The 104,922-nt window shown below is 46.8% G+C and overlaps 3 protein-coding genes across 4 annotated transcripts; 2 read left to right on the top strand and 1 right to left on the bottom strand.

The window, feature by feature from the left end:
• Window positions 1-227: 227 nt before the first annotated feature.
• Window positions 228-13,566, bottom strand: YKT6 (YKT6 vesicular SNARE protein). Its single transcript, XM_075558103.1, has 7 exons — window positions 13,298-13,566; window positions 10,010-10,092; window positions 8,233-8,333; window positions 6,189-6,293; window positions 5,820-5,885; window positions 1,580-1,681; window positions 228-571 (listed from the first exon to the last, which is right to left on the bottom strand). Exons 1-7 carry the CDS (start codon window positions 13,399-13,401, stop codon window positions 536-538), a joined length of 597 nt encoding a protein of 198 aa, XP_075414218.1. The 5' UTR covers window positions 13,402-13,566; the 3' UTR covers window positions 228-535.
• Window positions 13,567-13,617: 51 nt separating this feature from the next.
• GCK (glucokinase) lies at window positions 13,618-81,338 on the top strand. Of its 2 annotated transcripts, XM_075558093.1 has the most exons (11): window positions 13,618-14,282; window positions 18,872-18,972; window positions 69,813-69,975; window positions 71,417-71,571; window positions 72,590-72,709; window positions 73,252-73,347; window positions 73,561-73,660; window positions 76,099-76,282; window positions 77,558-77,713; window positions 78,139-78,372; window positions 80,287-81,338. In XM_075558093.1, the coding sequence occupies exons 3-11, from the start codon at window positions 69,867-69,869 to the stop codon at window positions 80,429-80,431; spliced, it is 1,299 nt and encodes a 432-aa protein (XP_075414208.1). In that variant the 5' UTR covers window positions 13,618-14,282; window positions 18,872-18,972; window positions 69,813-69,866; the 3' UTR covers window positions 80,432-81,338. The 2 variants fall into 2 exon arrangements, with proteins under 2 accessions (XP_075414208.1, XP_075414209.1); XM_075558094.1 differs by lacking the exon at window positions 18,872-18,972.
• Window positions 81,339-86,175: 4,837 nt separating this feature from the next.
• On the top strand, window positions 86,176-88,565 carry MYL7 (myosin light chain 7). The gene is made up of 7 exons (XM_075557495.1): window positions 86,176-86,399; window positions 86,646-86,759; window positions 86,856-86,931; window positions 87,153-87,257; window positions 87,613-87,691; window positions 87,879-87,927; window positions 88,442-88,565. Exons 1-7 carry the CDS (start codon window positions 86,397-86,399, stop codon window positions 88,541-88,543), a joined length of 528 nt encoding a protein of 175 aa, XP_075413610.1. The 5' UTR covers window positions 86,176-86,396; the 3' UTR covers window positions 88,544-88,565.
• The last annotated feature ends 16,357 nt before the right edge of the window (window positions 88,566-104,922 follow it).

The following is a 104,922-nucleotide window of genomic DNA, read 5'->3' as shown; positions in this document are numbered from 1 at the left end:
TGGCTCAGCCACGTGCCTTGGAGAGGGTGTCCCAAGAGAATGTGGTTGTCGGCGCGGCAGCCGCACTGCAGTCGGGAACGCCCTCCTGTTTGCTGGACTGACTTTCTTCTATGTTAATATAACTGACAGACCAAAGGGAAAGACTGGTCTTGATCTTCTTGTGGTACTCTACTGAAGTCAGGGTTCTTCCTGGGGGACAAGGCCTGAGAACTGAGTCTTTCAGCATCTACAGGAGTCACTAAGAGTTTATGGTTTCATTTGGCCCAAAAAACATGCCTTTAGGGACCTCAAATGATCTTTCCAGAAATTACAACTTGACATATGAATGTGAACATTTCATGACCCACCAGATCCCTTCCACCACCCTCCTCAGTTCCTCCCAGGAAATTTCAAAATTAAAAAACAAAAAAACAAAACCAGAAAAGTGTCCCCAACTCTGGGTCCTGTTGGGAGACAGCTTCTTCTTTCCTGGTGTCTTACAGCTCTTGGTGTGAATGACAGAGACTTTTCCAGTGCAGGAGTCTGCAGGCTGGCATCACATGATTGCACAGCACGAGTTCTGTTTCCGGGCCTTGGGGACACAAAGGGAGTTGAAAAGGCATTCAGGACTCCACTCGACCCTGCTACTCACCCTGCCCCCCACTCTACACCAAGAGAATAGCCTCGGTAGGGAAAGGGGAGGCCTCAGGTCTACAGGCTGCCTGCATGTCCCCAACTGCTGAGATCAACGGGGAAACTAGAACAAAAAGTACAACACTGTCCTCCACACTGCCAGGGAAACGACAGCTCCTCTCACCAAGAGCAAGGTGAGCTCAGGTGTTCTATGTAGATCCTGGAGCTTATCTTTCTCCACAACTCTCAGTCATACCAGCAGCCAGCGAGGAACGGTCCTGCTCTTCAGCCAGGTACCACAGTGCAAACAGAACTGGCTGAATGCCTTAACTCTGCCCTCATTCCTATCGTCCACCAGCACTGCTGGCCATCGTTTGCCCTGCTCTTTGGAAACACTCAGACAACTGTGTTTACTAGAGGTTCTTCCCCTGGTCACTGTAACCCTAATCCTTCTCGGCCATCTGCCTCCAGGACAAATGCATGTGGATGCATCAAATAAATCCATGCCCACTACTGTTCAAGCACTAGGCCACAGTCATTCTTGCAAAGGAGACACTGGAAAGGTCTGCGTCAGTCTGACTAATCCTCGCCAACAGAGTACTACTCTCAAAGGGGAATGAGCAGCCTAAACGCTTTTCCAGAAAGCCTAACATACTGGTATCTTGAGGATTATCATTTAAGGCCAGTAATCACAAGTGAACCCAGCTTCACCTGCCTGGGGAGGGGTACATGATCTGAAGCCAGAACCAGGGGGCATGAAAGCAGGGTGGGCACAGCACCTGAATACACCTGCCATCCTTCCCACCCTTCCTGGGATCTAGCACTAACCAGCCTAGGCCTGGCCATTGCATGAGGCATGAAGCAAACCATTATTCCGAGCCTTGATCTTATGAAGACTGCCCAGAAATGAGCTCACTGCCATGGTTCTGCCCGGGGCTACCCAGGAGGAGCCCAGGCCAGCACTCACAGTTTTATAGAAGGCTTTGGACTGCGTTCCCAGCACTTCGGATTTGGACACCAAGTCATCTAGCTTCTCTCCACGCTCCAGCAAAGACTCCATGGTGTTGTGCTGGACGAGAGAGAGAAGTCTTTTCAGTACGGTGATTGACAATGACATTAGGCTCTCAAGAAGTTCAGTCCTGAGGAAGTACTTCCCTGAGACCCTTCCACAATGCACCTAAGTCATGACACAGGTCACTTCCAGGCATCGTGATTTAGTTTCAGGGATGCAGATCTGTGCATAGAAAAGGACTTGGCTGATCGCTGCTGTGGAACCAAAGAAGTCTAAATAGAAACTCTTCAAGGCACAGATTTATATCAAACATAATATAGATTTATCATTATTCATAGGTTTATTATAATAATATAGTACGGGTTTATATAATATATAAAGCAGTGGTCGGGCAATATGTGGTGTCACTGTACAGTGTGACAGGTGGATCTGGTGTGGGGCCAGTCCAGACTGAAATGTAACATCAGTGTAAATATATCAGATTTCAAAGACTTAGGAAAGATATAAATGACCTCATTAATAAGGTTTCATATTGGCTGAAATAGTAATGTCTGGGATGTACTGGGTTAAACAAAATGTATTACTAAAAGGCCTTTCCACCCTGTTCGTTTGACCATTTTGAAAGCTGGCTCCTAGAAAACCTACAAAGGCCTTCCTGGCCTGGCCCCACCCAGTTCTGCAGGAGAGCGTCATGCAGAGGACTTCCTGTTCCTTTCCAGGGGAGTGTGAGCTAATGCCATCAACACCGCCCCTCTGGACCACCTACACGGTGAGAAAACAGGGCCATGCATGCGACTCACCCTTCCTGACAATGGATGAAGGTGCAGAAGGCCTCAGAAGAACCAATGGCCCATCTGGTCAGACTGAGCCACTGGCAGATTCACCCTACCCTAGCCACAGGCAAGAGGCTCAAACAGCCTTGCTGTCAGACAGAGACCACTGTGACCTTGAATATGCTGAACTGAACTGATACTTGGCCAGATGACCTCCCTATAGACCCGACCCAAGTTCCTTTGCAGTATCTCTTACTTGCTCCATGACATAAATTTCTTCCTTGTTTTTGGAATGTTGAAGAGTCTTTTCTTTCTTACTCATTTGTATTTTAGTCTTTATATTATTATTATTTTATCCTTACCACCTTATTTTGAATTTTTAAAAATTGTTTCTGTTGGGTTTCCCAGTTGGTGACCCACGTAGATTGAGAGGCAGTTGTGTGAACAGAACAAGGAAATACTGCAAGGTTAGCAGTCATGAAAGATGCATGTCAGGGTTGAATCCCCTCACCATATTGATTCAATTTGTATGCCGAACAAATAACTACAGAAGTTGGATTACATGAAGAATGTGGCTTCAGGATTAGAGCAAGGCTTATTAACCTGAGATAAGCAGATGAAACCTTGCTTGTGGCAAATGAGAACTTGAAGCATGTGCTGATGAAGATCAAGGATTATAGTCTTTGGTATGGAATACAACACATGTACAGAAAGCTAAAATCCTCATAACAGGGTCCCCAACATTTGAAAAGGTCCTCAGAAGTGACTGTGGAAAATAAGACAGCAGGGCACAGGGGCTCCTTGTCCCAATGTCAGAACCAAGAACGTGAATGTATTTTCCAATGGGTATATAAAATGGGGCTTATAGATCTTTCAAAAGGCATACACATGACAGAGTGAACATATTACATAGTCAATGGGTAATATCATAAGCAGGTAATAATATAATAAACAAGCAATGAGATGAGTCATTAACTTGACCTAGTGCTAGTTGACCTTGAATGCCCCTGAGCCCTCCCCAGGGGAGCAATCTACAATCCATATCAGCAAGAAACGTCAGAACACAGTTTGCTACATTTTGGGGGTTCGGCTATTGAACCTGATTGCTCTTATCTACAGATAACCTTCAGGCATAGTGAACAGCCAGACGCAAGAATAATACCTCTTATATGGTAGCTCCTTTATGATAATTCCTTTGTGTGTGTGGGGGGGGGGAGTGTTATTGGAGCGGTGGTGTCCAGTCAGGAGAATGTGTATTGAGATTTACTTATATCTCATAACCGTGAGTATTCCTCCCCGCTCACCACAGTTGCCTTTACAAACCCGTAACTAGAAGCACAGAGGACTTGGGTGCATTACACTCTCATCCAGTCCCTCAGTAACATAATGGTAAATGGAGAAAAGGTTGAAGTTGTCAAGGATTTTGTCTGGCTTGAACCCACAGTCAGTGCTCATGCAAGCAATAGTCTGGGGATCAAAGACCCATTGCACTGGGTACATTTACTTCCCAAGACATCTTTAGAAGAGCAAGGATGCTACTTTAAGGCCTAACATGCATCTGACCCAAGCCACGGTATTCTCCATTGCATCACATGCATGGGAGAGTTGGATGTTGAATAAGAAAGTACCAATGCAGTGGTGGAAGGGAGACAGCAATCGGTGTAAGACATAAAAACAATAATTTATCATTTAACAAGGGGACACGAGGGTGGGAGCGGGTGGGGAGGGAGGAAAAAAAGAGGACCTCAAAAGAGGACTCAAACAGAGAGTAAATGTTTATAAAATAATGATGGCAACACATGTACAAATATGCTTGATGTATGGATTGTTATAAGAGCTGTAATAGTCCCCAATAAAATGATCTTTTAATAAAAATTTAAAACAACAACAAAAACCAAGCATTTGCATTGTGGTACAGGTGAAGACTATTGAAGTGCTATGGACTGCTAAAAGGACAAGCCAACCTGTCTTGGGAGAAATAGAGCCAGAATGCTCCTTAGAAGGAAGGATAGTAAGACTTTGTCTCGTACTTTGGTCATGTTATGAGAAAGGGACGTCACACTCGATAAAGTAGAGGGACGGTGGAAAAAGAAAACCTTCGATGACATGGATCAACACGGTGGCTACAACACTGGGCTTAACCAGGGGAAACTGTAAGGCTGGTGCGGGACCAGGCAGTGTTTCATCCTGTTGTTTCTAAGATCACTGTGGGCTGCGATGGACGGTACCTACCAACAACATAACTTGGCAGTTGTGTAAGGATGGCGTGATCTGATGTGAGCACTCAAATCAGTTGTTAGGGGAGACCACACTCCCTAATCAAGTCACAGTGCTCACCCAATGTAGGGAAGTCTCACTGGGCCTGCCTGCACCACCTTTGATCTTACAAGAGAGAAAAGGAGAGAAGGCCCACATAAAGGGAGGCTCACTCAGTACCAACAAGAAGAAGCCTGGAATGGAGCGCGTCCTTTGGACCTTAGGTCTCTGCACTGAGACCCTCCTAGATGAAAGGGAAGGCTGATTCCAAGACAAGTGAAGATCCACAAGGGATGTCAAGCCCACAGATGTTGAAAACAGATACGGACATTCCTCCAGCGCCGACAGAGAGAGCAGTTCCTAGAGCTGGACCCCTGTGTTTGGACTTCCAGCCCCCAAAACTGTGAAAGAGAAATTGTGTCCGTCACAGCCATCCACTTGTGGTATTCCTAGTAAAACAGCACTACGTGACTCAGAGTTACTTTCACCCTATCACACAACAAGCTGCTCCAGAATTTTCTTCTCTGAATACACTGACAGATTTTAAAAACACAAGAATGACAGCTCACTGGCTACTGATGTGGGAACAGAATGGAGGTACGTGATGCTAGAAGAGGAAAAATTAGAGGGTCATGATGAGCATTAAGGAAAAGACAACAAAGGCCTAAACTCAAGGTAAAAGTGGACAACTGACCATGGCCAACCGTAGCAGTTCAAACAAGCATACACACAGTAGTTATAAATCAGCAAAGTTCAAGGCAAAAACCAGCATCTGTGGTGGGTCTGGGTCTGTGTTACCAGATGTGTGGCTATCCCTTATCACTGCAGACACATTTCTAGTGGGCCAACTCCACACTCAGGTCTTGCCTGCTCTCTGCAGGTATCCAAGTGTGTAAACCAACCAAAATAAAAGGCAGTCGTGAGAATTAAGTGTCTGGAGCCTGATACTGACAAAAAGTGGGTGCCATGATCCATGACAGGGAATAGTGGAAGAGAGGGGGTCAACTTGGGCTATTTCAGTGGGTCTATGGGTTTAAGGGCTCTGGTGCATGGGAGAAGTGGGCACGCATGGTTCAGAAAAGTGCTTTGACTATTAATAAAACTCTGCATGCATGACCTGTGGCAAAGCCCTCATTTTAACTTTGTTCTACACCCCTCTTGCTTACCAGAATGATTTTGGTCTCATCAAGTTCAGCCTGCACTTTGGTCATGGGGTCAGCTTCTCGGGGATTCTAGGAAGAATCGAAAATAAGAGCAAATCAGGATTTAGTAGTCACCGTGGAAACAAAGCTTCAAAGAGAGGGAAGCGGGCACGCTGTACCATTACAGACTGTATCTCTTTAAACATACCACAGAGACAGAGCTCACCTCGAACTGCAGGGTCCCAGGTCTCACTGCATTTTTCAAAAAGAAATCTCGAGAGAGACAATGAGCAATAAAGGCTGTAAGACAGTCACCAGAGCTCAAACTCAAGGCAGTCGATTTCCCAATTGCACACTAAGCCAGGCACACACATACTCCTCTTTATATCCTACCTGATATTTATTAAGATGAACCTCCAAGGTATCAAAGTGGATCGTAGCAGGAGACCCCACTGGCCATTCTATCCTGTCCACCTGCTTGGAGAACTCATCTAGTACCTGCAAGATAAAGGACCTTCACCAGCACGCCCACCCACCCTGTGCTTACCCACACCTATGGCAAAGGCCAGAATCCTGAGTCTGACCCCAAAAGAGATAGTTCCAGGGGAAGATATCTAATGGTAATGGAGAAATCTAGGCAAAAGCCCCCCTTTCTAAAACATTTACATCATTAAAACATATGCTGAGAGTTAAGAATTGTGACCAATCTGAAATGAACATCACCCACTGGATAATAAAGTTTCTTGAACTTTAAATCACACCTTTCCAGCCATTGTTATCAGTTTATAAAGTTCCCAGGGTAAAATGGACATTCACCTATTTTAAAGCAACTATTTAAAAAATAAGAAATTGTGCTCTCTGCCATCCTGAGTGTGGTTGTTTTCCATCTTCATAATGTCTTCCCATAAGACTGTTGGGATCAAGAGATTCCTGGCCAAGATATAAAAGCAGAATTGGCCCACTCCCCAGTGGATTCTAATAAAAATTGCTAATAAGACTGGGTAAAACTCCTAGAGAAGACACTGGAGAAGAACCAAGCTGGGTGTGTAAGGAGCTTGTGACGGCAGGCATGCACGCACGCCGCATTTACAAAGCCTAACTAGCGGTCTGTCAAGACGAGCGTAAGCTTTGCCACCACTGATCAAGTGAACTCGCACCGGCAAATATCTGGTTTCTTCCTTGGTTTTATGGTTCCACATCCTGAGGTTAACAGTAATTAATATAAGGCCATTGGTTTGCTTGTTTTTTAAAAAGGGGGGTTGTGGGAGGGTGGGAATTGACATTTAAACAACCACTGAATTTAATATGGGGAATAAGTTCTCTATCTTCAAGGAGTTTGCGATTGGTCACAGTGAGCGAAAAATGTGGAACGAAACTCAAAATAATAAAAAAGACCAGGCTTATTGGTCAGACAAAGGCTGGTAGAATGCTCAAAATGATGGCCCTTAGTCACCTGTCAGACCTGGAACTAACCTCACCCCCATATGTTAACGTTCAGTCAAATTAGAGACACGTCTGAAAGGTGAACAATGACACTAGGCAGATCCGCACACCTGAGAACAACCGTTAGCAATCAAACGGACAGCACTGCTCAACACAAAGTTCAGGAGACTGACGCAGTTAGGAAGGAGGAGGAACGGAGATAGGGAACAGGAAGTGGGGTGAGTGACATTACGCTGTGAGAAGCAGTCAATCACATGAAACAAAATAGGCATAGACTGTTAAATGAAAACCTGATTGGCAAAAAAAACCTGACTTGCTGTGTAAACCACTCACCCAATTCATAATAAAACGTTGAAACTAAAGGGAAGAAAGAATGACTAGTGTTAGCTCTGCGGTGGTGACTTCCTTCTGGAAAGAGTGCTCTGATAATTGTGGGGACCCTATGGAGAAAGTAAGACTGGAGGGGATCAAAAAGAGGAGCAGTCAGGGAGGAAGGACTTTGGTCAAGGGGGAAGTGTGCCTACAAAGCAGACTGCAGAGCCCAGTGCAACCTAGAAGGCAACTAATGGGAAAGTGTGGGGGGCAGAATCCAGAAGGTGAAAGCTAGAGTCAGGAGTGGGACCAGGAATGGAGAGACAAGAGGATAGGCCAGGAGAGGCGACGGAAGGAGATGGGCAAGTGTGTCCAGGGTCTCGTTTCAAAGCAAGAGCCACTGTGTGGTTCAGTGGCAGGCAAAGTGCGAAGGGAGAGAAGGAGCATCCCACGTGGCTCAGGGGCTGCCTGTCTGGAAAGAGGCAGTGGAGGGCAGTGATTAGTATCACAGAGAGGACCAGGAAAGGTGGGTTCAATTTCTTCTTGATTTAGAGCAGGGAGAAAAACTGACAATGTCTTGAATTTGGACACAATGTTCGCAGAACGGTTACCTAGATACAAAACCCCACTCATTTTCCCCACTCAGTTAATTCAAGTCCAACCCAGTAGGGCACAAACTTACCTTCTCCAGCAAGGTAAAAGCTACCCGGGAAGGATATTCACTGTCAGCAATGACGACACCTGCCAGGCTGTCGTTTCGGACATAGACGTGGCACAGATACTCTACAGAGCAAGAGTTCAAGCATAAGAGGGTGATATGAGGCTTTCGTTTTTAAACCACCAAAAATTAGAGCATCAGTAAATTGTGATTCTCGTTTGGAGACTAATGGCTAATGTGGGCTCTTGCTACACGATGCTTGGGAGCTCATCGAGAGACTTTGAAATGAAGTTGCAAAATTTCATTGGGAGAGGCTTCCACACAGATTCAGGACCAATAAATGCTCAGGGGTGTGTAGGTACAATGTCAAGGACTAAGGTACAGACAAGGCAACACACACCCAGGTGGACTTTCAAAATCAAGTGGATTTCCAAGCCACACCCTGGATGTCAGGCGTGACTATGCGTCAGGGGCCACAATCCTTAGACTTTCCATTCTGTGCTGAGGCCCAAACTCCAAGGGAACTTGAACAAACAAACAGATTCCACTTTCTTTAAAAAAAACAAAACCTTCCAGAGTAGCAAAAAAGGAAATCCCCTTCTAGGGCCTTGAGGTTTGCATACTAGAGCAACCAACCTTAGGTAGTCTGCTCCATGACAGACAGACAGACAGACAAGAGCCTGGATGTGCCGCTCACCTGGGGGAGGTTCAAGTGTCACTGTGCTACAGTCATCATCTGATCAAAAGGGCTTCAGCAAAGACTCCGAGTCCACGCCTTGTTAATTTTCAGTGCTTTAAAAGGATTCAGTTAATACTCTTATCTCCAAACAAGAATTACAATTTACTACTAAGAACGTACCAAGAATCTGATCTGAACTAGTCCAATGCAGAACAACTAGCTAACAAATAGAAGAGGAGAGAAAGAGATTCTGAATCTCTTAAATCAGAAAAGATAAAAGATTAGAACAGGAAGGAGGGTGATTAGGAGATTTATCACCATGCTCTCCAGACACTGTTCTCATCTTCAAGGAAATTACGACTCGAACAACCAAACACATGCCTCCCACTCCGCAGAAACTAAAAAGCCGAGGTCCGTGTCTTAAGAAAGATAAAGTTAAGGCAGACCCAGACTCAGTAAAAATTAAGAAAATGTTTAAATGCATGTCTAATTGATGAGAGGTACTCAATTTGAATACTGCTTTGCCCTGTAATTAATATACCAGCACAGTAACTTCCTACACTGACACAAGGCCAGGGTAACTCAGCCTTGTGGTTTGATAGAGTTCATATATATCGTCCCTAAATCTATCCGTACAACAGATACCTCTAAAATAAACAACAACAAAATTTTCCCCCTAGAAAATTGTTATAAACAGGAAAATTAATTAATTTTCAGATATACAATTTAAAAAAATTTTTTAATCTAAGGAGCCTAGGATGGAAGGTTATTTCGGAAAATTCTAGCTGCACATGCTTTCCGGTGGGGTCTGCAATACTGAAGGGAGAAGGGGCAATACAGTAGGAAGGATGCTTACTGGTCCAAGAGAATTAGACCTTCATCTTAAGTGACTCTAAGCTCGGGGGACTTTTGCCCCGGAATCCCAGGCTTCAACTGTAAACACAAAACTATGCACAGGTAGCAGAAGGAAGTGGGAGGACAGATGACAAGCTAGATGTTCTCCCAGGAAGTGACCGTTTGCTTCATTCGGTGTCAGCAAGCTGAGGGTTCTGCAGGCTACGCGGGGCCTGCAGCATGGCAGCCCTCGTCGGGTGAAGAACTCCGGAGATGACTGCTCCTTACCTTGTTCTTTGACAGATGCTCGGCTGCCTTTCACTGAGCGCTCCACAATCAGCTGACTTGTAAAGGTCATGAATTCCTGAACACTGAGAAACAGAGCAAATATTACCTTCTTTCTGGCACCTATTCACCAACACAATGGAAAGTGGCCTCTGAGCTTCTACAGTAAGGAGACATTTGATTCTTAGTTTCACTCTTCTCCCTCCCAGTCTTCCAAACAAGTAATAAAAACTCTGCAAATAAACTAGAATATAGATGTTAGCCACTATTCAGACCATGCCTGCTACCTAGTTCACCAAAACAAATTGTTTCCAGACTTTAGGGATATTTTCCAATTGAGTGTTCTGGCCAGAGTATTATTTGGGACACAGTGGAGACGGCAGCAGTGCTTAATCTCCATACTCCACCAACTGCCACGAAGCAGGGGGGAAAAAAAAAAACCAATGGAAAAACACAAGTGGCAATAAACTTAAGTAGCGGCCCAGCCCACTATGGCTGTGGCAGCACGCTGAATGCTGGCAATGCCGCTCACCTCATTAAGCACAGGCTTTGTCCAAGTCTGCGTAAGAGGAGCATGGGGCACCCTCCAAAGGATGGACGGAGGCAACAGCTTTGCTAGGACACAGAAGAAATGGTGTGTGGCAGCAGGAACACACTCATGGACCCAGTACAGAGATCAATGTAGAATGGAGCAGTCACAAGTGAGGGTCCAGCAAAGACACACAGAGGTCAAAGGGAGCCTCTGACTAAAAAAGTGACATTCACGGCAGCTAGGGTGCAAGAGAACTGGGTGATCACGTGGAATCAATAACATGGCTCCAAGAGGTTTGTAAACTCCCGGAGAGGGCACTGAGCAGCTGTGGAGAATTGTGAAGAACCCTCATTCTGGAACAGACTGTCCCTGAAATCACAACTTCATTGAACAGATGTCTAACTTAAGGCAAATAACCCATTAAATTGGATTGGTTGTACTCCCTCAATGCAAGAACACTTTATTCTATTAAACTAGCATTCTATGATGCTCACCTTCCCAACACAACAGCTGAAGACAAAGCAAGTGAATAAGCAAATGTGGTGAAAAAAGCTGATGGTATCTGGCTATCAAAAGTTATAGCACCTGGGTCTTAAATGCTTGAAGATCAAGAAGCGACCATACAGCTCAGAAGCAACAAAGTCCACGTGGAAGAAGCATACCAGCCTGTGTGACCACGAGGTGTCGAAGGGATCAGATATCAGGCATCAAAGAACAAAAAATCTTATCACTGTGGGTGAGGGGGAGTGCGGAGTGGGGACCCAAAGCCCATCTGTAGGCAACTGGACATCCCCTTACAGAAGGGTTGCAGGGAGGAGATGAGTCAGTCTGGGTGCAGCATAGCAATGATGAAACATACAACTTTCCTCTGGTTTTTAATGCTTCCTCCCCCTGCTCTCATGATCCCAATTCTACCTTACAAATCTGGCTAGACCAGAGGATGTACACTGGTACAGATAGGAACTGGAAACACAGGGAATCCAGGACAGATGAACCCCTCAGGACCAGTGGTAAGAATGGTGATACCGGGAGGATAGAGGGAAGGTGAGGTAGAAAGGGGGAACCGGTTACTAGGATATACATATAACACCCTCCCTGGAGGACAGACAACAGAAAAGTAGTAAAGGGTGATGTTGGACAGTGTAAGATATGGCAAAATACTTTATAAATTATCAAGGGTGCATGAGGGAGGAAGGCATGGAGGGAGGAGAAAATGAGGAGCTGATTATTATCAAGGGCTCAAGTAGAAAGCAAATGTTTTGAGAATGATGAGAGTAATAAATGTACAAATGTGCTTGACACATGGATGGATGGATGGATGGATGGATGGATGGATGGATGGATGGATATAGAAGTTGTACGAGTCCCCAATAAAATCTTTTTTTTCTAATCAGAATTGGTTGTAAGGATTGAGTATAGCGTACAATGCCCAGCCAACAGTATCACTTGCTGTGAGAATGGTATGGGCAAAATAATCCCTACACGACAAAGTCTCCAAAACTCTGCAGTAAAACTATGGAGAGACCAAGTTTAGAGCTGAACTGTGATTAGACAAAAGAAGACTTGCAGTAATTGCAAGAGCCTGTATGAAAGTCAAAAAGCTTTTAATTTTAGGTTATGGTAATCACAGAGTTGGAAAGTTGAAAAGTGAGGTGCTTACAAGGAAAACAATATGCTCAGTTGGAACACATGGTTTAAGAGATTTGAGTTAGAGATGTCCTCTTAATGTTGTAGCTGTGTTACTTAAACTGCTGTGGGCATGCCAGATGAGGGGTAACAGTACAACAAACTATTTGGCATTCTTTGGTGTTAACGAACAGGAAAGGAAAGAGAAAATATATCAGAGTTAGCCAAATTGGCAACATTTGTTTCATCAGATTAAAAACAAGAGCATTGCTCAAGCGGATAGATGCCACCTAAAAGAAGGGAAGTATCAGGAAGAGCGTTTCAACCAAAAGGCAACAGAAGTTTGTTGCAAACCTACCAGCTCACAACCAGGAAAGCCCTCTCAGCAAGGGCCGTTTTCTTGAAGATTGAATTAGTAAACACTACTGCCAGTGCAACTTGGATACAAAGTAACTACAGATACTGACTTTGTAGCACCGCTTCTGTGCCTGCGGCGTTACACACACACTCCTCCCACATATGAGCTGGAAGTGCCCATCACTCTTCTCAAGGATAGAGCTCTGCGTTTAATAAGACTGGAACCAAGACGTTAAAGCTTGCAGCCCTATAGATTCAACACTTCTTTTGAAATCTGCAGTGCAGAACCAATTTGTACTGCTGGTGCCAAGCATATCGTCTGAGTTTGGGCTGGTGGCAGGTATGATCTCTAGTGGCCGCGCGATGACGTGGGCCATAAATGGGAATGACATCGCTATCCCTCAGGTGGTTCTGTGGAGCTGGGAGGTCTCTGAGATAACATTAAAGGTGGTTCTCAGGGAACAGCAATACAAACCACCTCGCACAGAGCCACTGGTTGGGAAGGGCTGCCGTAAAATACAGATGTCGGGCCCTCAACTGATTGAGGGCATGGATCTTGGGTATCTGCACAGTTTCAATGTCCCCTTCTAACTTCGGTACAATAAAAAAATTGAGAAACCCTCGCGTTTCTGAGGTAGTGTTTTAGAACGAGAGAAGCCTTTTCCGAGGGAAGGGACGGCTCCCCAAAGGTCCAATTCGGAGACCGGGAAGTGGCCACGCGGGGATCCCCCGCCCGCAGGCCTGCAGGGAGGCGGCCTTCACGCCGGGGCGCTCACCTGGACCTCTGGAAGAAGCTGAAGGAGGACACGTCGTAAGCGGCTTTGAGAAGCACCGCCTTGGGCTCGCCTTTGTAAAGGACGCTGAGGCTGTACAGCTTCATGGCGACAGCGCCCGCCGGCCGCCCAGCCGGCAGTGCGACGCGATCGCAGGAAGCTGTCCGGCCGTCCAGCCACCGTCCCTCGCGAGCAGCCCACCGCCCCTCGGAACTATCCCACCGCCCAAGTCTCTCAAGAGTCAGCTGCTGACTGGGCGGAAGCCGACTTCCGTCGCCTGCCGTCGGACGCACTTCCGGTGGCGTACTTCCGGTTCCGGTACTAGGCCCGCTCCCTCTCCCTGGGAGTAGCCACTAGGGTTTTACGCGTTGGGCTGCTCATTGCAAGGTCAGCCGATTCAACCCAGCCTCTCTGGCCAGAAAGAGGGGGCTCTCTACTCCCGCGGAGGTTGCAATCTCCGAAACTCACCGGGCGGCCCTACCTTGCCCTTATAGGGTCGTTATGAGTCGGAATTGACTCTGCGGCAGTGAATGTGTTTTCTGGGGTTGAAATACCGAAGGCAATGAGTTTGTTTTGAGGGGGCGGGCTGAACTACAGAAATCAAGGCCGGGAACTCGTGTACCGGCCGGCGGGGAGCTACACATGCGCATTGGTGTGGCCCAGCCACGGGGCCGCCCGCCCCGCCCCACCCGCAACGGGGCGTGGGAGCTGCCAGAGCGCGAGGCTGCCTCTGACCACCGCCCCAACTGCACGGCCCCAGCCGGCGGGCTTTGATTTGTCCGTGAACCGCCTTCCTGGAGAGCTTTTTGTACCTCACAGCCCCACCTCAGTGCAGGGCAGCTTGTTTTGTCCTGGAGAACCCCCGGGAATGTGATTGCATCTTCAGACGCCTCCCATCGGCCCCGAGTGGAGGGAATCCCTCAGCACACAGCTTACGGGGCTCTCCCAGACGAGGACAGCCGAGAGCAGTGATTTAGGACTTTACCGCGTAAGCAACCTTTTTTTTTGCCTCAGAAAGAAGCAGAAATTAGATCCTTATTGCAAAGAAGGAGCAAATAAGCTTGGGGCACACTATTTCCCCCCCCAGAGTATTGCAATACTTGATTAAGCGTATTGGCTTTGAATTATGGGGCACACTATCAATGAGTAATAGGTGAAGAGATTTATTGAAGATTGAAAGCAGTTGGAAACAGTCGTGAATAGCATTTATCAACAGAATACAACTGTATGAAAGAGTTGAAAGAGTTTTCTAAGAGTTTTACAAAGTCCCCACCAGTGAAAACATGTATATATATATTTAATTTTAACCAGCTGGTCAGAAGACTTGCTAACATCAATGAAAAAGAGAGGGACTGTCAGTTAATCAAAGGTCATTGGCCCTGACATGTTAGCATACTTAAATGCTCCTGGGTGGAAATTAAGAAGTAGTGCTCTGGGTAAGGGACAGTTAAGTACAAGGTCGGCAGTTCAAACCCACTCAGGAGAAAAAAATTAAGCTGCCTACTCACATGAAGTTTTACAGCCTTGGAAACCCTATGTAGGGCTGTGTGTCATGTTTTCAGGTACAAAAGAGACCCTAATTTTCAAATAAAAATTCAGAACATTTATTAAGTCTTAACAAGACAAGGCAAAGACACATCCTCTGGATGAGGAAGACCAGTAGCATAAGGTCATAGTGGCGTCGAATGGTTTGCAGAGATTCAGAGACTTAAATAAGACTTAGGAAGCCAAAGGAAACACAAAAACACGATTGGTGGCAGATCAATAAATCATAGTTACAAGTGGGACTACAGAAGCTGGAATTGGGACACATACTCATACCAGACAGAAGAGCTTACAAGATTGGTCCAGGACCAAGGTCTTCAGGACCCGGTGGCCCTAGTACTCCAGTTTCCATGAAGGGCATAACTATAAAAGTTCTTAAGAGCCCATTTGCCCGACTGGTGACGGGAGGTGACAGCAATCTTTCTAATGCTCTCTGCCTGAGAGGAAAGTCAGTAAGGCATATGGTTAATGATCACATGAATTTAATGGAGGCTGAATTTATTGTAGACTCACATGGATTAGGGGCTTTCACTGTGAACCATAGCCTTCTGCAAACTCAGTGCTCAGAAACTTAAGCTCTAATACAGTATAAATCAGGGCTTCATGTGTAATCAATTTGGTGACCATGATGGAAATAGATGTTTAGTATACCACTGATAAGGTTTGAAACCACACCTACTATGCACTGGGACCTATTTTTCCAACCCCAGATGATTAAGACCAGCCCCAAATCCAAAGTTGATACTGTCAGTTCTCCAGGAACAGTTAGCTTGAGGCTCCCTGTGTGGAGGGTAAATGAAAATAGGTTCAACGAAGATCAGCTGAGACAAGTAAGCATGGCTCATGAAGCTCTTAACTAAGATTGAGCAGCTAATGCACCTGGTGAAGTAAATCCATTGTCAACAAAATGTAGGTTCATCCCCAAAAGGAGAAAGGATCATCTAGTTAGACTTGGCGGGTGAAGATGGGTCGCTTTTGAACAGGTCTATGCATCTCTAGGTCATTGGGCTTTCTTTGGTTTTGGCACCATGGGAAACAGTTCAAGTGTACTGGACTTCAGTCCTTCAGGATGTATTTTGAAAACTTGGTGTTACCTATGAAGAAATCTGGAATGAAGTTTTTATATGAAACTTCTTGAGCCCAGTATATACTAGGGAATCATGAACAATGGCCCAAACATGGATCTTTAAATGATCATAATATCTGGCAACTTGATTTGCTTTGCACGTGGGAAGGGACATGAGATAAGAAAAATGTATGTATTGACCTGTGGTAAAATAAGGATCTATAAAAATAATGTAAAGTTTGTGTGCAAAAGGCAAGAGGAAGAATTCTGTAGACAACTGGAGGAAGAAGACCCATAGATAGGGTACCAGGTTCCCACGAAGGCTAATAAAAGCTCTCCTCTCTGCAGACCATCCATCAAACCCTAGCCGCCACCTGGAACATGGGTCCTTAATCCTTTCTCCTACCCATAGTGGTGCCCGATTTGGATTAGAGAAAGGGAAAGGTATGTCCCTACTTCTGGCTAATTCCAGCTGTGAGTGTCAAGGACTCACCAGCCAATGCAGATACTTTGGGTGTCTGTCTTTTTCTGTCTCTGTCCTATTCACTTGGAAAAAAATAATTTGCCCTCCTACAGAGAGAATCTTGAGAGATGAATGATCCTCTCACATCCATCTTTGAGACCCATGGTCTCACAGGAGCACATTGTCAGGCAAGATGTAACAGTCACTGCACTCTGGAGGAAGCAGAACCGTGTTTGAGAAAGCTAGAGGAAGCGCATCACTCCTTCACCACCTGAAAGCTGGTTTCACTGAGAGAGCTGGCATGGATCCCAAATACCCCTTAGGAATCTGGGTTCATAGCAGATTACTGAACCTATTTACTGGCCGGTTTAAAGGAAGACGTCCCCAAACAGAGAAAGATAAATAAAATTTATGATGTGAAACAAAAGCCAGAGGAAGATCCCTCAGCCTTTTAGGAAAGAATTTATTCGACTTTTAGTCTATACACTGAGACTTTTAGTCTGTATCAGCAGTTCTCAACCTGTGGGTCGCAACCCCTTTGGGGGTCGAATGACCCTTTCACAGGGGCCGCTCAATTCATAACAGAAGCAAAATTACAGTTATGAAAGAACTAAATTTTGTGGTTGGGGGTCACCACAACATGAACTGTATTAAAGGGTCACGGCGTTAGGAAGCTTAAGAACCACTGGCCTATGGCCAGACAATGCATTAAGGATGGAGAAGTTTTGTGTTGTTGTTTTTAATTGGTCAGAGGATGCCTGATATCTGGAAGAAACTTTAGAAAGTAGAAGGGAGAGTAGGAAATTTACAGTAAATTGCTTTCATAGTTTATATGCACCAAGAAGAGACGCAAGAGAGAAAGGCAGTACCGGGACGCTTGCATTGTTCTGTGGGCCTAAGTCAAATTTCGAAAGGAGGCCACTCCTGCAGGATCATCTCCACCAACCCCAAGCCTGTGTGCTTGGTGAAGGCAGGGTGGCCAGTGGAAAAAAGAATGTCCTAAAAGATAATGGGCTTACAGAGAGAATTCCACGAGGTTATGGAAGACAGAATCCCACTGCCTTCATGTTTCCCAGAAGTCTCCTTGCAATCCCGAAGAATTAGAGTGATGGGACGAAACTTAGTCAGTCCTGATGTGCTCCTTAAAACGAAGGGCAGGGAGAACATGATAGATTTTGTATTCTGTAGATCCTAAAGTTACTCGTTCCGTTTTAAATAATTTAAAGGGATCTATCTCAAAGACTGTGTTCTTAGTCATGGTAATAATAGGAAAAGACATTCCTTGGAACTTTGTACCACCAATGAGCTGTTCTGTTGGCAGCAAAGCCTCAACCCTTGACTTTCCTTTCATGCTGCTGTGCCTAGTCTCCGTGCTGGGAAGAGAGCTATCGTGCAAGCTACAAACTCAAATTAGCTTTCAGAAAGAACCACAAAATCTTACCTTGTGCTTCCTGAGCCGGGCTGGAAAATGCAAGCCTCCTTCCTAGCCCTTCAAGGAGCTCTAGTGGTGTCGTTACAAGTTGACCCGCTAACCCCTCTTGAAAGCACTGCCTGCTCCACTTGAGAAAGACAGGGCTTGCTACTACTCAAAAGAATTACTCTCGGGAACTTCACAGGGACTGTTCTACCTTCTCCTATTGGGTTGCTATGAGTTAGCATCAACTCAATGACACTGCATTGAGTTTGGATTTGGGTTTTCCTAGCCCTTCAGACTGAAACCCCACCTGAAATTGACCTCCTCAGTAGCCCCATGGGTTTGGGCTAGAGAGAAATCAGGATGAGCAAGGAACGCAGCACCTGTGTGTACTGAACTGCTGCCAAGAATTTCACCTTCACACCTAACAGCAATCCCCAATCCTCCTGGAAGCTTGGTTCAGCCTGAAGGCAATCCTAGACTGGTTTCTTAAGGACCAGCTATTGAGAACATGCCAATCTCCCTTCAACACCCCAACTTTGCCTGTGAAAAGCCTAACTCAGGTGAGCACCAATCTGTCCAAACACCTTTGAGCTATCAATCAGGTACCTGTGTCTGTTCATCTTGTAGGACCTAACTCATATAGTTTCTCTCAATTTTACTAAGCCAATTGTGGGGTCTTCAACTGTAAACCTAAAAGATGCTTTCTTAATAATTTCATCAGAGGAAAAGAGCCAAGAAATGCTTGGATTTGTATGAGATGACTCTAAAAGAGGTATGAACGCTACTCCCAATGGGGTTGGAGTAGCCACCTCCAGCTGAACTTTATTTGGAACCCAAAACTACTGCCACAGAGTTGGTTCTGAGGCACAGCATCCCTATATAGGGTTTCCAAGGTTGAAAATCTACAGGAGCAGATAGCCTCATCTTTCTCCTACTGAGTGGCTAATGACCTTGTGGTTAGCAGCACAACATGTAACCCACTACACCACCAGGGTTCATTTTACTTGAAATACAGCTCAGGCAAGAGATGTGAGAAACCTGCAGTTCCAAGTTTGGATCATTCTACAGTATGTTGTTGATTTGCAGATGGCCAGTGAGACCAAAGAGAATTATCTTCCTAACGCCATCACAACACTTACAGCCAGATACTGACTGACTATCCAAGACCCAGGCCAAGATGGCACAAGGTAAAGAAGCCAGGATTCCCAATTCCCATGGGGACAATGAGAGCTGATGCCAGAGGAAAAGGCTATCTGCCCGCTGGCGGTCCTTCTACCTCATTGTCAGTATGAGGTTTCCTTATAATGGCACAATTTTGCTGAATCTGGATACCTAATTTTGGATGAATTACAAAGCTACTGAATGAATCCACTGAAAATATGCTCCCTATTATTTTGTTGAATTATCTTCAGCAAATTTTTGCTAATAGGTGTTATTGATAATATTGTTCTAGCATTTCTGAATTTGGTTGCATCACCTGTCTTTAAAATGGGCACAAATAAAAAACAAACAAAATAAAATAATAAAATGGGCCCAAATATAGATCTCTTCCAGTCAGTTGGCCAGGTACTTGCCTTCCAAATTCCTTGGCACAGGTGAGTGAATGCTTCCAGTGCTCTGCTAGCTTGTTCACTTGGTATTCCTTTAATTCCCAGAGCCTTGATTTTGGCCTGTGCCTTTAGTGCAGCTTGGCCTTCTTCAGTACCATCAGTTCTTGGTCTACCTTTTGAAAAGGTTGAACATTGACCAGTTCTTTTTGGACAGTGGTTCTGTATTCCTTCTACCTTCTCTTGGTGCTTCCTGAATCATCCAATTACTAATAGCATTCTTCAATATTGCAACTCAGGGCTTGAATTTTTTCTTCAGTTCATTCAGCTTGATATATAATGAGCATGCGCTTCCATTTTAGCTTTCAACCTCGAAGTCTTTGCACATTTTATTATAATATCTTCTGGATATTATAGTCTTCTGGATTATAATAGTATAATGTATCTTCTGCAGCTGCCTGTTGAAATTTTACTTTCAGCTCCTTTATCCATCATTTCTTGGATTCACTTTAATCTATATTCAAGAGCAAGTTCCCCTCTCTTCTGACATCCATGGTGATGTTTTCTTTTTTAATGACCTTTTTTCTTTCTTTATGTAAGATGTTCTTGGGGTCCTCTCACAGCCTATTATTAGTGTTGAATGAGTCAAATCTACTCTTGAGATGGCCTCTCAATTCAGATGGCATATGCTCCACAGTCAAATTTTAGCTATCATTGACTTGTTTTCATTTTCCTCAACTTCAACCTGATCTTAAATTTGAGTAAGCGATGATCTATTCCACAGTCGACCCCTGGCCTCCTTTTGACTGTTAAAATTGGACTTCTCTCCTGTCTCTTCCCACTGATGTAGTCAGCTTGAGTCCTGTATTTTCTTGCTGGTGAGGTCCTTTTGTATAGTCACTGTTCATGTTGTTGAAAAAAAGTGTATTTGCAATGAAGTTGTTGACCTTGCAAAATTCCTTCATGGAATCTCTAGGTCCGTTACTATCACCAAGGTCATATTTTCCAAATATTGTCTATGTTTCCAACTTTTGTATTCCAGTCACCATCTTGATTGCATGTTGGATCACTTTCAGAATGAAGACATTGGCAGCATTCTTCAATTCCTTCCTCACTAGCTGTCATGGTTGGCGCATATGTGACTAATAGTGTACAGCTGGATTTCACTGTAGGGGTATAGACGCTACCCTATCACCTACAGCATTATACTCAAAGGTAGCTCTTGAAATGGCTTCTTGATGATGGATGTGATGCCATTCCTCTTCAATTTGTCATTCCCATCATGGTAAAGCATATGATTGTTCCATTCAAAATGTCCAGGACCAGCCCATACCAGCCCATTCCACCCAGGATATTGATTTTTGCATATTCCATTTCATTTTGTATAACTTCCAATTTTGATTCATACTTCAACATTTTATCTTCCAATTATTCATGGATATTTTAGCCATTTCTTCTCATTTTGAGTCATATCTAATCAGCAAATAAAGGTCCTAAAAGTTTTATTCTATCCATGGTATTATGCTCAATTCTACTTTAAAGAGGCAGTTCTTCCCCAGTCTCATTTTAAAACCTCCCAAACGAAGAGGCTTATCTTCCGGCACTATCTCTGACAATACTTAACACATTAAAGACCGGATATTTTTTTTTTACCAACTTACCCATGTGGCTGGGTATTTTTTCAGCTGTTAGATTTTTTGCATTTAACTATAAATGGGCTTACATCTCATCAACTTTTTAATCATATTTATTTATACCTTTCAGTTTTTGAATATTAAACATCTCACAATTTGAAACAATATTTTGCAATGTATGCAGAATATTATTTTATGAACTATCTTATAAAATAATCAACATAATCCATATTACTTTGAAAAATTAGAAGAATTAGGGCTAAGAATTTCTTTGTCTTTTTGTGTAACGGGAGACTTGAGCAATTTAGGTGATGTTTTACATTTCACTGAGGTTCGGTCATGATAAGTGCATAACTCCTTGAAAAACAATTCAAACAAATAGTAACTATTTGATTTAACCAAAATGCACTAAAATACTAAATAAACAAAAAGAACATGAAGACAATCAAGTTTGATACATTAACTACTGATGTAAACACCTAAATAGACAAAATGATTAAAATATATCCAAGCAGATGGCATCTGAAGACAGCGTGTAGAAATCACGAGTTATCTCGTGATTTGTCCGTAACAGATGGTGCACAAAACACGAGTAAACTCAGGATCTGTCCGCAATGTGTTAACTGCTATTCGTAATGTTTTCAGTGGCTAATTCCTTACTAGTAAACAGTCTAATTTTTCTCAGTAGTCTGTTATACTAGGTATCCTTATATTAGATTAAATATTCTTATATGTCATTTCATGCATTGTATTCCTTCATTTTTGACCTGGTATAAACCAAGTAGAATATATATATATATATATATATATATATATATATATATATATGCAGTTCTTCAGGTTGACCGACTCCCTTGATCTCATCCCATAGTGTAGACTGAAAGTTTCATAAAATGAAACCAATTAGTAAAGCATCTGATTCTCTTCAATGAAGCATCAACAGCTTTGAAGAAGGGAAAGCTGATGCATAACATTCATAACATTCATCCAAAGAATTCACTCACTCACTGTTACCGAGTTGATGCCCAACACATAGCGAACCTCTAGGACAGGGTGAAACTAACTCTTTAAGGAAGTCCCAGTTTTCTCCCACAGAACAGCTGGTGGTTTTGAACTGCTAACCTTGCAGAACAGATCGCAGCCCAACTCGTAACCACTCTGCCCCCTGAGCTCCTAAAAAGAATGCCCAGTGCCCCTGAAAGAGTTTTACAAAAGTCTCTAAATAAGAAAATAGATATGCTCTTTTTTTTTTTTAACCAGATGGTCAGAGGACTTGCTGACAACAACAAGGAGGGAGGAAGCGAAGGGAGTGGGAGAGAGAGAGAGTTGTGAAACACTGGAAACATTAGCATACTGAAACAACAACAACACCCCTGGGTGGAGATTTAATATTATAATGAGAGACACGAAGGGTCATCGTATTTAAAAAAAATCATTTTATTGGGGCTTACACAACTCTTATCACAATCCATACATACATCAATTGTGTAAAGCACCCTTATACATTCGTTGCCTTCATCATTCTCAAAATTTGCCTTCTGCTTGGGTTCCTGGAATCAGCTCCTCGTTTTCTGTTTTTCCCTCCCCCTCCCTCCCCACTCCCCCCTCCCTCATAAATCCTTAATAATTTATAAATTATTATCTTATACTGCCTGGCGTCTGCCTTCACCCACTTTTCTGTTGCCCATCCCCCAGAGAGGAGATTATATGTAGATCCCCATGATCAGTTCCCTCTTTCTATCCCCCCCTTCCCTCCAGGTATCGCCACTCTCACCATTGGTCCTGAGGGGTTCATCTGTCCTAGATTCCCTGTATTTCCAGATCCCATCTGTACCGCTGTGCATCCTCTGGTCTAACCAGGTTTGCAAGGTAGAATTGGGATCGTGATAGTTGGGGGGAGGAAGCGTTTAAGAACTAGAGGAAGGTTGTGAGTTTCATTATTACTACACTGAACCCTGAGTGACTCATCTCCTCCCCACTACCCCTCGGCAAGGGATGTCCAGTTGTCTACCGATGGGCATTAGGTCCCCATCATGCGCTCCCCAAATTCACAATGATATGCTTTCCCCCCTCCCACACACACACCTTTGGTGCTTGAAACCTGGTCCCCTCGGCCCTTCATGATCACACATGTTGGTGTGCTGCTTCCATGTGGGCTTTGTTGCTTCTGGGCTAGATGGCTGCTTGTTTACTTGGGTCACCATCTTTACATTCCTCACCGTGCATGCTTAACCTGCAATCAAATGAAATTGTTCAAAGAGACTTCAACAAGTTTCTGAAAAAAGATAGAATTTTTAATGGAATTTTTCCATGAACTTTCAGAAGCCCCCTTGATTATGAAATAATATTTACCCTGTGAAAGAAACTTAAAAGTCATTTAGAGGTAGATAGAACCTGGGGGATTGCTTTTTGCCCCACACTCATGAATAAGCTTAATAAGTCTAGTTCCTTTCACCCTTCACCTGTGGTATTGTTATAGGACATAAAAGAGACTCCAGTCTCACATACAATTTAAGAAGAAGAAACCCCAATCTCAAATATAATTTAAAGAGAACATTTATTAAGTCTTAAATGAGACAGCCACCACTTGTCTGTCAGTTTGTCTTCCTGTGGTGGGTACTGTCATGGCTTGTGTGCTGCTGATATGCTAGAGGTGATGTCACTGGTATTTCAAATACCAGCAGGGTCACCCAACATGAACAGGTTTCAGCAGAGCTTCCAGACTATGAAGAAGGAATCAGCTGCCCACTTTGAAGGAAGTAGTCACTGAAAACCTTATGCGTAGCATCGAAACTGTCAAGTACTCAAGGCCTACTGAATGGAAGGTATACCTTGTCAGACAGTGCCAAGGGGAAGGTCCCTGGGTTTGGAGGCACTCTAAATGTGTCTGAGAGTGGAACCTTGGGATCTTCATTTGCCGATGGAGAGAAACAGCTGCAAAATCTGCTAGAGATGGGAGCATCTACTTAGGAAAATTGGAAGTGGTCAGAAATGAAATGGAACACATAAAGCTTAATGTCCTAGGTATTAGTGAGCTGAAATAGACTGGATTGGCCATTTGAATCAGAGCATCAGAAATTTTACTATGCTAGGAATGACACACCAAGAAAAATAGCACTGTGTTTATTGTCAAAAAGGACACTTCAAAATCAATCTTGAAGTGCAATGCTGTCTGTGAAAGGATTTTACCAACTGTCTTCAAGGAAATCCAATCAATACAACTATTATTCAAATTTATGCACCAACCACAAATGTTAATGATGAAGAACTCTACCAATATCTTCAGTTGGAAACGGATTAAACATGCAATCAAGATGCATTGAAAACTTTGGCGATTGGAATGCAAAACTTAGGAACAGAGGAAAGAACAGTAGTTGGAAAATAAGGTCTTGGTGATAGAAACAAAGCTAGAGATGGCATGAGAGAATTTTTCAAGATCAACAACTTGTTCATAGCTGTGGTAGTTACATAATCTCATGTCAACTTGAAGGTATTAAGAGTGAAGGGGTGGAGTTTAGCCTGTCAATCAGGTCACAGCCTGATGATGCCTGCTTGTGGGCATGGTCTTCTCATGAACATTCTGAGAACTTCCTTTCTCTCTGTCCTCATCTTATTGCTGACAAGACACATTGAGCCACTTAGAGACCTGTGCCAGCCCTGTGACGCTTCCACTGCCACTGGGTCCACAAGATTTTTCACTTACTGGCTGTGATCTTCCTGCATTCATCATTATTGCATGTGTTGTGTGAGTCTGAAGAGGAATTTATGAACTAGTATTGGACATATGGACTAATATAGGACTTAGGGACTTTATCTTGACTGGGCTGGGATGTTTTCTCAATATACAATTGCTTTTTGACATAAAGCTCATATATATATTTGTTTCTCTAGTCAACCCAGACTAACACAATAGCAAATACGTTTGCTTGGTGTTTTTTTCAATAACATTGACTTCTCCAGATATATAGAAATCAAATTGACTACATCTGTGGAAAAAGTTATAGTATTGGAAATTCATAGGGTAAGTTCTACCCTGACCTGTTGGGTTACTGTGAGTCCATGTTGCCTCAATGGCAATGAATTTGGTGGCAAGACATATGGAGAGACTCAAAATCAGCAGCTAAAGCCAGAATACGGGCTGACTGTAGAACAGACCATTTTTTACTCATGTAAGTTCCATTTAAAAGCTGAAGAAAATGAAAAATCTATGAAAACCAAAATACAACCTTGAGTATATCCCACCTGAATTTTGAAAATATCTCAACAGATTTGCTGCATTGAACACTAATGACAGAAGACCTGATGAGCTGTGGGAAGACATCAAGAACATCAATCATGAAGAAAGCAGAAGGTCACTAAAAAGACAGGGAAGAAAGAAAAGATCAAAGTGGGTATCAGAAGAGACTCTAAAACTTGCTTTAAGTTTTAGAGTAGCCAAGGTATATAGAAGAAATGATGAAGTCAAAGCACTGAATAGAAAATTTCAGAGGACATCTTGAGAAGACAAAGTAAAATATTATGATGAAATGTGCAGACCTAGAGTTAGAAAACCAAAAGTGAAGAGCATGCTGAGCACATCTTAAACTGAAAGAACATAAGGGAAAAAAACAAGTCTCGAGTTGCAATATTGGAAGATTCTATGGACAAAATATTGAATAATGCTGGAAGCATCAAAAGAAGATGGAAACAATATAGAGCCCCTGTACAAAAAGAACTAGGCAACATTCCACCATTTCAGGAGGTGGCACATGAACAAAAATCAATGATGCTGAAGGAAGAAGTTCAAGCTGCACTAAAAGACTTAGCCAAAGACAAGGCTCCAGGAATTGATGGAGTACCAATTGAAATGTTTCTACAAGCTTATGAAATACTCACTTGTCTATGCCAGGAAATTTGGAAGAGAGCTAGTTGGCCAACTTACTGGAAGCAATCCATCCTTGTACTCATTCCAAAGAAAGGTGACCCAACAGAATGCTGGAATTCTAGAACAATACCATTAGTATCACATGCAAGTAAATTTGTGCTGAAGATCATCTGACAATGGTAGCAGCAGTACATTGACAAGAAGATGCCTGAACTTCAGGCTGGATTCAGAAAAGGATGTGGAACAAGGACTATCATTGGTGATGCCAGATGGATCTTGGCTGAAAGTAGAGACTAACAGAAAGATGTTTACTTGTTTTATTGAATATGTTAAGGCATTCAACTGTGTGGATCATACCAGATTATGGATAACCTTGAGAAGAATGGGAATTCCAAAAACTTCATTGTGCTCATGCAGAACTTGTACATGGATCAAGAGGCAGTTGTGTGAACAGAAGAACAAGGGAATACTGCATGATTTAAAATTAGGAAAGGTGTGTGTCAGGGTTGTATTCTCTCACTATACTTGTTCAATCTATATGCTGATCAAATCATCAGAGAAGCTGATAAAAATAGAAGGAAGGGGAGTTTTAACCCACAATTGCCAGGAAAGATTTTCAGGAAGCTCAGACCTAATAGACCAACTGTTAGATGTCCAAAGTGGCGTATGGTTCACTGGTGGGAGAAGCATAGTAGATAGACTTGGGGAGATGATTTGCAGGCTATGCAGCCGTCTATCAGATCGAGACCATCGAATGCCAGAATTAATTGCTCTTACCGGGGCTTTGGAGGTAGCAGGAGAAACAACCCAGACTTAGACAGATAGAAGGTGTCTCTTCCTAGTTCTTCATCCTCGTTGCATGAAAAGAGAGTGCTTACTGTTCACCAGCTACCCAAATGCTGTGATGAACTTAAAGACTAAAATATTTATTCCATACCTCATGGAGGTTGCAGGCATCAGGTAAAGCCTGAAGAGCCAATCTGAAATATGGCTTAGAGATTACTATGCTACTACAAACAGTTTTCCCTTCTGAAGTAGCAGCAATTCACTCCTCACAGAAGACCAGGAGTATAGCCGAGCAAAACAGAAGGGCTGTCAGAGAAGCTAAAAGAATGGCTCTCAAAAATGGCCATTGTAAATCCTAAATCATTGCATCTCCTAGCCCTAGACTTCCCAATGCAGAGAAGAGAGAAAATGGGCAGCCGAAAGAGGGTTTATACAACTTTCCATAGTGGAAGAAAGAGAGCAAATCTTTCATTCCCCAAAGCTTGGGATGGAAATAGGTCACTAATTTCCACTAAGCCTCCACTGGCACGCAGTACTTAAGTTGATGTTAAATAAGTTAGTAGTCTTAAATGAACTAGACAAAGGAATACAGCAAGTGTGATAAGAGCCTGCCTCTTATGTATCAGAAGTAATCTGCCTTTACTTCGAACTCCAATCTGAAGAAGAGGAACCTACCCAAGAAAAGATTGGCCAATAGATTTTACAGTTATGAACACTTGTAAAGGGTTCAAGGATTTATTGGAATTAACAGCACCCTTTCCTTCAGATCACCCCAGTACTTAGCCTTGTAGTGTTTGTCCTATATACTATGCATTTTTTGTATATTGCCAAAGGGATGGAATCACTTTCTCCTTTTTCTCCTAGCCCTGCCCCCTGGAATCACTTCATTGCAAAATTGGGTTTTAAGCTTGTGTCCTTGGAGCTGCCTTAACCCGTGCAGTCTTCCAGCAGAGGACACAGGATGTGGCACTCTTAGCCCTTACTTCATGTTGACCCTGCTTTCCATATCAGCCCATGTTTGCTCACTAGCACTCTTCAGTACAGCCCTAATCAGGTGACGTAATCAGAGTCCAACCCTGTACTTTAAACATACCGTATATACTCATGTATAAGCTGAGTTTTTCAGTACACTTTTTAATGCAGTTTTTGTGGTACAATGAGGTGCCTCGGCTGATATTTGGGTTGGCTTATACTCAAGTGTGTACGTTAAGTTACTTAGAAGCCACGGTCCCCATTTTATTACTTAAACATGTGAATTAGAGTGTGTGGTAGTTACATAATTGCCTGTCAACTTGTTAAATAGGTTATAGGGGTGGAGTCTAACCTGTGAATCAGGTTGTAGCCAATCATTTCTCTCTGTGGATATGGACTTCTCTTGAGGATTCTGGGAACTCCTGTCTTCCTCCCTGGAAGTGGGACACACTCTCTCTTTGCTTCAACATTTCTATTGACAAGCCACATGGAGCTACGCTGATGGATCCAGAGCCCTGGAGCTGGAGGAGCCACATGGAGACCCATGCCAGTGCTGAGATTCTTCCACTGCCACTGTATCCACAAGACTTTCCACCCACTGGCCTGTGATCTTCCTGTATTCAGCATCATTGCATGTGTTGCATGAGTCTGACGAGGAATTTACAGACTGGTATCACACATATGGGCTAATATTAGACTTATGGACTTTATCTGGACTGGGCTGGGATGTTTTCTGAATATAAAATTGCTCTTTTATATAAAGCTCTTTCTTATACACATATGGGTGTCTATGAATTTGTTTCTCTAGTCTACCCAGATCAACACAGAGTGCATTAGCTTATTCTTTTAATTCATCAAGATTATGGCTCCAACTACACTTTTCCAGTTGCAGCTGGTCTATTGCCGACTTATACCCATCTTGTCCACTCAGATCCCTAATTTTCTTTACTTAAAATAATACCATCACCACCACCCCAAACCTCTGCCTTTCCGTAGCATCACAGTGACCACACAGTTGAAGGATGTGCCTGGGATCCATGTGATGGCTCTGCAGCAAGTAGACGCAAGGTTTAGGATCGGGAACTTTCTCCAGGGATTCTTCACCCATCTGGTGACGTAGGGCCACTGTGACCTTGGAGCTGCCATAGCAGAGAATAGGAGAAAGGCCTGCAGAGCAGAGTTGTGAGCCACGGACATCCCAGATGAGGTTTGACTCCTCTGTCTTGTTTCCAGTCTCCCAGCTCCATCGCACGGCTTTCCATCAAGGCCACCCTCTCTTGCTGTGTTTGCACTGGAGGTGGGGGTGAGAGGATGTGGACAGGCACAGGCAAACATTGTTGCCCTGGGCTGGGGACTGGTGCGGGTCCTTCATCTCGGGGTCCCTGAGGGGAGGATCTTTATCAGGTAGTATTGGCCTCAGCTGGTCTGATGTTAGCCAGGGACAACTTAATCAGAAGAGAAATTTCAAAAGGGAAGGCAGGGATGATGCTTTCGTCTAGCTCTGATCACGCATGGCAGCGCCAGCTCTGTTTCTTTTGGAAAGGCGCAGTCTCTGCAGTCAAGCGCTCCAGGTTACACGGGCCTTTGTCACTGGGACATGGAATGACAGGCACCGTGACACCACCCTAGGAACTGAACAGGTGGCAAAGTCATAACAGGCCGGTGGTTGCTAGGGTGACACGGTGCTTGAGCAGTCGTCGTGGAGCTGGGAATGGAGGCCTCCTGCCAGCAACTCGGTTTTCTGCCTGGCAGCTCTAATGACAGGACGGTGAGCAGTCAGCACTGCGGAGGCCCGCCAGCGTACATGTAGAGGCCCACTCCTGGTCTCCAGAGCAACCATGCACGTCTCCAGAGCACAGCAGGCCCAGCAGGAGAATTCTCATCCCCACACCCGGGAGAAGCAGGTAGTATTGAGCTAGCGATTCATTTAGTATTGGTGTGTGAGAGGAATGCAGTAACCTGTAGCCTACTTACTTGAAAGGTCACAGACAGGGAGAGGGTTGTTCCTACTGAGTGTCCCCAGAGGACAGCAAGCAAGCACCCAGCTTGGAGTGGTCTGACTACCGGTGAGAACGACAACGGTGTGGAGAGGGTACCACCAGCGTTGGTGGAGGCGGCCAGATACTCACCCAAAGGAGAAAGCTTAGCAACGTGCCAGGGAAACAATGAAAAGGAGGAAACCGTGATTCACCGCATCCTGGGAACTGGCCACACCGCGGAGCTCCTTCTCCCCAACGCCCAAGAAGAAGCCGTCTGATATTCCTGCTCCAGAGACCTGCTGGGGAGCTCGGAGGGCTGAGGGGTCCCAGCTGCCCAGGGATGGCTGCTGTCTAAATGCTGGATCACAGAACCAGAATGGAGAACACCAAGAAGGAGAAGGTAGCTCACCCTTTCTGAGGTTTCCTGAAAGTGTCCGTGCCTCCTCGAGGTCCCATGGTTTGTTTAGCGCTGACGGGGGTCTGCACTTCAGAAGCTGGTTTTACCCGCAGGCCTTTGGGGAGAGATGGAGCTGGGGAGCACTTTGTAGGCCCCAGCCTCTCTTCAGGGAGCAAGCTGGAGCTTCCCTGCATGCTTGGAGTTAAGTGGCAGGGTTTACCTGGGAGCTGGCCTCCTTTGGGTAGGGATACTAGAGAAATTGAAATCCCTGACATGAGTTCCTGGGGCCTGGTGTGTTTAGTGGGTATCGAACTGTTTAAAATAACAACCAACAGATTTCATGAGCCTGTGCGCCTCCTCCAAAGCAGCGACTTCCCACAGAGCCTTCGGGCCCTTACTCCCTACCGAGAAATGAGAAATGAAGGGCAATTACCTTCCCCAAACAAAGAAACCCAGGCCTTCGCTGAGACAGCCTGGCACCCAAAGAGGAAGCTAGGCACAGGGCAGGCAGCTGGGAGGTAAAACCCAGGACAACCAGGGCTCAGGCTGTGCCCTTTCCATCCCCAGTAACCCAGGCCGGGCTAGCTTTTCCTGTACTGTGCATGAGCCTTTGTGTTGTCTTTGGGGGAGCATAAGCTCGTCTGGCTCTGTTATCTGGCTAACATTATCAGCTTTGTGGTGGAGGGCACATAGCTGGAGGCAGCTACAGGTGGGGGGGGGGCGGTACACCCAGCCCCTCTGTCCCTGGGGGATGACGCAGAAGCCAGGCTAACGATAGGCATTCTGGCCAAAGGTGCTGTAGGGATCACTTGGGCACAAGGAAAGTGTTGTGTCTGATGGCCCAATCAGAGAGGCCATTTGGTGACAGTTTGAAGTGGGATATTTTCTCCAAATGGGGAAAGTATGGGGTCAGTGTGTGTGTGTGTGTGTGTGTGTGTGTGTGTGTGTGTGTATGTGTGTGTCCTTAATTGAGGACACTGCAAAAAGTGTCCCCAAGTTCTCTGCATTCACAGTGGTTTGTGCTGGAATCTTACTTTCCTGGAACTTAGATTCTTGCTAGACCCAAGTCCAGTCCAGGCAACTTTCCATGTATCCACATCACAAAACCTTTTCTGCCTCCGTCAGGCTCCTGTGAGCCAACCTCTGGGCCGATATTTGGAGGTACCCAAATTTCACTTCCTGAGGTAAACAATATTTTAATGCGATGTCCTAAAATGTTCAAAATACTCAAAAGTTTAAATGAAGACAGGGTTAGTATTTCTGATGCTTCTAATAATCTCAGGCACTGCAGTGGGCTCAGCCAACACAGACCCTTCTTTGCCCAGGGTGGAAACCCCTCCCACAGGCCCTCTTTCCGTTGGGAATTTGAGGATTATCCTGGGGAGCCTTGGTGTGGTCCATCCTAAGGATCTGATACTTCCCACTCGAAGCTGGCTACCCAGGCCCTCAGGTGCTCGCTCCTCTGCCTCTTGTGGGAAGTCAGCTTCTGCTCAAAAGCAGCGAGCAGCGGGCTCTTCACATGTTCAAAGTTGCCCAGTTCCCACGGGCTCTCTCTCTCACTTTTGCTGATTCCATGCTTTCTATTGTTCTGTTGCCAGCAGTAAGCCTGCCCGTGCTAACCTCTCTGATCCTACCTGTGGCCATTGCTTTATGGAGCCTGAGACCTCAGTTCCCTGTACGGGGACGTTTCTATTTGGCCATATACTGAAGCCGTTTTTTTTTTTTTTTCAGAGCTCCTTAGAGACAGAGCTGCTCCTTCAGACATGCCCCACCCCTTGTAGGCCCTTCCCCATGAACTTGCCTTGTCTTTCCTCTCACCCCCTCCACATGTCATTCACATCCCTCACTCCTGCTGCCCTAATATTCCTTGACATTGGCTCCAACTCAAGTTGGGCCACCACTGAATTGTGGCCCATGAGCAAGCATTGTGTACCTCGTCCTTGCAGCTCTGTTGTCTCTCTCTTTGAAAAGACACTTCACTTGGTGCTCCCCTTTATAGTATGCCATGCACATCAAGGAAAAATTGTACCACGCTTCCAACTTCAATGTTTGTTAAAAGTTCCATCTTTTGTGGACATTGCTTTTCAGATATTTAGAAATATGAGTCAAGTTTCAGTAAAAGGTGTATTGGGGTTTGATGAGAGCATTAACCCTTTCCACCCAGGGATAGAAACACCTTGGTGTGTATTTAGCGCTCTGTAAGGGAAGAGTTTAAATGTGGTCTTTTGGTCTTGCACCCTGCTTTTCAAGAGCTTTGAGGTGGTGGTTCAGAGTTCTGTTTGGTCTTTGTGAGGAAGCCCCTCTTCTGTGCCATCCAGTGGTCCTCCATGCTAGATGACACTGGAAACACTAGCAACTAGATGGAAAGTTCCCAAACAGGAAGTCCCCTGGGTTGGGTACAGGCTATCTCTGGCTCTGACCTCACACAGGCTTCCCAAGGTGGATGCCAAGCAAATAAGAGCAAACACCTTCTATGGCCAGCCACTGTGCCGGCTGAAGGTGAGCCACACCCACTGACCAACAGCTACAGTGCCTCATCTCTTCTCCTTTAAAATAGAATTTTAGTGTATGGTTAAGTGTATACTATTTAAAACTGCCATCTGACTATTTTAAGTGCAAAATTAAGTGATGTGAACTACACCACCACTAGCTATTTCCAAATATTTTTTCATCACCCTAACAGTACCTCTGTACCTTTAAAGCAATCTAATCTTCCCCCTAGTCCCTCTAACCAGCCTAATTTTTGTTTTGTTTTTTACCTAATTGACGTTTTGTAGATTACACTGGCCAACACACATTTTGGTGCCTAGAATGCTCGGCTTGTTTCTGGGTATAGTTGACCTGTTGATTCAAAAAATGGCATCAGCTCTAGTTTTGATATACAGACCATGTGTCGAATGTCACTCTGCTCGCTCATTTAAAAAATCAGGATATTTAAATGTACTGTTAATTAGCCTGTGGTATAGGAAGTGCATGCTGGCTTTATTTACAATAGTTTATGTCATACTAACATGTAGGTCAAGTCACACAATACCCTTTGATCCAAAGATATATTTGAACAGTGCAAACTACATGAACTTGGGATTTTCTCCAAGTGTCACTTTACCTTTATTAGGAACTACATAGCAGGCAGTTCCAAATTGTCTTTAAAAGGAGCCAGAAATGAGAGTTGCTGTGCCTTAAAGAAGGCCCCCTGGTGGCATCGTGGGCAAGGTGTTCAACTGCTCCTGTGAAGCTTGACAGCCTCAGAAACCCACGAGAGCAGCTCCACACGGTCCGACAGGGTCACTACTGAGGTTAGAGTTTTTCTTATAAGAAAGCTTGGAGTCAACCTCACCTCTGAAGTATTTAACATGAATTATCCATTGGCTTTTCTATATTAAAATGTGCTCTCCAATGTTTACTGCCTAATTTGAAGAAGAAAAATTTCCATCTTAAAAATATTTAGGAAAATTGCTGTGGAGCATGGCATCTCTGACCCTCTAAGCTGCCGTCACAGCCTCACTACAGGTGCATTTTCGATGTTCATTGTTTGTTTGCACACTTGTCAAGCTATGCTCTGGCTTTACGGTGTCCAACTTGTAGTCTCTCTCTCCATTGCACAGCCTCCGATACCAAAAAGAAAACCTGCTGCCATCCAATCAATTCTAACACACGGTGACCCCATACGACAGCGAAGCACTGCCCCTTTGGGCTTCCAAACCTTTAAAAGGCAGCCGAGTGATTGGTGACTTTGAACCATGTCAGAGGAAACCAGCCTCCAACCCCCGAAGGGCCAGAAGGCAAATGTATGGCAATAATGTGTAAAGATTATAGTGAAGTCATAAAGGATAAGAAAGGTAGGAAAGAGAATAAAATAAAGGAGTCAGACACATTTTATGGTAGCATGCTCACCTCAGCTCCTCTTGATAGACCACGTGGAACTGGGAGATGTGAGAAGGAGCCTTTACTATCTTGGGACATTTATAGGTATCTTGGGACATTTATAGGCAGCCTTAAGACATGCACATTCAGTAGTTACATGCATCACAACGTGGGTGGTATCTACATTAAGGTCCCTAAGCTCACAGGTGAGGAAACCTAATACCTTCATTGGGGGAAGATACAAGGGGTGGGGTGGGTGTCACAGCGGGAAGAGAGAGCAAAAGGATAGTGTCTGCTTCTATGGGGGACATATCAGCCAGGTGCTCACTCTAAGGCAGCATAGCTGTTAAGGGGAGAGTCTGTGGGAATGATTTTCAAAGGAGGATAATGTACTTGGACTTTACCTCTAACTCACCAAAGCGGAGGCTTTCCTAGCATGGAATACCAGCTTTCCAGATTCCCTCTGTTGTAAGTTAGGGAATACAGTCCTCATCATACTTCCTTCAGAGCTAGTTTCCCACAGAATCCCTGCCTTATGCTTGGCAGCATAACCAATGGACCACCAAGAGTCCATAGACAGCTTTCCGTGGAAGTCCCTGAATATCTAATTCTTTTAAAATATCTCTAACTTTTTGGTCTTTTCCTGTAATCTATGGGTCTGAATTCTCATACCATATATACTTGTGTATTAGCCATTTTCCAGCTCATTTTTAATGCAGTTTTTGTGGTAAAATTAGATGCCTTGGCTGATTTTCAGGTTGGCTTATACTCAAGTATATACAGTATTTATATTTAATTTAAAATTTTAAATCGTTTTATTGTGAGTTCTTACAGCTATCATAACATTTCAGAGCATTGTACAATTGCTACCACCATCACTTTCAAAACAGTTTCTTTCTTCTTGAACTCCTTGATATCAGCTCCCCTATATCCCCTCCCTCCCAACCCTACCCCCCAGGAACCCTTATTATTATTGTTTTTTCCCTATAATAGTTTTTCTTGAATGTGCCATATCTTACACAATCTAATGTATCCATTCACAGACAATTCTGTTGCATGTGAGTGGGCTTCTACAGTCATCAATACTATCAGCTCCCTAGTCTCCCCTCCCCCCATACCCTCGGGGACTGTTAAACCTGTACAGTTATCTATCCTGGCTTCAGTGTAGCTAATGATCTTAAATGTACAGATGAACCTACGAAAATCTGACGTTAATGTGGTAAAACAAATAAAACCCATAATTTAGAAGGGGAGGAACTATTAAAGAACTAGAGGATAGGTATGTGGTTCATCAGTGCTGTGCCATACCCTGGATTTATCATATTTAAAAGTAAGATGATAAATTAAGAAATTAGTATAACTTAGTAGCCGAAACTACAATGGAACATGATACCTGAGAAGCTAGAGCTGATGTAGTCTTTCCCATGTGATTTTTCAGTCAGCATCACAAATACCCCAGGAACAGGCCAGTAATCAAGACACTAAGGGGAAATCCTTCCCCTTGGACTCTGCCATGTAACCAGCAACCTTTACTTTCTCTACGTATTTACTTGTTCTAGATATTGGCCATATGTTATTTGTCCTTTTGAATCGGCTTATTTCTTTTAGCACAATGTTTTCGAGGTTTATCCATGTGATAACTTGTGTCCGAATTTAATTTCTCTTTATAGATGAGTAATGAGTCCCCGCTTTCTGTTCTTTTGGATATATACCCAGGAGTGGAATTGCTGGGCAACCGTGTATGTTTAGCTTTTAGAGGAATTGTCAAAGGGGTGGATAGGATTTGCCACTTGCTTATTTTCCATTTTTTCCCTGATAATATCCTTTCTGATGGGTGTGAAGTGATAGCTCATTGGAGCTTACTTTGCTATTTTCTTAATTAATAACAGACCGCAGTGATTGTTCGTTTAGTTGTGCAATTCTCACTTCTATGTGGGAGACCAGGTTTGATTGATTCCCAGCCACCACACCTCAGGGACAGTCACCACTCATTATTCAGTGGAGGTTAGCAGGTTGCTCTCAGGCTAAGCAGGTTTCAGCAGAGCTTCCAGACTAAGATTATGCAGAAAGGCCTGGTGATCTGCATCTGAAAATCCCCCAACAAAACTATGAATCACAACAGTTCAGTCCACAAATGCCATGAATTTAGTGCGGGAGCAGGCCGTTTCTTTCCATTCTGAATGAGGTTACTATGATTTGGACACTGACGTAATGGCAGTTAACAACAATAACAAATAATATTGAGCTTCTTATGGAATTATTGCCTGTTTGTGTATCTTCTTTGGAGAAACGTCTATTCAAATCCTTTGCTTTAAAAAAATCATTTTATTGGGAGCTTGTACGACTCTTATCACAATCCATACATCCATCCATTGTGTCAAGCACATTTGTACATTTGTTGCCGTCATCAGTCTCAAAACGTTTGCTTTCTACTTGAGCCCTTGATATCAGCTCCTCATTTTTCCCCTTCCTCCCCACCAGCCCCTCCATTATGAACCCTTGATAATTTACAAATTATTATTATTTTGTCATGTCTTACACTGTACAGTGGCTCCCTTCATCCACTTTTCTGCTGTCCATCCCCCAGGAAGGAGGTTATATGTAGATCTTTGTAATTAGTTCTCCCTTTCCACCCCACCCTCCCCTCACCCTCCCTGTATCACCACTCTCACCACTGGTCCTGAAGGGATCATCTACCCTGGATTCCCTGTGTTTCCAGTTCCTATCTGTACCAGTGTACATCCTCCGGTCTAGTCAGATTTGTAAGGTAGAATTAGGATCATGATAGTGGGGGGAGGGGGGCATTTAAGAACTAGAGGAAAGTTGTATGCTTCATCGTTGCTACACTGCACTCTGACTAGCTCATCTCCTCCCCGCAAACCTTCTGTAAGGGGATGTCCAGTTGCCTACAGATGGGCTTTGGGTCCCCAATCTGCACTTCCCCTCATTCACAATGATATGATTTCTTTTGTTCTTTGATGCCTGATACCTGATCCCTTTGACACCTCGTGATCAAACAGGTTGGTGTGCTTTTTCCATGTAGGCATTGTTGTTTCTGAGCTAAATGGCCGCTTGTTTACCTTCAAACCTTTAAGACTCTAGATGTTATATCTTTTGATAGCCAGGCACCATCAGCTTTCTTTCCATGTTTGTTTATGCACACATTTGCCTTCAGTGATCATGCTGGGAAGGTGAGCATCATGGAATGCCAGTGTAATAGAAGAAAGTGTTCTTGCGTTTAAGGGAGTACTTGAGTGGAGGCCCAATGTCCATCTGCTACATTAATACTAAACCTATAAATATGTGTACATAGAGCTATTTCCCCACCATCATATGTACATGTCTGTATTCAGACCTCTATAAATTCCCTTTGCCTCCTAGTTCTTCCCTCTATTTCCTTTGACTTTCCTCTTGTCCCACTGTCATGCTCAGCTTTCATTTGGGTTTCAGTATTTCCTCTGTTACATTACTCTTGATCAAGCCCTACCAGGCCTGTTACATCCTCCTTGCCACTAATTTTGGATCACTTGTTGTTCCCTTGTCCCTGGGTTTGTTAACACCACATCCTTTCCTCCATCTTCCCCTCTCCCATGTCCCCCTGGAACTGTTTGCCCTGTTGTTTTCTCCTCCAGATTGTTTATCCAACCTATCTTATCTAGATAGACCTGCAGAGATAATAATATGCACAAAAACAAGACAGAGCAAAACAAAGCAACAAAACAAAACAACAAAATGGCAACCAAAAAAAGAGAGAGAGAAAAACCTGTAAATAGTTCAAGGTCTGTTTGTTGACCTTTAGGAGTGTTTTCCCAGTTGAGTCTGATGGAATGACACACCCTGGCCCCAAAGTCTATTTTTGGTACTCTCTCAGAACTTCCTTGCTTTGCTCCCCTTGCTGTTCTGTTGCACGCCCTTAGTGTTTTGCCTCAGTGTGGTAGGGTCAGATTGGGCACAATTCCCACACTGTGTCTCCAGTGTTGTCCCCTGTAGGACTATGGGTCAGTGAGGGATATTGTGTCTCATAGTGGGGCCAGCCATATGGTCCTCTCTGTACATTGGCTGCTCTGAGCAGGGTTATTGTCCTCAAGGCTTGGTGGGCCAGGATGTGCTCCATTCTCTCTTCCTCCCCCTTCACTTGCTCTTTTGTGCTCTGATCAAACATGTCACTCTTTCTGAGCTGTAGCTTCAGTGCTGTCCTCTGAAGTAAATTCTTCTCGGGGGAGGGATGGCTGTCCAAGTAGTAACAAATCCTTTGCTTTTTAATTGGGCTGTGTGTTAGTCCAGGTTGACTAGACAAACAAATCCAGAGACACTCAGAAATGTGTAAGAAGGGAGCTTCCTATCAAAGAGCAGTAATACATTAAGATAACACCCCATTCCAGTCCAGATATTAGCCTAGAAGTCCACAAGTCCGATAATAGCCCAGAAGTTCAATACTAGTTCATAAATTCCTCTTCAGACTCATGTAGCCACTCACAATGATGCTGAATGCAGGAAGATCACAGGCTGGTGGGTGAAAAGTCTTCTGGATCCAGTGATGATGGTGCAGGTCTCCACCACATGGCTCACTCAGGTCTCAGCATGGCTCCACATGGCTTGCCAAGAGGAACACAGGGCAGGGGGCGGAGGGGTGGGGGTGGGGAACCCCACCTCTTCTGATGGCAGACTCAAGAGAGGAAGTTCCAAGAACCCTCATGAGGCCACACCCACAAGGAGTCATCATCAGGCTGTGACGTGATTGACAGGCTAGACTCCACCCCTTCACTCTTAATATCCTCAAATTGACACAAGATTATGCAGCTACCACAGGTTAGTCTTGTTGAATTGTAGAAGTTCTATAAAGACTATATAAATAGTCTGGATATTAAACTCTTGTCAGATACAGGTTTGCCAAATATTTAACTATGTCTTAGTTTGTGCCTAGAACAATGGCAGATTCATCAATAGCTGCTGGGTTGAAGTCTCTGTTCGACCTGTCTGAAACCTCTGAAGCGCTCGTGAGGTACTGGGGCCTGGCCAGAAAGACACTGTTAACTAATGATGGAATGTCTGGAAAGCCAGTACCTACATCTTTATTAATTTACATAAACACTTTTGTGCATATGATAGTGGTAAGATAAAAACGTAAAAGTCCATCTCTAGATTGGTTTTTGTGAGAGCCATGAACCATACAAAATGGGTCCTGTCTGCATTGTACTATGGGAGAAAACCAAAACAGTTTACCTAACAGTGACCTGGTTTGAGAACAACACACCAAACCACTAACTTCATGATAATTTCCATGTAAACACATTAAACCAAATTCACTGCCATAGAGTAGATTCTGCTAGCTTATATAAAAACAGCACACACCACCACCATTAATCATCATTTAGATTTCCCTGCATGTAGGCCCTACAGGTTAGCACTAGATAGTATATAGAAACCATCACCCCTCACCGTGTGCATAGACTTGTATCCATGTGACTCCTGGTCCATCACCATCAGAAGACTCTGGTGTAAGTTCCCTAGCAAAGCCTTGGCTGACCACGCTATCTTTTATTTTAATACATCATTTTATTGGGAGCTCTTACAGATCTTATAACAATCCATGCATCAGTTGTGTCGAGCACATTTGTACATACGTTGCTATCAACATTTTAAAAAATTTTCTTTCTACTTGAGCCCTTGGTATCAGCTCCCTTTTTACCCCTCCCTCCTGTACCCTTCCACCTTTGTGAACCCTTGAAAAATTATTATTATCTTCATACCTTACACTGTCCGATGTCTCCCCTCACCCATATTTCTGTTGTTCGTCCCCCTGGGGGTTTATATAATGATCGTTGTGAGCAGTTCCGCCTTTCTGCCCCTATTTCCCCATCTCCTTCCTACCCTCATGGTGTTGCTATTTCCATTACTGTGCCTTTAGGGACTTATCTGTCCTGGATTCTGTGTGTCCAGACGCTTATCTATACCAGTGTACATGCTCCAATCTAGCCAGATTTGTAAGATAGAACTAGGTCATGATAGGGAGTGGGGTAGGGATGGGGGTGGCGAAAATATTAAAGAATAAGAATGTTGTGTGTTTTGTCAGTGCACCCTGACTGACTTGTCCCTTCCTGTGACCCTCTGTGAGGGGATGTCCAATTGTCACCAGATGGACTTTGGGTCTCCACCCTGACCCGCCTCTTTTGCATTGATATGATTATTTTTCTGGGTCTTCTGATACCTGATACCTGATCCCATCAACTGGACACCTCATGAGCACATGGGTTGGTATGCTTCTTCCCTGTGGGCTTTGTTTGCTTCCCTGCTAGATGGTCACTTATTTAACTTCAAGTCTTTAAGACCCCAGATGCTGTATCTTGTCATATCCAAACACCATCAGCTTTCTTCACCACATTAGCTTATGCACCCATTTTGTCTTCAGGGATTGTGTCAGGAAGGTGAGCATCAAAGATGTCAGGTTACTAGAACAACGTGTTCTGGCCTCGAGGGAGGACTTGAGTAGAGGTCCAATGTCCATTTGCTATCTTAATACTTAACCTGTAAATATATGTACATAGACCTATGTCCCTATAGTTATATATTAACATATTTACAGATATACATGCCTATATTTATACCTCTATAAATTTATTTTGCCTCATAGTTCTTTCTTCTATTTTCTTTACTTTCCTCTTGGCCCACTATCATGTTCAACCTTCATTCAGCTCTCAGTAATTCTTCTAAGCTACAGTGCACTTGATCACACCCCTCCTCACCATTCTACTCCCTCCTCACCATCGATTTCAGATCTCTTGTTGTTCCCTCATCCCTGGGTTTGCTGACTACCCCCTTTCTTCCTCCTACCTCCTCTCCCATGTTCCCCCAGAAACATTGATCCCATTGTTTTCTCTTCAGGATTGTAAACAATCCTGCCTATTTTGTATAGATAGACATGGGGTGGGGGGCAGGGGGTGCATGCTGACTCTTAGGAATGCTTTCCAATTGGGTCTGATGAGGTGTCGAGTCCTGCACACACCTGCCACTTCAAGTCAAAGGTCTGTTTGGGGAATTCCTTGGGGACTTCATTGTTTTGCTCCCCTTGCTGCTCTGTTGCACTCCCTTCGTGTTTCGCCCAGTGTGTGTGGTGGTGGAGGTGGGGAGGAGGATCAGGCTGGTCACAATTCCTGCACTGTGTCTCCTGTGCTGTCCCCCACAGTGCTGTGGGTCAGTGAGGGCATCTCGTGTCTCCTGGTGGGGCCAGCCCTACGGTCCTCTGTGCGTTGGCTGCTCTGAGCAAGAAAGCCATCCTCAAGGCTTGGTGGGCCAGGATGCGGGTTATCTTTGAGGGCATTAGGTGGTATCTCATGGTTGTTTAATTTTCATTTCCCCTATGGCTAATGATTGGGAACATTTTCTCATATGCTTATTGGCCATTCAGATTTCTGCCCTGTGAAACTTCTGTTCAGGTCTTTTGCCCACTCCTCAATGGACTATTTGTGTTTTCCTTACTGTAGCCTAGCAGAGTATTGTGGATTTTAGACATAAGGCCTTTGTCTGAGGCCAGAACACCTTTTATGCCCTTCTTTTGGGGAATCTGACCTGTGCCATTGCTTCCCCCCGCCCCAAACCTATTGTACCTAGGTGTGACAGATTTCTACTGCTGCTGTAACAACTTATAACACCTTTAGTGAATTTAAATAGCACACATTTATTATCTATAGCTCTGGCCCAGAAGTCTGAAATGATTTCCCTGGACTAATATCAAGGAGTTAGCTGAGCTTTGTCCTTCTAGCAGCTCTGGGGGTAACTGTTTCCTTGTCTTTTTTACCTTCTGGATGTTACCCATAGTCCTTGGCTTGCTGGCCCTTCTGCCAGCTTCAAAGTCACCAATTGCCTCCCTCTGAGCTGTGTTTCTGTCCTCATATCTCAGAATCTCCTGCCTTTTTCTTCCATTTTTAAAGTACCCTTGTGATAGATAATATTACTATAGATAATATGGAGCCCACCCAAGTGATCCAGGACCATCTCTTCATCTTAAATTCCTTAATTTAATCACATCTGTAAAATTCCATTTACACTGGAAGGTAACATCGTTACAGGTCTGAGCAGTGATGAGATTAAAAAAAATTTAACAACTGATTCACTGCCCCAATGACCATTGTAAGTATAAAAGAAACCAATATACTGAAAGGTGGTTTATTATTTCATCCAATCAATACTTAAATAAGAATAAACAAGGCACACAAAACTAGATTGTGTAGTAAGAGTTTTAAAATATTAGTGAAAGATATTAAATAGCACATGACCAAACCCAATAAACCTGTTATGTAAGATGTGTCCCTGTTGCTTCTTGATGGGCATCCTCACTTGCAGTAGTCTTCCCCCGTATCCAAGCATCATTGGCTGTGTGATTTGTCCTTAACCATCTTTCCACTGTAGGAATTGGATCCCATTCTGGTAGTTGTGGGCTCATTAGACATTCATCATGTGCTTGATATATTAGAAATAGGAGACTTCACTTGATTTCTCTTCTCTGAACATATGTTCATCTTTGAAAGACCTCTTTCCACTTCTGCTGAACTTGAAGCAATTGCTCTGACAACGTTTTTAGCTCTTTGTACACTTTTAGGAACTGTATAGTTCACTCATAGAATCTTGTGGGAGTTTGGGGTGAAACACAAAGCTGAAATGAATCACAGTGTGTCACGCTGATTGTTGGCACTTTTTATGTTTGTTTACTGAAGTAACAAATGCAAAAGAATAAAAATGTAGTATTTCATCAAAAGTAAAAGGAATTTTATGAAATGAATAAATATTACAAGCTGAGTTGCATCTAATTTTTTTAACCTATGGATGGAATGAACTGTCTGTCCGCCCACCTTAGAGAGAACCCTGATCACAAGTGCCATTTTACCACCAGTTCACTGAAATCAATTAAAAATGGGTGTGGCAGAAGATATGGGCGCTATATCAAGATGTGGCAAAGAATTTAGATGGTGTCTGGATATCAGATAAAATAGCACCTGGGGTCTTAAAGGTGCTTGTCGCTAAGGCCACATGGAAGAAGCACACCATCGTCGGTCACTGAAGGACTGGAATCTACATAGTCTGAAATTGAAGGAAGGATCAGCATCGGGGCCTAAATTGTGAGAATCCGGTGTGCAGAAGGCGATGGATGACCGTGGGAGCCCAGGATTCGTTTGTGGAACTATTCAGGAAATAAGCCACTGGAGAACTCCCCCGAGCTGAAAGTGAGGAATGTGGTCACCAAACAGAGTGCTTGGGAGAGAGGAGTATCTGACCTGAGCAGTTAGACCTTTGTCAGCCGATCCCCCCCGTGACGCGGACTGGACCTGATCTGGTTTCCAAATATTTCTGTATTTTTGCTTTGCGTTGCTTTTGCAGGTTTTGTTTGTTCGTATTAGAGTGTATCTCAGAGGAGTTATGTCAATGGAGGTCAACCTCTTGAAGCTGTGCCATATGCTTTTCAGTATGTGAAACCCAGGATCCATGATCCTAGAGGGACAGCGAGTAGAACCAGGGGTTCAGGGTTGGGGGTACAGCGGTGTGGAGGCAGAGTCAAGGGGAGCTGATGTCAAGGAGTCCATGTAGAGAAAGAATGCTTAGAAACTGGTTGTGGTAGCAATTGTGCAATTCTACTTGACACGGTTGAAATTTGGAAAAATATGATATATGCATCAAATCCCAACTAATAATTAAAAAATTAGGTGTTGGTTCTGCCAAACAGGAGTGAGCCAGCTGACTCCCACCACTGATCATATGCTACTTCTATGCTTAATTTTTGAGGAACTGTCAAACTGTTCTCTACAGCAGCAGAAGCGTTTTACATTCCCACTGATAATATATCAGTTTCACAGCCTCTCCAACACTTATTTTCCATTTTTCTGATAATAATCAAGGGAGTGGATATTCTCATAATGGTTTTTATTTGCATTTTCCAAGTGATTTATAGCATTGAGCACCTTTTTTTCTTTTTTTTACATTTTATTAGGGACTCACACACTCTTATCACAATCCATACATATACATACATCAATTGTATAAAGCACATCCATACATTCCCTGCCCCAATCATTCTCAAGGCATTTGCTCTCCACTTAAGCCCCTTGCATCAGGTCCTCTTTTTTTTCCCCTCCCTCCCGTTTCCCCCCTCCCTCATGTGCCCTTGGTAATTTATACATCGTTATTTTGTCATATCTTGCCCTATCCGGAGTCTCCCCCACCCCTTCTCTGCCATCCCTCTCCCAGTGAGGAGGTCACACGTGGACCCCTGTAATTAGTTCCCCCTTTCCAACCCACTCGCCCTCCACTCTCCCAGCATCGCCCCTCACACCCCTGGTCCTGAAGGTATCATCCACCCTGGATTCCCTGTGCCTCCAGCTCCCATATGCACCAGTGTACAACCTTTGCCCTATCCAGCCCTGCAAGGTAGAATTCGGATCATGGTAGTTGGGGGAAGGAAGCATCCAGGACCCGGGGGAAAGCTGTGTTCTTCATCAGTACTACCTCGCACCCTCATTGACCCATCTCCTCTCCTGAACCCCTCTGTGAGGGGATCTCCAGTGGCCGACACTTGGGCCTTGGGTCTCCACTCTGCACTTCCCCCTTCATTCAATATGGTATATATATATACACATATACACACACACATATATATACATACATATACATATATAGACACACACACATATATACACACATATATCTCTTTTTTTTGCATGATGCCTTTATACCTGGTCCCTTTGGCACCTCGTGATCGCACTGGCCGGTGTGCTTCTTCCATGTGGGCTTTTTTGCTTCTGAGCTAGATGGCCGCTTGTTCACCTTCAAGCCTTTAAGACCCCAGACACTATCTCTTTTGATAGCCGGGCACCATCATCTTTCTTCACCACATTTGCTTATGCACCCATTTGTCTTCAGCGAAAGTGCTTACTGGCTCTTTGTGTATCTACTTTGAAGAAGTGTCCATTCAGGTCCTTTCTCCATTGTCTTCATTTCCTAGGGCTGCCATGACAAAATGCCAGAATGTATGGGTTCAGACCTATGGGTCTGAACAAGAGAGAACACTGCCCATCCTCACAGCTGTCCCAGTGCCCGGGCCCGGGCTGCAGCCACTGGGTCAACCGCTCTCTTTGAGGATCTTCCTCGTGTTCTCTGCCTCTCCTTTCCTCTGCACCGCATTCCCTGACAAGAGCGCCACAGTTTAAATGCCTGTCTTATTCAGTGTCCAACCTTGACATGCAGATGAGGCGATTGAAAATACCATGGCTGGGGTAAGACACCCCTGAGTTCTCAAAGTCACATGCTTTCTGGTTTGTTTGAGATGAGCTTGTTTATCTTCAGTGGAAGACTCCAAGTCCATTTCAAGTGTACATTTACTTCCTGTTATTTTTAAGCCACTCAGACCACTATTTACATTTGAGAAATAAGGAATCTAGAAGGATTTTGTTTTTAAAGGAATAGACTATATATATTTACATAGCCCATCTCAAGAAATTTTTAAAAATGCTATTTAACCCTCCATATATGAGGTTCTCTTTCTTCACCCGATCCATCTCTCCTCCCTCCCCAATCAACAAGCCACCCCCTTCTCAATGTCCCTGCCTGGTCCCTGCTTTCCTGTAGTCATCAAAGTCTTGTCAATTGCTGTCTAAACCATGTTTTTTCTTTGTTTTTCCTTATAATATGGTGTTATTAAATATTTTTTCAAGATTGAGTGAATTTGCTAAGCATAATGTCCTCTAGTGTTGTCCATATCTTGTTATGTGCAAGAGAGTTATAATTATATTTTATTAATGCATAATATTCCATAATACAAATATACCAGAACTTGTTTATCCATTCCTCTATACTTTGGGTTTTGGGTTGTTTCCATGTTTTTGGTAGTATGGAAATTGCTGCAATAAGCATAAGTGTGTATATGTCTGTTCATGTTGTATTCTTGATTTCTTTGGGATATAGGCATAGTAGAGATATCGTTGGATCAGAAGGTGCTTGTATTTGCATTGAAGGAGGTGCCATCATGATTTCAGTAGTGTTTGTACAATTCTACAGTCCTACCTGTAATGTAAAAGCATTCCTATCTCTCCGCATCCTCTTCAGCATTTATTATTTTCTGTTTTATTCAATTTTGTCAAAAGTGTTGGTTTGAGGTGATATCTCATTGTTGGTTGAATTTGTGTTTATTGCTAATGATCTCGAACATTTCTTCATATGGTTGTTGGCCTCCTGGATGTCATCTTTGGTAAGACAATTTTGTCCATTCATGTCTTGTGCCTATTTTAAAAATTGGCTTATTTGTATTTCTCTTGTTAACATATTGTAGTTGTCCATAGATTTTGGAGATTAGCCTTTTATCACGTGTATTATTACTCATGTATTTTTTCCCAATCTTTGAGTTCTCTGTTGACTCTTTTGATGCATAAATGTTGTATTTTAGTAGGTGCCAGTTCTTTATCTTGTCAATAGTAGTGTGAATATTTTCATTATGTTCAATAGTATGTTTATGTCTTGTATTAGGATCCTTAAGTTGGTCCCTATTTTTTTATTGATGGTCTTTATAATTGTGTGGTTTATATTTAGGTCTTTGATCCATCTTGAGTTCACATTTTAAATTTTAACTTAACTATATCTTTAGTCATCTACTTCCCAATGCACTCTGAGGCTTAAGGTTTATATTCTATATTTTAATTTCTTGAGTAGCATCTGGGAGTCTTAAAGCTTGCAAGGGGGCACCCCACATACAACTATTGGTCTCTACATATCTGAAGTAAAAGAGAATAAAAGAAACCAAAGACTCAGGGAACTAACTAGTTCGCAGGACTAATGGTTTACACAAACCACCACTCCATCGACCCTAAGACCAAGAGAACTAGATGGTGCCTGGCTCCCACTCCCAGGCATTTCTACCAGGGCCACAACAGATTTATCCTGGGAGAACGGGAGGGAAACGTGGGACAGAACTCAAGTGCTGAAAATTTCAAGACTTGCTGGACCAATCAAAACTGGAGGACTCTCTAAGAGCTACTCTTTAGCCAAAATATTTCATGGCGTTATCTGTTAGCTAAATAACAGACTGGCTCATAAAATAATGACTATCACTCATGAGTACTGTGCCCATTAAAATATACTTATATGAGATCAAACCGGCAACACTTACTCCAAGGCAAAGATGAGAAGGCAATGGGGAAGGCAAAGTGAATCACTGGAAAAGGAGCCACCAGAACAGAAATAAAGAGAAAGGTGATACATTGCACAGAACGTAATTCGTGATACGGAATAAATTGGGTAGAAATTATTAAATGGGAATCTAATTTGCTGTAAACACCAAAATGTTATTAAAAAATAAAATGTAGAAGCAATTATGAGAAAGGGGGAATCGATCACAAGGATTGATCTGAATGAGTCTGAGATGGGCCAACTGGGGAACAAATAATGGGAAAGTGGGTGTGGGATGACAGAGGATGATGTAAGATATGAAAATAATAATCTATAACTTATCAAGGGTTCGTGAGGGAGGGTGGGGGAGGGAAGAGGTAGAAAAGGGGAGCTGATATCAGGGGCTCAAGAAAAGAATGCTTTGAAAATGATGATGGTAGCTGATGGTGCCTGGCTATCAAAAGATAAAGCATCTGGGGTCTTAAAAGCTTGAAGGTAAAAAAGCAACCATCTAGCTCAGAAGCAACAAAGCCCACAAGGAAGAAGCACAACAGCCTGTGTGATCACGAGGTGCTGAAGGGATCAGTTATCAGGCATCAAAGAACAAAAAATCATATCATGTGTGCTCACCTCCCTGATATGATTGCTGAAGACAAATGGTTGCATAAGCAAATGTGGTAAAGAAAGATTATGGTGCCCGGCTATCAAAAGAGATAGTGTCTGGGGTTTTAAAGGCTTGAAGGTAAACAGAAGGCCATCTAGCTCAGAAGCAACAAAGCCCACATGGAAGAAGCACACCAGCCTGTGTGATGACGAGGTGTCAAAGGGATCAGGGATCAGGCATCATCAAAACAAAAAATCATATCATAGTGAATGAGGGGGAAATGCGGAGTGGAGCCCCAAAGTCCATTTGTAGGCCACTGGAGATCCCCTTACAGAGGGTTTCAGGGAGGAGACGAGCCAGTCAGGGTGCGACATAGCAACAATGAAGCATACAACTTTCCTCTCCTAAATACTTCCTCCTCTTCCACTATCATGATCTCAATTCTACCTTACAAATCTGGCTAGACCAGAGGATGTACACTGGTACAGATAGGAACTGGAAACACAGGGAATGCAGGACAGATGATCTCTTCAGGACCAGTGGTGTGAGTGGCGATACTGGGAGGGTGGGCTGGAAAGGGGAAACTGATTACAAGGATCTACATGTGACCTCCTCCCTGGGGGATGGGCAACAGAAGAGTGGGTGAGGGGAGATGTTGGACAGAGCAAGATATGACAAAATAATAATTTATAAATTATCAAGGATTCATGGGGGGACCTGAGAGGGAGGGGAAAATGAGGAGCTGATGCCAGGGGCTTAGGTGGAGAGCAAATGGTTTGAGACTGATGAGGGCAATGAATGGACAAATGTGCTTTACACAATTGATGTATGTATGAATTATGATAAGAGTTGTATGAGCCCCTAATAAAATGATTAAAAAATTATGATGGTGGAATGTGTGCAAATGTGCTTGACACACTGGATGAATGTGTGGATTATGGTGAGAGATATAAGAGCCCCCAATAAAAGTATTTAAAATAATAAATAAATAAAACGAGAAGCATTTATGACCTTCCTTGCTGTGGTATGGCCTCATTAGCATAACAAAGAAGCCCCCTCTTTCCAAAGAAGGTCCCATTCAGTGGCACATTTAATCCATAGCATCCCTTTTTATTTTAAATAACATTTTATTGTGTTTTGGTGAAAATTAGGTATCCATTAGACAATCTCCAACCAAATTGTTCAGATATTAGTTACCTTTTTTCTTTTTTTTGTAGTTACATTTTTCATAATGTGTCAGCATTCTCTCTAATTGTTCTGTGTTCTGCTTATTCTTTTTCCCCTGCCACCTTCTAATCTCTGCTTTACAGAACAAGCTAATGTTTTGATCCCATACAGGTGGTTGTCCTACTCTGCATTTTGTTAAAGGGTGATCATTCAGAGATAGTGTTTGTTCAGGGGTTAAGAGTGTCTTAGGACCATAGTCTCAGGAGGTCCTCTGATCTCAACCAGTCCAATTTGCCTGGCCTTTATCAAGAGTTTGTGTTTTTGTCTACCTTATCTCCCGTCCTATCCAGGATCATCTGTTGAGCAGAACAGTCAGGTAGGGCAGTAGCCCATCGCCGAGCTCTCCTGGTGGCTGTGAGCTGTGAAGGCGTGTTTCTTCCCTGAGGTTTTTGTTATTTCTGTTATGGATTGAATTGTATCTCCCCCAAATATGTGTTGAAAATCCTAACCTTTATGCCTATGTTTAAGGAGCCCTGTGGCTTAGTGGACCACATAGTGAATTGCTAACCTCGGCTCTCAGTGCTTTGAACCCACCCCTTGGTCTGCGGAAGATAAATGACGCTGCTGCTCCCATAAAGATGCAAGTCCCAGAACCCAAAGGGCCGGTTCTTCTCTGCCCAGTAGGGCAGCTGTGAGTCAGAAATGACTCAAAGGCAGTTAATTTGGTTTTCATAATACATGTGGGAATGGGTTGTTTTTTGCTGTTTTAATGAGGATAAGCGCAGAGCATGCCTTGAGTCCATCTATCCCGAGGTATAAGATTAAACAAGTAACTGAATACGAAGAGATGGAGAAAGACTGATGCCAAGATATATGGAGAGCTCCAAGATTCCAAGAAAAAAACCTGAAGAGACAAAGGCTTTCCCTCAGAGCCAACATAATCACAAAGACTTCCCCGACAAAGAGAAGCTGAATTTGAATTTCCAGCCTCTACGCTGTGGTAAAGTGAGTTTCTGTTTGCTAAACCACCCACTAGGGGATTTCTATTATAGAAGCACTAGATAACGGAGAATCATTCTTACTGTCTTACTGCTGGTGGTAGAAAACAAGAGCTGTATCTTGGACGGCCACTCACAAACCTTCAAGGTCCTAAACACTACTCATTTTACTAGTATGCAGAACATGAACTTTGTGCATGGCAATTGGCTGAGCTGTTCATTACATGAAACCCAGAGCTTTCAAACGTAGAAAAGCATCTCAGAGGCACTTGGTTATGTCTGAGGGGTATCAGTAGCTGTGTCTTCAATGAATACATGTTCCTGCACACACATATTTGTATTTACATGTGTATGTAGATACTTTCACCTGCTCTTCCATATGCATATACCTGTATCTAGCCCTCTACCTCTCTGCCTGTAGCCATCCACATGTGACCATACCTTCTCCTTTCTGTCTTGGTTGGAGTTGTTTGCCATATTGTCTGTCATATATGTTAGTACATTTATCCTTCACACTTGAGCATTTACTACCAGCATCGTTTACTTTGTTCACGCTGTGCTCACTATACTTGGTGCTTTTCTCCCCATCATAAAATAGCGACCATGTATGATCTGAATCTCGCTCATCTGGTAGCTTCTCATTCCGTGGTGGCTTGAGTTTTGCTGTGATGATGGAAGCTTTGGGCTGGTATTTCAAGCGCCAGCAGGATCATCCATCTTAATCCAGAGTTTCCACATTAAAAAAGACCAGACAAAAGGACGTGGTGATACACTTCTTAAAATACTGGCCAGTGAAAAGATTAAGAACACCAACAGAGGATGGGCAGAAGATGAGCCTCTCAAGTTAGCAAGCACCCAAAATGTGCCCAGGGAAGAGCTGCTTCCACCAAATAGAGTCGACCTTAATGATGTGTATGGCGGAAAAAGCCCTTCGGGATCTTCATTTGCTTGATGGGGCGCCACTCAAAAAGAGAAGGAACAGTGGCAAACAGCCGCTAATGATCGAAGCATGGATATATGAGGGATGTGTCTAGGAAAATTGGAAGTTGTAAAAACTGAAATGAAATGCATAAAGATAGATATCCTAGGTATTAGTGGGCAAAAATGGACTTGCATTAGCCATTTGGAATCAGACAGTCATGTAGTCTACTACATAGTTTATATAGTGTGATAGTTAGGTTTAGTGGGCTAGGATTCTCCCATCGTATGATCTAACATAGTGTGGTCAAGTCCCTGAGGGTATCTTTCTTGAAGCAGTCAAGCAGTTGTGGGGGAATAGATTTCCTTGATAGGATCACAAGCTTGAGATGACTGAAAGAGATTTTATTCAGGGTGTGGCCTACTCTAGTTTAATCCAAATTGCTGGATTTGGATCCTGCATCTGGTTTGTCAACTACTGTTAGGCCACAGGAACCATCAATGGGCTGCTGACCTAGGATCCAGTTGGCCCATCTCAGACTCATTCAGCTCAGCATCCACTAGCCTGCATCCCGTTCATCAGCCCCTGCAACTTCAGGTGTCAGGAGAAGCCGTCACCTTAAATCTGATGCTGGGACTTGAACCACACTGGATTTGCCATTTCTCCAACAGTGTGAGCCATTTCTCGATATAAAATTCTTTCACTCTCTATACAAGCACCACTGGTTTCACTTCTCAAGAGAACACAGGCAAACACGCCAGCAATGACAAACTGAAGAGGAATTGTATCACACGGATTGTCAAATGGAATCTTTGCAGCTCAATCCTGAAGTATAATGTTGATATGATACTCTCCATATGCCAGCAAAGATAACTAGATGAAAAAAACTGAATATTTCTACTAACTTCTGCAGTCTTAAGTCGATGAAACATGCAATCAAGATGCACTGATAATTAATGACGATTGCAATACGACAGTTGGAGACATAGGAGAAGGAACTGTAGTTGTTAGAAAACATGCCTTTGATAATGTAAAAAAAGACTGGATTTTTCATGATAGAATTTACAAGACAAACATCCTATTTGTTAAAAATACATTTTTTTCATCTTCCCCTTCCCCCCAAATACATTTTTTCCAACAGACTAAGCCTTGCCAGAAATAGCACAGAGAATCAAAGACTACATCTGTGAAAGCATATCATTGCAAGGCTCAGCGTTACCAGTCAGAAGTCCAATAGCAATCCAAAATCAGTCAGCCCAGGACTGATTCCAAATAGATGATCCATTGTCATATGCAACTTCACGTGGCGCTGAAGAAAAGTAAGACAAGTCTACGAGAACCAACGTACAACCTTAGACTAACCCATCTAAGGTAACCTCAGGAAAAGGATGGAGAATCAATGCAGCTGCATGGTGGATGACATCAAGGGCCTCATACGTGAAGGAAACAACGTGTGTTGTAAGACAGAAACGAAAGAGAAGATCCAAACGGACGCCAGGAGAGATCCTGAAACTGCCTCTTTGTAAAGATATGGGTGACTAATCAACTTAACGCAGAAAGGAACGTGAGCTGGATAAGCAGAGCACTATTAAAGAGGAACAAAATAGGAGGTCACATACTTCCTAATTTCAGAACCTACAACACAGTCAGGTAGTCAAAACCACCTAGCGCTGATACAATGACAAATAGACAGATAGAACAGAATTGTGAACTCAGAAATAAATCCTGCCACCCAAGAATAGCTGATCTTTCACAAAAGCCAAAGAGCATCAAATGGAAAGAGATATCCTCTGTAACAAACGGCACTGGTCATTGGTTTTATGTGTGCCTGACTTGTGCTGAAGGATTGCCCTCTATTCCTGTGTGTTGAGTGTTGTTGTGAGGAATGGGTGTTGAGTTTTAACAAATGCCTTTCCTGCATGGTTGCTAGATGATCATGTGCTCCTTTTTCTTTGTTCTATTTAAGTAGTGAATTATATTGATTTTTTTTCTGATATTGAATCACATTTGCCTGCCTGGTATGAATCCCACTTGGTCACGATGTTTTTTTGTTTTTTATCATTGGAGTCTACTGGCTAGGAATTTGTTGAGAATTTTGGCATCTATATTCATGAGGTCTATAATTTTCTTTTTAGTACTATCTTACCTGGTTTTGGTAAACAGGCTTAATATGTTTGCACCACAAAAGGAATTCAAGAGCTTTCCATCCTTCTCTAAATTTTAAAATAGGGTGAATAGAATTAGTGCCAGCATATCTCTAATTTTTGGGTAGAATTGACCAGCTAAGCAATCTGAGTCTGGACTTTTTTGGGGGGTGGGGAGGAGCAGGACAATCGGGCACTCTTTGATGCTCACCTTCCCTACATGATTGGGAAGACAAAATGGGTGAAGAAAGCTGATGGTGCCCGGCTATCAAAAGTTATAGCATCTGGGGTCTTAAAGGCTTGAAGATAAACAATGCCAGATTGTTAGAACAAAGTGTTCTTGTGTTGAGGAGTACTTGAGTCGCGGCCCAATGTCCATCTGCAATCTTAATTCTCAACATATAGATATGAGTACATAGTTCGATTCCCCTTCCACCCACCCCCTTCCTTTCTCCTATCTCCCCTTCTCCCATATTCCCGGGAACCATTGGTCCCATTCTTTTCATCTCTGAATTATTTATCCCACCTATCTTATCTAGATAGACATGCAGATACATTAATAAGCACAAAAAACGGGCAAAGCCAAATAAAACAACAAAAGAAGTCAAGACCAACAAAACAATAAAACAACAACAAAAAGAAAGCCACTGACAAAAATGGAAAGCCTATAACTAGTTCAAGGTCTGTTTGTTGACCTTTATCGGTGTTTTCCATTGAGTCTGATGGGGTGCCACATTCTGTCTCCAAAGTCTATTTTTTATATTCCCCAGGATTTCATCACTTTGTTCCCCTTGCTGCTCTGTTGCATGCCCTTAGTGTTTAGCCCCAGTGTGATGGGGTCAGATTGTGCACAATCCCTGCATTGTATCTCCAGTGTTGTCCCCCACAGTGCTATGGTTTAGTGAAGGACGCTGTGTTTCGTGGTGGGGCTGGCCCTCTGGTCCTCTCTGTGAGTTGTCTGCTCCGAGCAGAAATATCTTCCTCTGGGCTTGGTGGGGCAGGATGTCCTCCCCTCCCCTCCCTCTCCATCCCTTTGCATTTCTCCCGGGTGTTCTAATCAGGCTCGCCCCTCTCCCCAAGCTGTAGCCCCAGTGCTGTCCTTTGAAGTGCATTCTTCTGAGGGGGAGGTGCCCTGCTCCCCCTGTCCCCATGTCCTTTTTCTCTTTCTTTCTGCTTCTTATTTAGTTGGCTGCCATATGTATCCCTGGATTGGGTTCGACCCCTGCCATCATTGCTGGACCTCACCCCACGGATGTATGTATATAGTAGCTTTTCCCCTATGCCTCATTTTTTTGTGGGTTTTTTTCTAAAGCTTATCTCAGTGGACTCATATTGTACTTCTTTTATGCTTGGCTTGCTTCGCTTAGCACGATTTCCTCCAGTTCTTCCCATGTGGCAATGTGCTTCATATGTTCGTCACTGCTTTTTAGCGATGTGTAGTACTCCATTGTATGTATGTGCCACAGTTTTTCCATCCATGCATCTGTTGATGGAAGTTTGGGCTGTCTCCAACATCTTGCAATTGTGAACCGTGCTGCAATGAACATTGGAGCACAGATGTCTGGCCATGGTTTGTTTCGTGCCTTTTCTGGGTATGTGCCCAGTAGGGGGATTGCTGGGTCATATGATACCTCAATTTCCATCTGTTTTAGATATCGCCAAATCAATTTCCATAATGGCTGTACATACCTACAGGGCCACCAGCATGGACGAGAGTTCCTATCCCCCCAAGCCCCTCCAACACGTGTTACTCTCTGATTTTTTTAATTGGGTTATCTTTGAGTTGTTAGGTGGTATCTCATAGTTGTTTTAATTTGCATTTCTCTTATGATTTTCCTCTTTTTTAATATTCATGAGGTTTATTCATTTCATTTGATGTGACCGTGTAATTTATTCATTTCATCCCAAGTTTAAAACTGTCTTGAAATCTATTGACTTTCTCTGTATTCCTGATTTGTTCCATCCTTTCCCATTTCTGCGGATGGGTTTCCATTAACATCATTATACAGCCTATATTTGCTAAGTTGTGTTGCCTGTAGGAGTAAAGGATTCGTCTCCTGAATGGAAACACTGTTGCATTTTGGAGACCTCTGTCTCTTTTCCCTCGTGTATAAAGTCCATTATTTGTGTGATGTTCTTACCTTTGAACTTGGAGAGCACCCTTCAGTAGTGCTTGCACAGCTGGTCTGGTAGTAGTAGTCCCAGTTTTTGTTGTTCTGTCCTGGTTTCCTACTCATTTTGTTTCGCTCCAAACGAATGGCTTCACGTGTTTATTAGTTGTCAGTCTCAGTGTGGAAGCATGAAAACCAAGGAAGAAACAAGATGTTTGCCAACAATGGTTCCAGTGATGAGCTGGGATGAGTTTTAAACTCAGGAAGGCAGAACACTGGGTGAATGAGCCTAGGTAACTGAGGCATGCCATTGCACGATGATAAGTCCAGCCATCTTACAGATCCAGCTTGGTTCTGCTCCAACGTCTTCTCTTGGGGTTGTACATGACCTTATTACCAGTTTTCCTTTCGATCCATCAGGGGACGGGCAATTGTGCCTTTGTTTCTTGGTCAGCAGCCTCTTGATCCTGAAAAGTCTTAGGAGAAGACATTACAAAGGCAACCGCTCTCACAAGATGGCAGAGAAACAGGGAGCGCCTGCTCGTTTCCTAACGAAAATGTGCTGGGTCCAAAATGTGACGCCCCTCGATCCATAACAGAGGGTTGGGAGGCAAGTGGTTACAAAGAGAGAGGTGGCTCTAGAAGATCAAGATGATACACCTGACACGGATGGTTAAAACCTGGCAGTTGATTCCCCAGCCCTCGATGCATGTTTGGTCTGGTCTGGTTTGGGACACTTTCTGTATCATTTTGGGTTTTGTTCAGAATGGGGTTTATCTCAGATGTGTTATATGATAGAGAGTCACCCTCTTGAATTTTTGTCATGTTTTCCTGTTTTTCAGTATATGAAACCCAGGATCGATGAACCTGTAGGGACAGCAAGTACAATAAGGGTCTTGGCGGGTGGGGATGAACGGGGGGTCGTACAGCGGAGGTAAAATAGGAGCTGATGTCAAGGAGCTCACGGAGGAAAAGAATGTTGGAACGCGGTGGTTTTCAGCAATTGTACAACACTGCTTGCTGTGAGGAACTACGCAATATGACATCTGTATTAAGTCCAATAAAATGGTTTTGAAAAAATTGAAGAACAAACATAAAACTTCCCCCCCAAATAATTTTTCTTTAGCAATTTTTTGTTAGGTAACTTTGTTTCTCTTGCTCCTTTGTCTTCTGGGTGCTAGAATTTCCAGGGAGAGTCTCTCACTAATTCTGGTGAGGAGCCCTGGATATGCTATCTGGTGTTTTTCTCTTGCTGCTCATCAATGTGTTAGAATGTGGTGTGGAGTGGATTTTTTAATTCTTCTCATTAGAGGTCATGTAGTTTCCTGTATTGGGGGCTTGGTTCTCTGTGGGCTGGCCTAGGATTATTTCCTTGAAAATCCTTTTTTTTATTGTCACAGTGCTTTGGAAATCCAAATGTTAGAGTCCTCGAGTCCCTATTTTCTTCTGGCTTTGTTCAGATTTGTTGTTGTTGTTGTTTTCCCTTGAGCCCCGATAAGCTGGGTTACTCAGCCTTCTAGTTTGCTTACTAGAGTGAGTAAGTGTTTACTTACGAGTCTAGTCCACTTACTAGAGGGAGTGGGTGTTTTTCTTGCCTTTCCTAGTTAAAGTGATTTATTTGTCAGGTCCAGTCATTCTTTTTGTTTACCCTGCTTTCAATTTCCTTATTGAATCTCTCATTTTTGTTTCTCAGTTTATTTCCTATCTGTTAGTTTGTTTTCTGTGTGCTGTTTTGCTTTGTTTAAACATATATAGCGACGGTATAGTTTTCTTTTCCTATTAACTAGGTCTCTATAGGAGATATTTCCTTTGCTCCATACTTTCCTCGTGATTGGTCCTTCTTCTTTCTATCCTTAAAAAATATTTTAAATTCTGAAGTTTCTGGGTTTTAGAGGGATTGAAACTTGTTAGATTTAGCTATGCTGTCTTCTCCTAAGAACCACTAGACGGCGATCTTGTCCTTAACTTTTTCAGCACTGCATCAGGCATTCTGAGTACCTAAGTCTCTGATCATGGTCACCCTGGAGCACAGGGCAGACGGGCCCCTGGGGGTTTTGAAGACTGTCACAGGAGTACAAAGCCTCACCTTTGTTCCCTGTTGATGGTTTCAAACTGCCGGCCTTGCAAACACACTGTGGGTCAGCATCCACTGGATGGGTTTAAGGCTCTGGGTTCTTACTCAGATGGGCTCTCCCTGAGGGGCTGACTTTGCTCATTTCTTAGGCTCCTGTGTCTCCTGAGGTGTGGGGCTTCTTTCACCACCGTGTGTGGAATTAGGCATGACCTTGTTTCTGTAGCTCCATGTACGTGTGTGTGTGTGTTTTCTGTATTTTTGCTGTCTCAACTTTCCCAGGCAAAGGTGGAGAGCAATTTATGCCCTTCCCTCATGGGTACCCCATGGGTGCCTTCTGTGGGCAGGGAGTAGTTTCCCTCTCTGCTATCTGCCCAATGTACTTTTCTTACCCTGGCTGAAGGCTGGGCCATTCGCCTTTTCAGTAGGCCCAAGAGCCTGTCTACCTTGGGTTTGGGCAAGATTCAGCCATGCCTGCTGATAGTGCCTCAGCCTCCTTTCACCACTCCTAAGCATGCAGCCTGTAAACTCCCACATCCAGTCTGTGTTTTAAAAACGGTTATGACTTCCTCGGTTTAGCTCCTGTCCAGTGTGCTTTGCTGGGGCACTGCTCATCCTCGTGCCCCAATGGCTCTGATGAGCTGAGCTCTCCCAGTGCCAGTAGCAAGGATTTCCCACGTCCTGTGCCTCACTCAGCACGCTGTAGAATTGGGTACCCATCGCACTGAAAACCCACCAGCCCTAAGGACAACATGAAATAATTAATAGGCCGCTAAATTCCAAACCAAATCACTGCCACGGAGGCAATTCCAACTCATACCGAAGTGGTTTTGAACCTGTAACCATCTGATCAGCAGTGAAGCACTTAACTACCTGAGGCACCAGGACTCCTTTCGCCGAGATGTCTACTGTGCTTGTTAAGTGCCGTCATGTCAATTCCAGCTGACAGTGACTGTGTCCCGCAGAGCCACACCGCCTGGCCCTGAGACATCCTCACCCTGTGTTTGATCCCCTTGCTGCTGTCACTGTCTCAATCCATTTCACTCAGGACCTTCCTCCTGCTGAGGGACCCTCTACGTTACCACTCCTTTTCCTGGAGCCAGTCCTCCCTGACAACCTGTCCAAAGACGGGAAACAAAGTCTCACAACCTTTGCTTCCAAGGAGTGCTCCGGATGTATCCCTTCCAAAGCAAGCCTGTTTGTTTGCTCTAGAAGTCCATGGTGATTTCGGTATTCTTCACCAACCCCATAATTCAAATGCATCGATTTCCCTGTCTTTCTTGTTTATTGTTCAGTTGTCACATGCACATGAGGGGAGTGAAAGTACAAGGACTAAGGTGTGCCTTAGTCCTCAAAGTGAAATCTTTATTCTTTAACAAGCTAAAGAAATCTTTTGCAGCAGATTTGTCCACTACAAAATACATAATTTGATCTCTTTGCCACTAGTTTGCGGATCCAAGTAAAATGAAATTCTTCAAAACTTCATTGTTTTCTCTGTGTGACATAATGGCTGTCTATGGATCCAGATCTGAGAGCTTTTTCCTGTACATTGAGGTGTGATCCACACAGACAGCTGTCGTCTTTGATCTTCTTCTGTAAGTGCTTCAGGTCGTCCTCATTTTCAGCCAGCAAGAGTGGGTCGTCTGCATATCACAGGTCATAATAAGTCTTCCTCCGATCCTGATGTCACATCCTTCTTCATATGGTCTAGTTGACTAGATGATTTGCTCAGCATACACATTTAATAAGTCTGGTGAAAGAATAGAGCCCTGATACACACCGCTCCTGATTTTAAGCCATGCAGTATTGCCTGTTCTCTTTGAAGGACTACCTTTCTTAGTCTATGTACAAATCCCATATGAGCACACTTAGTGTTCTGGAATGCCCATTCTTCATCATTTGTTACGATCCACAGTCAAATTCCTGTGCCTAGTCAATAAAACACAAACAGTAGCTATGCATTGGGCTGCCAACCAGTTCAGTAGTTCGAAACTCCCAGCTACTCTGAGGGAGAAAGATGAGGCCTTGTACTCTCATCAAGAGTGACGATCTCAGAAACCCACAGGGGCAGGTGTATACTATAGAGCAGCGGTTCTCAACCTGTGGGTCACGACCCCTTCACAAGAGTCGCTTACAACCACTGGAAAACACATATTTCTAATTGGTCTTGGGAACCAAGACACCACTCCTCCATCCGTCTCCAGGCAGGTCTGCCCACACGCAGATATGCTGATCTGGTGAGAAAGAAGCTATCTCAACTTTCACACTGACTTTGGCTTTTTACACATGCTGTTGGAAAATGTAGCAATGTTGTCAGAAAATGTAGCAATGTTGTTTACTGTTGTTATATTAAGATTGTTACCCATGCTACATCATGCTTCAAGACAAAATTAGTTTATTTGTGATTAGAAATAACTATTTCACAATATATAATTACATATTGTTTTGTGATTAATCACTTTGCTTTAATTATGTTCAATTTGTAACAATGAAAATATATCCTGAATATCAGATATTTATATTATGATTCGTAACAGTAGCAAAATTACAGTTATGAAGTAGCAATGAAAAAATTTTATGGTTGGGGGTCACCACAACATGAGGAGCTGTATTAAAGGCGGCATGAGGAAGGTTGAGAACCACTGCTACAGAGTCACTATATATTTGCATCCACTTGATGGCAATGAGGGTTTTGTTTTAGAAACATCTTTCTGATATTCTGTTTTCAGCCAAGATCCACCTGATATTATTTCTCAGTCCGTATTTCTCTTCTGAATCTGGATTGAGTTACTGACAGCTCCCTATCAATGTACTGCTGCATCCATTTTTAATTATCTTCAGCAAAATTTTATTTGCAAGTGATCTTAATGATATTGTTCTACAACTTCCACATTCTGTTATATAACCTTTGTTCGGAATGGGCACAAATATGGGTCTCTTTTCTTTGGTTTGCCAGATACCTGTTTTCTAACTTTCTTGGCATAGACTAATGAGTGCTTCCAGGGCTACATCAGCTTGTTGAAACATTTCAGTTGATATTTTGCTTATTCCCACAGCCTTGTTTTTTGCTGATTCCTCCACGTAGCTTGGTCTTCTTCCTTCTATAGCATCAGCTCTTGATCATAAGCTACATCTGGAAATGGTTGATGCCAACCACTTCTTTTTGGTACAGTGATTTATATAGTCCTTCTATTTTCTTATGATGTTTCCCTCACAATGCAATATTTTTTTGCCAATAAAAACATTCCAAAGCACAACTTTTGAGGCTTAAAATTTTCCTTAGTTTTTTTCAGCTAGAGATTTTCTGTGAATGTTTGTCCTGCTCCAAGTCTTTGCACATTTTATTAGAATAGTTTGCCTTCCCAAGCTGCCCTTTGAAATTTTCTGTTCTGCTCTCTTAGGTCATCATTCCTTCCATTCACCCTAATTTATGTTCAAGATCAAGTTTCAGTGTCTCTGTTTATATCCATTTTGGTCTTTTTCTTGCTTTCCTATCTTTTTAGTGACTTTTTAATGCATTCTTCATGTACGACATCATTCCGCACTTGTCTTCTGGCATTCGCCTTCAAGACATCAAATCTGGCCTTGAGATGTTCTCGAACTTCAGGTGGGATATACGCAAGGCTGTGGACTTGCTCTAATTTTCTTCACCAACCTGAACTTGCAGATGGGTACCTGGTGGTCGGTTCCACAAGCCCAAAATGGAAACTTGCTGTCTCCAGGTGATGCCGACTCTGCAAATAGCAAGAGCTTTACTACGTCTCTGCCAGTTTGGAAGCCCTTAATTTCCCTTTCTCGCTGTATGCCTCTGACTAAAACTCCCAGCGTAATATCGAATCCAAAGCCCAGAACTCACTGCCATTGAATCTTTCCCGACTTACAGCGACCTTAAAGTTGTGTATTGGCTCTCATAGACTTGTTTCAATTTTTTTCAGTTTTAACCTGAACTTACATATGAACAATTGATGATGGTCTGTTCCACAGTCAGCCCCTGGCCTGATTTTAGTTGCTTATATTGAGCTTCTCCATCGTCTCTTCCCACAGATGTAGTCAATTTGATTTCTGTGTATTCCATCTGGAGGGGTCCACATGTCGAGTCACCTTTTGTCTTGTTGAAAAAGGGAACTTATGATAACAAGTCATCGACCTTGTGAAATTCCATCATGCCATTTCCAGCTTTGTTCCTATCACCAAGTCCAAATTTTCCGACTACTGGTCCTTCCTCTTTGTCTCCAACTTTTGCATTCCAATCGCCAGTCATGCATGTGGATTGTATGTTCGGTCAACTTCAGACTAAAGATGTTGGTAGAATTCTTCATCACCAGCTATCACAGGTGGGGCATAAGTTTGAATAGAAGTTGTACTGATGGAACTCCCTTAGATGAGGATCGACATTAGCCTACCACAGACAGCATTGTACTTCAAGATAGGACTTGAAATGTCCTTTTGATCATGAATACAATGTCATTCCTCTTGGTCGTGTCATTCATGGCATAGTTAACCATACAATTTTCTGATTCAAAATGGTCAAAACCAATTCACTTCACTCACTAATGCCTAGAATATCGAATGTTATGCATTCCATTTCACTGTTGAAATTTCCAGTTACCCTAGATATCACATGCAAGTAAAATTTTGCTTAAGATCATTCAACAATGGTTGCAGCAGTACATGGCAGGGAGCTGCTAGAGGGTCAGACTGAATTCAGAAGAGGACATGGAACAAGGGATACCATAGCTTATGTTAGGTGCATCTGGCCTAAATGCAGAGAATACCAGAAAGATGTTTACTTGTGTTGCATTGACTATGCAAATGCAAACAACTATGTGGATCATAACAAACTGTGGTTAACCTTGAGAATAATTGGAATTACAGAACACTTCATTGTGCTCATGTAGCACCAAGGAATCGAGAGGAAGCTGTTTGAACAGAACAAGGGAATACTTCACAATTTAGAGTTGGGAAAAATGTGTATCAGGGTTGTATTCTCTCTCCATAGTCATTCCATTTGTATGTTCAGCAAATAATCAGAGAATTGTATTATATGAAGAAGAACGGGGCATCAGGATTGAAGGGAGGCTTATTAACAACTTGCAATACGCAGATGACACAACCTTGCTTGCTGAAAGTGAGAAGGACTTGAAGCACTTGCTGATGAAGATCAAGGATCTCAGCCTTCGGTGTGGATTACCACTCAGTGACAAGAAGACCTCAATCCTCACAACTCTACCAATAAGTAACACCATGATAAATGATGAAAAATTGAAGCTGTCAAGGATTTCATCTTCCTTGGATCCACAATCCATGCTCACGGAAGCAGCAGGCAGGAGATCAACCAACACCTTGTGTTAGATAAATCTGCTGCACAAGACTTCTTTAAAGTGTTGGAAAGCAGAGCTGTTACTTCAAGGACAATGGTGCGCCTGACCCAAGCCATGGTATTTTCAGTTGCCTCGTATGCTTGTGAAAGTTGGGTATTAAAAAAGGAAGACCAAAGAAAAATTGATGCATTTGAATGATGGTTTTGATGATGGATATTGAAAGTACCATGAACAAACTTTTCTGTCTTGGAAGAAGTACAACTAGAATGCTCCTCAGAGGCCAGGATGGTGAGACTTCCCCTCACATGCTTTGAACATGTTATCAGGAGAGACCAGTCCCTGGAGAAGGACATCATATTAGTAAAGTGGAGGGGCAGAGGAAAAGCAGGCAGCCCTGGATGAGCTGGATCGCCGCAGTGGCTGCAACAACAGGCTGGAACACGGCAGCCGCGAGGATGGCACAGCGTTTCTTTCTATTACACGGAGAAGTGCTGACTCCACTGCACGTAGCAACAACGCCTATTGATCTTTGCGTTCCGTTCCATTTTTTCTGATTGCCAGTTTCCTAGGTTCATACTTTGTACATTCACTCAGATTATCAATGGATATTTGCAGTGGATTCTTCTCATTTTGAGTCTTGCCCATCATCACACGAAGGTCTCCACAGCTTTACTCCATCCACGTCAGTAAAGCTGACTCTGCTTTTAGGAAGGGGCTTTTTCCTGGTTATATTTTCAATACCTTCCAACCCGCGGGGCTCTGTCATCCTCCAGCACTATACAGACAATGGTGCTTTCCTTTTCATAAGGTTTTCGGTGGCAAATCCCTGCCTCTTTCTTCTTCCTAGTCTGTCTTAGACTGGATGCTCTGCCGGAGCCTGTCTGTCTTGAGCGATCCTGCTGGTGTTTGAAACACTGGCCACACAGCTGTAGCATGGCAGGAGAAGGCACCACCAGTAGAAGAGGGATTGGAGGATGAATGGTGACCAGATGGGGTCTTAGGAAATACTTAGTCCTCAGAAACCTCAGTCCCTGTACATTAGACAACAGCTCAATATCACAGGTGAAATGCAACATACAGAGACCACTGCACACTCACCAGTCGTAATTTTTTGTGTGATTCCAGGGTACCATCTACTGTCTTCTAGATCCTCTCTCCATTGCCCCGGCATCCTGGCCAATGGGGAGGCCATGTCTCTCATCCCACCACCCCGCTGCCTGACCCAGCTCAGGCGTTTGTGACGCATTGCTACCATTCATGCAGCCAGTCATGGTCTTCTTTCCCTTGGCTGTTCTGGACTGCCCTTAGTACAGCTGTCAGCTAACACTGTGGTGCCTCGCTCACCTCCATATTCGTATCACTTCAGCCCAGAGAGTGAGGTCCACAGCTGTTGCTGAGGGGAAGTCAAGGTCAGACCAGGAAGGAGAGGTGAAGCTCAGGTTCCAACGGGAGTTCCCAGACCTCCACCACCACCACTTTCTTTCTCTCAAGTGCAACAGGGTCTGGCAATTTGGCCCATTTAATTATAAACTTATATCTTGGAGTCTCAGAACCTCTGAGCAAAAATATGAGATCAGGCCCAATCTTCTTATTTTTTTTATATTTGATTTTAAACTATCATTCCAACAATGCACATTAATTAAATAAAAAAACATTAAGTTAAAGAAGCAAAAAGGAAAGTACTGAAAATTAATATCATTCAAATTCCCACTATAAAGATAATTATAATTACCACTTTGCTGAATAGTGATCAAGCTATATAGATACATTAATATATATGGGAATATATGTACATATTCCATATATTTGAAAAGCATATATTAAGCCACATATGGTAATATAGATTCATACATATATATTTTTATATGGAAATCCAGCAAAGTGGTGCTTCTAATTATCTTTATGGTGATTATTTGAGTGATTTCAAAGTACTTTATTTTCATGGTATATATTTCTCTCTATATTCCCATACATATCTTAATATGTATATATTGACAGTAAGTCAAACGTTATTGCTACTAGGGTTTCAGTTCATACATACACAGGCTTATTCCAATCAAACTGATCAATGAATGGTTGCAGACAAGTTCTCTTAGTAATTAATATATGTCACTTGGCCTTGTTAAAGTGTCTTTGAAAATAAAAAGGATTTTGTACCACGGGGGGAGGGGGGAGTCTGAAGTATGTTAGGCCAGGATAACTAGAGAAACAAATGCATTGTCACTCATATATGTGTAAGAAAGAACTCTATATCAAGAAGTAATTGTCTATGAAGAAAGCATCCCATCCCAGTCCAATTCAAGTCCAGAAGTCTGATACTAGCCTAGACCTTCCTCTTCAGACTCATGCAGTCACGTGCAATGATGCAGAATGCAGGAAGATCCCAGGCCAGCGGGTCCCAAATCATGTGGATCCAAGGTCAGTGGAACAGCAGGGCTCTGGCAGCTCTCAGGTCAGTTGCAGAGAGTCTCAGCAGGCAGGAAGGCAGAATGAGCAGGCCACACCCCCCATGACACAACCTCAGGCTGTGACCTGATTGACAGGTTTGACTCCACTCCTAGCCAGGAGTGTCTAGTTGACATAAAATCATCTAACTGCCACATGAGATCAGGATATATATATGTATGTGTGTATGTGTGTGTGTGTATTTGTTTGAACGTCTTCCCAAATCATAAAGCTTTGTTTCCGAGAGTGCTGCACCACGTAAAACAGAAGTTTTTAGATGAGTCGAGGAAAGAAGGCGCATCACACTAGCACGAGGCAGAGCTAGGGTCAGACAGACAGTGGGCTCCAGAGCGACAGCTGGTCACCAGAACCCTGTGCTGCCTCAGGCCATGATTTAGGTACCCCTAAAGGCACCAGCTGAAGGCTCACAGTCAACCTCTGGGTCCCCCAAATAGTCAGGGAAAGAAAGCAAGCCTCCTTGTGGCTCATGATCACTTCGGTCACAGGGCAGAACCCCGTGCAATGCCTCTGCCTTGGTACTGCCTGCTTGAGAAGCATCACCCGGCTTGAGGTCGGTGGAAGCCATGCCAGGTCCTATTTCTGCCTCTCGCTGGCTTCTCATGTCGTGACTTCGCCTCTCACCCCACTCAGCTCCCTCTCTCATTGCCAGTCCTTCAAGAGTGGGCTTCAACATCAAAGAATGAAAAATCATATCACTGTGAATGAGGGGGGTGCGGAGTGGACACCAAAAGCCCATCTGTAGGCAAATGGACATCCCCTTACAGAAGGGTTATGGGGAGGAGATGAGCCAGTCAGGGTGCAGTGTAGCAACGATGAAACATACAACTTTCCTCTAGTTCCTAAATGCTTCCCCCTCCCCACCACTATCATAGTCCTGATTCTACCTTACAGATCCTGCTAGACCAGAGGATGTACACTGGTACAGATAAGAACTGGAAACACAGGGAATCCAGGATAGATAAACTCCTCAGGACCAATAATGAGAGAAGGGATACCAGGAAGGTCAGGGGAAGATGGGGGGAAAAGATGGAACCGATCACAATAATCTGCATATAACCCCCTGCATGGAGCTGGACAACAGAAAAGTGGGTGAGGGAGACATCGGTCAGTGTAAGACATGACAATATTATAATAACTTATAAATTATTGGGGTTCGTGATGGAGGAGGGGTAGGGAGGGAGAGGAAAAATGAGGAGCTGATACCAAGGGCTCAAGTAGAAAGAAAATGTTTTGAGAATGATGATGGCAACAAATGTACAAATGTGCTTGGCACAATGGATGATGTATGGATTGTGATAAGAGTTGTATGAGCCCCAATAAAATGATTTAAAAAAAATAGTGGGCCTCAAAACAGAAGACTAGCAGAATGGTTTCCCCAGTGACCAGCCAGGTGAGAGATACAGGAAGGTGGGTGGCTGCTCCAGCCCTGCATCCATGACCCCTTGCGCAGGTGCTGATGGGATGACCCTCTTACAGTGGGTCAGATTGGGCAAGCGTGCTGACTTACATGACCCAGCCCCACCCTTAGCAGTCAGGATGGCTGAAGTTCAAACTCACACTTTAGAGTTGGTGCCTCTGGGCTGACCTCGTCATGAAAACCTCTGGACGCCAGATCAGTTCACAGACCCCCCAGTTTCCTCCCAACAAGGACAAAGGAGAGACTACAGGAACCAGGGTGACCTGGGAGAGGTATGAGGGTACAGGGGATATCCCCCCACCCCCAGAGAGTTCCACTCTCTCTTCCTAGGAATCTTGCCTGGCACAGCGTGACCATGGTGTATGCGCTCACAGCTGGCAGGCTTTGGCTATGTTCCCCTCTCTGAAACAGAACTTCTAGAAGGTACCCTGCCTGCTTGCCTCAGTTTTGGTGAAGGAATAGCAAGCTAAGGACTGGAGGCTTTGTGGGGGCCCACGGGTTCCTTGGCCACACTTGACAGCATTCAGCCCTTTACAGGCCTGCCAACCAGCATAGTGCACACGCACGCGCACTCGCGGACACACACACACATGCACCGCTGCTGCTGCTGTTCCAACATCTGGATAACGTGACCTTGAGTATAATCTCTATCCCCTGTAATAGCCTCCAAAGTGAGGGCTTTAGCCTCCCATTTCCCTCAGCCCAGCCTTGCAAGGTTCAACTCCCTTTGGCTAACAGACATCTCAATTTGCCTGAAGTACATCAGAGGTCGCTCATCTCCATAAATGACAACCTCCAGTTTGCTCCAAAAGAAGCTGAGCAAAAATAGAGGTGTTGTCACCAGGCCCCAGCTGCTGAATATCTGTTAGAGAGCCTGGGGAGGATGGGACAGAGGAGGGAACAAGATGAGCTGTGGACCTTAAAGAGCAAACTTGGGTGTTTCCACACAAGGGGACAGCCATGGGGTGGACTGCACCTTGACCACAGTGCCCAGAGCTGAAAATAGTGCTGGCTGACCAAGCACTGACCTTTTCTTTTTTCTTTAATACTTTTATTCTGGGCTCTTCCATCTCTTATCAGAATCCATACATTCCTCCAATGTGTCAAGCACATTTGCTCATATACCGCCATCATCATTTTCAAAGCATTCCCACTTGAGCCCCTGATATCAGCTCCCCATTTCTTCCCCCTCCCTTACCCAGCCGTCTTCCCACCCTTGATAAGTTATAGATTATTTTCCATATCTTACATCATCCTCCATCACCCTTCACCCAATTTTCCATTATTCATCCCCCTGGGAAGGGATTATAGATTGATCCTTATAAGTGATTTCCCCTTTCTCCCCACCACCATCCCAGAGTCCTCCTGGTATCTCTACTCTCCTTGTTGGCCCTGAGGGGTTTATCTATCCTGGATTCCCTGTGTTGCAGGTTCTTATCTGTAGCAGTGTGCATGTTCTGGTCTAATCTGATTTGTAAGGCAGAATTGAGGTCATGCTAGTGGGGGGAAGGAAGCACCAAAGAGCTAGAGGAAAGTTGTGTTTTTCATCAGTGATATACAGCACCCTGATTGGCTCATCTTTTCCCTGTGACCCCTCTGTAAGGGGATGTCCAATTGTATACAGATGGGCATTGGGTCTCCACTCCATGCCCCCTACCCCGTTTACCTTGGTTATAGTTTTATTCTGGGTCTTAGAGGCCTGATACCTGATCCCATCGATGCCTCATGATCACACAGGCTGGTGTGCTTCTTCCATGTGGGCTTTGTTGCTTCTCAGCTAGATGGCCGTTTGTTTACCTTCAAGCCTTAAGGCCACAGACACTATATCTTTTGATAGCCGGGCACCATCAGCTTTCTTCACCACATTTGCTTAAGCACCCACTTTGTCTTCAGTGATAGCAAGCACTGACCTTTGAATCTGTGTATTCTAGTCTTTGCCAGCTCCCCCTTTCTGACCTTCCCTGGGCTTACATGTGAAGTGCGGTGCCTAGTTAAGAGAAAGGTCTTAACTAAAGCCCTAGATCCCTTAGGAACACGGGAGTCCAGGGGAAAGGGCCCGAGTGGCTATGGTCTCGGCAGTTGGATTCATCCAGTCCCTGATCATGGGAATGGGGGAGTATCCAATGGGGAAGTCCTGGGAGTGGGTGTAACCCTTCACCACACCAGGCTTATCTCCCCAGAGCTTTAAGTTAGCTGCCCACATGACTGAAGTTAGAGGGCACTTCCCAAAATTCCCAACCAACCACCCGCTGCCAACTAGAATCTACTTCCCTTCCCCTGCGGCTGCCCAGAGCTGAGTCCCAGGTCAACTCTTCACCAAGCACAGCAAAAAGGAATGGCAGCAACATGAGCTGGTTTCCATTCGTGGCGGGCCATCCTCGGGGACCTACAGGCCTTCTGCTTCCATTTGCTTGGCTTCCTATGAATAGTCACACCTCCGTAAAACTGGCCTTTGTCAGATCTCACTGAGACAAAGGACTGTACTCTGGCTGCAATTGAGAGCACCTTCCACCTGGGCCTTTATGCACACAGCTGCTCCATGGGGTGCACGTGCCCAGAGAGGATTTATGGTTTGTAACCCGAGCATTGTTGCTTTTTTTTCCCTTTCCAGTTCAAAATGGAAGTATCTCTGCGTGTTTCCTTAGCACTGTCCTGGGGAGAACCAGCCCACTCAGTTTGCCTTTTCTGCACGAATGCACACTATATACAAACCCCCCCGCATCCGTGTAATATGTGTGTACAATATATATGTATGTCAGCACCCAGCCTCCCAGCTTCCAGGCGGGGCTCAACTCCCTGGGCACACCGGCGGCGGAGCCTCAGGTATCAGAGGCATCATTCATTCCACAGAGCGCCCCCTGCCCCCCGCCCTGGGACACGGCGCTTTGCACGGCCATGCTGAGGCTGGCAGCCTCTCCATGCCGTGCACCCTGACTCCCTGTCACGCAGCACACCGCGTGAAGACTGGCCGGTACAACCGCCTGGCTCACAACCCTCAGTGTGCTGCTCTCTGTCTCCCCAGCGCAGCACCCCTAGGACCCAAGGGGGCCCAGGGAGCTGCTAGTAGAACTACCCCAGGAATGGTCTGGGTCAGCAGTTCTCAACCTGTGCGTCGCGACCCCTTCTTTGGGGTCAAACGACCCTTTCACAGGGGTCTTCTAAGACCATTGGAAAACACCTAAATATTTCACAATATATAATTATATATTGTTTTTGTACTGAATCACTATGCTTTAATTAGGTTCAATTTATAACAATGAAAATACATCCTGCATATCAGATAGTTACATGACGATTCATACCAGTAGCAAAATTACAGTGATGAAGTAGCAAGGAAAATAATTTGATGGTTGGGGGTCACCACAACATGAGCAACTGTATGAAAGGGTCGGGGCATGAGGAAGGTTGAGAACCACTGGTCAAGGCCCTGTCCTCTGCCCCTCCCTTCGACCACACCCCAGACTAAGATTACTAGGGGCTGACCGCAGAGCTCTACCATTCAGATTTCCCCTGGCAATAACCATGAGGCAGAGCTTGCAGTGATGGGTCCACTTCAAAGGCCTGTTCAGCTGGGGCAGTGGCTCCTTTGCCAGCTGCTCCTAAGCCCCTCCCTCTGGCAGGCAGAGCAGATCCTGGCGGAATTCCAGCTGCAGGAGGAGGACCTGAAGAAAGTCATGAGGAGGATGCAGAAGGAGATGGACCGTGGCCTGAGACTGGAGACCCACGAAGAGGCCAGCGTGAAGATGCTACCTACCTATGTGCGCTCCACCCAGGAGGGCTCAGGTGCCTCTGCCAGGGCGCAGCGAGTGGGAGGAGTGTGGCCATGGGGACGGGGCAGGGAGGGAGGGACAAACATAGGGGAGGAGAGCACGAACAGGGTTAAGGGACAGGGTTCAGGAACACAAGTGAAGGAATCGAGGGCAGAGATAGGACCACGTGAGGAGGAAGAGGGAGGAGGGATAGGGGACTTGGACAGGGCAGGTGGAGGAATGGGGAGCGGGAATGGGGTGAAGGAATAGGATGGAGGGATGGAATGGAGAGGTGAGGTGCAGAAACAGGGCAGAGAGTCAGGGAGGAGGTACACCGGATGCGACACAGGGAAGGGGGGGGGAGACTAATATCGTGGAGGAATAGCACAGCGGGACAAAAGGGCAGCGGGAGCGGAGGGATACAGTTTGAGCGAAATGAGCCAAAGGACCAGAGTGGAAAGATGGGGTCCGGGATCAAGTACACAGAAAAGGGGCTCAAGGACACGGAGAAGGGGCTCAGGGAGTGGGTACAGAGAGCGCATGAACAGGAGGGGAGAGTCCGGGGTTGAGCAATGGTCTTGGGGCTGGGGTGAGTGCAGAGCTAGGTGAGATGGGCACAAAAATGGGGTGAGGGACAGAATGCAGGGTCAGGGGGTGGAGAAGGGGGCCAAGGAGGCAGCACAGGGTCAGTAGTAGAAGAGTGGGGTACAGTAGAGGGAGATGGAAGTCAGGGACAGGGTGGAGGGACAAGGGTGGAGGAATGGACACAGGAACAGGGGTGGAGAAACTGGGGCTGATGGCTTGTGCCCAGGGACAGGGTGGAGGGACAGCGTGCCGGGGCAGTGGGCAGGGAGAGCGTGAGTGGACAGGGTAGAGGGACAGGGATGAGGACTAAGGTGAAGGGACACAGGGCACAGGGCCAGCTCCTCGTTCTGGTGGGCACTCTCCCACTGAGTCCAGTGGGCAGAGGAGTCCTCACTCTTGCAGTGGGACAATCCCCTTAGCAGGGCCGCCACGGGTCCCCCAGGAGTTGGTGATGAAGCCCCAACACCTTAGACCCAGACCTGTGCAGGTCCCCACCCTTGACCCCCAGGGCTGACTTTCAAGGCTTTTGGCCTCCTGGGAACAGTCGATAAAACCGGCCTTTGTCGGATCATCTCACTTAGGAGAGGCTGACTGTTCCTGGTCACAGGAGGTGGAGCCAGTTCAGCCTCTAAGGCCAACCCCATGTTGGCCTTCGGACTGGGTCTGGGTCATCTCACTTGTCTCTAGTTGTCCCTGAGCTGACGAACATTCACCTAAGCCAGGTTTTTCCATAGTTTACTCAGGGACCCCCAGGTTTCTGACCGCCACAGGACTCCTTTGGCTCCCCGGAGCCCTTCCTGGGCCTCCTTCCCCACCCCACCCCCCCGGCATTGGGAGTTGGTGGGCCAGGCACCCCCCAGCAGACTGATGAGCTTCTCCTTGGACGACAGAAGTCGGGGACTTCCTCTCTCTGGACCTGGGCGGCACCAACTTCAGGGTGATGCTGGTGAAGGTGGGCGAAGGCGAGGCAGGGCAGTGGAGCGTCAAAACCAAGCAACAGATGTACTCCATCCCAGAGGATGCCATGACGGGCACGGCGGAGATGGTGAGCAAGGGAGTCGGCCGGGGGCTCATAGCTGTCCAGAGCCCTGAGCTGTGGGGCGGGAGGAGAATTCTTACCCTCCCACCCCCTCCCATGGCAGAGGGAGCTCCGCAGGCTGAGGAGGGGCCTCCGACATTCTGCCACTAGACATGACCCGTTCACTTCCAGGTCATCTTCTGGCTGGCCAGCGTTGGAGGAGCTACCAGGTTGAGGCAGGGGGAGTGGCAAGAAGAACTCCATGGGGTCAAACCCCCGTCCCATTTGTCCAAAGAGCCAACATGTGGTGACTAGAAATGGGATAGGACACACGTGCTCTTGCGGTTGCAGTCGGCCCAAGCAGCCAGGCCTGCTGACAGTCAGACCCAGAAGAGTAGCACGCGTCCTTAAGTGAGCTCTGGAGGAAGGTGCGAGTGGCAGGGTGCGACTGCAGGCCCTAGCCACCTGCCAGGCACAGCATAGAACCCAGTCTTCCTGAGGGAAGCGTTTCACGGCAGGCAAAGGGCCCACAGCACTCTAGTCCTCACTGCACTCCCGGTGAGCTGTCTGTCCAGGAGCCAGAGGGAAGCAAAGAGGGCATAGTACGGCTGGCACACACCTCCTGGGTTCATGGTTGCCAAGCAGCAGCTGCCATGGATGCCCAGTTCTGTAGACAGGACCACAGGTAGAGATGGAGAGAGAGCCTGGTTCCCCATGGGGCCAGGGTGGGAAAGCTGGGAGACCTGGTGATAGCTAAAGAACTTGGGCCCTGGGGACAGAAATGGTAGTCACAGCCCGGCCTGAGGCTGCTTCTCACGGGGTCCAGTTGGAAAGGCAAGGCTGACAACCTAAGGCTGTCCACAAACTGGTCACCGGGAAAGAGGAGCCACGGATAGGAGTGGTGTTCAGTGGCAGACACGGAGTCAATGCCTTTCTGGGACCAGGTGGTTACTCACTGAGCCCAGTGGGGTCGTCACCTGCTGGCACACTCTCGGTGGTAAGAGCGGGCCTCTCCTGGAAGTCGACCCGGGTTTGCATCTTCCAGCTCTTTGACTACGTCTCCGAGTGCATATCCGATTTCCTGGACAAGCATCAGATGAAGCACAAGAAGCTGCCTTTGGGCTTCACCTTCTCCTTCCCTGTGAGGCACGAAGACATCGACAAGGTAGGGGCACGGGGAAGGGGCGTCAGCAAAGAGGTCCAGCATTCGGGAACCCTGAGGATGGGTGGGTAGGTGAGCAAAGGGACGGATCCCAGAGAAAGGCATCTTACATAAGTCCCTTGCTTACTGCAGTGCCAAAATTCAATCATGCTGGCTGGCTCCAGCAGCCACGCGTTTCATCCAGCAAACCCATTGCCATGGTTCATGCCAACCCTGGACCTTATCTTTACTCTGGAACGCCGTCTCGAAGCTCAACTGTCCAGAAATGTCTTCAAATAGAAAGATTTTAAAACGAGTTGCAATCTAGAAATGTAGAAATATAAGGTGTTCATGGAGAATTCTCTCCAAACACTACTCCATTATATCACTACTCTAAGCCCTCATTTCCTCAACTGGGACTCGGAGCTGCATGTCCCTGCGGTTCCAGGTAGCTAGCTACCTGTTCCTTCACTCCCTTCCCCAAACGAGTGCTGAATGAAAGGCCCTACCCCCATGACCACCACACTGGCCAGCAGCGGCCTCTGAGGGCCTTCCTATTCCCACAGGGCATCCTTCTCAACTGGACCAAGGGCTTCAAGGCCTCGGGAGCAGAAGGGAACAACATTGTGGGGCTTCTGAGAGACGCCATCAAACGGAGAGGGGTGAGATGGCATCTTCACCTGCCTCTGAGCTGCCCTGGGCCTTCCACCCCCGGGCACTTCTTTTTCTGTTGCTATCTCTCTGTCTCTCTCTGTCTCGGTCTCTCCCTCCCTTTCTCATTCCTCACCTATAGGTCAGGTCCAGGCCGGGAGGACAGAGAGGAGCCCCGAGATGTCTTCCCACTACATCGCTCCTGCCTCTGTGCTCCTTGGCAGGACTTTGAGATGGACGTGGTCGCAATGGTGAATGACACCGTGGCCACCATGATATCCTGTTACTATGAAGACCACCGGTGTGAGGTCGGCATGATTGTGGGTGAGCATCCTCACTGCCTACCTTCCAAGGGCTGTTGTCATCTCTCAGGTCCCACAAGGCTGGCCTCTACTTGTGCATGGCTGTGTGTGTGTCTCCAACAGGCTGCTCACCTCAGGGCCAGCGCCTCCACCTTACCCTGGTCCAGGCCCTGCAGGGCGGGTCACAAGACTCAGATCGTGTTGACAGGCAGAGCAGGGCCTCCTTATGTACTGAACATAAACCCCAAAGGGGCTGGGTCACAGGAAGGCTTGAGGCACAGCTAGGGGACAGGGAGGGGTGTGTGTCATGTGAGTGCAGGTTACTTATTGGTAGGGAAACATTTCTGCCGTGGGGCAATCACTGTGTCTGACTGGCATGTCAGTGGCCTGTCTACTGCGTGCATCAGAATTTGTAAAAACGCTTTAATATTTTATCTGCTAAATCGACATAGTCACACCAATGTGTCCAAGTGGAAAAGGGTATCCCAGAGGGACACTCTCCTCCACAGACTGTCCCCCTGTTGGAACAGAGACAAGGGCCACTGTGACTTTGGCCAGCCCTTCCTGATGTCGCAGGAATAAACACGCACTGAGGAGAAGTCCTCAGGCCCTTGGGAAGACCAGGGATCTGCTGGCAACAGACATGCCTGTGTTTTCTGGATGTGATGTCCCAGGTACCCAGAATCAGGGCTGAGATGAATTTGCTTCCGTGGGTCCTTTGGAGGCACCTCTAGCATGCTGCATCTGTCATCTCCGGATCTGATCTCTAATGTTACTCCCCTCCCATGCACACATAAATTCACATCTATACATATGTGTGATGTGGGCAAATACATGTATATGTGTGTGGGTATCTTAAAAACTATATGGAAATTTCCATTTTTAAATTTCATTTTTCCATGAATTTTTGAAGCATATATATACACACATATATGTTTTATACCTGCATAAATAATATAACAACCTATTCCCATTGAGTACATTCTGACTCATAGCAACCCTAGAGAGAGAGCAGAATTGACCCACAGGGTTCCGGTGCCTGTAATCTTCATGGAAGCACGCTGCCACATCTCTCTTCCCCGGAACCCACTGTGCTCACGCACTGTCTTCGCAGTTCGCAGTCTCGGGGCTGGCTTGCAGGCCCTCTCTCTTCTTGTACACACACACACACACACGCACACGCACACACGCACACATGCACGCACCCACACAGATAAACCTGTGAGAGCCGGAACCTGATGAAATTACCTGGTTTCTCCAGCTCTCACAAGGTTTCCGCCATTGACAGGGTGTGGTCTTACACTTTTCTATCGCTCGTTTTGGTGGAACATATTCAAGTTTCCCTTCTGACCGGTTCCTGCCTTATGCTGCTTCTGGATTTCATAAGTTTGACTATAAATATATGATTTAGATCCTAACAGGACCTCCTTTGCTCTCTCCTCCCCTGGCTCTTGCATCTTTTTCTTCCTTCTGCTTTTGAGATGAAAGTTGCTTTTGAGAGTCCCTGGCTGTGCCCCACAGCCCTTCCCACCAGAGACGTGCCTCCCCAAACTTTGATGCATGCTCTCGCCAGGTCGGGCTGTCTGTCGTGCCCAGGGAGACCCTCCACAAGCACAGTTGGCAAAGGGGGGGGTGGCCTATGGTCCACATCTGGCACCCAAACAAGAAGGCTTCACTTTGGGATAGAGTCTTTCTGACCTTTGACTTGCTCGGGTGGCTAGCCAGGCTCGTGGAGGGACTTGAATTAGCGGACCCAGATGTCTGCATAGTCCCACTGGACCCTTGCCATGGAGGGCTTCATGTTTGCCTTAATAGTCTACTGCCACCATTCGGAAATTCTTCCTTTTTGAACCAGGGACCCATGTGTTCACTTTGCCTGTCCTGTATTGCCTGCAGTCGCCTCCCACAGTTCCCTGAGGACCCACACTGAGTCTTCCTTACTTGGCAGTGCAACTAAGCACAGACCCGGGCAGAGAAATCCCCGTGTTTGTGTGTGGGGGGGGGCAGTGTTTGAAACAAGGGTGGTGCCAAAAGGAGAGCAAACAAGACTGTCTCCAGTTATTCTGACACTCAGGTTCCTCCCCTCAAGTCTCCCCATGACCTCCTGACAGGCGGGGCAGCATCTCTCTCCCTTCTTAGGGAAAAGGTCACACTCCCAGAGCAGTGGGACCTACCCCCCGACACCGTGGACCCCGGTCTCCTGTGACAGCCATCTTCCCATTGCTCCAGGGAACAGAGGGAGAGTCCTGTGACACAAGCAGGACGGTGACAGAGTGGTGGGAGCTGGGAGGACTGCTGAAGGCCAGGAACAAGACCTGCTGGTGGGGTACACCTTGTAGACACAGGGATCTGGGGAAGGTCCATCCTCATTGATAGGTGTGCTGCCCCTGCCCCGTTCCTGGGCACCAAGCCCAGCGGTGGCGGCCCAGCCAGGGGCCCTGACACGGCTCCCTGCTGCAGGCACAGGCTGCAATGCCTGCTACATGGAGGAGATGCAGAACGTGGAGCTGGTGGAGGGGAACGAGGGCCGCATGTGCGTCAACACCGAGTGGGGTGCCTTCGGGGACGCGGGCGAGCTGGATGAGTTTCTGCTGGAGTACGACCGTGTAGTGGACGAGACCTCCATGAACCCCGGTCAGCAACTGTAAGGACCAGTCCTGCCCCAGCCCTCAGCCCCAGTGCCTGGAGGTGCTCTGGGCCTCTGGGTGGCTTGTAGCTGCAGGTGGAACCCTGCCACAGAATACGCTTGTTTTTTAAGCAGCCTGGGGAAAAGTGTAAATTGACAATCCTTGGATAAGCTGGCTTGCTATCCAGACTGCTCACCCTCGAGCCACCCAGTGTGGGGCTGCTCCTCTGCCAACGGATTTAGCAGATTCCCTCCAAGCACGAGCAGAGTCACAGTCTTTGAGAAGCCCGCCCACAAAAACGACGACAATGACAAAACCCACTGCCATTCCAACTTGGCCTCCTAGCGAACCTGTGTCAGGTTTTGGAGGCTACACATTTTTACAGAAGCAAATAGCGGCGTCTTGCTCCTGTGAAGCAGCTGGTGGTTTTGAACCACCAACCTTGTGGTTAGCAGTCCAATGCTTATCTGATAGTGCCAGCAGAGCCCACAGCAAAGTGGAATTATGCTTAACCCAGAGTTCTTCTAATGACATGTCCCCCCACAGTCATAGAGTCAATCTCAGGATGTTATGGAATTCTCAGGGCTCGCTGAACACAGTCTGGGATTTAGTCCTCTCGGAGCTCCATTAAACACCTCTGCTGATAACTTAGTGGTTAAGCATTGGTCTGCTAATGGCAAGGTCAGGAGTTGGAAACCTGCAGGAGAAAGGTGGGACTTTCTACTCCGGTAAAGACCTACCATCTCTGAAACTTACAAGAGCAGTCTACCCTGCTCTATAGGGTTCCTGCGAGTTTGATGGCTGTGAGTTTTGAGGGTGTTTTTGTTTTGTTTTTAACATCTCATCAAGGAGATGGGTTGACACGGTGGCTGCAACAATGGGCTCAAAAATTATGATTTCAAGGACGACGCAGCACTGGGCCGTGTTGCCTTCTGCGCTGCACAGGGTAGCGATGAGTCCAACCTGACTCATGTGCTAAGCTATGTGGGGTACCTGGGAGTCCCATCTAGTCCAGGCTCATCCTGACTGTTCTATTAGCTTCATCTTTTATGCTCATACACTTCTGTTGAGTCTGTAGTAGTCAATGTATCTCAAAATTATTTTTTTATTTACTGGGCCCAAATTTATAGGCAGAATTGTGCTCAACTCTGAGCTGAGGTCTCAGGAGACCTCGCCGAGTTGTGGGGTCCTGCTCACCCCTCCAGCCTTGTCCCCACCCACTTCTTGGATCTCTCACTCGGGTGCCGACGGCAGGCCCGCTCAGGGTGACCCGGGTCCCCTCCTCTACCCAGATACGAGAAGCTCATCGGAGGCAAGTACATGGGTGAGCTGGTGCGGCTTGTCTTGTTGAAGCTTGTGGACGAGAACCTGCTCTTCCACGGCAAGGCATCCGAGCAGCTTCGCATGCAGGGCGCCTTCGAGACGCGCTTCGTCTCGCAAGTGGAGAGGTGCGCAGTGGGACCCGGAGCCCGCGGCAAGGGCCCAAGCAGGTAGAAGGGGGTCTCCAGAGACCAAGTGATGCCCCACCCCAGCCCCCAGAGACTCCCTCTTCCATCCTCGCAGAGGCTCCGGGCTGCTTTGTTGTTGCCTCCCCACTTTAGAGAGGAGATCCGGGGGCTTACAGGGACGGAGTTTGGCTGGTCTGTGACTCCCCAGCCTGGGCCGCTTTGCGCAGAGGCGAGGTAGGCAGGGGCCGCCCCACTTTTCAAGGGTCTCGGAAAGCAAACCCCATCAGGGCTCTGCTGGCTCAATCCCAGCCCCCGGGGCTCAGACCGACCCCCACCCCCCACCCCTACCCTGCTGGCTGGGGAAAGCGCAGGCCAAGGGCCTAGGAGGCTGACCCTCCCCCTACCCCACCCCCATCGCCCTGCAGTGACACAGGCGACCGCAAGCAGATCTACAACATCCTGAGCACCCTGGGGCTCCGCGCCTCGGCCACCGACTGCGACATCGTGCGCCGGGCCTGCGAGAGCGTTTCCACTCGCGCTGCGCAGATGTGCTCGGCGGGGCTGGCGGGGGTCATCAACCGCATGCGCGAGAGCCGCAGCGAGGACGTCATGCGCATCACCGTGGGCGTGGACGGCTCCGTGTACAAGCTGCACCCCAGGTGGGTCCCCCGCGCGCCTGGGAAGGCTAGCGGCCCCTGGGCCCTCCTCCGGTCCCCGCACGGGTCACTCCCGACCCTGCGCCCCCCCGGGGGAGGGGCTAACTGACAGTTAGCTTAGCTATCTAGTGCTGCTATAACAGAAATTCCACAAATGCGTGGGGTTTAAAACCACAAATGCATGCTCCGTGGTTTCAGGAGCCAGGAAGTGTAAATCCAGCGGGCTGGCTCTCGGGGAAGGCGTTCCCGTGTTGGACTTTGGAAGGCTCTCTTGGCTTTAAGCAACCATTTTGGCTGGGCTGCTCTCGTCCCTCATCTCTGTTTCACGGAATCTGCTTTTCCGTTTTTAAAGCTTTTGTAAAAGGTTATCCGAGACAGTTTTACACGACTCCTGCCTCGTGAACATAACCCTCAACTCATTCTCAAATCAGATTGTCACCGCAGGCAGAGGTTAAGCTATATCACCCATTGGGTGGGTGGGTGAGGGGGCACAATTCCATCTTCACCTCCTCCTTCTACCCATCACCTCCTCCCCAAAGCCCTCAATCAGCTGCCAGTGCAGAATCTCATCTCCTGAGTCACCTCCGCAGCAGACTGTTCTTTCCTTCTTACCCTCGTGCCCCCTCCCCGGCCCCCCTCCTCTCAACTGACGACTGTTCTTGTGGTGGTGGTTGGTTAGAACCATCAGTCACAGGTTTGATCTCTGTAACAGCAGATCATGTAACCACACCCATGTTGAAAGCCCCATCACATGCTCCTCAGTGTGCACAACAGGCTTCTCCCCATATTTACCTTCTTACTTCATTTTGACTTTTCACGGAGCATTTGACTGCTCAGGGCCAAGGAGAAACCAGGGATACCTCTGCAACATTCTCCCACAGCTGAGTCCCATCTCCAAGTGCCCCGCTTACAGGTTCTATCTTCCACCAAGCCCCTGAGCACGAGTCCAGCAAGCGGTCAGCCACTGCACCAGCAGCATCTCTGTCTCCCCTTCACCAATCGCACACTCATCACTGCCTCTAAAGCTCACCAGAAGCACAGTTAACGTCTGCCTCTCTGGTCCCTGCTTCGGGGACCACGCGTATTCTCTAAGGCGATAGAGACTCTGTGGTTCTGCTCACCAGAACAGTTGTTGACATCCATAATCCTACCAAGTCTCCTTCGAGACCATCTAGGCTTTTACTATTAGGTATCTTAAACACTGCCCATGACCCAAGTCTAAAATTACTTGGGCATTTTGGGGTAGCTGTTAGCATAGCACCTCGTTCCTCTGCATATGGTGGATGCATGCATTTGGTTGTGTCTGATCAGGCTGGAATGTTATGAATTGAATTGTGTTCCTAAAATATGTGTGGTATAACTCCTACCCTCCATGCCTGTGGTTTGCATCTCACTTGAGAATGGGTTGTCTTTATCGTGTTATTGAGGGCAAAAGAGGGTCAGATATATCTTTTAAGATATGAAGAGACTAAACAAGCAAGCAGAGTGGAGATGGTGAAGGGAAATTGCAGGCCCCACAAAAATAGCCTGGGAGCACAGGTTCAAAGAAACAAGCACCCTCCTCCAGAGCAAATGGAGACAGTCTTCCCTGCTCCAGTGCCTGTCATTCTTACTTCTAGCCTCCCAATCTGTGAGAAATGTCCACGTGGTCAAGCACCTCGTTCATGGTATTTCTGTTACAGTGGCACTAGATAACCCAAACCGGCGCCCTCCCAAGCTCCCTTGCCGCTCACAGAAACCTTGTTCCTCCCCTTCCCTTCCTCGTTCCTCATCCTCCCTGGCCCCGCTGTACGGGAATGTCCCCTGGCCAAGGATGGCTCCGTCCCCTAGCTTTACCCTGGCAGCTAGAGCATGGGGCGGTGGAGGCTGGGAGGGAAGCGAGGAGGCAGTGGCCAGGTCTGATTCCTTCATCCTCAGTTTCAAGGACCGCTTCCATGCCAGCGTGCGGAGGCTCGCGCCCAGCTGTGAGATCACCTTCATCCAGTCTGAGGAGGGCAGCGGCCGGGGGGCAGCCCTCATCTCTGCTGTGGCCTGTAAGAAGGCCTGCATGCTAGGCCAGTGAAATCATAGGTCCCAGGAGGCTGTCGGCCCTGCTGCAGACCTACGTGACAGGTACCCCAGGTGCTCCCAGCCTGCACTTGGGCAAGACTCCCCCACCTTGCAAGGACCCTGGAAGCCTCCCATACCCACTGCCACCTACCGAAAGATGGGAAGGCGCCATTGAGGAGTCAGGCAAGCCTCTACTCTGAGTCCGCTGAATTGAGAGCTCATGGGGGGAAGGTGTTGGGATGAGCAGGAATACAGACACCCCCACCCTGCCCCCAGAGCCCCTCACCTTGCTTGAACCCCACAACCTAGACCAGAGTGACTCACTCAGGACTGCTGCTTTTTCCCCTCCCTCCTGGAGGCTGTCAGTCTGGCGTGTATGCCCGCCCTTGACCCCTGCTAAGAAAAGAAGCTGCTGTCTGGGCACTGCTGAGGTCTGCCTCCCTGGGAACTCAGCCTCCACAGGGAGGCAGACTAGGGCTAGGGCCTCCTGATCACTGTAGTTCTCGGGTGTGGCTCAAGAGGCCCAAGGAAGCAATGAGAAGGGAGGCCTAGCCCCACTGTGGAAGCTCCCAGGATATGATACCGACAAGAGGCTTAGAATCATGGGCCCCACCTCTTCCCCTGTTCCCATCCCTGAGTGGTTGGCCACATTTAGGGTCCTGAAATGGACCCTCACAGAAAGTCCCTAAAACCCATGCCTGAGGGATGATGCCAGCTCCCTAAGTTTGGTATCAACCTAGGGGGAGGAGTCATCTACCAACTCTGCCATCCATAGGCCTGGGAGCAGCTTTGGAACGGCATCCTTAGATCCTAGAGCCTTGGCCCACTCAGCCTCCCCAAGGGGAAGCTAGACTCTCTCTTCTTACTAGACCTCTCATGTGACATATATGCCACATTGCCCTCTCTGTGTCCAGCCTAGGACTCTGTGTGCATTGTTATTGTTGTTTTGTTTGTTTTTTAATTAAAATTTAAAAATTTTCAAACATGGCTTTATCAATCATTCTTTGGCCCTTGTGCATGAAGACCCTGGGGAAGAATACTTTAAAATATATTGTCTTAGGCTAGGTTCTCTAGAGCAGTGACACCAATGAAGCGTGTGTGTGTGTGTGTGTGTGTGTGTGTGTGTGTGTGTGTGTGTATAGAAAGAGAGAGAGAGAGAGGGAGTTTCAAGGATATGGCATGTACAATTGTAGGGGTGGGCAGGTTCCAAGTCAGAGGGTCAAGATATTAGGCTGGAGGTTTCTGACTTTTGTAGCTGATGAATCCAAGATTGGCAGGAAGACAAGTTTCTTCCTGCGGGGCAAATGAATCCAAGGTTATCCGGTCACTGATCATTCCCAGGATCGGCAGGCAATATGGCAAGCCATTGGCTCAAGTCCAAATAACTGAAGGTCAACAAGCTAGACGCAGGATCCAGACCCAAAAAAAGGCAAGCAAGCTTTGACACAGGGTTTACTTATATTGGAAGCAGGCCACACCTTCCAGGAGGTCTCATCATGGGGCACTACTAAGCCGTGACTGCCAACCCACTGAAAACCCTGGTCCAGCCAAATTGACACCAAGCTTTTATTCTCACACTTCACTTCTATAGGCCTCGCTGTTCTCTGAATTCACTGCCCTCTCTACCAGCTGTCCCCTGAGGAGTGTGATCAGTGACAAACTGGACAGCAGGAACAGACATGAGAGGTGGGGGTGAGAGACACTGGACAGTCCACAGTTTGCCTTTGCCAGTCCCACCCGCCTCTTACAGGACAAAGCCTGTGAGTTTGCTGACTCCTCAAGGTCCTAGGAGCACAGGGCTGGGTGTTGCTCTGCACTGGGGACAGGACTGCCCCAGACACTACCTCCCCTGCTGCCCGCCTCACAGGCCCACTTATATCCCCCTGGAGCCTGTCCTTCTGGGTTTCCAAGACTGTAACTCTTTCGGAAGTGGAAAACCTCAGCCTTGTCCTCCAGAGCAGCAGGCAGTTTCAAACTGCTGACCTTGCAGTTAGCAGTCCAATGTGTAACCCACTCCGCAGCCAGGGCTCCTTCTATTTAGAGTTAGCCAAGCCAGATTAATCAGGTAACCTAGTGTCAGTTTACACATGGGCAGAATCACACGGTGGGGTGAAGAACAGGGGCCCTGTTGGCACAGTAGGCAGACCCTTGGCTGCCTCCACAAGGATGGCCCCACAGGTGAAAGCTTGACAGGTCTGCTCTCCATGAAGGTTACAACTTCGGAAACCCTGCTGGGCAATTGTACTCTGTCCTGTTTGCTGGCTGTGAGTCAGAACTGACTTGCTGACAGTGAGTTTCGGTTTGCTTTTGGTATAGGGTTGCTATCAGTCAAAATTGATTAGACAAGCAATGTTTAACGGTAAAGAATTGCTTTTTATAAAGTAAACTTCGTCTTCTTTGGAATTTCTAAGTAATTGAGGCGCCTTTGTTATCTATAGATTTATAGACCACACCTGAAGCTTGACCCAAATGAGATAGCTTTTTGGTGGGTGCTGGTCAGGCTAGACAGACTACCCTGTCCTCAGGGATGGGGTCAGAAAGCAATCAGTCATACCTAGGTCATGAGGCCCCACTCAGAGCTCTGCACACTGAAACTCCAGGAGCTTTCTAGTTGATGACAGACTTTTGCTCTCAGGAGGGTAATGCACCTTCTTTAGGACAGAGAAGGTCTGCCTTAGGAGCCCTCCTAGACCCTGCTCTGCATGTGTTCTTTCTTCCTGTCTTGATTTTTATCCTTCGTTGCATATCTGTAATTGTAAGAAGAGCACTTTCCATGGACTTTTGTGGGTTGTTCCAGTAACTTATCAAACCCAAGAGAGTAGCAGGTGCCAGCAAGTCAGCAGTTCAGAAGGTCTGCGAACCCTTGGGCATGGGTTCTTCAGGAGAGATAGTGGGAAACCCTTAACTTGTCACTTGTCACTAGCAGGTCAGAGGTCAGGGAAACCTGGAGACCTTAAGTCTGTGGTTGGCATCTGGATGTCCTGGTCATCTAAAGGACTGTGTCCATTAACTTTTGAGGCCTGACCTAGCTCTGGGCGGTTAGCGTCAGAGAAAGAAGTGCTACATCTGCAGCTGGTGACAGAAGCAAGAAATGGAAAATGGGGTTTTTATTTGTGTTGATTTTGTATTGTACATATAAACACATACTTTAAAAAATCATTTTATTTGGGGCTCATACAACTCTTATCACAATCCATACATACATCCATTGTGTCCAGCACATTTGTACATTTGTTGCCATCATCATTCTCAAAACATTTGCTTTCTACTTGAGTCCTTGGTATCAGATCATTTTTTCTCTCCCTTCCATCCCCCATGAGTCCTTCATAACTTATAAATTATTATTTTGTCATGTCTTACACTGTCCGACATCTCCCTTCACCCACTTTTCTGTTGTCCATCCCCTAGAGATGGGGTTATATGTAAATCCTTATAATCAGTTCCGCTTTTCTACCCCGCCCTCCTGGTATCACCACTCTCACCACTAGTCCTGAGGGGTTCATCTATCCTGGATTCCCTGTGTTTCTAGTTCCTATCTGTACCAGTGTACATCCTCTGGTCTAGCCGGATTTGTAAGGCAGAATTGAGATCATGATAGTGGAGGGAGGAAGCATTTAAGAACTAGAGGAAAGCTGTATGTTTCATCGTTGCTACCCTGTCACCCTGACTAGCTCATCTCCTCCCCGTGACTCTTCTGTAAGGGGATGTCCAGTTGCTTACAGATGGACTTTGGGTCTCCACTCCACACTCCCCTTCATTCACAATGATATGATTTTTGTTCTTTGATGCCTGATCCCTTAGACACCTTGTGATCACACAGGCTGGTGTGCTTCTTCCATGTGGGCTTTGTTGCTTCTGAGCTAGATGGCCGCTTGTTTATCTTCAAGCCTTTAAGACCCCAGATGATATATCTTGTATTAACCAGGCACCATCAGTTTTCTTCTCCACATTTCTTATGCACCCATTTGTCCTCAGCGATTGTGTCAGGAAGGTCAGCATCGTGGAATGCCAGTTTATTAGAACAAAGTAAACACATACTTTTGTATGATTTTATACACACTCATTGTTTTCAATAACAGCAACTACCCAGTCACTTGAGAGATGACAGTCGTCACAGATTCACTAATGTCCACCCCATTTTCTGTGACATAGGACATTAGGTACTATGCCTCGATGTGTATCACTGTGATACACATGCTCATTATGGGCGCTTCATACTTGGGGTTGCTCCTGATCTTAGTTCTTTCGATCCAACTGGCTGCTCCACTCGTCGACTGGACAAGCATCTCCTTCACTTCATTATGTCTTCTAATATGTAAGTTAAGGCTATTTATGTATAAAAACGTTTCTTTATAAATTCATTTCTGTTCATTTCACCTTGATCTAACTAGTTTGGGGCACAAGACTGATTTTACCTTCAGTTCTCTGTATAGTTTTTACAGTCTGTGTTCGTGGTTATCAAATCCCCCCTGGCTCATAAAAGTGCGTGCTGCATAGGTTTTCAATGGCTGTCCTTCAGGGGGAAGTAGATCACCAGGCCTTTCTTCCTAGGTACCCTTCTCTGGGTGGAGTCAACCCACAACCTTTCGTTTAGCAGCCAAACACTCGGGGTAATCAAGAAGGTGTTATTAAGTCTTCGTTACACAGAGGGTGTGTTGCATTTAGAGAGATGGGAACTCACTACCAACCAGCTTCCCCCTGCATTCCCTCTTACCCCTCACTCTGAAGGCCAGACTGACAGACACAAATGCCACACTGCAGAAGAGAAGACAGCAAATGCGAGGCCTTACAGCTGAGCACGTGTGGCTGGCCTCTGGAAGGTTCCCTGAATCCCCGGCATCTTCTCTGTATCCTCAGCCAGGAAGGAGCTGGCAGAACCCTGCTCTCTGGCCCAACAGAGCCCCTCCCCGACACACACCAGGACAAGCAGCTGGACTGATCCACCTCACAGTGCGGTTCAGGCTGACGGCAGCCACAGGAGGTGCCGTGGCAAAGGCTTCCCCTGAGTTTATTTATGGCTGACTTTCACCAGGGTCCATTCTGACCTCAGGTTCCCAGGGTGCTCCCAGGGGCGTCATAGTGTGCAAGTGTGTCCGTCTTCAGTGCTGTGCCCTTCGGAACTCAGATATCAACACTTCTGAGCAGCCGGGAGGACCAGAGCAGAGAGACGGGGCCTACTAACACTGCAGCCACAGCTGCCAGGCCCTGGGAACCTACCACAGGAAGGAAACAGAGCCCTTGCGAGCTCTCTGAAAGAGTGGGGGTGGAGGGATGCAATCACAAAAAGCGGAGATGACCGTGCCACAAGGAGACTTTACAGAGGGGGGACAACCCAGCAGAGCCCTGGAGGGAGAAGAGCCAGTTCCAACGGGCTGCCCTAAAGCCAAGCAGAGTGTTGGGGTCACCGTCTCTCCAGGACAACCTCTGCCAGGGAGTGTTTGCGGAAGCCTCAGGAATGCTGTCCGCAGAACCACCCCTCTCCAGCCAAGTGGGAACCAGGCCAACCTCAGCTGTCCTCTCCAGAAGGGCAGGTTAGGAGGTGGATCTGTAGAGCGTACAGTCCCTGCTCTCTGAGAAAGGCAAGGTATTGAAGCTGAATTTAGGGGCCAGGCACGCCAATGGAGGAGACCCTTTCTGCACTATCTAGAGCAGACAGAGCCTCCTTTGCTCTCAGCTGAGTAGACTTAAAGCCCGCACTGCTGAGCCTCAGCTGAGCTGGGTTGGGTGGCACGTCATGTCACTTGAGGCTGTGAACGAAGCCTGCTGGAGCCCCGGAAATCAGGAGATCACCGGAATGTGGCTGGAATCTGCAGGGGGCTCTCCTCTGCTCCAGTCCAGGCAGGGACTGCCAAGTTTGGGCCTGTCCTTGGCTTCTTTCCTTATTTGGCCCACCAGGTGATAAGGCTGATGCATAAAGCAAACTGTGGCCTTGTGCAGCCACCAAGCCGCAGCAGGGACACAGGGGACAGCCCAAGAGGATGGTAAGTGCCAAATGGGGGTGACAAGGCCAGTCGGCTCACAAGTGCCGTGCACTGCTGTGGGGCCAGGGGAGCAAACTCAGGAGAGAGATGTGCTGGGGGTCCCAGCCATCAAAGGTACTCCTCAGTCCTCCTGGGTCGACCGGGGACTCTCTGGGTCCCAGGGATAAGGAAGAGTAGTGTCCCAGGGAATGGACTGGGGGGGAGGGGGGAAGGGGGAGAGGACCCCTCCCACCCACTGTGTTGCAGGCCAGCAGAAAGGCAGGGACCCGGGGCAAGGCTGCAGCCACCAAGCAGGCCCAACGAGGTTCTTCCAATGTCTTTTCCATGTTCGAACAAGCCCAGATCCAGGAGTTCAAGGAAGTAAGTGTCCCAATCCAAAGCAGCCCTGGCGCTGCCCAGCACTCTCCGGGCCTGCCTTTGCTCTGGCTCCTCACAGCGCCTCTTCCTCCCTCCCAGGCCTTCAGCTGCATCGACCAGAACCGTGATGGGTTCATCTGCAAGGCTGATCTGAGGGAGACCTACTCCCAGCTTGGTGGGTCATGAGCCCTTTTCTCACCCGCCTCCAGCCCAGCCTGGACTCCCCGCCTCCCAAGGGTGTCTCTATCTCCTACCCACCCAGCTTCCTCATGCCTCCCTCCCTACCCTCTGTCTGTATCTTTCTTCCACTTCCTTCCTTCTCCATTCTGCCCCCTCTCCCGAGATGGGATGGGGCAGGCAGGTGACATCTCTGTCCACACCTATCCTCGCTCTCAGGAAAAGTGAGTGTGCCCGAGGAGGAGCTGGACTCCATGCTCCAGGAGGGGAAGGGCCCCATCAACTTCACCGTCTTCCTCACGCTCTTCGGAGAGAAGCTTAATGGTGAGGCAGGAGGTCAGGACCCTCTGGTCTGAACCACCCCCTGGCCCCCTCCAGCCTGGCTCTAGCTCCTGCCTGTTCTCCACCTATAGTGGCCACACAGGCTCAGAGAACGAGACCCTGCATGTATGTACCTGCCTGGCATCCCATAGGCACTGCCAGCAAAGTCCCCACTGCAGAGTGCAAACGGGCACTCGGGCCCATTTCCAAAGCCCAGTTGCTAATCATCCCAGTCTTTCTGTGCCTCAGAGGGCAGCAGGGAGACCTGGCAGGTCCCACGTGTTCCTAGTGGCTCCTCCTGAATGCGGACCGTTCGCTGATCAGTAGATGTCTGCCCGACTTTCTCCACCCCCTGCAGGGACGGACCCCGAGGAAGCCATCCTGAGTGCTTTCCGAATGTTTGATCCCAGTGGCCAGGGCGTGGTGAACAAGGACGAGTAAGCGTGCATGGCTGGGCCCAGGGACCCCCTTCTTGGACACTCCCCACCCCACCCCCCAGCCTGTTGGGAGGGTGGCCCCCTTCCATTTGGAGCACCTGTTGCTCTTCTTTGGGAGTGGGCAGTGGGAGCGCCCACCCAGGCCCCCAAGCATCTGGCCCTTGTGTGGCCCTCTCAATGCTTCCAGGTTCAAGCAGCTGCTTCTGACTCAGGCAGACAAGTTCTCCCCAGCTGAGGTGAGGCATCTTTTCAACTCCATCTCCTGATCTTTACTCTGGACCCTGCCAGGCAGGGATTTTAGACTACCTCAGTGAGCCAGCCAAGCCCAGCCCTCTGCTGTCCAGAGGTTAGAGCCCGTGGGGAAGCGCTGGACTCAGTCTGGCCAGCTCTCTGGGGGTGCAGTGAAGCGGAGGAGCTGTGCCAGGCACCGAGGGCTGTGCCAGGCACTGAGGGCTGTGCATGCCTATGGCCAGAGGTCCCGGTGCTCAAGCAGGTGAGTCAGTGTGCGCTGAGGCCACCAGAAGGGTGCCCTGTGCTTGCAGGGCAGGGAGGTGCAGACTGAGAAGTACGAAGAGGCACTTCCATGTGCCTGGGCTGCCCAGAGGCCCACAGCAGACAGCACGAGGGCTCTGGGCGAAGATGCTGCTGGAGGAGAAGGGGAGGGCTGGTCGCAGGCTTCCCTGCAGGTCTCGCTCTCCAGCCCCAGCCCTTCCAGGCCTCTCAGTGGGCTCTGTTCCTCGTCTCCTGCAGGTTGAGCAGATGTTCGCCCTGACACCCATGGACCTGGCTGGGAACATCGACTACAAGTCCCTGTGTTACATCATCACCCATGGCGACGAGAAAGAGGACTGAGGGAAGGACCTGCCAAGGGCGGGACTTAGGAGGCCTGTAAGACCCTCAATAAAGGCGGTTGCTGAATGACACCTGCAGTGGCGTCTTGTCTGTGGCAGATGAGTAAAGCCAGACCAGGGGAGCCAGAGACCCGAGGGGGCCCAGGCCCAGTGCAGTCAACTCAGGGATGGCAATCACTCCCACTGGGCATGCCTGCGGAGAGCCAGGGCCCTTGGTGCCTTTCCATTCTCCCTCACAACTGCCGAGCAGAGGGTGGTCTCTCAGGATGCTCGGTTTGCCAACGAGCCCAGCGAGGGCGGATACCTTATCACTCTCCTCTCCATCAAGCCAAGGATAAGACGCTAAGTGGTACTCTGCCAGTTCGTCGAGGTTGTGCAGAGAAGGCTGCAAGCCGGGGACTCACATATTCTGTTGTGGTACACCTCTCTGTGTTAGTCCGGGTTGACCAGAGAAACAAATCCAGAAACGTTGATATCTATGTAAGAGAGAGCTTTCTATCAAAGAGCAACTGTATATTGAGAAAACATCCCAGCCCGGTCCAGATCAAGTCCATAAGTCTGACATTAGCCCATATGTCTGACATTAGTCCATAAATTCCCCTTTAGACTCCTACAGCACACACAATGATGCCGAATGCAGGAAGATCACAGGCCAGTGGGTGAAAAGTCTGGTGGAAGCATCTCAGTGCTGGCGCGGCTCTCCACGTGGCTCCTCCAGCTCTAAGGCTCTGGCTGCCATCAGCATAGCTTCAGGTGGCTTGTCAATAGAATGTGTAATAGAGAGAGTGTGTGTGTCCCACCACCAGGGAGGAAGAGAGGAAGTTCCCAGAATCCTCATGAGAAGGCCACACCCACAAGGAGGGATCAGCAGGCTGTGATCTGATTGGCAAGCTAGATCCCACCCCTCCCGTCTTATTTATCAAGTTGACCAGAAATTGTGTAACTACCACACTCTCCTTGTCTCGGCACCCTAGCTCAGGTGGGGTCCCCTGCACACCTGCTTGGGGTTTTCTGGATCCTGTATGCAAGGCCCAGAGGGACCCATTTGAAAATACAGCCATTTTCACATGGGAACACGCACATGGAGAGATGATGGGAAACAAGCTGGAGGAGGTGCCAGAAGGCTCCATGAAAGGCAGCTGGTTGGAGAGAGTTGCAAGTGTCCCCAGGGTTTCCTCAGTCCCTATCGCAGCAGCAGACACCAGGGCCTGGAGCGCAGAGGGAGGAAGAGCAAGCAGAGCACCCCTTGTACATCCTGGGACCAGACGCCTGAGCAGGGGCACCAGTGCATCAGAAAAGAGACGGGTTGTTCTTAGCCAGACCCGGAGAATTCAAAGCCAGCCTCCAAGAGGAACATGCAGTAAGGACTCTGACAACAGGCTCCCCTGTCCCCCTGGCCAGCCCACTGCAGTCGCAGCCACTGCGAAGGCTGAGAGGTGAGCCGGCAGAAGGCTTGGCTGCTTTCCCGTCCTGGAGGTAAACAAGATTTGGAAAGGTGTTCTAACCTGAGGTGGTTGTGTAGGCTTTTGATGTTTATCTGGGTCTTGGCCATTATAATTACTAAATTGAAACGCTGATCGAAAGTGACCATAATACGTTCCATTTCTTAAAAGGGTTAAAAATCTAGAAAAATCAGAAATTAGTGTAACCATATACAAAAGTAGTAAAAATTGCTTCAAAATCATAGAAACCTTTAATATTAATAACGATGTGAAAAGTAACAAAATATGAAGCCATGGTTTCTCAACCTTTCCACCATCTGATCGGCACACTTCTGAAATGCGTGTGTTCATCTCTCTACTCCATCCTCCCCAAAATGCCGTGCTCTTCAGTTCACACCAGGCCAACACCGTGGTTTGGGTTCCCTTGGAAGTCTTCAATGTGGTTCCCTTTGGGGGAAATAAATAACATCTGACGGGTCAAGTCCATGGCTGTCGGGTGTAAGGTTTCCCAACAACTTTCTCCTCGGGCAGCCCTTGTCCCCTCAACCAAGGAGCAGGCGTACCGTGAGGATGGGAGACAATTCCTCCACACAGCTTCCCTGGTCTTTTTCTCACTCATGCAGTTTTCCGTTTTCTGCAAACTTCTTATACTATGTCCCCAGGCTCTTCCCATGTCAAGAAAATTTAATAAGAGGACTCCTTTGGCGCCCCCAAACAGTTGCCACAACCTCCTGAGTGGACCACTCTGCTCTGAATTGAGTTTACCCAGCAGATCCCCTTAGAAGCCAAGGTTTTGGCTGACTCTGTTGTGATGGCACCCCAGGAGATGGAGACAGCGTTTTACTGAGCAAACTGGCCTGCTGATCTCTCCGTGATCTCAGAGACAGGTTTAAACATGTTGTGCTTGGAACAGACCTGCACAGGTGTGAACTGCAAGCCTAATAGCACTTACCTCCTATTTACTGTGGATAGATACGATTCAAATTGGGAGGGTCAAACGGAATGCATCAGGAAGGATTCCCCGAAGAGGGAACGTGAGAAACAGGATCTAGAGGTAGGGTCGTTCCCTAAAGGTCATGATCAATTCCTTTCCTGTTCATTTCTCAGATGATGGAGTCAGAACATGGCAGGATTTCAAGGTCAATCAGTTCTATAAATAGTCACTAAAGACATAGAGGTCTTAAATCACTGCTTCCAGACAAATCTGGGAGTCCCCTTTTCTGGAAACTGATGGCAACTAGCTAATTCTCCCAAAGAGTCCTGTGTCTCAAGCAAAATGGTCTCTCGATGCTGCTTACAAAGGGCCCTACTGGCACTTTTGGGGACGCGTGGGGCCGCTAACCACAAGGTCAGCGATTCAAATCCAGCAGACACAGCAAAGGAGAAAGAGGAGGCTGTCTGCTCCCGGAAAGATTCACAGTCTCAGAAACCCTCTGCGCGGGCTCTCTGAACAGGAATCTGCTCGAGGGAAGAGGGCGGCAGTGGCAGAAACTGCCTACTCGACGCAGGCTTGGCTTGAAGGCGACATGAGGAAAATGAATTCTTCCGAGGGGTCCTGCTGGCATAATGGCTGACATGTTGGCGTTGGTCTGCAGCTCAGAGCCACCAGCCCCTCCCCCGGAGAAAGACGAAGCTTTCCACACCCAGGGACAGTTCCACTCTGTCCTCTGGGGTCGGGAGGAGTCATTGCCGACCGGGTGGCAGGAGTGAGTTCCTTAAAGACTCAGGCTTTAAAAGGACACCTGGTCCTCATTCGACAGACACTAGAAATCTGGATTCCAGGAAAATTCAATGTTTCTCACTCATAAGCACAAAGGTCACAGAACGGCCATAGTGTTCATGCAGAGTGAAGGCCACGCACGAGCCCTCGCCAGTTGACTGTGAACATGGCCCAAAGGGACCGTGGGTGAACAAAACCAAGTCATTCCACAATTACATAATAGCAGTTCTGCTTGTTACACAAACTGGCTTTGTAACACAAGGACACCTTTAACTTTTCCTACTCTAGAGGAAGACATTGTGAAAGATGCCTCTCTGCCCACTGCCCTTGTGCCAATCCTGACACGACAGGAGGACCAAGGAAAACTGCTTTCCACACAAAGATTGCCACATCTCTGCCAGTCATCGTTTTAGCAGACATTCGTAGGCAGTAGTCCGCTCGGTTTCCTCGCAGGTCCGGCGTGGTGGCTGGTGTGGTGACTGGAAGGGTCACCACCTCATGCACATCGCCAGAGGGAAGCTCCAGGACAAGCCCATTCCCGGCTTTCGTGCTACCCTTTCGTGCTGTGCTTGCTCCGTTTCAAAGAGCACAGGACGCTTCGCTGCTCAGCTGTCAGCCCAGAGGTTCACCACTGGAACCTCCCCAGTGGTTCCTGGGGAAAGATTTCGCCATCTTGGTCCTGCAAAGACTACAGCCAAGCAAGCCTGTGGGGCGGCTCTACTCTGCCGCGTGGGGTCAGTGTGCGCACAGTGAAGATGGATCAGCCGGCATCCAACAATCACGGCGCAGTCAAGGATTTCCCTTCACGCTCAGGTGATTGCCATTCTTCTGGACCTTCCAGCCTGGAGTCCGTCTGCTTCCTCTAATCTCCCATGGGCTTCGTTGGCTCCATCCTTCTCTTCCCAGCATGGTTCCCTCTTGCCGTTGCCGCAGCCACTCGGGTCACTTCTCCGAACAGTAAACATGTTGAAGACACAGGCTGCACCTCCTTTCTGCATCCCAGCCCAGTGCTTGCCCTCTGCTCGGGCAGGTGTTGAATTCTGCGCACTTGGTGTGTAGAAGGCTACATTTCACGGCGTGAGCCCACTCCACGTTGTCTTACCATACAGTCAGCCTCCATCGAGCTCTTTCTGACCGCTAACCTGCAATGTATAAGGCTTTGTCTCCGGGCAGACTGTGTTTGAAAGTGGATTGCTGACTCCCCTGGCAGCCCAGGGAGGGGCAGCCTCCCTCTCAGGGACTTGTCTGGATGTACTTTTAATGGACTTTGGGATACCAGGGTCACATGAACTTGGGTCATGCTCAGACCAAGATGGTCAGACAGCCCTAGAACCAATCTGGTATTTGTCAAAAAGAGAGCCAGGTGATATTAACAGAGATAAAGAGGAGCAACTTAATACTCGGGTGTGGGCAACTGGAATTCCAGGCCCATGGCTCTATGCCAGGCAGATTAGGATTGGACTGTAAAATCCCACCCATCTCCCTAACAGGAGGCAGCATCCTAGCCAGCCAAAGGCCAGAAACGGATCAAAAGGAATTATCGACACATCCTTACAATAAAAACTGCAACTTTACATTGTGCCCACATTGGGTACCTGTACCATCCAATGTCAATCTGCTGGCCAGCACCTCTTGTAACAGTTCGTGTCGGATATGTTTGCAGGCTCTGAGTTGGTCAGAGGAAGTATGGCCAGCTCCCTTGAAGCTTTAGATCAAAGCAGGAGGTGATGCTCAGCCCCCTCCAGAAACCAGCATCTGCAAGGGTGTACTGCAGTGGTTCCCCACCTTCTTCCTGCCGCAACCCTTTCATACACTTTCTCATGTTGTGGTGACCCCCAACCATAACATTATGTTCGTTGCTACTTCATAAGTAAAGGGGTCGCGACCCACAGGTTGAGAACCGCTGGTCTATAGCAGAGCTGGGCCTCCCTCATCCTACTGTAGGATTGTTTCATTCATTCCCCTTCAAGTTCAGCTCCTCTTCACTGCCTTCACTGGCGAGCGTCCAGCAGAAGCCCTGAGCTACACAGTCTGCAAGATTTAGCAGACATGGATTTTGCTAACAGCAACAAATGGGTCCCAGAGTTCTGTCTCTCCTCAGAGGGTGGACAGACAGCCTGCAGCTCCCTTCACCCTGGCCAGGTAGTGAGTGAGTCCCTAGGAAGCCCCTCCTCCCAATAGGCCCATACATCACCTCAGAGAACCATGCAACCCCAGGCCAGCTGTACTGCAGCCTCACCCCACGACCAGCTGCTGTCTGTCTTTCTACCTCACACTGAGGCTGTTCTACAAGGACTGAGTCCCCAGGCCCCCTAGGGCAACCTCTCAGCCAGTTGTGCTGAACCTCAGCCAGTTTAGGAGTCTCCACCCACCTCTACAAGCCACCCCCACCTTGATCCCCTCTACCCCCCAGCCCCCCCACCGCAACGCCCCCCCCCCATCCTCCTGCTCAAGCCCATCCAGCCTACTTAGAGAGAAGGTCTGAGGCAAGTTTAGCCCTGCAGAGAGGATGCTGTAGCTTACTGGGAGGCCCTATTTGTAAGGGGCTGGGGGTGGAATTCTGCCCCACCCCCAAACTCAGCTGGAGTCTGTGTTCAAGGGCTTCAGGGAAAAGAAAACATTAATGGATGCCCCTCCCCCCAGATGAATTTGTTTCAAAGGACAGCATTGAATCTGTACCTCTGGGAGAGGGACATATCTGATCAGAGCACACGGGAGCAGATGAAGGGGAAGGAGGAGAGCATGGAGCACATCCTGGCCCACCAGGCCTTGAGGATGATGTTCCTGATTAGAGCAGCCAGTCCACAGAGAGTACCCCATGGCCCGCCCCACTAGGAGACATGCCCCTCACTGACCCGTGGCCCTGCTGGGGACACCACCAGAGACACAGTGTGGGAATTGCACCCGATCTGATCCTGCCACACCAAGGCAAAACACTAAGTGAGTACAACAGAACAGCAAGGGGACTGAGGGGCGAGGTCCCCAGTGAATGCTGAAAGTGGACTTTGGGGCCAGGGCATGGTGCCCCAATAGACTGGACTGGAAACACTCCTAAAGGCCAACAAACAATCCTTGAACTAACTACAAGCTTTTCTTTCTTGTGCTTTGTTTTGTTTTTTGTCATTGGTTTATTGTTATTGTTTTGTGGTAAATTGTTGCTTGATTTTGCTCTGTCTTGTTTTTGTGCTGTCTTGTTTTTGTGCATGGTATTATCTCTGCAGGTCTGTCTAAATAAGATAGGCTGGATGAACAATCTGGAGGAGAAAACAACGGGACCAACACTTATGGGGGGACATGGGAGAGGGGGAGGTGGGGGGAAAGGAAGTGGTGTTAACAAACTCAGAGACAAGGAAACAACAAGTGATCCCAATCAGTGGTTAGGAGGGTGTAGGAGGCCTGGTAGGGCATGATCAAGGGAAATGTAACCAAGAGGAATTACTGAAACCCAAATGAAGACTGAGCATGATAGTGGGACAAGAGGAAAGTCAAAGGAAATAGAGGAAAGAGCTAGGAGGCAAAGGGCATTTACAGAGGTCTAAATAAAGGCATTTACATATGCAAATATTTTATATATGAGGATGGGGAAATAGATCTATGTGCATATATTTATAGGTTTAGTATTAAAGTAGCAGAAAGACATTGGGCCTCCACTCAAGCACTCCCTCAATGCAAGAATACTTTCTTCTATTAAATTGTCACTCTAGGATGCTTACCTTTCCGACACACCATTGAAGACAAAGCAGGTGAACAAGCAAATGTGGTGAAAAAAGCTGATGGTGCCCAGATATCAAAAGATATAGCGTCTGGGGTCTTAAAGGCTTGAAGGTAAACAAGCGGCCATCTAGCTCAGAAGCAACAAAGCCCACATGGAATAAGCACACCAGCCTGTGTGATCATGAGGTGTCAAAGGGATCAGGTATAAGGCATCATCAGAACAAAACATCATATCATTGTGAATGAGGCAGGAAGTGTGTAGGGGAGACCCAAAGTCTATTTGCAAGCCAATGGACATCCCATTACAGAAGGGTCTCAGGGAGGAGATGAGCCAGTCAGGGTGTGACGTAGCAATGATGAAACATACAACCTTCCTCTAGTTCCTAAATGCTTCCTCCTCCCCCTACTATCATGATCCCAATTCTACCTTACAAATCTGGCTAGACCAAAGGATGTACACTGGTACAGATAGGAACTGGAAACACAGGGAATCCAGGGCAAATGATCCCTTCAGGACCAGTGGTGAGAGTGGCCATACTGGGAGGGTAGAGGGAGGGTCGTTTGGAAAGGGGGAACTAATTACAAGGATCTACATGTGACCTCCTCCCTGGGGGATGGACAACATAAAAGTGGGTGAAGGGAGACATCGGACAGGGCAAGATATGACAAAATAATTTATAAATTATCAAGGGTTCATGAGGGAGGAGAGGAGAGGGAGGGGAAAAATGAGGAGCTGATGCCAGGGGCTTATGTGGAGAGCAAATGTTTTGAGAATGAGTTGGGTAACGAATATACAAATGTGCTTTACACAATTGATGTATGTATGGATTGTGATAAGAGCTGAGCCCCCAATAAAATGATTTTTTTAAATGGCACATGAAAATTAAACATCAGAAAACCTTACTTTTCCCTAGTGGTAAAAAAGAGACCTCTCTCCTCCACCTTTCTCTCTCTCTCTCTGTCTTTTTCTCGCTCTCTCTTTTGGCATTTACTTTGGCAAATATGTACAATCTCTCTCTGCCTTTCTCAATGCAAAACTAACATTTTGCAGGCAGACAAGTTTCTTCAGCACCCAGGAACCAGCTCTAACTCTTAGCATGCATCAGACATGGAGTCAGAACCCCTGCACCCCCGCCTCCCCACCCACCCCACCTCCCTCACTGCCAGGGTCAGGGCCTGATTTCAGTATTGCCTGGCTCCAGGCTGCAAACCTGTCTGCCGTCATAAAGATGCTATGCGTGGACTCACTGGCTGCAACACTGCACTGAGGACAACTCTGCACAGGGCTTCCCAGGCTGCAGTCTTTGGAGAAACAGACTGCCCACAGAGCAGCCAAGACCTTTCTGCCAGCAAGCAAATGCTTAACCATGGTGTCATCGCGCCTCCTTATCATGAATACACAAGAAGCGTATCTGCCCTTTGGGTGAAAACACTTAGCTGATATAAGTGCCACCCCATGACCAAGTAGGAAGAATGCTGAGGGACAAATGGTGCCGGGAGTCCTCCTACCTAAGGAAAGGTGTGTTCACTTGGGGGGCAGGGCTCACCTGCCTGGTCATCAAAAAGGGCGGATTTGGTTCTGTCTTCACCGTCAGTCTCGGTAGCATCTTGTCTGTGATGCACCACATTCAGGCTTACTGCTTCCCCTCTAGCACATGAATAGCTTGCTTTCCCTCCTGCTCTTATGCAGAGCTCCTTTGGGCTGGCAGGGGATTTTGTTTTTAATTATTCCCCCAACTCGGCAAAATATTCCAACCGCAGCAGAGACTGGAGCTACCAATGAGACCCAGCTGCAAGCCCCACCCTCCCTCTGCCGAGCTAATGGCAGGCCCATGGTTTAGCTGTCGTGATTTTATTCCTGTGCCCCCGCCCCAGTTTTCTCCCAGCTCTTGCCGCTCTATCTGGCCCATCCAAAAGGGTGTGCCGCATGCTCTCTGCACACACGTGAACACCCCTGATACGGTTCATCACCAGGCTTTTCAACTTTCTGCCTCTGACACGAGAACATTGCCACCAAGGAAGCATCCCAGCCACGTCGGCTACCTTCCAGCCCAGACCTCTCCCACAGAGGGCCGATCTGAGCGATCGCAGGCCTGGTGCTTGGTCCCTATTTTTACTGCAGCAAATATCCAAGACTTGGAGAATCCAGCTGTGCCTGGTTACACTGAAGCAATACAGCACACTTGCCTCTTTCTTAGCAGCCCACACTAAACCAGAGGCCACGGAATGCAAAGATGCAGGCGGAGACACGCGTGTGATGCACTAGGGAGAAGCCTTTGGTCAAGAAGCACAGTGGTGTGAGGCTAGGGGCCAGGCCCTACTCCTGCCCCTTCAATGCGTGTGTGGGTGGTCACGGATAACCCCCACCCCTCTCTGGGGCTCAGTATCTTGTCTATAAAGGGTAGTTGGTTGGATAATCATGATCGCTAACATTCATTGATTATTCCTCTGTGGCAGGCTACATGCTGGCATGAGTTCGCTTGCGATCCTTCCAGTGCCACGGTATACCAAGCCTCCGCGTCCCAGGACTCGGCATGCTTCCCAGGAGTCAGGTTTGACTTGTGCGCCTGGTTTCCCCTGCTGATGGCTGTGACCTTGTGGGATGCCTGCAGTGTATCCTGTGACACTTTTCTTCCTTCCGGGACAGGTGTAGGTGTCCTTCTTTGCTTCCCCTTCCTTCCTCCCTCCATGCCGCAGCCCAGGAGAGGGCCTGACCTGTGACAAGGCTGGGCCGACCTGACAGATGGTGGGTGTCCTGTGAGCTGGACCGAGTGTAGCTCGCTGACGTCACAGAACACCAGGTGCTCTATGCAAGAACCTAGACCTCCCATCCATGAAAGCCACTGGTATCGATTAATTCATTTCTTTAGTATTTAGAACCGAACTCTCTCCATATGTCTGATGGTTATCCCCACTTTACAGCTAGGGAAACTGAGGCACCGTGTGGTTAACCCCTCGTCCCAGGTCGCGTTCGGCTGGGGGGTGGGGGGCAGAGGCAGGATCTGAAGCCAGGACACGTGACTGCATCGTGAGTGTGTGCTGTTAAACTTTGGAGCTGGCAGGGCACCGAGGATGTACGCTTTGATTGAGAAGGCCCCTTGGGCGAAGCAGCCAGGCCCCAGAGAGCCTGAGAACAGTGTTGAACCCGGCCACCTAGAAGTCTTCGTAGCCTAAACAGACTATGTAAGCGTGGGAATGAGGACACAGAACTGAACTTAATGGTATTGACTTGGCTTTGTTTGTCCTTTTCTTTGGGGGGGCTGAGTGCAAAGGAGCCCCTCCCCTGCCGGTTTTTCTCGGATCTGACCTTGCTCTCTGTACTCACACCCTCCAATGCCCTCCCTTGGGGCCTCTTTGCCCTACATCTACCAGACAGGGGTCAGGCTAGAACACTCTCTAGTGAGTCTATCAGCCCCTGACGCCCCTCGGCTGTCTGGGGAGCATCTTCACAAGGATGCGCTGCTGACATGGAGAGCCAAACAGCTCCAAAATAGAACCTTATCACCCTCGTCTGCCATCAGCCACGCCCCCACCCGCCTTTTTCAGGGGCCGGTGGGCCCCCTGGCCCTGCTTGGCCGTCCTTCTCTGGCTAGTCTGAGCACCCTGAGTTCCCACCTGGGCTTAAGCGACAGCCTCCCCTTGCTGTGGCTCACTGCCTCACACGCCAACAGGGAGGACCTGGTCCCACCTCTCTCAGGCCACAGGGGGCTGATCTCTTTGGGGACCCCAAGGCTAGACTGAAATCAGAAGCTCTGGTGGCAGCAAATTGTCGGTCACCTTTCCCCAGAGCGCCGCACGAGAGGTGCCGCCTGGGGCAGTGAAGCGGGCTGGGCAGCTTTCCAAGGACCTTCCTAGCCATGCCATAGTCCTATAACCAAAAGATTGGGCATGACCCTGCAAATAAAGTGCTCGTGGCCCACCAAGAGCTGCTCATGCAAATAAAGTGCAGTGGGGGTGGAGCCATGCAAATAAGGTGCATGGAATCCTAAGGAGGGGATCGGTCCGTTTGGCTATCCCATCTGGCTGAAAATGAGACATCCCACCGGCAGCTAGTGGGGACCACCACCACCCATTAGAAACCACGGGAGTGAAGCACGTCCTCTGGCCCTGGACTCACTGCGCCGATAACCGGCTAGAATCTGGAGACCGAGAGCTTAACAAGGGCCAGGGTGAGATTGAGTTCGGATCAGCGGCCAAGAAACAATAGCCGGCGAGGCAGCTGAGCCCAGAGATTGGCAAGAAAGGGTCCAGTAGGCTATCCCGGCCGCCAAGCAAAAAGCTGAGCCCCTCTGGGCAGGAGGTTTGCGCACAGAGTAGAGTTCCTGCAGGCCCTTGGCAGGGCTGGGCTGGCTGATCTAAGAAGTAAGGGTGGTGCACCTTCTGGCAGGCGGGAGGTTTGCGGCAGTGGAGGGCTTCCAGGAACGGATGGCAGAGTGAAATCACTGCGTAACACTTGCCAGAGCCCAAACTGGGCCAAAATCGCTGCCGGGCCCAGAGCCGCTGAGAGGCCTATTTGCAGGCAGAGCTGAGCAAGCTATCCGACAGATGGCTATCCTGACCACAGGACTTTTCTTTACCACTTCCCCAATAACCACTGTCCGTGGGTTCTGTGTGGCCACTGCAGTGAATCATGGACCGCAGCAGAGAACGAACCAGAGCCTTTTGGTGTCAGAATGGGTAAAAAGGTTGGCGAGGGAAGCTAGGTCTGATCTCTGCCTCACAGGAATCTCTGCCTGATCTCTGCCTCACAGGAATCGGCCTTGGGCTATTGCTGCTGCTGTTTTTCCTCTACCTTGTGAAGTCAGGGGAGGTCCACTCCTCCCACCGGGCCATTTTTAAAGGCAGGCCTGTGTTCCCATTCTTCGCTTCTGTCAGCTCCCACTGTTTCCTGTGACTGATCATCAAGACCTATATCCCCACTTAAGTCCCGCATTGGAGAGTGAATCCTTCCTGTGACCCAGCCTGGTCCCTCTCAGTCACCTGCCTAGGATTAGTCTCTAAGGTCAGGCCCCACCCATTTTACATCTGTGCCAGCTCCAAAAGCTCTATCCTTGGTGGGAGTCCCAAGGTTGGGGTCCTTTATGGAATGGGCCAGGCACTGGTCTTGGGAGTCTCTGAATCAGGGGGCAGAGGGCACCATTGGGAACTGCAGACAGCCCACAATGAGTGAGTGAGGCAGACAAAAGGAAAATTCTTCAACTATCCCTGCCCTTCTCTACAGCCACAAAGCTATTGCTTTCTGTGAATTGGGGCAGCAACCTGGTTCAAAGAAATAGGACCCCAAGCTTCTGCTGTAAAAGTCACCAGGTTGTGTTTTTTTAATTATTTTTTTTAAAAAGGCACCAGGAAGACTCACTTCCCTAGGGGTCCATTTGTAGCACGCCAGTCCCTCCCCGTTCCAACACTGTCCATTGTCAGCCTGCTGCCACTGTCACTAAAGAGCCTGCGGTGGAGTCTGTTCCCATAGTCAATACTCTACCTGCCTCCCTAGATTCCCCACAGCTCGGACCTCATAACCAAGAGGGCAGACCTGCCTGATGGTCATTCAGGGTCTGTCTGATCCCCTTCTGGGAGGAGCTCAGGAATGCTAACTGAAAGTGCTGTGTGCTAAGAATCAGACATCTTGATGTAGAAGGGGGTGGGGGAAATGATTTTTTTTAAAGCTATGTATTTAACAAAAAAAATTTTTAACAAAACAACCTTATCAACGTCGAAGTATTTTCCATTACACTTAATGCATTTGTCAAACCTGCAATTCCATTCTTGGAAATATTTTTCAAACTCATCAGTTTGGATGGCTGACCGCACCTCCCTCACATCAAAACCCAAATGAGCATCATCTTAATCTTTGACTCCACTTGATGAGCTTTTGGAGGGCTAGGTGACAATGGCTTCTTCCATTGGCTTGATTGATGTCAGCCTTCAGGGTCATAAGAATAGCACCATGTCTCACCACCAGTAATGACCTTGGGGGAAAGTCTGGGTGGCTTCAAAGCACAGCATGTTTTCACTGAATGCTTTTTTTCCTGGTCAGTCAGATCCTGAAGCACAAATTTTGAAGTGATCCTTCTCATTCCCAAATCTTCTGTTAAACTTCGCTGAACCCAGCTCCATCTCATCTCTTTAATGGTCTGTCGTTGGTCTTCGAGCACAAGTGCATGAATTTGGTTGACATTTACATCCGTTCAGGAAGTTGCTGGACGTCCAGAACGAGGTTCATCATCAACCAACATTTCACCTTTTTGAAAAGAGGAAAGCACTGTACACTTGAGTTTGTCCCATAGCGCTGTGTTCCCTTGGAAGCTGTGTTCAACATCAAAAAAGTCTGCGGTGTTTTTCCCGAACAGGAAACAAATTTTCACAGCCGCACACTGTTCTCCTAAAGTGGCCATCACAAAAAAGCGAGGTTCATGTGAAACTGCTTTTACAAAAATATTCACTGTGACCAGGGAGAACCTTCCCAGGCAAAGCCACTGGGTGCACTAACTCAGAGCAAGTTGCTAGATGGAAAAATGCACACTATGAAAGCTCCACTCTGCCCAGTGCAATTCTGCTTTGTTGGTTTTTTGTTTTTGGGGTTTTTTTTTGGGGGGGGTACTCCCTCATAGGCTACAACCACAGCCAACATACTACTGTTGAGAAATGGGACGGATTCTGATAGTGGCAAGGCAGATTTTCTTGAGGATCTGATCGGAGTTTAGCAATCTCGCCTCCACATGGTTATAAGTGGATTCAAGGTTGATGCAAATTGCTACCGAAAGAATCTGCTCCACAGTTAGCATGCTATCTGCCTCCCTGGGAGCACCACGGCTTCTGGGGGGTGCTGAGAACTGCTGCCTGCGGTCAGTGAATGCTAGAAACAAGACATCCTGAGCAGAGAGAGGCTGCACCCACAAGGAACAGTGCACCAGAGGGACTCCGATAGCAATACAGCAGATCGCCCCAGGGGTACAATTGGGACCCCTCTCTCGTCTATACACAGGCTTGCTCACACTGTTGCAGAAGGCTCCCTGCGAATTCCATCCTCAGGCCATAGGTTCCCAAACTTATTTGGCCCACTGTCACCCTTTCAGGAAAAAAGAAAATTATTCAGTGCCCCTGGCAATTAAATGTTTTGTACTAAAGACTCTGATCCAAGATTCAGTCTGGAGATCTCCTTTTGCAGTGAACCCCACCCCACACCGGCCCCATGGTTCCAGCACCACCACTGGGCTATCACTCACCTTGAGAAACCCTGCCTCCAGTCTCTGGAACCATCAGGGCAGACCTCCCTGGGAGGTCAGTTGGGTCTATCTGCTCCTCCTTCCCGTCACCACTGAGGACTGCTCACTGAGGCTGCTGTGTGCCGGGACACAAACGTGTTGGGTGAAGGCTACACTCACAACTAACATAGAATGGGGTGGGAGGTCTCTGATACCAACAAGGCAAAGCTCCCTGGGTCTCCATTCAGAGCACTGCGTCATTCCGCCCCCACCCCCACCCCCAGTAACTGCTGGCTGCTGAACTTGTACTGATTTCTACAGAAGGTTCAATAGTGCAGACACACGAGGTAGGTCACCTAACTGAAGATTACTCCTACAAGCCCCACTGGGGACTTAAAAATCAACAAGACAGGTCTCTTAGAGGTCCTTCTGGGGAGTCTCAGCCATTTTCCCTAAAGGCCAGCTCAGATATAAGCAGCCCCCAAAGAGAAGGAAAGAAGCCGTAGGCAAAACCAGAGGGCCAAACTCAGCACCAAAGAGTTGCAGAAACGGAGAAAAGAAAGGATTAAGAACCAAACAGAGAGGACTGTACCCCTGGGTAATGCAATATCTTAGCAATCACTGCTGGCAGACAGATTGACTGCTGAGACTTCTCTGAGGTGTTTGGGAAAGATTGAAAGTTGAAAACTGAGATTTGGACCTTTCTGATACTAATGAAACTAGGGAGCAAGAAGGACCAATCACAGAGATGGAGAGGAAAAATTAAGCACAGGCCAATAGTCGTAAACGTATTTATAGAAAGTAGTGGGGGCCCTGGTGCCCCGGCACATGGAGGTGTCTCTTGCCACATGAATGTGCTCAGCAGTCGCGATAAAACCCTCCTTAGCAGAGTCAGCGTTGTCCTCCTGCCAGTGCCCTGGGCATGGCTGAGCCAGATGAAGGCGATTTGTAAACCTGCAGAGTAGGGAGACACACATTCAAATGCTCCATGGCCCAACAAGGGCCCCACAAAGCTAGCTGGTTCTGAACCAGCAGAGCAGAGGGGTAGATGCATTCATGGGCTCCAAGGACCTGGGAAGGGTTGCCAAGGCAACTCACACACTGTGGCCACACGCCTCCAGGGCACACGAGGGGGCGTGGGAAACACATGCTGGTGACTCAAAAAGAAAAGGCAGTGGCTGGCTCCAGAATCTTTTTACATTTTTTAAATTCACTTATTTATTTGGGTGGGTTTTATGTTTTAGGGTTTTTTTTTTCTTCTGTTTATTTGTTGGCTCATCTGCTTGATTTTTGCCATTTTAAATTTGTCTCTTTTTTAAAATGTTAACAGTTGTATTGACATAATGAACATGCCATATAATTCAATCATTAAAAGTCGACTTAAAAGGGTTGCATAATCATCACCATAATCCATTTTAGAACATTTTCTTCATTCTTATGCTCATGATTATCAATTCCCCATTTCTGGTGGCACAGTGGGTTGTGTGTTGGGCTGCTAACTGCAGGGCCAGCCATTCAAAACGACTCTCCATTCCATGGGAGAAAGATGAGGCTGTCTACTCCTGCAAAGAGTTACAGTCTTACACCCCACAATGGGGCCAATCACGAAGGGAGCACAACAGAGCAGCAAAGGGAATCAGAAGCCCAGTGCTTCTGTTGTTCGATCAGAAAATTAAGAGTGAGGCATGGGAGCAAGCCTGAGGAGAAAGCAAGGGGACTGATGGTTCCAGAGGTACTTGGGGGGAGGAGGAAGCAGGGAAAGCAGTGGTGAGCCAGCAACACTTTAGATAGAGGAACAACTAGGGAATTAAAAGCTACAAGGAGGAGGATGCAGTCTAGCTGAGAGGAATTACTAAGAGGCAGAAGAAGGGTGAGCGTGATGGTGGAACAGGAGAAAGGTAAAAGGAAACAGAGGAAAGCTCTATGAAGCAAAGCTATGGATAGAGCTAAAAACAAGGTGTGCACTTATGTAAAATATTAATTCATAAAAATAGAGGTATTTACCTATGTACATATATTTATATGGCAATACATGGAGGAAGTGGATGGACTTTGGGCCTCTGTTCTAACCCTCCCTCAACACAAGAATGCTTTGTTTTATCAACTTGGCATTCTGTGATGTTTACCCTCCCAACACGAGCGCTGAAGACAAAATGGGTGCATAAGCAAATGTGGTCAAGAAAGTTGATGGTGCCTGGCTATCAAAATATATAGTATCTGGAGTCTTAAAGGCTTGAAGTTAAATAAGCATCCATCTAGCTCAGAAGCAACAAGCTCACATGGGAAAAGCACACTAGCATGT

This window comes from Tenrec ecaudatus, chromosome 9 (assembly GCF_050624435.1).
Source record: "Tenrec ecaudatus isolate mTenEca1 chromosome 9, mTenEca1.hap1, whole genome shotgun sequence".
Lineage (NCBI taxonomy): Eukaryota > Metazoa > Chordata > Mammalia > Afrosoricida > Tenrecidae > Tenrec > Tenrec ecaudatus.
This window is presented reverse-complemented; position numbering and strand designations above follow the sequence as displayed.

What these genes read in the sequence shown, in the direction of transcription:
- YKT6 (XM_075558103.1), bottom strand. Translation starts at nt 13,401, where the DNA reads ATGAAGCTGTACAGCCTCAGCGTCCTTTACAAAGGCGAGCCCAAGGCG. An exon ending in AGCATCTGTCAAAGAACAAG is followed by an intron (nt 8,334 to 10,009) that starts GTAAGGAGCAGT and finishes CTTGCTCTGTAG; the next exon opens with AGTATCTGTGCCACGTCTAT. An exon ending in CTTTTACCTTGCTGGAGAAG is followed by an intron (nt 6,294 to 8,232) that starts GTAAGTTTGTGC and finishes TTTATCTTGCAG; the next exon opens with GTACTAGATGAGTTCTCCAA.
- GCK (XM_075558094.1), top strand. Translation starts at nt 69,867, where the DNA reads ATGAGGAGGATGCAGAAGGAGATGGACCGTGGCCTGAGACTGGAGACC. An exon ending in TGAGGTCGGCATGATTGTGG is followed by an intron (nt 73,661 to 76,098) that starts GTGAGCATCCTC and finishes TCCCTGCTGCAG; the next exon opens with GCACAGGCTGCAATGCCTGC. An exon ending in TTCGTCTCGCAAGTGGAGAG is followed by an intron (nt 77,714 to 78,138) that starts GTGCGCAGTGGG and finishes ATCGCCCTGCAG; the next exon opens with TGACACAGGCGACCGCAAGC.
- MYL7 (XM_075557495.1), top strand. An exon ending in AGATCCAGGAGTTCAAGGAA is followed by an intron (nt 86,760 to 86,855) that starts GTAAGTGTCCCA and finishes CCTCCCTCCCAG; the next exon opens with GCCTTCAGCTGCATCGACCA. An exon ending in GGCGTGGTGAACAAGGACGA is followed by an intron (nt 87,692 to 87,878) that starts GTAAGCGTGCAT and finishes CAATGCTTCCAG; the next exon opens with GTTCAAGCAGCTGCTTCTGA.